Source organism: Zalophus californianus, chromosome 9, assembly GCF_009762305.2.
Source record: "Zalophus californianus isolate mZalCal1 chromosome 9, mZalCal1.pri.v2, whole genome shotgun sequence".
NCBI classification, from domain to species: Eukaryota; Metazoa; Chordata; class Mammalia; order Carnivora; family Otariidae; genus Zalophus; species Zalophus californianus.
This window is the reverse complement of record NC_045603.1, coordinates 112,450,258-112,594,436: the sequence shown is the minus strand read 5'-3', so window position 1 is coordinate 112,594,436 and position 144,179 is coordinate 112,450,258. Positions and strand designations below refer to the sequence as shown.

Below are 144,179 nucleotides of genomic sequence, written 5' to 3'. Positions count from 1 at the left end.
AGTGTTGGTGAGGATATGGGAAAAGGGGAACCGTTGGTGGGAATGTAGATTGGTGCAACCACCATGGAAAATAGTATGGAGGCTTCTTGTTATTCTGCCAACAGGGGCACCTAAGGGAGATTGGCAAGTGAGAGGAGGGCGAAAAGGGCTCCCCTCCTGGTTTCCAGTTCTAATCACTGTTGCCGTCACAGCAGGAGAAAGCAGGCTCTACCTGCCCACTTCCTGACTGCTGCCAGCACCAGCCATGCTCATGCTGTGCCTGTCCAGAGACGCCAGCAGCAGCTAGACTCTCAGCTGGGCTGTCCTCTCTCACGCCCTGCACCAGGCCCCTGGGAGCATTTGAGCATCTGCAGGGCACACTTCCAGCAGCACCAGTGATCTGAATACCCACTGAGTTATGCCTCCATCCAGAGATCCACACTGTGGATATAAGCACCTCCAGACAGAAGCTCACCTCCAAATCTGGTGGTCAGCCTCGATGCCTTACTCAGAGGTCAAGGCACCAGCAGTGTGAGGCTTTCCTCTTAAGATCTCCTCCCCAGAGCCTGGTATGCTGTCTTCAGAGGTTGGGGTATCAGCTGTGCAGAGACACCTCCCTCCCCAGAGGTTTGGGTGAGCCCCTCCTCCAAAACCTGGGGCCTGGTAACAATACCTCTTCCCTTTTTCCTACCAGCCCTGCATGGTAGTTCCGCCTGTGCAGGATCTCTGGCTTACTTTAGCATCCATATGTTTTTCTTTCAGCCTTCCAATGCCCACTTTACAGCTTTTGTGCATTGCAATACCTAATGTGCTTTCTCTTTTCCTGACTAGAACCCAACTGATGTTGCATTTAGGGTACCAGAAGGAGGGTGTCCCAAGAAACAGACCCTCAAAATGGGAATTTACAGTTGATTTGTCCCTGTCTTTGGCCTTGAAAGCAATGCTGAGTCCCTTGCCAATGAAACACTGGGTATTGGTAATTCATGCATGCTCAGTGGCATCATGACTAATTAATATTATCTACGGTTGCTTGCAGCAAAGTGGCCAATGAAGGCAAGGTTTTGAGAAACCAGATGGCTGCTTCTGACTATACTGGAGAATTTACAGGAAGAAAATGACAAGGTCAGGTCTTTAAACTTTCAGCTCTGTTTCTTGGTAGAATAACACACAGTATGTAGGGTGTGTATTTGCTCCAGAATCTGAAGGTAATTCTACTTGTAGGAGGTACAAAGTGCAACTCTTATCTTTCACTTTGGAGATGATATCCTGACATGCTCTTGAGTGCTGAACCCCCTAAAAATGAGAAGAGGTATGGTGGTGCACATCTTAGAATGAGCACAAAGTGAGAGGCTAGTTCTGTCCTATGTGAATGCAGCTGAGTGGCATTTGCAAGAGGCTCTCAGTAAGCAAATGAATAAGATGACACACTCTGTGGATGCTGGCCAGCTTTTCCCCTCAATCACAAGGTGCTTAGTCAATGGGCCTATGTTTAAAGTGGCCATGTTGGCAGGGATGGAAGCCCCACATCTTTTCACAACATGGACTTTTCCTCACCAACGTTAATCTGGCTGTTGCCACTGCAGAGGGCCTAACCTGCTGATAGCAGAGGTGTGTACTGAGCCCCTGATATGATGTCCTTCCTGAAGGCCATCTGCAGGCATGGTGATTATGTTGGATCCCTTCAACTCTATTAAGGAGAGAGAAGCAATTTATACTATTGGAATAAGCCCTTATTCTAGACGAGGGTTTGTCTTTCGCCTGTAATACTTCTGCAACATGGTGCTGTTTCTCCCATAACCAGAGTATCAGGGTCTAGAAACCAAGAGATGAAGATAGACTTGGCTCCTATCCCTAGCAAACCCGCAGGAGAAATGTTCCTTCCCATGTCAGCAACTTTGGGTTTAGAGATCTAAGTTAACAACAGATGCATGCTTCCACTGGGGCCACAGTGATTCCACTGAATTGAAAGTCGAGACTTTCACCTGGACATTTTGGGCTTTCATGCCACTGAACTAATAGGCCACTGGCTGGGACAATTGATACTGCTTACCAATCAAAAAATGTCGCTGCTACACTCCAGGGACAGGAAGGACTATGTCTAGAGCCTAGAAGATTCTCTGGGGGCAGCTCTTAGTCCAATTGCTGATGGAAAATGCTAGTAACCTAAGAACAATAGGACTATACAAGATTCAGTCCCTTAGAAATAAAAGTAAAAGCAACAAAGTAGAGAACGCTGACCAACTGAGGGACTAACCGGCTGTGGGGAAATCGCCTGTAGAATGAGAAATGGAAGAGGGAAGTTCTAGAAACCAATAATGGTTGTGTGTCTGATACAGAAATGAAGACTGTAGCAGCTGTGCATTGTCCCCTTTGCTTGTTGTTGCATCATTTTATGTAAGTCTTGCTGTTGATGTTTGGCTTTATAATTTCACTTCTAGGTTATGGAAGGGCATGTGGTATTCTGACTGAAGTAGAAAAGGAATTCGCCGAATCTGAGATGGGTAGAGGACAGTTGGGACCCTGTGTTTCACCTTTTTGGGGAGAGAGTGAGAGTGTCTTCATTTGTAAGAAAGACTGATACATTTTACAGGGCATAAGCAAGTTGTTATTGTATGAACTCTCAAGTGAGGGTAGAAGGTTGTGTATGGATATTGCTGGCCAAAGGACTCCTGTCTGTTAGCCTGAAACCATTCTTTCATACTCTGCTCTGTGACTTTGGGGCTGAAATCCTGCAAACTGCATTTCCCAATCTCCCTGGCCAGCTTCCTACTAGGTCTTTTAATGATAAGTCCTAGAGGAGAGTTGGAAGGTGGAAGAAGAGGAGGAAGGGACCTCCTGTAGACTCCTACCTCCACATGTGTGGATATCAGCGGGGTGGGACTTTCCTCGAGAGGTCTGTGCAGCAGTCCTGCAAGGCCCCTCATCCCAGCCCATAGTTTGAAGAGGTGATGACCTCTTCCATTTTATTCCCCCAAACTGCTTCTGCAGTTATCAATTTCTGGGTTATTCTAGCATCTCCATTTTGTTCTTCAGCCTTCCAACACCTGTGTAACCATTTTCCTGTATTACTCTATCCTCTCTGTTGGGCTGTGTGGTAATTGATATACGGTGTATGATTTTGGCTTTCTTAACTGGACTTCACTCTTACCACTCTCTACCCTACTATAACAGTCACGGTTATCTATCTATCCATCCATCCATCCATCCTTCCACCTCCTATCTAACATATCCTAATTAATTAGCAAGGATTGCAAGCAAGATGATTTTCATGAAGAATTCTTGAGTGAGGTCAGAGAGCTTTCAGCAGAATTCTAAAATGACAAAACTTGCCTTTGCCTCTTCTCTCCTTCTTTGGTCTTGTCCCTTCATCCTGGACCTCCAGAATTCCAATGTCCCCTCCCTTCGAGATCTGTGCTTTCTTCTTTTAAACGTAACTAACATATGAAAGCTTATGGAGAATGGTGAAGGAATCATTGGTACTTTAAAAAACACCCTTGAAGCTGCCAAAGTTTTTTATACTCAAAGGAACCCAGCAAAGTGTGATGGTAACATGACCTGGCAGGTTACTATGGAAGGGTTACACTAGTCCATCCTGATCAAGAGATTGAGTGGGTCCCATGGTAGTTTTCTGAAATTTTGGAGCCTCTGGAGTGGATGACATGCAAAAATCAGACAAAATAAATGACTTTTCAGGAAGATAAATCAAATGCAAACTACTTCAGCACTCTTGTACTTGGTATTCTCTTCTTGGTAATGTCAAGGAGAGAGAATGGCCAAAGACTGGCAGCCCGAGTGTGTGTAGAAACCAAGGGCTCTCTCTTTGTGTTATTTACTTTAAAGTAGGTCAGTTAGGATGGTTCTGCTGTAAGTAACAGACAAGCCACTTACAATTACTTAAGTAACCTAGCACTCCATCCCTAGATATATATGCAAGAGAAATGAAAAAAATATGACCTCATGAAAGCTTCTACATGAACATTCATAGCAGTACTATCCATAATAGTCAAAAGGTGGAAATGACCAACATGTTCATCAAATGAGGAGTAGTGGTGTATCCATATGCTGGAATAGTACTCAGCTATACGAAGGAATGAAGTCCTTGTATGTGTTGCCATATGGATGACGCCTGAAAACATTATGCTAAGTGAAAGAAGCCAGGCACAAAAGAGCAATTTATTATATGATTCCATTCATTTGAAATGTCTACAATAGGTAATTCCATAAAGACAGAATAATGGTTGCGTAGGGCTGCAGGGAACGGGAGGACTGGGGAGGTGAGAACTAAAACGTATTTGGGGTTTCCTTTGCAGATGGTGAAAATGTCCCACCGACGATTTATGGTGATGGTTGTGCAGCTCTGTGAATATATTAAAAACCATTAATGGTGCACTTTCAATTGGTGGATTCTATGGTATGTGGATTAGATTTTAATTTATTACCAAAGTAATTACTTAAATAATAAGGGAATTTATTTCTTTTATAACAGGTTGTCCGGAATTAGGTCGGTTTAGCAGTTGACTAATTCAGTGGTCTAACCACGTCCTCAGAGCCCTAGGTTCTCTTCATCTTCCTGCTCTGCCATTTTTAGTTAGCTGCCCTCATGGTTTTATGACAGCGACAGCAGCTTCAGACACCCCGGGGTCAGAAAAGGGAGGGTTCTTTTCTTATGTCTCTTTATATCGGGAAGAAAAGCCTTTGCCAGTAGTATCCAAGCTTACCATCCATCATGCCTCAAGGACTAGAACTGCTCTCCTACCAAACAGTAATCCAGTCCCAGGAAGGGGAGGGGTGTCACCCTGACTGGGTTAGTGCCATCAGGTTCAATCCTGAGTCCTAAGGAGGAGAGGTGGTTGCTGGGATTTAACCAGGGCTCTGTCAGCGTGGACCAGGGGGACGATGGCTGCAGGGAGGCAGTGCCAGCAACTGCCAAAGAGGATGTAGAAAACAGCATTTTCTTGCAGGAAGAACGGAATCAGAGATAGCTATGAATTTACTTCTGTCTGTCTGTCTGTCTATCTATCTCTGTCATCTACCGACCGACCTACCTATATACACACAGATTTAAAATGCCTACACTTTTGACTTCTTGTAACTAAAGGGTGTGTGTTTTTACTTTTTTTAATCTTCTAAGATTTGACTTTCCATCAAAGCATCCCCCGTCAGGGAAGATTAGAAGGACTCACGCTGACGTGAGCTGGCTCAGCGGGCACCCCCGGCCTCTGAGGGGCGTTGTGCTCCCATGCCAAGTCTGCCCGGCTGCCTCTGCGGGCACAATTCTGGCTGAGCAGGAGCAAGCCAGGAGGGGAGGGCACTTGGCTAAGGTCTCCGTGGGGTGAAGTGCACACCCTCGGTCTTGGCCTTGTCCACCCCTCAACCGTTTCCAATCCTGGTCGCTGCCTTTGCCGACACGGGCAAGGGGTCCCCGTGAGCTGCCCTGTGACATGTGGTTGTGTTTAACTCTATAGAACTTTGAACCAACCTCAAGCTGCGCCAGTGGGGAGATCAAAGTCAATAAAGTGTATGTATTTTATAAACGGTGAACTTCTGTGAAGAAACCAAACTCATTTAAGCCAAAGCCAAGGAGAGTGTTATGTTTTGACTGATGCATAAAACAAAGAAAGAAGGTTGTTTCCCCCTGTGTGTTATTTGGGGTTTTCTTTTTTTTTAAGACTGTTTATTAAAGTCCATACTTTAAAATAAACATAGAGAACTCTCGTGTTCTTTTTGTAAACACATCGGAGTCCTTTGAAGCCATGGATAATGAGTATGATAGCAGATGACTGTTTATCCTCTCCTGGGCTCCATGTTTAGTTAGCTGGGTCTTGAAAACTTTAAACCTCCTTCTCCTTGAGAGAGATTTTCAGAATTGACTCTGGTAGAGCGGGGGAGGGGGGACCTCAGGAGTTAGTTAATATCTATATTCAAACTTCTCTGCAAACACCGTCCTCCCTCCGCCTCCCCCCCCCCCCGGGGGGGCACCCAGCCTGGGCCACCGGCTCCTCTTTCCCTGTGTTAGCATCGAACCAAAACCCACTGGAGTCCCCCTACCTGCCTGACCGGGTCCCTTCCCGGCCTCTCCACGCAGCCGCATGCTGGTACATATTGGAACCTTGTCTCGGGCAGGAGAGGACCCAGAGTTTGTGACACTTGCGGATTTCTGGGGTGTGACTCGTCCCACCGTGGCCCATGGCAAGCCACCCATGTCACCAATGGAGCACTGGGTACGGAGAGATGGGCACAGTGCTTGGGCAGCCGGCCTCCATTGGGCACCACAGCCTCCACCTCTGTACTCCCCTGCCCACATTTCCCTCCTATGCCTGGGAGTCAGCAGACTTCATGTCAGTAACTGTTTCTTAGGGGCAGTTTCCCCCACTGTGGGGAAACGTTCTCTTCTTGTCCAAATGGCCCTCTTCTTGTAGTGCAGAGATACTGGCTTCCATTTTCCTTGCTCCCCCAGCCTGCAGAGATCTGCCGGGCTATTCTGGTCACTTCCTTTGGACAGTTCCTTGAATTGTTTTGATGCCATTGTATGATTCACCGAGTCCAGCTTCCTTTCCCTTCTGAGGCAGCTGGGAAAATCAGGCTCCCTTCATATTTTCCTCTGATAATGGCTGTATCCTGAAGTCATTCATACTCGACTGGGCAGGGGGTGGTGTGAGCTGTGGGCCCAGCGCCCAGGTCTCCCAGGCATCAGTGATGTTCCTTGATGGGTGGGAAGCCCTTCTGGCAGGTGTCTGGGGTGAGGCAGGTTTTCCACTCAGTGTCCAGGTGTCGGGAGGTGGGTGTGGGACCCACAGCCTGGCATCCACCTGGAGGTAGGACATCTATTCAAGATGATGAGAGCTTGCTCCAAACACATGGCCACAGATCTAGACATCATGGTTTAAAGGCTGGAAGCTTGAGTCGTGCCTTGAGAGGAGACTGGACCCTCCCCGATGATCCATGGGGCTAGCAGGGGCATTCCGGGGGCCAGACAGGGCCGGGCGACAGCTCTGGCCTGGCCATCCTTGCCTCTCGGAGTCTGACTCCTTCCTCAACAGCTCGCTGGGGTTAAGAAAATCATCTTAGAAATCAAAGATGTCAGGATTTTCTTAGGACCATTTGGATCCAGGTACCCACCGTGGCTTCTCAGCCGAGGTGGGAACTGAGATGAGAGGTGGCGAGAAAACTGACCATGGGCATCCTCCCGCCTGGCCACGCTGTGATTCTGTAAGCACCTGCTGCCTGCTCGGGGTTCCGAGGGGAAGGGAGAAGGGGTGATCCTTTGGAAGGGCTTATACCCACGTAGTTGGAAGTAGGGGGAGAAAATAAAGCCCCACGAACAGAGTGACAGCTTTGCCCTGTTCCCTCCTTGCCACTTCCGGTTGATAACTGCTGTGGACACTGATCATAACAGCAGGAAGAGAGCTCAGCTATTGCCCAGTGAGTACATGCAAACCGCCCTGCACCTGTTACCCCATTTAACTAGTGCATTAGCCCAGTGACATACGTGTTTTGTTATTATTCCCATTTTATAGCCAGGAGACTGAGGCTTACAAGGAAAGTTACTAATTTGTTCAAGGTCACAACAGAGCTGAAGCCTGAGCCTGAATTTAAGTGGCTTCAAAGGTTTTCTTCCTGTCACTATACAACCATGCTTCTCTGAATCCCATTGTGTGTGTGTGTGTGTGTGTGTGTGTGTGTGTGTGTGTGTGTGTGTAGTGTGCTAGGATTCCTGTTCTGGTCATGTCCTCCTAGAACATACTCGTAACAAGACCATGTCCTAGCTTTGGTACCACGCTCAGCCAAGCCTGGGATGAGAGGAGGAACAGAATGTCTCCCACTTTTGCCCCAGAGACCCAGCGGCCTGCAGGTTTCCCAGAAGAAGTAGTGCTAAGTGCCCAGCAGGCTCTAGAACTGCTGTCTGTCCCCATGTCTCCCAGTTTCCACCTCTCCTCTGGAGTCCTTATTTCCAGCTGGCTGACTCAAACCTGCATTCCTCTGTCCCATCTAATCTTTTCGGGGGCTGACCCAGCCAGATGGCCAGACTGGCTTTTCCTTTCACTTTGGCCCTGGGACTATTAGCCTGGGCCCCATGCCTCCGCTCATGCTCTGCAGTCTACACGCGAGGCCTGCTCTGCTCCTGGACTTGGCTCGTCGCCTGCCAGGCCACACACTGCCGGGAGGAAGGCGGAGGGAGGCCCAGTCACTTTGCTGCTCCATTCTTCCCTGTCCTCCGTGCCTGACTGTCTCACTGATCCAACTGGAGTGTGTGATTGCTCCTCCTCATGGTGGCAGCACACATCCAGCCATGGCAAATCAGCTCCGCTAATTGGTCAGTTAATTAGTGAACATGGGTGCTAATTCCCAGTGCAGAAGATGAGACAGGAACCGGGTCTGTATGTGGCCTAGCTAACCAGGGGTGACTCGGGGAAAATGACTTACCTCTCTCTTCCTGTTTCCGTATCTGCACAATGGAGAGATAATAATAGAATTTACCTCATGCAGTTGTTTCAAGGATTAAATGAGCTAACATATGCAAAGTGCTTAGAACAATGTTTGGCACAGGGTCATCCCTATCTAAGTCTTAGATAATTCATATTATTGGACATACGTTACTTCACTTCCTCTGGGGGTCCTAATTTGCGGTCACTGAGCAATGGATGGCCAGATCACCGAACCAAAATAAACTAATTTTCCCCATTAGTTCAAACCACATTAGTAACCAATCAAATTCATAGCATGGCACTTGGCTTAATTAGCTCTGGCTGGCTCTTAATTCCAGTTGACCCAGAATTACTGGACAGTGTCCAGGGGTCTGAATCAGTTAAGTGTACCTCCTAAAGTAAGAAGGAACTTTTAGCAAAGAGATCATCTGGTCTTTTGAATTCTTAAAATTCCCCGTGTAGTTTTGGACAAATCACACAGTCCTCCTGCCCACCCAACATTATCGTATCCAGATGGCCTCATGAGTGCTCAGCATTTTCAACGAGCTATAATGGGAATATATCTTAAAAATCAGAAAGAATAGCCCCTGCTTGCAAGTCTAGTATGTAGACCACAAAATAACAGTAAATTCCAAAGCAAGTAGTCAGTAGCATAGACTGAAAAATGAGCAATGTGTGATGAGTAACTTAACCAACTCAATATAACAAATCCGGTGGAGCTTTGATGCTCCAAGCTGGTGACCTGTTTGAGCCCACTGTTTGATTTGCAGTATCTCTGGTCTCCGCTGGGTTGGCTTGGGACCTGTGTGGGGCAAGGCAGATTCTCAGAACCCTGGCGGGAACCCTGGCCCTCCTGCCATAGCGGCTCTGAGCTCAGGAACGATGCTGCTGGTGTCTCCCAGGACAGGCAGCCATGCTGCTCTGGTTTACTTAAGCTTATCACTGTGGTACTGCTGGTGAGCTGTCCAGAGAGCCGAGTAAATAAATAGCCTGCCCACCGGGAGGACAAGAAGTTCTCGTCCTTCCACCGTGGAGAGGAAGAGTGACATGTTCATAGCTGTCGGTACCTTCTCTCAGCCTGGGAAAAATCAAGGAGACCTTTGTTGTAATGTAATTGTTAAGCTGATTGTACACTCACACCAAGACAGTGTGTACTGTAGCTGACCTTGAAGATTCTGAGGGCCATCTGTCTCGTAAGACACATGGTCTCAGACAATAATCCCTTTTGCTACAGGGTCGGATCGGGGTGCTCATTCCCAGGAAGCTGAATGTGGCTTCTTACTGGGCATTGGGTTTTGAGATGTGATAGTGAATGTGTGTGCACCTGAGCATGTGTGTGTGTGTGTTTGTGTGCACGTGGGCACGCATGTGTGTGTGCTGGGCACCCATCATGGTTGCTCAGGAACCTGAGGCCAGGATTGGGGTTCTCAGACACGGCTGTGCCCCCACTTGCTTGTTTTTACCAACACGTGAAAATGACCATGAGGACCCGAGAGAAGTTAGGGTCACAGCATTTTCAGAGTAGTACCGTGTTAGACACATTGAACGTTGCCGGATGGAAAGTACAGGATGGTATTTGGAAGTGGGGGGTGGGGGTCAAAGCCCACACGACCCTTGGGAACTCAGATGTAAGAAACCATGTCCCTCGTAGAGACTCTTCCCTGAGAAACATGGACATGGAAAGTGTGGTCCGTGGGAGTGCACTCATGCCCCCCCCCCCACGGCAGAGGGGTCGAGACCCACCCGCTCCCAGCACACTGGCAGCAGCCCAGTAAATCTCTTTTTGTGACCATTTTCTCCATGTGCTCTGCTCCCATTTCCATACTCAGCGTTCTCATTTTCTTCCCCTTTTCCTCCCATTAAGACCTTCTCCTGAGGAAGAGAGTGATGAACTCATTTCCCTTATGATGCCAATTACTGATCAAGCCTGAAGTGCTATTCTCTCCAAGATAATGGTCTCTTAAGAAGGAGGAAGATAATAGGTCTTTAAGTGTAGAATTCAGTGTGGAATTTCAGGCATCAGTGAGCGAGGAGGGAAGGTGGGGTTGCAATACACACGCGTGTGCCCACACGACCACGCACACAATCACCTATGATAGGCTCATCGGCACGGCTCGCTGGAAAGGGCAGAGGGGGCTCTTCTCACGGTAGGGGAAGAGACGGAAGACGCTGTCCAGACCCTGTCTGTCGTTCCTTCCTCCCCGATCCTTACTGAGTGCCTCGCTCTCACAGGCACGGTCCTGGACGCTGCTTTTTCTCGCTTGCTAAACTGCAGACTCGTCGAGGCTTGTGTCTGACATGCGGCAGCTCGTCAGCGTGTGGACAGAAGGAAGGAGGGTGAGTTCCTTCTGGAAGCACTGGCCTGAGGCCCGCTCCGGTGGCCCACACCGCCCCCCGGGGCCCCCGTCTAGCGTGCTGTGGCCCTCAGGGCAGGTGGCATGTCCAGCAGTCTTTGCTAAACTTCGCTCTTGGTTGAGTGCCGGTGTTCGTCCCCAGCCCTGTGGTTCCGCAAGCCCACATTCTTGAGTCGGGGACAAAGCAGGGGCTGGACGCGGGTGTCGGATTGCATAGCCTTGGCCTGTAGCGCTGTTCCGTGTGCCCTGCTCCCCAGCGCTCTCCCCCTGACCGCTGGGCGAGCACAAACATTCCATTTCTTCCCTCTAGCAGTCGGGCCCTGCCAGGATTCCTGTCTGAATTCCTCGTCATTAATACTGATGTGCTCTCCGCCCGGAAGTTCCTAAGAGCTCGTTGAAGTGGATAATGATTGTTTTTGCAGGAGGGACCCCGATGGTTTTTCCGTTTCTGTTTCCATAATATGTCCCGAAACCCACACTTCATTGAAAGCAGATGGCGAACGCGTCCCTCGACGTGCAAGGGGAGACGCTGGGCCGGGATGGCTCTGATGTGTCTGCCTGCTGGGCAGCCCTGGCACCGAGAGGGGCCAGGACGCCGGAGCCCCCAGCCTGGGCTCTGGGCAGGAGCGCACGAAGCACAGCCGAAACGAGGCCAGTCTGGACCGCTGGGATGAAGGGAAATCAGAAAGGGCGGGCGCGGGCGCATGCGCGCGGGGCGCTGGTAGGGTGGGGAGAGCTGCGCAGAGAAGAGAAAAGCCGAGGGAGGAGACAGCCTGGACTCCCGTTGACATGCTCTGAGTCTTGCCGGGTCAGGTTGTCGGCAGCTGCCTCTCTGGAGGCAATCGGTACCAAAGCCTCAGCCGCGGAGACCCAGGCCTGACCCGTATACTCCTCTGCCTCCGTGTAACGTAATGAAAAGCATATTCTCTACCCAGTCTTTCCCAGGAACATAAGCCCTATTTCTCTGTCTCCAAACAAGGCAGAGGGGGCTTGCTGCTCCCCACACTGGTTGACAAAAACTTTCAGGACCGCAGCCCCGCCCAGAGGCCCAGGCCCTGAGCACAGCTGCGTTTTGGGCAGAGGTCCCTGAGGTGCCCCGACCAGCCCCTCCGCCCCCCGGGGCTGCAGCGTGCACGCGCACACGCTGCTCGCTCCCTACACTCGTGGCTCCCTACGCTCCTCGGAGGGGGCTGCGCGCGCGGAGACGCGGGGCGCCCTGGGAGGGCCTGGCACACACCCAGCTCCCCCGGGCAGCGAGGCAGCGTGCCTGACCTCCGTTCCGACCACACGCAGCAGCACTGCTGTCGACTGCTTCGAGAACTCTCCCGGTGCTCACCGCCAGGCCACAAGGCCACGTGTAGCACACGCTCCACAACGGCCCTTGCCCTGCGTGCGCACTCCTGCTGGGGGTTCAGCACTAGCCCACGTGGAGGCTCAGAGCTGTCCACGCATGACCCGGTAAAGCAGGGCTTCCCCAAACTTTCTTTTAAATGCGTGATTGAGTACCTCTTGGGAAAAAAAACCTCATCTTCAGGGGTGAAGGAGTGTGGAGGACAACTTTGACTCAGAACAAACACAAGGGGAAGGTAGATGGTAGTGTGAGCAACGGGAGTGTGCGTTCAGCTTGCCTCCAGTCCAGCTTGCTGCGGGCTCATGGCCGAGTCCTCCCGAGAGCAGGGGCGGTGAGCCCACGGATGGAGGGTTCACGTAAGCGCACAGTTGGGCTCTGCGAGTGGAGTATCACACAGAGGAAGAGAAGCTGGACCCTGCTGTTGGAGTATCACACAGAGGAGGAGAAGCCCTCCTCACACAGGCAGCGGAAGAGTGAGGCTTGGGCTCCAGTTAGTGGGCAGTGCCTGGAGGAAACTGGGGGGCTGGGAAGTTGGTACGAAGTGGGGGGGGGGAGGGTTGGGGAGGGCCGTGAAGCAGGGACGGAACAACCAACTGCAACCAGCAATGCAGTGACTCAGTGCTCGGGGAAGCAAACAGGCGGGCAGCTGGGGTGAGGAGATTTGCAAGATTGCTCCAAAAGTGCTAGAAGGCAAGGCTAAGCGCGTATGGGTCCGCAAAGCCAACCGATGGTGCGAAGCGTTTCCTCCTTGAGAGTGAACGTGTGCAGGGAGGGCCACGGTGGTGGAGGTGGAGGATTTGCATACACGTGGCATTCCTTCCTGTCAAGGACTGGTGATATCATTTTGCAGACCATCTTGGATAGAATTCTCTGCCCAGTCTTGTTAAAATCTAGTTGGTAACCCGGTTTAATTCCACACACCCCTGATTCAGGAAATCCAACCTGAGGGCAGAAACGTCATCTATTAGGGAGTCTTAGGGTGACTGAAAATCTAGACCCCAGGGGACTCCAAGCTTCAGAGAGGAGAAGTTGGCATGCAGTTGCTCAGGAAGTCTGAGAGGAGTTGTTTGTGAGGGAGAAGGGGAAGGGGACATGGAGGGCCCAGAAGGGTCGTGTGGCCGGAGGACCCTAATCCTACCCGTGATGTTGTGATTGATCATGAAAAATATATACAGTTGACCTTTGAAAAATGTGGGGGTTGGGGAACAAGCTACCTATGCAGTTGAAAATCCAAATAAACCCTTTGACTTCCCTAAAACTTAACTACTACTAGCCTACTGTTGGCCTGACCAATAACGTTAACAGTCAATTAACACATACTTTGTATGTTTTATGTACAATATACTGTATTCTTATAATAAAGTAAGCTACAGAAAAGAAAGTGTTATTAAGAACCCCTGTATATATAAGTAGTTCAAACCTGTGTTGTTCAGGGTCAACTATATTTGGTCTTCATTGACTTTCTGGCACAGAGCTCCTAAAACCCTTGGTATCTCCCAAGTGACAAAGGCATCTTTTGTTGTGTGCATGAGGTGACTTTTGGACCAGGAGAACCAACCATGTGATTAGAGGGTTGGAATTTTCAGTTCTACTTGACCTCCTGGGAAGGAAGAATGGCTGGAGATTGACTTACCCACCAGTGGCCGATGGTCTCATCAGTCATGCCTATGTAATGAAGCCTCTATAAAAACTCAAAAGGACAGGGTGCAGAGAGCTTCCAGCCCACATTTTCAGCCATTTGGTCAGAGCACAGATGAGAATCTAGACTTGAGACTGGAATCCTCTGAAGTGGGGGGAGGGGCATTCTTGTGGGACTGAGCTCTTGACCTGTGGGATCCCACACTGTCTCCAGGTAGACGGTGTGAGAATTGAGTTGAATCGTAGGACACCCAGCCGGTGTCTGAGAATTGCCACCCCTTACCTCCCCCCGACACACACATTGGAACTGGGTGTAGAACACTTTACCACTCATATTCTCAACCCCCTGCGACATCTCTTACTTTCCCTCGAGACTTTGATGATCCCTTCCTCTTCTGAAGTTTTCCCTCCCTTCTGTCCTGCCATTCTGATTTGATTCTTCACACAGCTTGTCCTATGTGGTTCCTCTTCCCGAGGAGAACCCCGTGCCCTCCCACAGAACCACCCACGGGGCCTGGCATGGAATGCTGGCCTTTCTTGGGCACATGGCCCAGTAAGAAGGGATTCCTTGGGTCATTGACTGATGTGTTTATGGATTAAGGGCTGTTGAGAACACCTGCTCATGGTGTCCCCAACCCCATAAGGTGACATATCTGGGGGTAAAGGGAGGACAATTTGACTGTTGTCAGCCCTCCCCCCTTGGTGTCTGTCAAGGCTCTCTGAGGGGATGAGAAAGCACAAATCCACATGTGTCACTTCAGCAAGCACAGGAAATGCTAGTTTTCTTGAAACTTGAAACATGTAGCAGAAGGCATAGGTTCAGGGCCGTGTTTCTTGCTCTCTGACCCAGAGCAGTTTTGTTTTAGGTTCTGAAAACTTGTGATTTTTCTGTCCTGAAAGGATAATAATAATAGTACCAACCATTGAGCACTTGTTATATATTAGATCTCTCTCTCTCTCACACGCACATAAACACACACATAAACACACACACCTCACAATATCTAATTCCATAGCAAATGTATGAGACGCGTACTATTATTATCCTCATTCTTCTGGTAACTAGAGAACCAGAGAAGCTAAGACATTGTCTGAGTCTAAACAACTAGTAAGTGGCAGAAGCAGACGTGAGCACCATGCCCCACTCTGTGCCCGTAAAGACTCAGAGAAGAGATGGGGCCGTGGTCGCACCCCATGACTCTTCCTGCCTCTCCCTGGATTCTTAGAGCCTTCCACCGTGGTGATGGGTGGGCCTGCCGGGCCGTTAACCACGTCAGTCCTCTGGGGGAATAGCTGTACTCAAGTCTGATTCATATGTTCTGCTGTTTGCTTTGTTCCCTCTAGGAAATCCTGTTCTCACAGTTTGCCAGGCCGAGGCTCACTGGTGTGGTGTCCAAACTGGAGCCTGGCTGATGTTTTGGTCCAGGAACTGCACGCCTCCTTGGGAAGTCACTGCTCCTTCCCTGATAAGAATACAGTGTCCAGCACAAAGCACCAGGCCAGGGGCCAGGAGACGTGGGCCGGGGTTTCATCAGGCAGGCCTCTTACCTCTCTGGGCCTCAGTTTCTCCTACTCAAACCAGCGGCCCGGATGTGGTTGGTAAAATTCCTCACAACACTGAACGTGTGATGATTAAGCATAAAACTCCAGGACATTTTTATTCCTACATTTTTTTCTGTCCGAGTGCATCTGGCTAGACACAACGTAATAAAAATATCCCCTGAGATCTGAAATGTGAAGTGAGAGATGCCTACAAGGTCAGAGTTATTGGAATCTCTCTTTTCTGTGAATCTTTGTTCTTATCATCTCAGTGAGACTGAGTGAGATGCTGTATTCCAGATGATTTTGGTGGCAATTTTTATTTACCCAAATGACGTACGGTTGACCCTTGAAGAGGCAGAGGTTAGGGGCGCTAACCCCCTTTGCATTTGAAAATCCCTGCATAACTTTTGATTTCCCCCCAAAACTTAACTACTAAGCCTATTATTGACCAGAAGCCTTACCGATGAACAGTTGATTAACACATATTTTGTATGTTGTATGTATGATATACTGTGTTCTCGCAATAGAGCAGGCTAGAGAATTTAAGAAAACTGTAAGGAGAAAATACATTTACAGTGCTATACGGTATATAGTGGGAAAAAAATCCATGTATAAGTGGCCCCGTGTAGTTCAAACCCATGTTGTTCAAGAGGCCAACTGGACAACAGACGATCAAGAAGTTAGCGTGAGTAACGTAATGTGCCCACCACCCCGCTTCAGAACTCAGGCATGGCCTGCACAGAGGAAACCCCGCTCTACCTTCCCACGGTTTGTTCCCACTCTCCTCCCCGAGGTGACCGCTGTCTGGAGTCCATCTCTGTCGCTGTCGTCCATGTCACACTTGACTGCATGCTAGAGAGCTGGAACATCACATACACAGTAGTATCACGTGGTGTATTGCATTGTGTTATTTGCTCTCTTTCCATATTTTGTGATTTTTATCTGTGCAGATCCATTTCTGTACCTTATGATAGTCTATTGTAGGGATCGGCCAGAATGTCTGTCAACACATTTTCCTCTTGGAGAACTTTTAACCTGCTTCCTTCCTTCCTTCCTTCCTTCCTTCCTTCCTTCCTTCTTTCTTTCTTTCTTCCTTCCTTCCTTCCTTCCTTCCTTCCTTCCTTTCTTTTTCAGTTATTGACTCAGTGCTGTTCTGAACATTCCTGTATATGTTTCCTGAAGATACATGAAAGTAATTTTTCTAGGACGGTTGCTGCTGGCCCGATGTTATTAAGTATTTTCAAATTGCTTGTCAAGGTTGACTGATTTGCCCTCGTATCAGCAGAGCCTGCCTCCAAATCTTCAATAACATTTGGTTTGATTCTGTCAGACTTCTCTTTATAAACAACAAAGTTCTTTGTTGTTTATAAGAACAACTCAAACTTTCAAGTGCTTCAAACTTCAAAACCATGAAAGGGCAGAATGTGCGGAGTCTCTGTTCCTGTCCCCAGGCCCCCCAGTTTTCAGTTCAGTGGACACTGTTGTTAAGGTGTTCTTCCAAACGTGTTATGTGTCCACAGACGGAGGTGCTCCTGTGGGTGTGGCCTCTTTCTGACCACTCTGCTCAGTCCCTCCATCATGAGCATCCTGCCCCCGTTCCCTTCACGTGACAAAATATCCTAGAGATCCTTCCACTGCTCGACAGAGCTGCTGCATTTTTTTTGTTGTTTACATCATTCCCTGCTACTTGGCTATTTTTTAAATTAGAAGAATACTTTTTTTTTGCAAAATGTATCATACATAATAGAATATAAAACATTTATGTACAATTAGAAAAGAATAAAATGAACCCCTGCATATTCTTCTTTCAGGCTCAGGAGAATTGTGTTGGTATCTTCAAAACCCTCCTGGCTCCTCTTTCCAGAGACAGTCCCTCCACCCCCAGGTAATCCCTCTCCAAACTTTGGCGTTAATGATTTCTTTGCTTTTCTTTATAGATTCACATATGTTCCCCAGAGGAATCATGGCTCAATTTCACAGCAAACACAAATTTACCTGGAATAAAAAGCAAAACTGCCCTTTGGTTCCCAGGAGAAGATATGTTCAATGGAATCTCTGGGTTTAGATCCCCTGAGTTTAGATTTCCAGAATGTGTAGAAAAAGTCCCCTCTGGAGAGGTTGGGGGGAACAAGGCCATGGTGAGACCTGGGATATGAGGGCTCACCCCTTGAAGCATCTGGTGTGGAACGAGTTCTGGGTCCCAGCAGCGATATAACTAGGCAAGTAGGCTGCTCAGAATTTCCTAGGTCTAAACTCGCCATTGCCTACCTCCAGCTCCCAGGTGTCTGTCAAAGGAGCACGTTTCTGGAGTGGGGAGGTGGAGATGAGGAATCTCAGCTGGTCCAAGCAGTAGGTCATAGAGGAGAAGGAAGGAACATTGTCAGTACATGGACAGAATAAATCAAGTAAGTTCAACTAAGCCTCAGTTGATTTCACAAGATGGCGGTGGGGATGTTCTGATGATCCCATTGGTACATCCCTGGAGTCCCAGTGCCCCATCTGGACTGTGTTGCCTCTGTCTCTTCATTTTGGGGCCTCCCTTCAGCATCCTAAGGATGCCCTTTGCCTGTCTCCTTGTGGGATTTTTCATATATCCCATGCTGCTTCTTTCCTGGTTTACTCTCTCATTTTAGTGGAGTGCTTTCTGGAATCGTTTCCTGAGAAATGATATGTAGGAGATATATTTTTTGAAGCTTTCCATGTCATAGGATGTCTTTATTTTACCCTCATACCCAGTAGTTTTGCTGGCTATAGAATATAGGTCAGAGAGCATTTTTCTTTAGATTATCTTCTTGCTTCTAATATCTCTCTTAAAATCCTAAAGTCAGGAGTACCGATCCTTTGTGTGGCCTGTTTTTTTCTCTCTGGAAACTTGCAGGCTCTTCTAATGGTTCTTGGAACTAGAAATTTCGCATGACATGCTTTGGTAGGAATCTCAATGAGCTCTCACAATTTGGCCATGCATGTCCTTCCATTTTGAGAATATTCTTGAATCATTTCATTGATGATCTCCTCACCACTTTTCCCTAGTGTTTTCTAGAACTCCTGCTAACTATCAGGATTGAGCCAGCTGGGTCAGTCCTTTAATTTTATTATTTCACTCTCTATTTTTCATCTTTTTGTGATTTTGACTACTCTCTGGGATATTTTGTCAAATTTAACTTCCATCTAGCTTGGTATTATTGTTTCTGCAATTGCATTTTGAATTTCCAAGATCTCTTTTGTGAGCTCTGAACGATCCTGCTTCAAAAAAAAACCCATTTTCATGTCCATGGATGAAAATCTTCTCTATTGCTCTGAGGGTATTAATTGTGTGTGTGTGTGTGTGTGTGTGTGTGTGTGTGTGTGTGTGTGTGTGTCCATCCTGGCCTGCACAATTTGAGTTGAGGAATAAAAGGCTGATTAGAAGCTCCAAGTTCCTGATGGGGACTTGTTGATTTTCACACTATCATGTGATGTAGGGGTACCATTTGTCGAGGACCCCTGGTGTCAGTATCTTAAGACCTTTCCTCTTGGGCTGGTAAGATTGTCCATAGAGAGTCTCTCAAACCCCTGGCTGCAGAGGCAGAGGCTGTAAACACAGTCAGGCCACCTGTGTTTAAGGGCGGAATGGAAGAAAGGGGCTGAGATGTGTCTGCATTAAGCATTCAGGACACATACTGTACCTGTACTTGCAACTGGGACTGATGTCCTTCAGCCCCGGGACCTTCTGTTTTACCCTCTCCAGAGAGATGAGGAATGGGTGCACAGGGGCAGAGAGTGAACGGGGGCTTTGGAGATGAATGACTTCTGAAACAGCTTTCACCCAGCCCTTACCTTGTCACCCTCTTCACCCCAGTTCTGACTGCTAGCTTTGGAACACCTGGATTGCCCATATTTTGATTCTGCTTTCAAATGGAAATCTTTGGGAAGCTTATCTCTGTTCTTGTAGTCGGTTGTCAAACGCGGGCAATAAAAGCCAACTCATGGTACTGAAGTTTTGTTTCTCTACCTCTTAACTAAAACCACACGTTCGTTTGGTCCATTTTTCTTCGTGTAGGCAACAACTTGGTTCAGGCAATGTACTATGTGTTCTGGGGTTTTTACTAGGTCAGCACTGCATTTCAGGTCCCGATATCTGTATCCATCAGCTTAAGCTAAATTATGTTGCAATAATAAATGACTTCCACAATCCTAGTGCCTTATGACATCAAACATTTCTTGCTCGTGTACATATTGGCAGTGCACTGGCTGTCACTCTCTATTCTTTGTTCTGCAATATAGGCTGACGGAGGAGCCTGTATCTTAGTCCTGTGATAGAGGGAACAAAGCAGTGGCAGAACCATGCAGTGATCCTTAAAACATCTGCTCAGACGAGGTGTAAATTCTATTAGACAAAGGAACCCCCACGGTGAAACCTGCCTTCTGTGGGCAACGTGTAAGGTCCTCGCACAAGGAAGGGTCCCAAGGAGGGTCCCTCTAGGGGTGAATCTAGAAGGAGGAAACAGCAAATATTTGGAATAAATGCAGGGAGCACTGGATGTTATATGAAAACAATGCATCATGGATCACTACATCAAAAACTAATGATGTATTGTATGGTGACTAACATAACATAATAAAATAAAATTAAATTAAAAAAAATATATTTGGAATACATGATCCAATAATGCAATCGGCCACAGTTCCTTTATTATTATTATTTTTTCATCTTCTTGAAACTGGCTAATCCAAAACTGAGGTTGGTCTTTTTCATGCTATAATGTTGTAATAAGGTGAGAAGTAGTCATCTAAAGTCGCTGCCTTTCTAGTCCCTATCCCTTCAGTGGGCACATGGCCTGGATTCTCAAAGACAACCAACACTTTGATTGACTCCATTACCACCGCACATCCGGAGCTGTTAGCACTCAATCATAGGATATGAAGGAGATTCCCACTGTTACTTGTCCCAGCAAGGCTCCAGCATTAACTCTCAGAGTCCCACTCTGCCCTGGAGGTTCTTTTATATAGAACCCTGTTCCTGCTGCTGCTGAGATCCTGGGGACACTTTAGATGTGTGGGTGCATGCTGGTTTCCAGTCTTAGGTTCCCATGAGGTCTCTCTGGATCCCATTACTCATGTATATCCTCAAAAGAGGCTCCCATGACTTGAGGTAGCTTGAGAGAGACTGCATTCTAGCAAACAGAAATAACTGAACACTGCTCTTGTCTCCGATATTCTGAATTTGAACACAAGGCAGGTACTGGATCCCTCCTCTTCTCTAGCTGCTGACTGAGCAAAAATTAATTTGGTTTACGTTTTTAGGAAGAATAATTAGCTCATGATTCATGCCGAAGAAAATGTTCCTATCTCTTCTGCTCCGTAAGGGTTTATTTTAGTTTCTTCATTGTTTATGTTGAAAGTTCCAAGATCCATCGGCCTCACTAACTCTGCAAAAAATCCACTATCTAAACAAACAGCACCTTTCTCTGGGTCTGTAGGATACAGGCTATTTATTTTTATCTGAAAGTGACGCATTAATTTATGCATTTGTTCCAGATGTTGCACCCAAAAGAGCTACCTAGACAGTGGACAGCGGTGTCATCTTGGCTCCCGAAGTGAGAAGGATAGAACCTCTTCACGCTGGAGAACAGGGGGGCCGCGGAGCTTTGTGGGTGAGTGCGGCTGTCTAAACATCTCTCCCTACAGATACTCAAACTGACCACATAAACCAGTCAGACAGATCTACTCGTATGTCTGTATCAGGTTGCTTTGCTTGGGAACGTGTTAGGGAAAGTCACAGAACTGGAGTTAGGGGAAAAGCAGTTCTTCGCCTTGCCTCCCGCGAGGGAGAAGGAGCCCACGGCGCTCAACAGGACGGTTTGCGCATGCTCCCTTCTCATGGGCTCGGCGGCAGTTGCGCTGCCCTGCCACGTGGCGCTCAGGTGGACCGCAGGACTCACTCTGGCCAATGAGGTGAGGGCAAAGCCTCCAAGCGCGGGTGTGCGGCGCCGCACGCGTCCTTTTCCTGACACGGTGATCTTGGATGCGCCTGCAGCCTGGGTCACGGAGTGACAGGAGGCTGAGCTGGTCTGCACTGGACGTATGGTGTGAGCAAGAGATTAGCTGTTACATGAAACCACCGAGATTCTGTGGTTATGTATAAGTGTAGTTAAACCTCCATAATCTTGGCCATAATCTTGGCCAGTCACCTGGTGACTAAAAATATAAGCTTTTTCTAACTCTGACGAAAGAGAGATTTAAATAGGACTATATTTCTAAAAGTCAACATTTTCTAAATGGTAAGAATCACTAAATAAAAAAGCAAAAGAGAAAAAGTAAACTGAGCGAAAAAAGTTTGCAGCTCATGGGCCAAGGGCGGGTGTCCCTCCTGTGTGTATAGAGCCACGCACTTGCCCCTCCTCCGCTTAGGATGCCCCTCCCCCAGACGGCCCCAAGACCCAGCTTCTCACCTGCTTCCAGAATTTGCTTCAATGCCATCCTCTTGGTGAGGCTTTCCTTGCTCACACTGTTTCAAATTATAATTGTCCTCACACAGCCTCTCTCCTTTTCTCTGTTTTATTCTTCTGATAAACGCAATAGTCCAGGTTTGTGTAGATTTGCTTACGTGTCTGTGTTGGGCCGTCTCAGTCCACTAGAATGTAAGCTCCACGAGGGGGGATGTTTTCTTTGTGTGTGCATTTGTTTTGTTTACCGTTCTATTTCCAGTATTTAGGAAAGTGTTGGGCACTCAAGTATTTATTCAATGGATCCATGCAGTCTGTTAAGTGAGAAAGTACAAAGAGTATGAGTTCTCTGCTACCATAAAAAATTTTCCCTTTTACCTAATACAGACTGTTGGAAATTTTATAGAACGAACAAAGGATTTATTCAACAAATAAATTGCAAGGAGTACAAAAGAAGGAAAGTAAAGGGAGAATCTGGAGATTAAAAGAGACTTAAAAGGCCTAGCAACAAATACAAATAAATAAGTTTCTGAAAAATTAAGGCATTTATGAAGCAATTGGACATTTGAATACTGACTGGACATTTTTTAATATTAAGGAATTTTTGTTAACTGTTAGGTGTGGTTATTGTATTTTGGTTATATTTTAATGGTCTTCTTTTAGACATATTATGGATGAAATGCTATGATGTCTGGGAGCGGACAGGTGGGTGTGGTTGAAACAAGGTTATTATTGAGTTGACACTACTTGAAGCAGGGAGATGGGGGAACGTGGGGGTTCCATTATAGGATTTTGCCTACTTTTGTATATGTTCAGCATTTTAAACAGCAAACTTTTACAAAGAAATATACACATGTGTGTACGCACGCACACACACACAGCCCTCTGTTGCCTTGTATATGCATAAAATATCTCTAGAAGGATCCTCAAGAATTTATTATATTGGTTGTCTATGGGAAGGGAAACTGGGAGGCTATGCTATGAGCAGAAGGGAGCTTGGGGTTTTTTAAAGAAAATCTTTATGTAGTTTTTGAATTTTGAACACAGTGACTATGTTATCTATTCAAAAAATTAAGTTAGAAAGGAATCTTTTAATCCAAATTGTGATACTAGGCAGCCCGAGATCGTACCCCAGCTCCATTACTATTAGCTGTGTGAACTCAGGCAAATTATCTAACATCTTTAAGCTTAAATTCCCCTTCTATATAATGGGGATAATGGTAATCTCCTCTTGGAGATCAAGAGTGTGAAACACTTCGAATAATGCTCAAGACATGGTAAACTCCTAGTACCTTTGAATTCTGTTCATTGTTACCAGTCTTGAGCAAGGGATAGTGCGGAGCCAAGGGCAGGAATAAGCAAGATCGCTGGCTTGGGCTGAAAGCTCCAAAAGAGAGACCCTTGTTTGTTTTTGATGTTCAGATGGTCTTGCCTTGATTAATATCAGCTGCGTGAGAGGAGACTATTATTTATCTTAGAGAAGATGACTTTGGTTGGTACTCTGTCTGATTTTCATGTGCCTTTATTTTAAAATTGTGGTTTGAGGCCTGCCTCAGGAATTGGAAACAGCTGGGGCCCTCTGAACCTCTGAGCGGCTCCGCTATGGGCAATTCTTACCTCTCTAGGCCACCGCGTTGCCTTCATCTGTAAGATTAGTGAGTGGGGTCAGATGACTCCAGCTCTAACAGCCCATGATCCGGTTACTTGTTACTTCCCAGAAAATATTCAGAAGTCTGTTTCCAGTGGTCTCTGAATTCAATGGTCAGTGAATTCAGAGGGGACTTCTAATTCATTCATTCATTCATTCATTCATTCATTCACCAAACACATGCCAGGCATGATTCTCAACACTGGAAATTGAGCAGTGAACAAAAAATAGTAAGTGTCTGCTCTCATGGAGCTTAAGCTCCAATAGTGGAAGATGAACAACAAGCAAGTGAACCAACCACCAATCAACAAATTGAAATAATTTCTGATGATTACATATACTGTCAGGAAAATAAAATATGGAAGTGGCATAAAGAACAGTAGAGTAGTCAGGAAAGTTCTCTTTCTAGGTGGAATAGGTGAGCCAGAACTTAAAGATAAGACCTGAGTCATGCAAAGATCTGGGATATGTGGTCTAGAAATGGGTGGTTCAAATGCAAAAAAAACCAATGATTTTCTGCCATACTTCCCTGGTGTGTCTGCTTTTAGGGGAACTCCCTGTACACTCCCCAGTGCACCTCACAGCCCACAGAAGGGCTGCATTAGAGGAGGTTTATTATTTTAAAAAATAATGCATCCTAAAGTTCTTTTGGGAACTTCTCTAGGTACTCGATTTTCAAAAAAGTAAATACTGTATTTTAATGATAGATCAATTTGTTAAACACATGCCTTGCTTTATTCTGAAGACTGTCCTAACAACTAATACCAAAAACGGCGAAAGACTCTGGAGAACAGTGTTTAATTCTCAAGAAGAAAAGGAGAATCTCTGGAATTCGCTTGTACTTATCTTATCTTTCCTTATCTTTGTTGTTTTGTTTTGTTTTTTAAATGCCTGTGCCCCTAGAATTTTCAAGGACGAAAGCATGACACATCTCTGCTCCTGATACCCTATCTCCTTGAGGTCACTTTGCTCCGCTCTGGGCAGTTGCTCCTTTGCTCCTTGGGGTAGAGTGTGCACAGGACGGAACTGGGCGGTGCCAACCTGCACCGAGCATGCGCAGAACTTGTCTTTCTAAGTAAACGCCATCTCTCTTCTGTCCCACAAGAGCGGCTTTTGTAAACCTTTCGAGATCAGTGGGCACACGATTTCAGCTGATACTTAAGAAAAGACCTTGTGAATGTAGATCAATTGGATTCAACCCCTGGCAGGCGCTGAACAACACAAAGTCACACCCTGGGCTCACACAGCATTGACACCCCCCTCCCCCCCCCCCCCCCCCCCCCCCCAGGAATCAGAACCCAGGAACCCGGTGGTGAGATGGGTGAGCTCTCTCGGTAGTTGACAAAGGATATTGTCAGAGGCGAATTCACTCATTCAGCGCGTTGGGGACAGTGCTGACGCCCCATACTACTTTCAGGGACGCCTATGTCTTACTTTCTCTTCAAACCAGAAGAAAAAAAATGAACTTTTAGACGAAGATGTTTCAATAGATGATATTAACATATCTTTTTACCAACAGTCATTATATATATATAAAACGGAGGAAGAGCCTATGAAGACAAAAGAGCTCAGGGCTCTGGGTGTGTTCGGGGTTAGTGACTAATAATACAATAATAAAGTTACCCATTTATTATTTATGATCAGCAGAGGATATGTTAGAGGCAGAAAATTTTAATGAGTTTATATTAAAAAAAAGTCACACTGTGAGAAATGATTGGCCGCCTGATGAAGCTCTTTCTTCTGGCTTCTTTACTTAAGGGAAATTTTTTTCCTGATTTTCTCCGTTTCCCACCCCTACCCCACCCTTTTAGCATCGCGGATGTTACTTTGGTCATCTTCTTAGCCATGTTGCCCTGAGAAATAAGTGAGAAATTGTAGGTAAAACAGCTGTCCCATTAGCTAAGCACCTGAGAAATATCCTTCCTATCTCCCTGTGTCCCTCATCTTTTCTTTCTTCCTCCTTCCCTCTCACTTCTCTGTTTCATTTTCTCCCTTCTACTCACTCGTCTTCCCCCTTGCCCCCTCTGGCTTCCTCGCTTCCCTACTAACAAAGCATGCTTTTCCTTGTGCCGTGCCCAATGGAGCCTGAAGTGACTCCCAAAGAGGAAACTCAACCCTGGGAATCATAATAAGTTACATACAAAAGGATGTTCTTGTAATGTCTGTCCTTTCCCAAAGAAACGATCTCCTGTCCTGCTTACGTATAAGGCTGTGTGTTTGTGCATGTGTACTTGTGTGTGCGAAGCAGAATCCACCTGTTTTAGCTTCTCAGGAAGTCTTGCTGCTATAAATTTTGTCTGATAAGTCCTCACTCTGCTTCCCTTAGAAGTATCCTAAAAATATACTTCTGTGTCTTGACAGCAAGTTGAGGAACATGACAGCCGAGGACACTGAATTAATGTAAGTCATAAAAGTTTTACCTCCATGAGATTCGCTCTGAAGATCATAAAGCTGTAGTCAATGAAAAATAGCACTTGACTACAAGCATGGGGTAGATAAATTATCCTTTGCATTTTGCTCTGAATCTTGGCTGTAGAGAGGGCATAGTATTGCCCTTGTTGTAAAACTTTGAGTTTGTAAATAAACATAATTTAGGCTTACAAAATGGGGTGGGGCAAGAGTTGCTCGCAGGGCAAAAAGAAGATCCTTGCTAAGTCTTAAAGCCCCCAGATGTATGCAGATTCTGGAAGGCTGCTTGGTACAGAGAAAACTTGGATCCATATTCAGACACTAGCTCTGCTGCTTACTACAGTCTTGATTGCTCCCTGGCCATGGCCAGGCTCTGACCTCTTCAAGAGTAGTGAAATTTCTAGAATTAAGCTTTCTCTACTCTGAGAGTGCACAATGATCTAAAAGAAACTATTCTTTTCTGTATTGTACCTAATATGTTAGAGAAGGCATGGTACAAAATAAACATTTTATAATAATAGTATTTTTTAAAAAACCTTTTATTTATTGTAACTGTATTGTGTACACAATTAAAGATTACATATATATCATTATTTGGTATTCATCTAAAATATCTGCTCACTTGAAAATGGAAAAACCCACCTAAGTACACAAGGGGGTACAACAGGCGAAGCACAGGGAATTTTTTTTTCCCTTGCTCATCCCTTTAATTTTTAACACAAATGGCAGCCTACGCCTACGGGGTACAGTATTCTGTGCCTTATAAAGACATTTTGTTTCAGTTTTATAGAGATGTAATCGACATACTACACTGTGTAAGTTTAGGGTGTTCAGCACAATGCTCTAATATGTATAGTAAAATGATCACCACTATAAGTTAACATCCATCATCTCATATAGGTACTATATATATATATATATTTTTTTTTTTTTCCCCCTTGTGATGAGAACACTTAAGATCTATTCTCTTAACAACTTTCCTGTGTACCACACAGCAGCATTAGGCTACAGTCGCCATTTGTACATTTTATCCCTCGTGCCAAGTCCCCCGACAGCTGGAAGTTTGTACCCTTTGGCCACCTTCCTCTGATTCCCCTTCCTCTCTCCTTCTGCCCCTCCCTCTTTTGGTAACCACAATGCTGATCTCCTTTTCTATGAGTTTGTTTGTTTTAGATTCTGCATGTAAGTGGGATCATACACTATTTGTCTTTCTCTGTCTGACTTATTTCACTTAGCACGATGCCCTCCCAGGTCCGTCCATGTTGTTGCAATTGGCAGGATTTCCTCATTGTTTAAGGCTGAATAATATTCTGTTGTACAACTTCTTTATTTGTTCATCCATCAGTGGACACTTAGGTTGTTTCCGTGTTTTGGCTTTTTAGGATGGTGAGGCTATTCTGTAATGGTGGATACGTTACCCTACGCATATGGCAAAACTCATAGGACTTCACAGCACAGAGTTAACTTTAATGTAAGCAAATTTTTAAAAAATCATTTAGGAGGCAGGGGATCCCAGTTTGGAATGTAGGCATACTGCCGCCGAAGGGGAGGGCAGAAAATGTGTTGATCATGGAACTTTGGAAATGAGTGGAGACCATAAGACCAAAGACAAAAGGAACTGCTCGTAATCCTTGAACTCTGGTTAGTAAAGCCGTCTTCCATGGGGATATGGGTTCAGAATTCTGAAACCACTAGATATGTAAACTGGAACTGAGTAGTGAAGTAAATATATGGCAGGCGGCGGGGGCCAGGTTTCTTGCTGTTGGATTGTAAGGTTATAGACAAATAGAGAAAGACAATTTAATTCCATGTAGTACTGGATTAGAGGTGGAGACATGAGATGAATTCAGGTTTAGCTTCATTTTGATACAGAAGGCTACATACACACACTTTGCCCCATTTGCTGGTAGGGCCTCGAAGGAAGGACTCCCTAGTAATAGCAAACACACCCAACCAAGATCTAGCCTTGGCTTCTCATACCATTCTCTGATAGAAGGGAACAGGATTTTTTAGAGAAATGGCTATTTCTAGGAAGGGCAGGGATAGGAAATACACAAGATGAGCCTAAAGCATTTGGTGGTGCTAAAAGCAAGGACAGACTCAAACAACAAGAACAAGAACACCACCACCACCACCACCACCAAAAACCCACCGAAACAAACAAAATACCACACACACACACACACACACACACACACACACACAGTAGTGGAGGCACATCTAAGAGACAGGGGAACCAATGAAAGAGCGCCCTAGTGATCAAAGCTAGAATAATTTGAAGAACAAAAGAGGTAATATAATGTTATTTACACATATTTGTACAAAGTATAATATAAAAATCCACGAGTCTATCCTGAGAAAATTAATGACTGAATACATCACGTTTGTTTAGATGGAGGGGGAAAGAGACACCTCTGCCATGCAGAAGAATTCCCAGTAACTTTCACAGATACTCCCTTCTGGAGGAGGAACATCACTCCCATTCCTTAACTGTGGGTTGCGCACAGTGACCTCCTTGCAAGAGTACAGTGTGGAAGGGGGAGGCAGCAAGAGTAACTTTACAGTGCAGAGATCTGATAAACACTACTTCAGCCAGGTGGTCAATGTCAACAGCAACAGAAATCACATTGTTAGTATGTGCCCTTGATAGGATGTGATGAGAATGGCACTTTACCTCTGTGGTCTTCTTCCTAGAACCCACAGCCCTAGTCTAACCATGAAAAAAACAGCAGGCAAACTAAAAAAAAAAAAAAAAGAACACTCTTTAAAATACTTGACCTGTACTCCTCAAAACTGTCAAGATCCTCCAAATCAAGGAACTTCCAAAAAACTTTCCCAGTCAGCAGCAGTCGGAGTCGACATAACTACTAAATGTGATTTGGTATCTTCGATGGGATTCTGGAACAGAAAGAGGACATTAGGTAAAAACTAAAGAAATCTGAATAAAATCTGGACTTTAGTTAATGATGTAACAATACTGGTCACTGATTGTGACAAATGTTAACAATTAGGTAAACTGGATGTGGATATATGGGGCTGTGTATTATCTTTGCAAAATTTCTGGAAATCTAAAACTTTCAAAATCAAAAGTTTTTTTTTTTAGAGCAATAATACAGTTTATCAATTTCTCCTTTACAAGATCCAGAAATTCATCTGCCTGCTCCTTTCCTTTAATGTTGTAAACAGATTCATGGCCCCTAAGAGCACTAGTTGGTTTTAACCATTCCTTTCTTCCCAGAATTTCTCCTTTTAGCCTGCAAATCTGCAGTAGCCCCTATTCAATTGCAAATGACCTTTGTTCCATGAATTTCAGAGATTTTCACAGCACAAAGTGTTTTCTGACTGAGTCATCTGTGATGTATCCATGGATGCCCCACCCCCACTCTGTCCTCATCTCATGGCCAAGGCCACTGTGACCTCACTGACTGGTCCTTCATGGCCCAACAGGCAGAGCACATCACTGCCATACACCACACACCATGGCGGATTGTTCGCATTCAGTACAATGGACTGATTTGTTTTTAAATGGATGACCATAAAAATATTCTTTTGGGGAAGTTTAATTATTTGGATGCTTGCAATGTTTTAAATGTTTGGACCTTCCTATGGCTGCAAATGATGTCCTCTTTCATCTGAGGAGAGGCATTGACAAGACCCACCTTGCTGAGGGACTATGGATACTAATCACCAGGCCTGTAGAAGACGCACACAGCTCTTAACACACCCAGACTCACGCTAAATACTATCCTTCGCTCTCTTCCCATTCTGCTGAACACAGGGGGCATATAGCCCGGTGCAGGGTTTCCTAGGTTGTGTTCTAGTATCACTAGTAGACTGCAAGGTAATGGGTGTGCTGTGAACACACATGTTTGGGAAATCCTATACACCATACACTATACCCATCTCTTGAAGATTTAACATATAAATTAGACTGTTGGAGGCTCAGAGAACCCGTAGTAAAGAAAGGCTTGATTTTGTTGACCTGAAATTCCCCACACCCACTGAAATTTTTTACTGTGTATGAAGCCTCTACCACGGAACCAGCAGGAATCTTTAAATGTAGCAGTTAGGTCAGAGGCCAGATAGAAAGTGGGAGGATGTGGAAGTTTGAAGACTAAATATCTAAAAAGTAGATGAAAAGGTTGGCCACCGGCTGCTCCTTAGGATTTGGAAGACCGGGTTGGACAGAAACCTTTGCATGGCTCCCAGCCATGCCAGCCCTGGCTGGTGGAGTCATTTTTGCTCTGGAAGTGTGAGTGCTAGAGGTGGGAATGGGCTGTGGGAAACCACAGAATCATGTTCTCCAGCTGTGCATGGTGAAATCACTGCTAGCCTCGACTCTTCTGCTGCAAGGGAGAGCAGAAACGGTCCCCGAAGAGCCCTCCCTGCTTGCACAATGGCACTGGGTGGATGCATGTGGCCCGGAACCTCTCAGGATGCTCCAGCTTTGTGCTGTTTACTGGATGGGGGAGGCCTGGAATGACTTCTGTTTCTCCCCTGAGGTTTTCCCAGTCTCTTGGGAGGTGATTAGCTGTCCTTCTAGCATCCCTGTGTTTACTGAGATAAGTTAATCCTTGAATTATCTGCTTAAGAGGAGATAACTCCAAAGTGTGTGCCTGTCCAAATCCCAAACGCCTCTAAGAAGAAAAGCAGACCCTTTCAAAGCAGCCGGCCCTTCCCCGGCACGAAGGTCAAGCCCTGCTGTGTTTGCTAGGCAGAGTCATAAATAGTTATAATCCCTTTCTTTGGTTGATTTAAAAGCCTTGGGGACAGACAAAACTCAGAGAGAAACACAGAACTGGGTGTTCAAACATGTCTAAGGGAGTCCTCCTCCAATGAGACAATGCATATGGATCTGCCCTATCCTCTAGATCTCAAATTCTCCTTTTGTATAAACACAAATGTAACACATCCACACACATGCATTGCAGTTATTTCCATGAACTTGTCTGTAGTAATAGAGCTGTTTTTGATCTGGTTATAGTCTAGTTGCTTCACTGAATCTTTTCTCTGATCTTTGTCCTTATAAAGTGATGTGTATCTTATTGTGGATATCCAGTTTTGAGGGTGGGAAATGGGCACTGGTTCTTTAAGCTGTGGGGCCTTTTCTAAACCCCAGTTTCTCATCAGTAAAATACTTGATTTCGCATTTCTGGCCCCCAGAACTGTGAGAGAAGAGATTTCTGTTGTTGTAAGCCACCACGTCTGCAGTTATTTGTTACAGCGGCCCCAGGAAATAAAACAGCCCTGCGGAGGTGAAGATCTGGGTTTATTCAAAGATCTGAGGGGGGGACCCATAAGCAAGGTGATGAGTGGCCTGAGATGGTGGGGGAGGGTCAGGAGCCAGGCCTCCCCAGGTCTTAGCGACCTTGGAAGGATGTTTGGGTTGTTCAAAGTACAATGAGAAGCCACTGAGAAGTTGAAAGCAGGAACTATAATGACTTACTTTTTAAAAGGAGACCATTCCTGCTTGGAGAGAGAATAGGAGCAGGGAAGCCGATGCAGAAGCATGAGTGAGGGCTAACAGTGTCCTGGATGGGGGCTGCTGGTGGAGATGAAGGGCTGCGGATCAGGTCAAGACATATTTGGTAGATAAAGTTGACAGGACTCATTGACTGATTGGCTATGGCGGTGGAAGAAAGCGAACAACCAAGGATGATGCCTTGGTTTGAGCCAAAGGAGTAGATCGTGATGAAGCCGAGAGAGAGAACAGGTTTGCAACAGGGGTGAGACTCAAGAGTTCCATCTCGAACATGGGAAGTTTGAGATGGCTGTGGATTATCCAAACAGAAATGCCAGGTGAGGATCTGAGTGCACATAGCTGCAGCTCCGGAGAGACATCTAGGCTAGCGATGTAATAAAGGAATCATTATCGAGGTTATATAAAACTTGGGTCTCCAAGGGAGAGACAGAGAAGACACTCAGAACTAGACCTTGAGAAATACCAACATTCTGAGAAAGGAAGAGGAAAATGAGCCAACAAAGGAGGGCAGGAAAGGCCAGGAGATGAAGGGAAATCTAGGAAAGTGTGCAGTCCCAGAGGCCAGGGGAGGGAAATGTTTGAGAAACAACTGTGCTCAACCCCTATCGGTGCTGCTCAGAAGTAAAATAAAACAAGGCCACGGAGCTGACTTTTTGATTCAGCGATGTAGAAATCCCTAGAGAGCTTGCACAAAGGAACATCAGGTGAATGGTGAGGTTGGATACCAGATTGGGGTGGGTGGAGCCGTGGGTGATGCAAAATAAAATTCCAGGTGGAATAGAAGTAAAGCCTTAAGGACAAAATTGTAAAAATATTGTAAGACCATACAGGAGATTCTTTTTTTATAATCTTGGGAGTAGGAAGGCTTTAAAAAGAACCCCAAATCAAAACTAATTTTTAATTAATCAGACTTAATAAGTAAATAAATTTATTTATTCAATAAAAATTAGTAAAGTTGACTACACATCAGTTATTAAAAACTTCTATATGATAAAAAAAGACCATACACAAATTCCAGGGGGAAAATGCACAATGGGTTTGGATACACAAATATCATATATTTGCAATATATACAATAGAAAAAGGATTGCTATTTATAATTTATCATGAATTTCTATGAATCAATAAAAAAGAATAAATAATCCAACAGAAAAGTGGGCAAAAGATACAGAGGCATTTCACAGAAGAGGAAAACAAAGTGGCCAATAAATATACAAAAAGATGCTCAACCTCATTAGTAATCTCAGACATGTTCATATCAAGTACTAGTAAAGGGTCCAGGGACTGGGCATTCTCAAACATGGTTGGTCATGGTGGGAGTGTCAATTGGTACAGCCCTGGAGGGCAATTTGGAATAATATTTATTAACAAAATTCACTTTGTGTGATAGGCCCTTCAGAAATACCTACATGTGGTTAGATGGTGGTTCATTGTGGTTTGAAATAGAGAAGTGTAGTCAAGGCATCAGTCTGCTGTCCTTCTGGAGCTCTGGGTCCTCTCTCAAGTTCACACAGAATTTGGTTCCTTGTGGCTGTAGGACTGAAGTCCAGTTTTCTCGTTGGCTGTCAGCTGAGGGCTGTTGTCAGTTCTGGAATCTGCCCACAGTCCACCGCCATATGGCTCCCTCACAACTCGGTAGCTCACTTCTTCAAGGCCAGCAGGAGAATCTCTCTCCAGGAGAATCTGCTAACATGGGAGTCTTTTTTATATGATGTGTTTGAGGGATTCATCCCATCAGGTAAAAGTGGATAATATCAAGGAAATTACTTAAAAAGTCATGGAAGTTATTCAGGCCTGGTGTAAAGTAAACAATTAGCCTGTGATTATTTTTTGCTTATAAATTTAGCTTATTTCACCGAGATTAGAAAATTCTCAGGTGTGCAGTATCAATACATCGTGTCTTTTATCTTCAACTTGTAAAAAAGATTGGTTGCTACACCCAAAACTTTACCTCTTGATCAAACCAAAGGGGTAACCAAAATGAACTAAACTCAACTATAAAAAAAAAAAAAAATCTCTGAAACTCTAAGCTTCCTGCTAGCTCTCTGCCCTGCTGCTGCTTGTACAAACATTTCCGTAGCTTCCTATCTCCTGGAGAGCACTGGGAAATGCTGTCAAAAGCAAGTTGTGTGCAGGGTTTTGCAACCTGGGTTTTGTTTTTCTTTTTTTCCATTGTGGAGAAGGTCATTGATGATATAAGACTTGATTAATAAGATGAAAGAGGACCAGCAGTAGAAATATATATATTTCTCCTAATTTATATATATATAGAGAGAAATATATATGTTTCTTTTACTTTATATATATATGCTGCTGGTCCATATCTATATATGAGACCCAGGATTTCCTGCAGAGCTTGTCATCTTTGGAACATTCACAGTGGAAAATCAAAAGTATCCCTAGTCCCCTTGTTCCCCGTGGCTACGATAACACAAAGCTGTGTTCTTTGGACACTTTTTGCTGCTCCAGCAGTCCATAAGAGATTTCCTCTTTGTCATTAAGCCACCATCATGAGCAAATTGTTTTGTCAGTTGGCCAGGACCTCCAGATACTCAAGGATCACGTTAGCAGGAAACTCCAGCTGCGTGGGTGGAGGTGGGGTGGCCATGCCTTAAAGAAGGTTTCATTTTTGTTTCAAGTTGTCATAATCTTTTATTGGGCTCAACAACATTAGATGAAAACACATCCAGGGCTGTTTCTACATCTGGAACTTAGCTGTCCCGCTGAGGATAGCGAGGGTGACTCCGGGGAATAACCAATGAAAAATGATGAGGAAATCATTCTGAGAGCCAGAGAAAGAACTCTTCATTGCACTAAGATGCTCAAAAAATATTAGATCCTGTGTCGACCCCACATGTACCCTGGGAATAATCAGACTCAACCACGGTCCTAGGTCTCTTCACCTCATTCAGCTGTAGTTCATCTACTGTTCATTTCTTTAGACCTGGGCCAGCCTGTGCCCTCTGCAGCATTTGCTCTGGCAGGAAGTTTATATGAAGTCTCTAACCAAGACTTGCTGATTCCTTGTGCTCAGTTAATTGGTGCTGCCTGTGGTTTAATTTGCTTAACTCATTGGATTCCGCATGTGTTCTTGGCCAATGCTAACCACCTAGTCCTTGATTTTAGTTCAACCATCTTTACTCTGGTTCAGCCATACTCAAGTTCACCTATACTCTGGTACTCTAGATCTCGGTTCAATCACCTATACTTTAGCCTGTGATTTGACTTTTGTTTCCACACTCTTCCTAACCCTAAACTTTCCCTTTTAGAGCCCAGACTGTGGTCGTCTCCCAGTCCCAGTGCCCACTGACACCCAAAGCCCACCTGCTCCCTGATGTCAGCTCTTCAAATCAAGACACCCTTACCCCATCTTTGACTCTCCTCCACCTTCCCTCAGGGTGAAGCTCAAGTTCAGGGAAGAAGTAGGGTGAAGGGATAAAGTTAGACTCCAGAACAGGACGAGCAATAGGATGGGGATGGGAGAAGGTGAGTGTCTGTTGTCTACGTTTCCAAGTAGCTTACAATACTGGACATTTAGTGGTGTGATTAGGGCTATGCAATAAGTATGAATGTCAAAATAAAGTCGTCAAAATGGCATCATAAAAATATGCACTTGTGCTGCCATCTCCTACATGACAATAAGTGTTACAAGGCAACATTAATAACTCTCACTTTGTAGCACTTCTGAGTTTAAAGATTGCCATTGCATCTCATATTTAATAGATTTTAAAATTGTAGGATACATCATATATATATATATATATATATTAACATTTCTCAAACTATATGCATCTTACAATCAGTGTTTTATGGTCACTGTAGACCAGGTTTCAGTTATTACCTCGCTGTCAGTGCCTACTTTTTTTAATAATTACTTTTTTATTGAAATATAATTAACATACAATGTTACACTAGTTTCTAGTGTAGAGCATATTGATCCAACAATTCTGTGCATCATGCAATGTTCACTATGATAAATGTAGTCACAGTAAGATAAGTTATTACCTTATCTTAGATAAGGTAGATAAGTAGATAAATTATTACAACATTATCACAATATTATTGTAATAACAATATTATTGTTAAGTAGATAAGTTATTACATTATTACAATATTATTACAATAATGTTGTAGGTAAGTTATTACAACATTATTACAATATTATTGACTATATTCCTTAGGCTGTAATTTTCATCCCTGTGACTTACTTATTTTATAACTGGAAGTTTGTATCTCTTCATTCCTTTTATCTATTTCACCCATCTCCCCAACCACCACCCCTCTTATAACCACCACTTTGTTCTCTATATTTAAGAGTATATTTTCTGTTTGTTTGTTCATTTGTTTTGTTTTTTAAATTCCACATGTAACTGAAATCATATGGTATGTGTCTTTCTCTATCTGACTTATTTCATTTAGCCTAGCACCTTCTAGGTCTATCCATGTTGTTGAAAATGGCAAGATTTCATTTATTTTTATGAATCAGTAATATTCCATTATATTTTATGCCATATCCTCTTTATCCATTCATCTATCAATGGACACCTGGGATGCTTCCATTTCATGGCTATTGTAAATAATATTGCAGTAAACATAGGAGTGCATATATCTTTTTGAATTTGTGTTTTCATATTCTTTGGGTAAATACTCAGTATTGGGATTTCTGGATCATATGGCATTCCTATTTTTAATTTTTTGAGAGACCTCCAAACTGTTTTGCCCATGGCATTTGAAATTTGAAATTGATTTCCAAGCTGAAATTGAAATGCAAATTAAAACCACAATGAGATATCATGTTGCACCTGTTGAAATGGCTAGAATGAAAAAGACAAGAAATAACAAGTGTTGGCAAGGATGTGGAGAAAAAGGAACCCTCATGCACTGTTGGTGGGAATGTAGATTGGTGTCATTGCTTAATTTTTAAAAATGCCAGCATCAAAGTCTGCAGCATGGGTGGAAACAGCCTAGAAAAATCCCAGGGACAATCATCTCATAATCCCTAGGGGCCAGATTCTTTGGTGGGGGAGAAAGGGAGGGAAAGATGGTGAATCATATGGATTTGGCAATTCTTAAAGAGGAAGTTCAAAAGAAGGCAAAATCTAAATAATTGCAGAGCCAGCTTAGGAGAGCAGTACAGTTGGCTTCTAGCTCTTTGATGGATTCTTTTAGAATGCACTGTGGCATTAGAACTCTTCATGACACAGAGGATAGTTTATGTAGAAAACAACAGCTTTTAGCGATGCTGAGTCAAAAAGGAGCTTGGAAGAGTTAGGGTCGGAATGTGAAGATGTTTCTAATGTACTTCTCTTGTCTTTTCCTCTTTTATATATGCATTTTAGTGTAAAACCTGTGTCTTAATAAGACTAAAACCATCCTTTCAATACACACAAGATAAAAAATCTCCATGATATGAAAAGGTTGTCTCAAGATTTGACAGTGTTTTTTCTTTCTTAGAAATGGTGCATCTTATAGACAGTAGCTCTCAGATCATGAAATGTGTGTGCCATTTGGTGACTGAGAAGTAGAAGACACTTTGTACTGTTGTGGCCTACTGGTCCTCCCTCTGACATGACAGGGATTCTTAGTTGGTAGGATTCATCCGGGTTGTGTCAGTTTCCTTCTGCTCTGGCAGATTGATTCAACTGTGGCCACGGAACATTTCTTACTTCTCTGTTTCGAGACACTCCCAGTAGCTACCTACATCAAGATCTAAGTGAATAAATGCCTTTAAAATTACTATGTCTTCTGAGAAGCCAAACTCAGAGATGGAAGAGTGAAAGACATGGCAGAGTACAAAATATCTGCCAATATTTACAGTGCAGCCTGGAGAACACAGGGGAGGACTTTTTTTTTTTTTTAAAGATTTTATTTATTTATTTATTTGACAGAGAGAGACAGCTAGAGAGGGAACACAAGCAGGGGGAGTGGGAGAGGGAGAAGCAGACTCCCCACTGAGCAGGGAGCCGACATGGGGCTCGATCCTAGGACCCTGGCAGACGCTTAATGACTGAGTCACCCAGGCACCCCAGGGGAGGACTTTCAAGCAGTTCCTTGCTCGCCCAGGAGCCTTAAGAAATGTGAGGAAAGTGTGTGATGAGGAAATGTTGTGATCAAAGTGCATGGAAATCAAACTTAGTGGGACCAAGGCTACCCTTCAAGAGTTCACAGTGCTCATGCCAGGATTTGATTATAACCACAATATTCAATGCTTACATTCCTTTTGGGGGAAAGACGGATATCTTATTGTTATGGGCTATAATATATCTGTTTTCCTTCCCAGCAGCCACCAGTTTCCTTAATGGGAAAAGGCAGGGAGAGACAGCAATCAGGATGGCCTTCTGGCCAAGAAAATGTTCAACAAGAGAATGTAATTTCCATTAAGGAAACTGGTGTCTGACCTAGGCTTGACCAATCAGATGTTTGTTCTTGGGGACTCTGGACTTTGCATGTGACGTAGGAAGAAGAGGAGTTTCAGAAGTTAGATTCATCACAGTGGCACCAGTTCCTGTCACAGTGACGTCTTTATCACACTGTACCTGTTACAAGGCTGTTGCCTTATTTTATACATTATAACTCTTCTCTCCAGGTCTTTCATGGTTCATTCTGTCCCGAGACTGTTCTTTTAGCTTCCCTCCAATTCTGAGAGCCTCAAATAATATGCCCTTAATCCCTTATTGCTTCAGAGAGCCAGAGCCAGTCTCTATTACTTGCTACTAAGAACCCTGACTGATTCAACAGCATCTCATATGGGGTAAGTGGTATCACAAAGGAGAGAAGAGCCTGCATGATTTTCTAGGTGTCCTCTTTTGTGTCATTAGAAGGAAGAGATGGAGGAATGGAATCTTTTATCTGGAGATCTTAAAGAACACAATGATGTTGCATCTAACATAGGGTGGTTCTGCCAAAAGGATAATAGATATGGCTTTTTATGGTTCCTTTTCCTCAAGATTAGATGACTTGTGTGTACTACAGGTGTTCAGTAGGAGAGTGTAGGACATAGTCCCTGTGTCCAATAGCCTCCGTCCTATCTTTTCCTCCATGTGGTGCCAAAGGAGAGAAAACCAGATTTGTTTAATATTTTAAAATTAAGCACATATCTTAGCCTTCCCAGACCAAGAACTGCCACCTCCCTCCCCAACAAAATCATACAAATCAATGTGGGGGGGCAATAATTTTGGTGAAAGGTAGCTATGCATCCTGAAAGAAGGCGGTGGGGTAAATGTATGCATTTATTTGGCATTCAAAAATGGTTCCCTTGTTGATAAAATTATCCTGGACATTTCACTACATATTTAGTGACACCAGATAAGGCAGAAGTGACAACCAGTAGCACATCTTAGAAGGACGATTAGTATGTGCCCATCTCTAAAGTTAAGTCTTACTTGGTGACCTTGGTGAACTATACCAATAGCATCCATCAGTGCAGGAAGATTCAGAATTGCCCATTTCTGAAGGTGGTTTGGAGGTGTTCAGCAGTACTTCCCTTGCTTCTCTGCAGTGCTGTGGGCTGGAGCAGAGGACTATGGCCATGGTTTCTTGAATTCCGATCCATGTGGCTCTCTAAGCCAGGGCTGTGTTTCCCATGGGAGTTAGACTTCTCATCCCCAACAGGGGAACCCAAAATGTGAATTATTCTTCCAGTAGAGGTAATGCATTTGACTGGCTGGGCATATTTTTTTTTAGATAGCCAACCAAGCTTAACAGCTCTACGTCAGATGCTGAATTAGCCTCAGAAACAAGTTGACAACTTGGTCCTGGCCAAGAGAGACCAACAGGCTGGCCACTAAGCTCTTCCTCCTCTTTGAAGAAATGAATGCAGAGGAATCTTTTCTGTAACTCTTGCTCTAAAATTGGCAGGAGAAATTAAAGCAACAGTGCAAGATTCACTTGGCCAGTCAGGAATGTTTCTATTAGTTACTCATAGGCTAAAAAGAAATTAAAGATGAATACTTCTGCAAAGAGGAAAAAAAAACATAAAAGAGCTGAAACTTAAAGGTAAGCATCATAGATAAAGAGCAAAGCTAAGGTAGTCAGTCTCTGGGCAGTGCTTCTGGGTTTCAGACTTAGAGGTTTCTTTCCTTAATGAAACGAAACTTGATGCTTTAAACCTTATTTGCTCACATTTCAATTTGGGAAGGGTTGGCAGGGAGATAAAAATGAGGTCCTGTCCTGATGTGAAGGAGGAGAGATAGCTGGGAGTTGAAGAGCACAACTGGGAAAAGGATAAGCTGCCCTGAAATGAAGGTGGGAGATGTCTGAGACAAACCCAACCCCCTTCACTTGGGGGTGTAAAGCTGTGGTCCTCAAATCTGATGTGCATCAGAGTTACCTGGGGACTCGTTCCAACACAGACTGCTGGAATCCACTCTCAGGGTTTCTGAATCAGGAAGTCTGGGTTGGGGACCAAGAATTTGTATTCCCCATGAGTTTCCAGGTATGGCAGATGCTGCTGGTCTAGGAACCACACTTAGAGAACAACTGATCAAGAACCCTGTGCTGGTGAAGGCAGGTGTGAGGCAGAATATGGAGCCTCATGATACCTGTTGTTGGCTAACATGCACGGCAGTCATAGCACCTGGTTTGCAGACCTATTTAATTCTGCACTTGGGCCCAAACCTATATTATAGGTACTGGTTAAATTCTCAAGGGGTACATCTTAGAAGGAAGTCACATATCTTTCTTGACTCCCTAAAATACTCTAGAACTTATTCCCTGTCTCAGACAATATTTCTGCACCTAGGAGATGTTAGAACTTTTCTCCTGGAGACTAAAGAGTAAGTAGCAAGCACATCAGGAGAATGGCCAGGCCCAGTTGTCCATGGCATTATGTAAAAATGAGGAAATGCGACTTTAAGAACAGAGATGGCAGAACAGTTCCTATAATTCAGAGCAGTCTTGATATTGTCAAGGTGCTGGCAGCATCCATCCTTTGAATCACAAATTCCTGCCCTTGGACATCTCTTCCAGGTTGCCCCGGCAGACTGCTGGTGACCGTTGTGGAGAGGAGGATGTCATTCTGGCTCTCATTAGTTTAGACAGATTTTTCTTGTTGTGAAGAGTTCAAGGACTTCCACTGCTTAGTGAATCAGGCAAGATTTTTTTGGCCTGCTAAGAACAGAGGAATGTATACATGTGTGCATCTTAGAGCATAAGTTTTCAACTATTCTGTTCTATGGAGCCCATTATACTCTTAGAAATTATTGAATACCCCCAAAAGCTTTAGCTTATGTAGCTTATATCTATCAATATGTATCATATTAGAAATTAAAATGGAGGCATTTAAAAATATTTATTTATTAATTCATTTAAAAATAAGCACAACCTATATTTTCCAAAGTAAAAATAATTAGAAGAGTAGCATTGTTTCACATTTTTGCACACCTCCTTCATGTCTGGCTTAGAGAAGTACTGGATATTTGCTACAGTAGCTTGAAAAGGGAAGAACATTTTACTAACCTTTTCAGATAATTGTGGACACTCTTCTTTGTTACTGCATCAAAATTTAACCAATGGTAGTTTCTTAAAGATCAGTTGCAGTGTAGAATCCAAAACCATATCAATGATCTACTAATACTCTGTTATATTAAAGTCTATTGGTCTTTCTTATACCCTGAACAGATCTTTCCTTATGCTTAATGTTTGAAATGTAACAAAATTAGTAATTTTACTGCTTCATCTAGGGTGTCCTTAATTGAGGCTCTTTTTTTCCCCTCTGAGTTTGTGATGATGAAGAATTTAATGACTAATGACTGGTCTGTGCTAAGACATCAACAGTTGTACCCACCATTGCTTCCTTATGAATGTCAAGAGAGTGGAAGATGTAAATAGCATTTTAGTATCATTAGGAAGATAGTTTTGGCTCCATGGACGCCTGGAAAGGTCTCAGCAACTCCCAGAGGTTCATCGACTGCAGCTTGAGAACCACTATGCTAGGAGATTGAGGTAACAACTATATCTTATATTTTTATCTTGCTGGCTCTTTGATCCTTTCATCTTTCAGTGTGATTAATAAAGAAAACCCCAAGATCACATTAAAACTCTTCTAATTTATTCACGACATCTAATTACAAGGCAAAACAAATCACCAAAAAAAAAAAAAATTGCAGTCTCTTGAATGCAATAAAAATAGTAATTAGTAACCCAATGGGGAGTTATCCTCCTGGCAGTCAGATAATGAAATACAGTATAGTCTAGAATACATGGGAAAATATAAGACTGAACTTGCTGTAAATTTATGGGAACTATCATGAGAAACTTAAGAAAAATGGAAGGCAATCATGTCCATTATTTTTTTGGTCCTTCTGTGTGGTAGGAATAATGGGTATGACTGGGACCTCTAAAAATCCCATGGTGCCATGGGGGAGAGGCCAACCACAGAGCTAGGGCTTTGGGGATGACCTCTAGGGAAGGTGTGGGTATGAGGACTACTTAAATGTAAGAAGCCCTTACACCGAGTCTAGGCACCCCTGATCCTGAGTTGTGTCCAGCCGCCTGCTGAGTCTGGGTCACTCCAGACTCATGAGAGATCAAAGAGCAGCAGAGTGTAGCTTCTCAGTCAATTCCAAGGTAGCAGCCGCTTTGGCTCCATATCATTCTGGATCCTTGTCTTCCCTGACACAGAGGCTTAGAACTCCTTATCTTGACTCCTTGTCCTATAGACCTCCAACTTGCCCTTGATTCTATGGCTTTGTATAAAGCAGTCCCCAGGTTTGGCTCTTGGGGCTTCTGGCCCTTTTCTCACTCCACTTCCTAGACTATTGGTATTTTGGTATAGATGTCCGGTCAACAAATTTTGAAGGCCAATGGGATTCCTTGGGAACCTCAAGAAACTCAGAGAGCGATTTGTGGTACAGTATGGCCATGATGGTTAATGAATTGTAATGAGGAATCACAAAATGTACTTCAGAAAAAAAAAAAATCTCAGAGTGTGTGTTGGCACTGTCTGTGCTTTTGACATGTAAAACCAACGAAACTCAGGCCATCCAGTTGCTCACCAACCCCACCCCAATCAAAACAAAAGTGGCCATCAGGATCTTTCTGAGGATTAAATTCAGAGTTTGACCCTTCACACGAAGACTGAAGTGATCTGAAATGAATGAGTCAATAGCCAAGGGAAACTTTTGTAGAAACATCAAAAATATTCATGATAGAAGCATGACTTGTGAAGGAACCCCAGAGATCACTTAATGCAGCTCCAAGGTAGCAGAAATGTGGTTTGTCCACCACTTTATCTTCAGAGCCCATCCAAATGTCCAGCACATAGTAAATGCTCAATAAAGATCTAATGAGTGAAGGAATGAATTAATGGATCATCTGGACAACAGCAAGGGGATCTTTGGACATAAGGGAGAAAGAACTCCTGTCTTTCTAGATCTTCATCCCATGAGTTTGGGTTTTGAGGTGCCTCAATACAATTGATGATGCTTCTGGGCAACGAAGATAACCTTAGCCCTTTGGAGACAGGCAGGGAGCAGGAAAAAGAAGCAGGCATCCTAGGAAGAATGAGATGACAGTATTTTGATGCCACATGGTCTGGTTGTATGTTAGTTTCTTTATTTCTCTTTTGTTATCCAAAAACCTTTTAGTTTACTATTACAGTGCTATTGCAAATGCATTGTAGGAAATAATGAGTTTATGTCCTCATTTGGGCCAAAGCTTTAAAAAAGAGCAGGTCCTTATAGGCTGGCCTAAAGTAGCTCTAAAAAGAAGGATCACCAGGGAGGCAGGTGTCAGAATTACAAGGGCCCAGCTGAACCTCCTTGGTGATTCTTACTTCATTGATTCCATTTTTTTTTTTTTTTAAGAAAGTCAAATTTTTGTGTTGCCATATTATCTTTGACCTACCCGGCCCTGTTACTGTCTACAGCTTGGCATGAACTGAGGACTTGTAGGAGGCAGTGTCTACAACACATGCACGTGGCATTAACCTAAGACTACTTCTAACCTCTGACTGCGGTAGGTCACAGGGCTGTCCCCACTGGATCACCTGTCTCAGCGTGGGGGTGGAAGATGGCGAACCACCCAAGTGACAGAAGCAAATGACTACAGCTGCTTTGGAAACATATCAGACAAGTGTGTACTTTTGACACCCATGTTGTTGGGTGACCACACTAGTAACACAGAGTATCAGTGAAGGGCAAGATGGCGTCGTGGGCAGCTTTCTGACTTGACTGGTTTTAAGTTTTAATGTAGTTGGCCCTTTAAAAAATAGATTTTTCAGACAAGTGGCCTTCACAAAGGGAGGGTGAGCTCTTTCTCGTTCCTGACTAAAACAGCAGTGAGGACCTCTGGGGTTAATTCAGTTCTACAGTTGGGTCTCTACATTTAGAGATCTACAAGGGCAGCTTGATGTTAAAACCGTCTGAGAAATTGGTGGCTGTGGTTGGCATTTGAATACATTCTTTGTTTTGCAACTCAGTATATGATAATATATTTAAAAAATTTGTACCAGATTTAATTAGAAACAAATCTGATACCGCATTCATCTGCTTGATCTCACTCCCTAGACTCCACTGGTAGGTTTTGTCATAGATCTTTTTCTCAAGGACAGTCAAAATTTCCCAACACAATAGCAGCATAGTCCCGAGTTAAAGAACTCAGGTGGACAGATATGTTCAAGTCCTGCTTCTACTGTATGTGGCACATCTTAGGCACCCTCTGCCCTCATTTCTCCATCTACACAATAAAGATGGTAGCACTCACTCATCAAGCGATCATAAGTAGTGGCAGTCTATGAAACACACCCAGCAAAATGCCTGAACGACAATAGGGGGTTCAACAAATAAGAAAAGCTACTCTTGAGAATAAATATTAACCATTTATGTCATTGATACACACTTTCCATCTCCTAGGGTACTTCTACTTTAAAATGTTCTGTTCCCTTCTTAGACCAGGTGAGAGACCATGTGTTCAGGAGGCGTGGTCACTTCCTGCTACCCCCACCCCCCTACTCCCACTTTCCTTTCCATATCCCAGGGGCCTCCTCCAGGCAGCCCCTTCGTGTGACCCATGCCCTGGGCTGCAAGAAGTGGGTTTGTCAGAGCAGGTCCCTGGGGCTGACAGGAGACTGGACTCTGTGAAATATGCCCTCCTTTAGGAGTGCATGGTGCCGCTCATTGGGCCAGGCCCTGCAGGGGACAAGCTGACGGCAGGGGTCTCCCTATCCTTGAGAACCTTCCATGTGGAGCACTTTGTTTCTCCAGAGTAGGCCTCGGACTACGTGTATGCGGTATGGTATGTGTGTGTGGTGCATGAGCATGTGGTATGTGTTGGTGTGTGGTGTGTGTGTCTATGGCGTGGTATACATGGGGTATGTATGTGGTGTGTGTGATATATGTGTATCTATGTATGACATGTATGTGTGTCTCTGTGGTGTGTAGTGTGCCTGTGAGGGGTGTGTGTGTGTGTGTGTGTGTGTGTGTAAGCACATGTGTATGCATGTGATGTTCTTGGCTTTGTAAAGAAGGGGCATTTCCTGAGTTTCTTAACTCATGCCTGTAGTCGGCAGTCACCCCACATAGGCATCCAGCCAGCCTCGCTGAAGTGCTTCAACCCCTGGCACCTGTGTCTTTTGGATCTTTGACCAGCCTCTCGGAGAGAAGTAAGACTTTGCCCCAAGGTGGGAAGATGCCAGCTACATTCCTTACTTCAAAGCGAACCAGCCTTTCCTGAGCTCTACAATGAGAAGCCCCACCTTTTTCCTGGCCTGAATGTTTACTCCTTTTTCTCAAGCATCCAGGGACTTGGGTTGAGCTGTCTCCACTTCGACCTCTTTCCAGCTGCCTGGTTCAAGTGGCATTCCCATCTGTGGCCTCCGCAGCCTTCCCCGCTCCCAGAGATTGGGTGGGATCTGCTGTGCAAGCGCAGGTGGGGTCTGCAGATGAACTTGCCCCCATTTCTTGCCTTCTGCCCCAGAGTCTCCAGATTCAACCTCTCTCAGTAGAGCTTTCGTAACTGCCGTCTCTACACAGTGTAGTTTGCAATGTGGGAGGGCCCTGCGGGCCAACAGCTGGAATATTTCAAGTCCGATTTCCTCTAGGGGGCTACCCAGAATGACAAGACTGCAGTGAACTGTCAGTGCTGGGACGGGGGCCTGGGGGTACAGTGGCTGCAGTGAGGTGCCTCTGTTCTCCCTCCTGTGGGGGATTTTGTCCCACGGCGACTTTCAAGGGAGGAAAAAAAAACACGCAGATTTAGAATGAAGATTCCAGGACTAGATGCATGGTTTTGAGGGATTATTGCCCTCCTCCTTAATTAATTCTAAGCCATATGCCTCCCGCCTCTCTCTGGGAGTGAGCTGCATGCCGCCTGCTGGGGGCACCTTCTCCAGGCCCTGACTTTGGCCCCAACTGGGCTCAGCCTTATCCCATTCCTGCTGACAGCAGGAAGGAATGATTTTGCTCACTAGAAGATAGATGAATATGGTTCCAGCCTGAAATTGTTTCATAAGTCCTCCTAGGCTGGGGGGATCGGTGCTGAATTTGCATCTAGAGAACCACAGGTGCAAATTCCTAACTATCCCGAAACTTGGAAAGCGAACATCCTCTATCTACGCTGCAGAGTGGGAGCGGTGCCTTGCCTTCTGTCTCTCCACAAGGTCCCCTCCACCTCCCTGACCCTCTCCTCCATCGTCCTGCCCCCTCGCCTCTCTGTTCTCTTAACTCCTTGGCACGCGATTGTCTTAAATGGAGAAAAGTGGCTCGTTCTGATGGATGCTGCCAAGGAGACATTTCAAAATGGAGCACAGTGAGCTGTGCCCCTGGAAAAGGCCTTAGTCACTTGAACTGGAATTCCCTTGGTGCCTGAGGTTCCATGATGATCCCCCAGGAGCCTAGCAGGTGGCACTGGGGATGCGGTTACCAAAAGGCTGGGAAGAATCTCCTTGCACATTTTCCCTTTTCATTTGCTGTCCTGGCAAAACGCAAAGTGGAGCTGCAGTGAGGTTCTCAAGTATTTCGACCGCATCACTGTGTACTTTACTGGTCATATAGTGGAGTTTCGTGTTGTTAATGCTTCTCAGGGATGTAAAATTGCCCCAAGACCCTAGATTTCCTTACACACCCCTATGTCAGCCTCGCCGGAGGCTGCGTGCCCATTCTTTGCCACTCCTGTCCCCTCACAAAATGGTGCACAGAGGTTGTGACAGACGGGAGGTCTGCCCTGAGTGTGCGTCTGGTGGCTCTTGTCATGTGCGGGGGCTGCCAGTGACAGTGTCTCATGCTCTCAAGCCAGGACCATTTCATGGTCACTGTGTGGGTGCTGGGATTTTGACCGGACCTGATTCTAGCTAGTACATTCTGAGCGCTTGTTCTGCTAAAGCACCTTCTCATTTAACCTTCAAACAATCCGGGGCACCTGGGTGGCTCAGTCAGTTAAGCGTCTGCCTTCGGCTCAGGTCATGATCCCAGGGTCCTGGGGTGGAGCCCTGTGTCAGACTCCCTCCTCAGCGGGAAGCCTTCTTCTCCCTCTCCCTTTGCAACTCCCCCTGCTTGTGCTCTCTCTTTCTCTCTCTCTCTCTCTCTCTGTGTGTGTCAAATAAATAAATAAGATCTTAAATTAAAAAAAAAAAAGCCTTCAAACAGTCCCACACTGTAGGCACTACCATTATCCCCATTTTTCAGATGAGAGAACTAAAGCTCAGCGAGGTTAAGTACCTTGGCTAAAGTCATGCATCTTGTTAACTGAGCTGGAACAGAAGCCAGGTCTGTCACCAGAACCAGAGTATTCTATTCCCCCAGGACTCTAAGACTGAACAGTAAGGAAGGAGGGCTGACAGCTCCAAACCTCTACCTGCCTTCACAGGGACGGTGTGTCAGACCCTCCGGGCAGGGATTCTTTACTGGAGCTTGGGTTCACATCCATAACAGGGCCTCAGGGTGCCCTTGAAAACCCCCCTGAAACTGTGTGCAAGATCCTGTGGGTATGCGTGGTATATTTTTTTTCTGAAGAAAGAATGCATGATTTCAGTGATTCTTGAAAGACTGGTGCCCCCTAAAGTGTGTGTGGTTTTTTTTTTAAATTTATTTATTTGACAGAGAGAGACACGGCGAGAGGGGGAACACAAGCAGGGGGAGTGGGAGAGGGAGAAGCAGGCTTTCTGCTGAGCAGGGAACCCGATGCAGGGCTCAGGGCTCAATCCCAGGACCCTGGGATCATGACCTGAGCCAAAGGCAGACGCTTAACGACTGAGCCACTCAGGCGCCTCTCCCCCTAAAGTGTTAAGGATCGCAGACATTGTGACACAGGGTCACGTCAGTTCACTCCATTGTCTGCCCCTCTTTTGGGCTTTCTCTTTGCCCCACCCCACCCGTGCTGCCCACTCTGTTTTGTTCCATCATGGGGGAATCCAACCCAGGGCCCGTTTGATGGTAACGTGAGGTGAATGGCTGGTTGACCTTGACTCTCGCGCTACTAGCGGACCTGCCCATTCCTTCTGACCTGCTGCCCAAACTCCATGGATTCGGAACCATCTCTGGGTGGACACACTGGACACAGAACCCAAGGAGGCTCCTGGCCAGCCCACTCTGAGGTGAGATACAGGTTTCCAGGATGGGTTATCCAGTCATTCAGAAACTGACTGCTGGGCCCCTGACCCGGTTCTGCCCCTCCCGACCTGTGACCTTGAACAAGCAGCTTAACTTCCGTTATCTGTAATATGCGGACAGTAACTTGCCTCATGGGGTTGTCTTGAGGATTATAGGAGTTATGGTATATACTGGTATATACTATATACTGGTATGGTATATATGGTATATTCTGGTATATATATGGTATATATGGTATATACTGGTATGGTATATATTATAGGAGTTGAAACTGGCTCGTGGAAAGCACTAGATAAAAATGACCCATGATCACTGCCACTGCTGCAATTATTGTAAAAATCACCTTCATTCTCGAGGACGCCAGAGCCTGAACTGTTGTGCTTTTAAGGGCGAGGTCCCTACCAGATTTTCTTTCCCCGCCAGAGTGCCCCCACTCCAGATAAAAGTCTCCTCATCTTAAAGGTCTCTCGGAAAGGACAGTCCACCAATGCCTCAGTTGTCTGATCTGTAACCATCCTTCGAGTCAGAAAGTTTTCCTTAGAAGTGAATTAACCTCTCTCCCTGAAATTAAAGCCATTTCCTCTCATTTAAACCACTTTAAGATGGAGAAGTGTTCTCGCCTTAAAATAACTCTCCTATATTTAAATGCTTGATTAAATCCCTTTTCTTCTCCTGAAAAGAATCGAAGTCATTTACCTTTTCCCTGGGTCATTTCTATCACCTACTTGAATTGTTCTTGTTCTCGCCTTCCTGTTTTCCGTACCTCCCTCTTAAAAACCAAAGCCAGGGCTGGCAGGAGTCAGTTACGACAATCGTTGCTGATGCGGTGAGTTAGGGAGAGATATCTTCATAACTCTTACCTATTTTATTCCTGTTGTCTCGGTATCAGCCTTGCTTTCATGGCCACAAACATACCAGTAAGTGAATGATGCCCACACTTCAGCTGAGGGGACCCTTCTTGACTGTCTTCGGTGTCTCATCCCTTGCTTCTACTTGTCATTCACCATCTTCAGCTCTTAGGATCTTTCTGAGCCTGTCAAGGTGCTAGACTCACATCTAAATATAGACTTAAATCTACTGAGCAAGAAGGTGAGCTCCTCTGGAGGTAGAATGTTTGACTGTCTATCCCAGGACTCATCATGATGCCTGGCTCACAGTAGAGCTTCAGCAAACTTTGCTAGATGCATTTCCTAAAACATCGCTAGCAATATGAGGTCTTGTTAGGACGCTAGGTAGGCCCTGAGGACTAATGTGACATTGCCAGATAGAGGTCCTCTCTCCCATATTCCCATGTGGACATGGCTGGGAAGCGGATACATAGATGTGACTTCTCTCAAGCAGTGTGTACCCACATGGAAATGTGGATCGTAGACTTTTTCACCCAAGTGCTATTTCATCTTAGAGTTGGACATTCTCAAAAAGCATTTGCAAAGCCTCACAAAGGGAAAACTTGATATACTTAGGGCCCAGATTCCATTCTGGTGAGCTCTTTGGAGAGATATGGAGGAGAAAAGTAGGACATTGTGAAATCAAACCAACAATTACAATGTCTTATAACTCCAACTTGGTTGGGAATGATCGGTTCAAGTCACACTTTCCACAGGGTCAGTGTCTCAGAATAGTGTTCTTCAAAGATTACATAGACACTTGTTAAATATACATAAACCAGATTTATTTCCATCTACTCCAATATGTGTCCCCTCCACCCCAGTCAGCTGGCCCTACTCCCTGCTCCTGCCTTTAGTCTCTTTCCATGGCTTTGTTAACTCTGTTTTGTTTTTGTTTTTGCCGGGGATGCCCTGCCCCTTCTCTAGGCCAGGGACATCCCAAGTAGCATTTCAATCCACCCTGAGGCCCCTATTTTCACTGTCAGTATTCTTTCCTTGTTCATATGTGCAAGTTTTGTCTTCCCAATTACTCATCACTGAAGGTGGGCCAGGGGCAACACTTCTTTCCCAATTTTTAGACTCCAGCAGAGGGTAGAACAGAGGACAGAGCTCTAGATCAGTGGACTGCAAACCCAGTCAATTTCCAGAATCACCTGAGCAGTTCTTAAAAATATCTACTGAATCAGAATCTCTGGAGGGGAGGTCCAAGAATCAGCTTTTCACATTTTTTAAATGTTTAAAAAATTTGTTGATGTTGCAGGTGGTAAGTCTGATGATAGGTCAAGTGTGAGAACGACCAATGATGTGGGAGGAATCTGTGTCAAGTCAAGTTTTTGGTACTTCGGTGATAGAGCTGCTGAGGCTTTGACTTGGTCTAACGAAACCAAAAAGGCTTCCTTCCTAAGAAGGGCTGTGTGAGTCCTTACCACTGGAGTTCACGAAAACATTTGGCTGCTATGACACTGTACACATCAAGATATTGGCTTTTTCTTTCCCAGAGATATTTATGTCTTTACTTATTTTGCATTACATCTACCTCCAAACTAAACACCACCAGTCTTACTAGCCAATCGATTTTGCATCCAGATGGACAGGCTTTGCTTGGCAACTATAATTTTCCATCCCTCCTACTATAAAAGATGACTTTTCCTTGGCCAACTCACAGGGTAAATTCTCTTCAGCTTAGTGCTTAGTGATGGTTTTGTTCATGATGTGCTTGTCCATTCTCAGAAGAGACAATCCCAGCCACTGTCATTACCACATTCATCGTGCTTTTCTAGACAGTGCCCGCTTAAATGTGGTGCTGAGCCATTCATTTGTTCAAGTATAGGCTAGGCTGCAGACTCCAACCTTTAGACACACACAGCCAGCTTTGCTCAGATGTTTGCCTGCAGTCTTTTTAATCTGTGGTTTGGACTCTCCTATAAGCCTCTAATCTTGGGCCTAGGATATACTGTAATATGTTGACATGAAAAATTTTCTGAATCTGGAGGCATTTCACTTCTCATGTGCTATCCACTTATTTTATTTTAGATTACCATAAGGACATAATATCAACATTAATAAAACAATTTATTGAGAATCTAATATGTGTAAGACAAAGTACTGGGTAGGTGCTGGGACTTCAAAGAGTCATAAGATAAAGTCCTTGCTCTAGAGAGGACCACACTGATGAGAAATACAGGATTCCATTCATAAAAAAGCAATTTACAAAGCCACACAGCAGATATCAAGCATAAGATAAATGGCTCAGGCACTAACCACCCTTAGGATTTGAAGGAGGACTTGACCATGGAGTACTTGAAAGCCTCATGGGGGAACTTACTATATCATGGAGGCTGGCGTACAGCAGGGACTCAGTAAATACCTACCAAATGAACAAATGAATGACCGGCTGGATGGTGGTAAGATAGGAACTGTGCCTTGGAATATAGGCAGAGCATATTTAGAAGAAGTGCACGCCCACGTGTGTGCATGCGTGCGCACACACACACATAGCTCCTTTATCAATGAAGCATGAACCTGTTTCATCAGGGAGTAACATGAGTGAGAAATTTAGGAAAATATAGCTCTGTTAAGGTTAATCGTTTTATTGGTGAGAATCATTTATTGAGCAATAACTAAATTAATAACACTTACTAAATATTGTTTATTTAGTAAGTAAATTATTAGTAAGCAAATTACTAGTAATTTAGGAAGTAACTTATTTTCAGTATATGAACACTCACTGTGTGAGTTCATTGATACACCATCTGACAGGGAGACAAAGGACATGCCTTTGTATAGATGCCTTTGCTGAGCTATGTATAGTCACTACCTGATTTATTTTGTAAGCAATTAATTTCTATTCCACCTTTTCCCAAAATAGATTTAATATCAAACAATTTATGAGACTTAAGATAGGAAGCAAGGTATAAAGAGGCTGAGAGATGGAGCAGAAAAAACGGAAAAGGAGCTGGACTAATTGAGTCTTCTTGCAGCTTGGGCTGAAAAGAAAGCACACGAGTGACTTAGAACGAGGAATCAAATACGTTTCTGGGAGAAGAAAGGAATAAAACGTTTCTCCTTGCTCCTAATTTCTGAAGAAAACATTTTCGTGGGGCTATTTTTAACCCTAATCCCTAGTTAATTGCTGCTATTCCCAATTTTACTACCAGCTAGCTAGCCAACTTTCTGTGTGCCTGGCACTGTGCTAAATTTGATACACGCATTAAAAAAGAAAATTGATCCTACAGCTGCCCTGTGAGTAGGTGCTGTAACTCACCCCTCCTGCCCAAAGCTCTTTGATATGTGCAGCCCTTCCTAAGGGCAGCTGGATGCTCTCCGTGGGCAGGTCCTCTCCAGCCTGGGAATCCACTTGCAGAGAGTGAGTAGACGGCAGCCGACAGGAAGCCCGTCCAATGGGAGATAAAAAGATCCCACTGCAGAGACAACTTTGACTGAGACAGTGGAGCAGGCACACAAGCTATGTCCCATCCAAGCAGCTCAAGGAGACTCAGGAGGAGGTCTCGAGGCTGCATAAGAGAAGAAGCATCTCTGGTTGTTGGAGACACTAGATCGCTCAACCACCATCTTAGTTGTTTGGAAGAAACCACGTGTTTCAACCAATGCCCTGAACTCAGAGTGAAAGAAGACGTTTCCAGCTGTGTGCACCGGAGCAGGTCACTCCACATCTCTTAGCTCCAGTTTCTCCTGTGAACAGTAGCAGGGAAGGAGGTCCACCCCGCTCTGATGATGATTCCTGAGGACTGGACGCAGAAGTGTGTGTAAAGCATTGAATGTGAAAGCTACAACATATGATTCGGCCCGAATTTAAAATCCTGCATGTTCTTGTGTCTACATAGGATCTGAGAGCCACTAAAAGTTCCTATTATCTGGTGCCTCAGTATTTCTTCTTTTATTCTCTTTCTTACCTTCGTGGCCCCTTCAGTCTGCCCGAAGTCCTGGTGGTTGGCGGCCTCTCTGCCCTGCCTGCCCTCTTCCTGTCATCACTTCGGGTAACGGGACTAACTGTAGATAGGATAGGAACGAGAAAAGGAGAAAAAGAAAAGGGAAGAGAAGAATATTTATTGCTGTACAAACATCCTCATTTAAAAAAGCAATTATGGAACAAATAGTCCGCCCCTCCGGTGTCACCCTAACCTATCAACTCACCCTTCCCCACACCACTTCTAGTTTGTTTATACACAGTCATGATTTTCAAATGTCTGTAATCACAGAGAAGCTGATGTGGCTCTGTGAGTTCTTCCTATTGACTACTGCCTTGAACATTTCCCAAGTTGCTATGCCACCTGCATAATTATTTTTGCTACTGGTTGTAAACTAGCCCATGGAGTAAAGCATCTCATGATGAAAATCTTAATTTTATTACTGTTGCACATTTAGGTTTATTTTAATAAATAATAACATCACAAATACCTTGTGTATGTAGTCTTCTTTCCCCTTGTAGATTAAAGGAAAAAGTGTTTATAATTTTTTTTTTCTAAAAGCCAGGCAGAGTTTTCTAAATTCCCCACACACTGAGTATTTATCAGCTTTTGCTGACCCATTCTGCTTTATCTTGCTTTATCCTCATGGGATCTTCTGGTCAGTGAGTCAAGGAATTAGCTGCTGTTTCTAATCATGACTTTTTCTATCAACAAGTCTGTTTGAATGTTGTTTCTTGTTCTCTGAAAAGGCCAGAAGAATTCTGTAGATAGCCTGATAGCACTTGCCTCATGACTGTCCACTGTGGAGACACAATCCTGTCTGAAGTGCTAAGAGGAAGTCCACCCAACCGCATGAACGTGCTGCACGGCAGCGTCCCACTCCAGCCCCGGGCACGTGTTGGTTCTTTGACCTCAAGCAGAGATGGTACAGATAGCTGTATCAATTGGGGTCCAACGAGGAAAATGAGAACGACTCTAAGCATTTAAAACAGAGGACATTTGATATAACGAGGTGGTGACACAGGTAATGGAAAAGCCAAGAAGCCAAACGGGAGTGGTGAGGCAATTGAGAGATCAGTGGAGGCAGGAAGCCACTTCTATCCCTCGGCTGCAGGACAGAGCCAGGGTCATCTGGTAGAAGTTGGGCCCAGGGCGCCTGGTCCAACAGTGTCAAAGTCACGGAGGAGGATACGCAACCCTGCTGGAGATGCTGTCCAAGGCACAGAGAGACGGGGAGCAGTGCCCTGGCTTCTCCTCCTTCCAGCCTTCCAATCTCCCCACAATGCTCCTCCTTGGCTGAACCCAGCTGGAAACCAGGTGTCTCAAGAGTCTGGGACACACAACTTGCAGGGGTGAGCACTCCCCACTCCCACCACTCTGCTACCAAGTGAAGTTGGGAAAAGATGAGGAATGAGCCCCAGGGCAAACAAGCAAAGAATAAGTACAAAATCACATTGCCAAATATTCACTCTCCTGTGGAAGTGCTGGACAAGAAAGCAAAAGGGAACTAAATGGTTTGGTTTTAAGTACCCAGATCAGCCATACACAAGTGCGTTGTTAGTTGCAAATGGTACCTCTAGCTACTGTGAGCCAAAAAATGATGTATTGTAGACTATCAGGAGGTCACAGAATCTCTAGGAGCCCAGTGTCAGGCATGGAAGCTGTGGGAGCAGGAGGGAGCACGGTACAAGTTTTGCCGCGGGGAGGAGGAGCTGTTCTTGCGGACGCAGGGCCGGGTCCCTGGGCTCACCCAACAGTCTGTACCAGACCCCATGACTGGCCCTCCTCGGGGCTGCCTCTAGGAGCTGATGACTCCAGCCAACTGGAGCCGACCTCCTGTAGAGTGGATTCAACCCTTTTCCTGCCTCCTCCTGGTCTTTACTAAGTCGGAGGCAGCTAAATGCCCAGCCTGTGACATACATCTACACCCCAGCTGCAAAGGAGGCTGGAAGAGAAAGTCTGGCTTCTACTTTGAGGAAAGGGGACTACCATGGAATGAATTTTGTCCCCCTCCCCCCTGCAAAAAATTCCTTTGGTGAAGCCCTAACCCCCAACCTGACTGTTTTTGAAGACTGGGCTTTTAGGGGGTACTTAAGTTTAAATGAAGCCATGAGAGTGGGGTCCCAATCTGATAGGATGGGTGGCCTTACAGGAGGAGGAAAGTAGAAAGAAAGATGTCCCCACACACACACCAAGGAAAGGCCACTGGAGAAGGTGGCCAGGCAGTCTGCCAGCCAGGAATTGAGCTCTTGCCACACCTGATTGTGCTGGCACTCTGATCTCAGAATTTTAGCCTCCAGAACCATGAGAGAATGCGTTTCTGTTGTGGAAGCCACCTGGTCCGTGGTCTTTTGTTATGGCAGCCCGAGCAGACTGAGACAAGGACTCAATGAGGGAAACCCAAGTTCACCAAAGGAAGAGTGTTCACAAGATGTTGAGTGGCCACGCATGGGATAAATGTCCACTACATCCACATCACCAACTTGTGTTTCCTACAGAATGTTATCAGCTCTTGCCACCCTTTTGACCATGAAAAAGGGTACAAGTAAGAGGGTTGGTGGTACAGCTGCTGAGATAGTACCGTGCCAGGGCCCCTGCCACATGAGAAGGCTGGTTCCTCTTGTGCCCCAGACCTGCTGGGGGCAAATCTGCAGCCCTTGGCCATGTGCTAGCTCTGTCTTCTGATGGGGTCACACCAGGGAAACTAGGCTTTACCAAATCTTATCACGAGAAAGGAGCTTAGAGAATACACTGCCTCTTTTCCGCCCAGTGCCAGATCCTTCCAGGTCTTCTAACAGCTCTAGTTGTTACGAAGATTGTCTTTTCCTAATTGCTGTTGATATTCCTGCAAGGAGACTCTTCTTCCACAAATTCAAAATTAAAGGAACAACTAACAAAGAAGGTGTAAGAGTGGGCCCCACTCAGGGGCAAGTGTTAAAAGGACAGAGCCAGGGTCATCCCCGGGCAAGCTATCTCAGGAGCATCTCGTTTTCAAGGAGTATCGGACAACCTTTCATTCATTTCACTTGAGATTACGTTCCAGTGGAGTAAGACTGCCTGAGTTATTTTTGTAGTAACCACTAATGGAGTGTCCACTGATGTGTCTTTTATGGCATTAGGTTCTGGGAATAAAAAGTTGAATAAGATATCATTCTTCCTCTCTGAAAATGCACAGGGTGGTAAGAAAGGCAAGCATCGAGATCACTGGCATGTAAGTATAAGAAATACAAGACAAAAATGAGCAAAACATGATGAGAGCCTGTAGGAGGGAGCAACTAACTCTGGAGGGGCCCAGAGAGGGTTTCAAAGACAAGGGGCATTTGGCGATGACATGGAGAGGGCCTGAGGGTGTGTCCAAGGCTTCTATTGAGAGAAGAGTTGGACACAGCCACTGTGGTTTCTCGGGGGATGAAGCTAGGTAAGCTGGGGCAGTGTACCAAGGTGATGCTTGAGTAAAAGAGTTTCTCCAATAAAGGAAAAATTAAAACGGAGACTCAGGGCCTGAATCTGGAGTTGCTGGTATGAGTAGGTGTGTCTTCCCTAGGCTGATCTTTAGAGGTTATTGAAAGAGACTCCTTATTCCTTTCTCCCACCTCAAAAACAAACATGCTACCTACAGTCTCTGCCACATCCACTCCACTCCGCTGTTGTAGTACCAGAACAGCTACAGATGGTCCATAGATGAGTGAGTCTGGCTGTGTACCCATAAAACTTTATTTATAAAACATTGCAGAGCCAAAACAGTGACAGACGGTCCATAGATGAGTGAGTCTGGCTGTGTACCCATAAAACTTTATTTATAAAGCATTGAAGAGCCAAAACAGCCACAGACGGTCCCTAGATGAGTGAGTCTGGCTGTGTACCCATAAAACTATTTATAAAGCGTCTGGATTTGGCCCAAGGGTCATGCTTTGCCAACCCCAGCTCTACGGGATCAGATCTGAAAATGCAGTCATCATTTACTCCTGGTTTGCGATTTAAGGTCTGTTTTGAGGTTGTGTCTGCAGGTCCTGGGGAAGGGCACTGGCGGGGGTGGGGGTAGGGCTCAGGAAGGAAAGTGAGGCGCAGTTCGGAGAGGTCTTAGCTCTAGGGAGGAGAGGGCCAAGGTGGAAGGCAGGCCCCACTCATTCTTCCTCACGGAGCGCCTCCTGGCCACCAGCCTGCTGTCTCACTGCGGCTCCAAACTGACTGCCTGTGTCCAGGCCAGCTGCTGCTAGGCAGGAGCTCATCCCCGAGGTGACTGTGCACAGGATAATTTATATTTTGGGGTAAACCCACCTCAAGCTCCTTTGAGATGAAAGAGTCTACATAAAACTGAGTTATGACCCTGCTTAATGGGAGCACTGCTGAGTTTTTCCAAAAGTGGAGTTAAACCCCTCTGGCATCTGTGAAGGGCTGGCAGTAAAGGACTCTGGCCATTTCGGCAGCTCTAGTTTTTGCAGTTGATCTGTGTGTGATAAATCATTCTCCTCCTCTGAGTCCAAGGCGGCATTTGTATTTGCCAAGACACTAAGGAGGAAGATCTCCAACTGGTCTAAGCTGAGGCTGGATCTTTGCTTTTTTTTAGGTTGTTTGGGAAGTGAGAACACATACACATGTTCGCACTCACACTCACTCACACACACACACACACACACACACACTCACACTCACACATGTTAAGCTCTCATAATAACATATTCCAGAATAGCTCTCCCCTTACCCTGTAACTTCACATGGATTGTCAGTCACGACACTGGTTTTGTTTCCTCACAAAAGACGTGACTCGGTTATGCTCCTTTGACATCCTGTACATTTTAACCCCCAGAAGACTCTTTTTTGGGGGGAGCAAAGCTGTCTCCAGGTGACCCCGTCTCCAGCGGACGCCCAGGGCTCCTCGGACCAGCTCTGTGCCGGGCTGCCCCTCAGACAGTATCAGACAGGGCATACCAACGTGTCTTTTTTTAGAAAAGACCGTAAGTGTCTTATCTTACTCCTTTGGAATTTTCCACAGTTATTTAACCTCTAGTTTAGGAAAAGTGGGTTTGAGGGTTCTTCAAATTGTCGCTGAGCGCTTACATCAGATCTGCGAGCTTATTTCACTTGAGGTGGATGGCGCTCCTGCTTGCCAACCTACCTCATTTCCATCTCTCCTCCCTACTGACTAGAAACCTTGTGGTTAAAATAACACACAGCCTCTATTCACAGCTCCAACTTAGAGCTGCTTATCGGAGGCAGCTTTGGGATTTAAGGAAGTCTCAAGAAGATGCTCTCGAGTTGCTTTCTCAATAGTCAATGTTAGACTCTCGGGAAGAAAGCAGGGATCTGGTCAGGTAAAGAGCTTCTTTTCTTTTTCATGGTTTTGTTGCGGGGGGGGGACTGATGAAGATCCTTGTGTCCGTCGGCGTTGGAAGGAGCCCACTGCTTTCTAGCTTTTGACTCTTGAATGGGGCTTGTGTCTGTTTCTCTGCAAGGGGAGTAAAGTGTGACCTGGGAATCGCTCAGAGAAAACTGCAGTGGTGATTCTCTGTTGGTGGAGAGAGAGGGCTGGGGCTTTGGGGGGATAGATGTGCTTCCTTGGTGGAGCAACAAACCACCTTTGGGCGTGTGCAGGTCATGAAAATAAGAAACAGTAGTTGGGTTGGTCTTACTCGCTCGGTGTAGCGTCTGGAGGTAGGTTGCGTGAGCGGCATGCCCCGCAGCAGTGCCCAGCCCTATCTGGGCATCACATCTTCTTACCAAATGGAACTAAACTGATTCACCTTCCCTTGCTGCTTTCTCCTCGAGTAGTTGGGTGCCACCATGCCCTGTCTATCTCCCACCTCTAAATTGTTGTGAAGTGTAGCTCTGCTATCTCATTTTTAAATATATTTAAACTCATGTCTTTCTCTGGTGGTAGAACATTAAAGATTTGTCTTACATCTTTTGTAAAATGTATTAACATTTTCCTTGAACACCTGTAACTATGGCATCTGGAAATAAAATAACTCATTTGTAGAGTGAGCCATTTTTTCGGAAGAATTTGCCACCACCCCTCCGGGTCTTTCTTCAACTATGCTTTTTTTTTTTCAAACATTTATGCCTATGAAATATTTCAATATATCCCACCCTGGCTGGACCAGGTGTTTGCTTACTGATCTCTCTCTCTCCCTCCCTCCCTTCCTGTTTTCCCCTCCCTCCTAGATCATGTTTCCCTTTATGTTTTAATTTGAAGAAAATTATATTCCTATTTGGTGATAGAGCCAAATCAATCAATCAGCCAATCAATCCCTGGTCAGTCAAACATTTATTCAAGTGTGATAGATATGGTCTGTATTGCAATAGGCACCAGGGTTGGGGGAAAGTAAATACCATCGCCAGGTTTATTGTATATTTTGACTCCTCTGTACAGTAAATAATTAGCAGATACTCTCAGTACAAACTGAAGTGCTAAATTTCAAACTTCGGATTGTGGGAAACGTCGAAGTAATGACACGGCCGCCATTCCCGAGAGCTCACGACGCACCAGGTACTAAGCTCAGCACTTTGTACTCATCTTGCTTCACTGTTCTCTCGACAGCCCTCATGTTACAGGGCCGGAAACTGAAGCCTAGAGAGGTGCTGATGCCCCGCCTCATGCGGCTGCTAAGCAGTAGACTATGCTCGAAGCCTCAGGCCTGCTGGTGCTCGGGCTCTGGCAGGCATCAGAAAACGTGTGCGAGAAGGGGTCCGCGGCTGGGCCGCAAACGGTTGTGCAGCCTCCAAGGGGCCGGAAAGAGCAGTTCCGTGGGCGAGAGGGTGGGGGGCAGGGGGGAGGGTCGGCGTGGCTGGCGGCCCGCGCAGCAGTGCCGGCGGGGATGGGAGGCTCAGGGCCGGGCTAGGTCGGGAGAGGCAGAGGTGCTGGGCACAGAAGGAGCCTTGTGCTGTCGGCCCGAGGAATGAAACGAGGAAGGGGGTCTGATCACGGGAATACTGCTCAGAGCCCACCACAGGCTTTGCGGCTCCCTGCCTTTCCCGGTAACTTGCGAGGCTCAAACCCTCCTGCCTCGGCTCTCAGATAGGCTTCTCCCTCATCTGAGAGGTCTCCTTGACTTTCCTGTTCAAGGAGCAGCCTGTGACCACCCCTATTTGCTTCTTGTTGTGGTGAAAGAGACATATCATAAAATCTACCTTTTTAACCATTTTCAAAGTGTACAATTAAGTGGTATTTAGTAACTTCATGACGTCGGGCAACCATCACCACCATCTAGTTCCAGGTAATGTGGCCGTCATCACAAAGGGATATCCTATACCCTTTAAATCCTATATCTGGTCCCCATTCTCCCAGCCCCCCAGGCCCTGACCCCCAAACCACTGATCTGCTTTCTGTCTCTGTGGGTCTGCCTATTCTGGACATTTCATATAGACAGAATCATACAATATGGACTTTTGGATCTGGCTTCTTCCTCTTAGCATAATGTTTTCAAGGTTCATCCATAACGTGTGTTATGTACGTAGCATGAATCAGCACTTCATGCCTTTTTATGGTGGAGTGGTATTCCATTGTCTACGTATGTCACATTTTGCTCACCCATTCAGCATTTGATGGACATTTTGAGTTTCAACTACTGTGAACAGTGCTGCTGTGACATGCATGGGCAAGGTTTTGTTTGAACACATGTTTTCAATTTTTTTGGGTGAGTATGTAGGAGTGGAATTGCTAGGTCACATGGTAACTCTATGTTAAGCTTTGTGAGGAGCTGCCAAACCATATCCCACAGCAGCTGCACCATTTCACCTTCCCACCACCATGGATGAGGGCTGCAGTGTCCTCACATCCCCGCCAACATTGGTGACTTTCTATTTTTATTTTATTACAGCCGCTCTGGTGGGTGTGAAGTGCTGTGTCGTTGTGGTTTTGATTTGCATTTCCCTGATGATACTGAGTATTTTTTCATGTGTTTGTTGGCCATTTGTCCCGTTCAATTTTTATTCCCTTTATTTGGCTCTATTCGTTTTTTTTAAAGATTTTATTTATTTATTTATTTGAGAGAGAGAGAGAGAGAGAGAGAGAGCATGAGTTGGGGGAGGTACAGAGGGAGAGGGAGAAACAGGCTCCCCACTGAGCAAGGAGCCCAATGCGGGGCTCGATCCCAGGACCCTGAAATCATGACCTGAGCCAAAGGCAGACGCTTAACCGACTGAGCCAGCCAGGCGCCCCTCCTTGGCTCTATTCTTGATACATAAGTCCTACAATTTACCTCTTCTTGTCACATTCCATGTTTATTTACTTTCTATCTCTCCTGTGACTGAGTAATCTCCATGAGGCAGGGACAATGTGTGTTTTGTTCATTATTGTATCTCAGTTCCTAAGACAGGCTTGGGTATTGCAGGGACTCAGTATGTATTTGCAGAATAACTGAAGATCAAATTATGGCTATTGCCCCTCCTCCCTGCTGGTGGGTCAACAGAGGGGGCAGCATGGTGAGGGGAGAACACAGCTGGTCTGTACATCAGCCCTGACCATGCTTGCACCCTCCCTACCCCCAGCCCAGGTTGCCAGAGCAATAATGCCCTTCTGCCATCCATCCAGCCCTTGGACTGTGGGGAGAGAAGTGGGAGCAGCAAAGTAGTTACAGAGATAATCAAGGTTGAGGTCGTGAGAGCCAGAGCTAAGGCAGCAGCAAGGAGAACAGAGTGGGAGGAATACATAGGAGGGGGGATATTTAAAGAAAAATCAGTAAAACTCAATGACTGGCTGAAATGTCAATCAAGGTAACTTCAAATTTTGAACTCGGAAGGTTGGGAGATCGGTGGCACCATTAACGGTGAAAGGAAGTTGGGAGAAGGAGTGTCTGGGAGCAGGGGAAAGGAGCCGTGCTCTCCACTGAGTTTAAGAAGACGAGATCTTGCATGCCCGGGTGGCGGTGGCAGACACAGCCCTGGTGCTGGAAGGGGAGAGCCGGACTTAAGGACACCAGAATGGAGATCCTGGCTTGATAGTGATTGTGAAGCATCCAGGACATCAGTAAAACTCAGAGAATGGACAGAGCTTCAGAGGGAGGGGAGAGAGACACAGAAAAGGAGGGCAAACACGGAAGTGCCCCTATGGTGAGGATGGGTAGAAGGAGAGGGGGTGAGCAAAGGAAAGAGGGGCAGGGGAAAGGGCAAGGGAGAAAGCCAGAGTTCGGGGATGTCGGAGTGGAAGAGAGGAAAAGAGGGGAGGTTGGACACAGATGAGGGAGCACAACAAAGGAAATGGGGGGGTGAGGGAGGTGGGGAGGAAGTAGTGAGGGGTTGGTATTCCAGAATACTTTCTACCTGTTCAGAAACAAGAAAGAGGGAGAGGTGGAGAACAGGGAGATTTGGCAATTGACTTGTGTCCACCTTCTTTCCCTGCCTCTGCTGCCCCCACACCCATCTCCCCAAACACGCTGAAACCAGCCTCACCTAATGACCTGCAGCCCAACACCTTCCAGGTGAAAGGTTGTTCATGAGTCAAGTCCAGACTTTCATTCAGAGAGTTTGTAAGGATATCCTGAGACAGGAAGACTTTGAAGCCTAACATGGCTTCTTTGTCTCTCAGAGCGAAGTTCTACTGTGCCCATGGGTATTCTCTGCACTCTGTGGAGCCGTGGTAGAGCCTGACCTCAGTGCACATGACAGGAAGTATCTAAAGATCCCTGAGAGCAGGCATGTGAGAGAGGCAGCCTGGGGAAGAATAATGGTGCTCGGCCCCTGGAGGATGGTGGGAGAGCAGCTCAGAGGTCCTCTGTCTACAGCTCTGGCTCAGGCATTTCAGCTGGACAAGTTGGGCCAAGGACTCCAAGCTCGGCTGCATCCAGATTCAGGGTGAAAAAATATCTACTCCTAAAGTGTTAAGTGGGGAGCAGGTTATGGGAACTTGCCAAAAGCATGTGCAAGCTGATTTCCTTTTTTAATGTTGAGAACATGGGAGTTTTCTCTTCCATCAAAATGTAGGCTGACCTGTATTTATGAAGAAGGCACTTAATACCCAGGATGGAAAACGCTGACTTGGGGAAGAGCATTTAGTGGCAGAAATCTCCTCTCACAGACTCCATGGAAACTCCAGTGAGGGGAGGTTCCCTACCATCCTTCCCTGCTTGTGAAGGGACTGAATTGTTGGCCATTGTGAGGAACTGAATGCTGGGGACAACGGTGTACCTTGGTGTCTTTGTGAGCCTCTCACTTTGAATGTATAATATTGTTCCATGCCTGGAGTCTTGCTGATAAAATTTTCATGTCTCCATTGCAAAGCAGAGTTCACTAATCCTAAGGTTGGATGCCTATACTTCTCTGGCTCCAAGCCCAAATAAAGAGGAATCTTCTGAAAGCCAAGTCCATTGTACTGACACTCCAAGATAGCCACCCCCTATGTGACCACTCTTATCACAAAATATATCAAAGATCTATGGCCCAATGGATTCATCCCAATTAACCCTTTGTGCTGCTGCAGACCCCACAGTGACCAAATTCCACAGAATGCCCTGCTTTTATCTGATGCACCCTTCCCTGGTGGAAAACATCTGTTTAAAATCATAGATGGTGTTTAAAGCATCACCTGGAATAACGGTTTTAATGTTCTGGAATTGTGTTGGAACAGAAATACTGGCTGGGGTCTTAGTGCCCTAGGATGTTGTGTCCTAAAGGGAATGATGTGTCCCTTCCTGGATGTTGTCACGAGGACATAAGTGAGGAGAAGGGTTAGCACAGCTGGGTTGATGCTGGGTCTGAGACGTTTCAGGAGATACGATGGAAAACCACCGTGGTGGACTTTTGCACATAAATGGTAAAAATCAGCCTTTGATCTTTTATGTTTATCAAAAGCAGTAAGGTCAATTAATGCCAATACTCATTTCTAATGGCAGATGATTAACATAAAACAGCCACCCCACGGGCTTTGAAAAGTATTATATGAATTATTTTATAATAGTCTTACCTTCCTGATTCTTAATTTTCTTAAATATAAAATTATATTTATGATTTCAGCACATACAAACTGAAGGTGAGGAATTGGGCCAGAAAACTGGCAGAAGGAGCCCCTTAGGGGTTAGATGTCACCCGCAATACGGGGCTGGTGATAAGCATAGTGAAGCTCAGCTTTTGTCTTCTTTTTTTTTTTTTTTAAAAGATTTTATTTATTTATTTGAGAGAGAGAATGAGATAGAGAGAGAGCATGAGAGGGGAGAGGGTCAGAGGGAGAAGCAGACTCCCCGCTGAGCAGGGAGCCCGATGCGGGACTCGATCCGGGGACTCCAGGATCATGACCTGAGCCGAAGGCAGTTGCTTAACCAACTGAGCCACCCAGGCGCCCCTCAGCTTTTGTCTTCTTGTCATGCTTTTTTGATACCAGCTATAAAAGGTGTCTAAAAATTATTTTCACCTCTCCCCTGGGTAGTCCTTAACAAAATCATTGCCAACTAAAGTTAGCAAGCCAGGGCAATATAGCCCCGCCATTAAGAGGGTGGATTTAGAAATAGAACCCACTTGGTTGGTTCTCCAATCTGCCTCTTTCTAGCACATTAACTTCCCTAGGCTTCAGTTTCCTGATCTGTAAAATCAAAATAATAAAAGCTCCTAGCCCTCAGGAATGTTATGACAATTAAGTAAGCTAATGTATGCAAAGCTCTTAGCACCTTCAATCAATGTTAACTATTATTATCGCAGGTAACACGTGAATAACCGAATGAGCTGCCATCTTTTAGCCAACCGCCAGCCTGCCTCTCTTCCCTCCTAGGAGTTTAGTCAGAAAGCACAGCTCTGATGAAGTGGTTCCTCTGCTCAAAACCGGGGAAGGAATCAAGTCCCCAGCCCTGCAGTGTGCCCTGGGCGGGCTGGGGGGTGGGAGGGCCCTCATGAAGGTGCTTCATTCTCTCTTCCCACCAGCAGCCCTCTCCAGCCCTGTGAGCCTTAGACTCCAGGACCCCGAAAGTCACAGCCCTTTCCTGAAGGAGCCCTATGCTCCAAGGCCTCTGTGGGTGAGCTCCCTATTCCCTCATTCCTGGTGCCCTTTCCTCCCATCTCTGCCTGGGAGCTAGTTCCAGTCAGGACCAGTCAAGCGGGAGGTCATTTCTTTTGGGCCGTTTCCATGAGACTTTGCACCTTTACTGTAGCACCAGCCATGCTCACTTTGAATTTATATCTCCTGTGTTACACAGCAAGCTCCTTGAAACCTGGAACAAGATCTTGTTCATTTTTATGCTTCCTGTGGTACTTTGCATGCCATTTTGCACATAACCAAACAACAGAAAACGTTGGTTGAATTGAATTGAAACGTTGATTGTCTAATTATAGGTCATTCCAGTCACAATAGAGAAGAAGAAGCTGGTTTGGTGTTAAAAGAACTGGATATTTAAGTATGTGTGTGTGCAGATGTGTAGATGTGTGTGGATATACACTCCTCATCTGTGAAATAGACGTATGACGTGTGAAGTTCCTTCCAGCTCTGAATCTATGGATCCGAGTTATTGGCTTTCCTAGCTTTACCATACACCTCTAAATATTATGGCAAAAGCATACCCGGGGCTCTGCCGTCTAGAGCCACGGGAAGTTGACTAGGCAGGAGGTGAGTCACCAAGAGTGGTCTGGAGGGTGGTGGGCCAGCTCACCCTCCGGCCCAGTTGGCCTTCCCCTGACAGGGGCCACAGTGGAATTGGCTCATTATTTCAGTCCTACTTCTGAAGTCAGAATGGGGCAGATTTTCTCTTCTCCACTGTACCACTTCACAAACATATGAGTACTTTGCCCACAAGTAGACACCCCATAAATGTCTCTTGAGTGAATGAGCGGATAATCTTTCCTTTCATCCAATAACAATAACAACAACAATAATTTTAAATACATTTACAACAGGAGTCTGTGCTGAAAAACAAAGCCACGATTTCCACGGAGTAATGAATCCTCCTCTATACATTATACATATATAAGCTCACTTAACTGTCACAACATGCAGGTGGGTTGGGAGCTACAACTTTAGACTTTTTGTCATTGTATGTAGCCATGATCGTGTAACGTTATTTGTTGAGCTTATCACTATGTAAAGTATCTTATGCTCATGTTTACTATATTTCTCCTTGTAAAATGTAATCTCCATGAAGATAGGGATCTTTTCCCCCATTTTATTCATTGCTGTTTCCTTAGCACAGTGCCAGGCACATAGGAGATGCTCAGTAAATACTTGCTAAAGACAATTGTAATTTATATTAAGAATGTGGTACTAAATAAGCTTTATGAAAAAGAGAAAATCAGTTAACCAGTGAAGGTAGCTCATTCTGAAAAAGAGAATGAAGCCTAAAGTTGATTGGGTCCAGGGAGGAGGCGGTTAGGACTGATGGAAGTTTTTTTGTTTATTTGTTTGTTTTTGCCCCTGATTTCTTCAGGGGGGGGGAAAACTGGAATGAGATAAAAAATGGGAAGCTGGGAACCCCCCTGAAGGCTTTGGAAATGATTATCTGAGACCTTTCTTTTGTAATGTTGTTTTACATTTCGAAGGGAGGGAGTAAGAAGAATTGGGGATAATTATAGGTTTCACTTTCCCCACTTTTTAAAACTTCGAAGGACAAGAATAAAAACTAGGCAGATTGGAAATTCAGAGGAAGTCTACGGAAGAGATCACAGAAAAAGTCCGGGTGGAGAATAAACTAAAAATCGCAAAAGACAACACACCTCTCCTGGCAGAAAGACAGCAAACGAGGAGTTCAGAGGCTACCAGTGAAATCAAGTGAAGGAAACAGTGGGAGGAAAAATCCAGAAAATGCATCGTTAAGGAAAGCAGCACAGATGCTGTTCAGCTTGCCAGCACGCGAGCCAACTGTTTAAAGGAAACAGGAAGCTTTGGGGGCGAAGGTAGTAAGTGGAGCAAATAAGGGAGCTGTGGATGGAATTTTTAGGCTGGAGATTTCATGATGAAAAGTTATGGACAGTAAGAACTTTGGCATGGTGGTTAAAGGGATGAGTCATTCCAGAGACTGAAGAGGCTTTATAAAAAAAGATGTGAACATATTAGGAGTTGGAGGACACTTGTCACATGAAACATCTTACAAACAAACCAGAATTCACTCATTCTTTCATTTAGCATTTATTAAGCATCAGCCCGCTACTGGGGATGCAAAGGTGGATGAAGCAGGCCAAACACAATCCCTGCTTCTTGGGGTTTACAAATGGATAAATCAGATAGTCTCACTGATGAATATATATGTTCAAGCAGGTGTTCCGGGCAAAGGAGTTCAGATGGAAGCGTGGACACCAAAGGAGCCAGGTCTGCATGGGCTGGGGAGGGGGTGGCGGTGTAAGTGGGCTTTCCAACAAGTGGCATTTGAGCTGGGATCTGGAGTGGGAGAGGAAGGAGGTTGGGTGGAAGGATCCTTCTAGATAGAGGGAACAGCGCGTGCAAAGCCCTATGGAAGAAGGCTCATGGCACCTTCAGGAAATAGAAGGTGCTAGAGAACAAAGAGTCAGGAGGGTGCGATGAAGTGAGGTGGGAGGGGCCGACAAAGCCACATCTGGTGGCCCAGGGAGTCATGGTCACTCTCTGGGGTTTCATCCCAAGAGCAGGAGGACATCATAGGGAGCTATGATTTCTTCCTTATGGGAGGAATGAGATTCCCCCGGTAGCTGGACTTCTCCAATAACCAAAACTCACCCATTGGTGTGCCAAAACTGCCTATATTTTTCCCACCTTTGATGGACAAAGGTCTTGGATGAGGCTTGCTCATTTTCTATCCTTCCCAAGGCTTATGTCCCTGAACGCTTCGCATTTTCTCGATGGTGCAACACATCAAAGACTGTACTTTTGAGGCATAAAAGCTGCTTGTCCTTATGCTCAGTAAGCCTAGACTATTTTTTCTTTGAATCCTGGTCTGGTTGTGACCTTTTTCAATTCCAGGGGCTGCCATTGTGTCTGCCTCACTCTCTAATGCCCCAGTCTGTTGTGCAACGAAGAATCAGAGAAGCAAATCAGGAGGCTTCAGTTCAGCCTGAGTACATGGGCTTCGTGGCTCCCTGGGTGCATTTTGGGTATCCTCCTGTGTGCACTGATGCTCCAAATGGCAGGGCGGCTGGAATGGGCTTCAGCTGGGGGCTTAGGGCTGTGCTGTACAATACTAGGTAGCAACCGCCACACGCGGATTTAAATGTAATTAGTTAACACTGAATAAAGTTAAGAATTCAGGCCTTCATCTCATTAACCACGTTTCAAGGGCTTGATGGCCACCATATGAGACAGCACAAATCCGAATGCTTCTATTATCGCAGAAAGTTGAATGGAGCAGTACTATCTCAAGATGTTGGCAGAGAGCAGGAACCAGACCATCTACACTATTGTCATTAATATTTTTAAACATCTATCTAATGGTGACTCTAGACACGGACAAAATGCAGAACTGGATGTGGCCCTTCTTGTGCCTCCAAGTGAAAAAAATACAACCCGCAAATTATTCCTTTCAGAATTGTTATAATTACTGTAATGCTATTGAAGAAATGCTTGGAGATCTGCTATTTCCAACACAGCAATGGACTCAAAGCTCATTAAAATTCTACAGTTGCTCCCTGGAAAATCTGAGCTCTTGCTCGGTTCACCTTCCCACAGTGTCTCCAAATAGACACACGTTGCACGCATGTCATGCAGCCTTAATGATCTGTTTGAGAAATTCCATGACACCACCTGAGCTTCTGTCAGTTTATACCCCAACCTCAGGAAACCAGGTACATTCAGGAACCTGAGACCTTGGCACAAGTTGATGCTCATTAAAAAAAAAAAAAAAAAAATCATCAGCTTGTTGAACTGATGAGCTAGTTATCCTATGTTCTGAGCTCAGAATAGCAAATGAAGAAGAAATAGATCGAAGATATTCTGGCTGAATGTTATATAAAAGTCATGTCAAGGTGTGATGAATAATGCATTAGAGATTCCTTGATTTTCATTATGTGCCAGCTTGAGAATGTGGTCTGTGCCCAGAGGTTTCCATAACCATCACAATCATAATGACATGTATACAGGATCCCTAATCCCTGTGACAACTCTGTAGGATAGGTAGCATTCTCATGGAACAGATGAGGAAAGGGGTTCAGGGAGATGGGTGTTTGGTGGCACAGCGGGAGTCGGGCTCTAAGTGGATGTGACTTGTATGCCCTCAGGGCCAGCCAGCCCCCCCCCGCCCCGCCCACCCCGCCCCGAGCTGCTCTGCTCCCAGCTGCACCCTCCCCTGTCTCCTGGGAGGTGGGTTAGGAAAATGCACGCACCAAGGCAGACTGACAGGAAAAGGAGGCCTTTCTGGTCCAGGCAGCTCGAAACTTTCCAGAAGCTTCTCCTCCTTGTAGTTCCTCAGGTGATGGTGTGACTTGTGTGCACTGAACCTTAGCTTTTACTGACAGTGAAAGAAAAAAGTGGAACACAGCGTTCTTTTTCTGACTGTTGTCAGCTGACTCAACATGACATGAGTTTCAGAGAGAAGTTCCACTTTATTTAAAAGTGAACAAATGAGCAAACAGAAACAAACACACCTGAAAAAAAAAATTCTCCAGGATGAATGCGAACAGCCTATCGCTTGCTAATTTGGCCATTTGTCATAACCACTGCTTCCGGTGGAATGTATTGCCCAAGGCAAGGCTGGGGTTTTTGGGTTTTGTAAGGTCTCTCCCCTAGAGAACCTCAGCTACTAACCTGAGTGGCTCATAAATATTTTCTGAGCACCTGTCCTGTGTCGGGCACTCCGGATCCAGGGATGAGTGAGATGCAGTCCTTGCCCAAGAGGGGTCTGTGGTCTGGCCTGGGAGAGCCATAGGTCGGCAAATAATTAAAACATAGCAGGATAAATGTTATGATACCAGTACCTAAGAAGTGCAGAAGATTTGAGTACTAAATGCATACTTTCAACCTCAAATCCCAAGTTAGGGAAGGCTGGATGGGGATGCAAGCTTAGAGAACGGACAAGCTAGGAGCAGGCTATAGGCTATGGTAAGTGCTGAGCAATCCAGACAAGGCGCCTGGGACACAGGCACCCATTACGGAGGCCACAGGGGAGGGTGGCCCAGGACCTAATTTAGAATGATGATCTTATAAACCACAGTTCACTCAGGGATAGAATCAACTTAATAATTGACTAGTAAATATCTATCAGTGATACTGAATGAGGGCTGAGATCAGATAGTAACTTCAACAGATAAGAGTCACGGGCTCATCCATCGGGCAACATTGGGAACTGCAAGTTCGAGGCAGGAGAGAAGAAATGGGGGCATGGACCAGGGAGGGACCCAGAGTTCTAGGGCACAAAGAAAGGACATAAAAGTTTTGCCCAAGGCCACGGGGAAAAGGATGAAATGATCAGAGGGACTCAGCATCACAGCATAGTCTACGATGCACCGGCCCGAGCTCACCCGGACTGAAGTCTGAAACGCTGGGTCCAACATCCTCCTCAGACAATCTGAATGGACTTTACCTCTGCTGAGCACTAGATGCTCTCCTTTGCACTCCTGAACGAGGGACTCTGTAGGCTCGTTTTCAGAGAGAGTGTGGGAGGCAGAAAAGATGGGAAACTACCCCACACCTCAGTGAGATCCGGGAGAGAGAAATTCGTGATGAAAAGCAGAGAACGGGCAGGCTACATCTGTGACGCGTGGGCCAGAAGGAAAGGGGGTAGGAGTGGGTGGCTGGCCTTTACGAAGGCCAGGATGGCGTCTAGCTAGCTTACAGCAGGCAGAAACCCAATGTCTTTTCATAAGACCGCCCTCCATCTCCCCCAGGACTGCACGAGGGAGGGTGTAGGTGACAGCAAATCTCCTGTGCCTTCAACAAGAAGGTGAATATTCTATATAGCCGCTGGGGCAGCGACAGAACCCCACAGCACCGGGGAGTCTGACTTGTCCCAATATGTCCCATATTTCTCAGCATTCCCTCCCCCCTCCACACTTCATGAGTTTCCCTCTCAGCTTCAATACGAGTGGTGACGATGCAGGAAGGCCAGTTCCTGATGACTTCCTATAGCAACCCTATAAGCAGCATCATGTCCTTCCCTTTCGTATGGCAGGTGCCACCTCACTCTCACTGAGTCCCTGGGGCCCAGCAAAGTGCTACACAAGACAGACAGCACCAGGGAAGTCCCCTCCCTCTATAATAAGATGCCCACGCTCTCAGGCGGGGGCCTAATTATGGCAAGCAATAGCCAATAAACCGATATCCTACACAACCAACGAGTTTAGAGTTTACTTCCGAGATGCTTATGGAAGAACCTTGACCTCCAAGTAGTTGCTGCATCCCGAAGCCATCCTCTGTCCCTGGGGCTCCCTCAGGTCTAGGGCTGCCACCAGACTTAAGGCCCGAGGGGCAGAGTACTGCCCTGATCATCCAAGAGGGTCTCATACCAGGGGCTGGAGTTCAGCAGGAACTCAGGGATGCAAGGCCCTGAGCCATCCTACCTGCCGATATTCCTTATTGACTCAGCATCCTGTCCAGCCCCTTTGTCCGTTCATCCTGCTACCTGAAGGGACCAGCTGCGGGCCTTATGTCCGTCTCACACGTCTCCACAGGCAGCTTGTATGCACCAACGATTTCACTGAGTTGCCAACTCCAAATGACCCAAAGTGATGTGGGTGTCCAGATGTGACGAACAATGGGCTAGTGAGCAGCGCTAATATGTGGGCACCAAAAAGTCGGTCTAGAATGAGCACACCATTGGGATCTACACGGAGAAATTAGGAGACCACCTGTGGGCTTTTTCAACATTTAAAGCATGTGCAGCGTGAGTGACACCTTAGTTTCGGCTGAAGGCACATTCTTTTTATTATTCAGTCTCAGGATGTATATCAGAGGACAGGCCTTTCACATCTCAAAATCGGGAAGCGCAGTAGACTTAACATCCGGGACTTTGGCATATCTGCACATATGACGTTGAATTCCTTCTACAGTATATCCTTTTCATTATTTTTTAATTTCTCATAAATGCCTATTTCCTGGCTGAAACTCACGGCTTACTTAGGGCATTTTGCATTCTTTCCATTTTCAAAATCAGCATATGTAGTTGGCTTTCTTTACAGACCCTTTTCCGTAACAGAATACTTTCTGGAACACCTCACAAGAGTTACTGAGCTAGGGGCACCTTCGTGGTGCAGTCTGTTGAGTCCAACTCTTGGTTTCAGCTCAGGTCATAATCTCGGGGTCATGAGTGCAGAGTCTGCTTGAGATGCTCTCTCCCTCTGCCCCTCCAGCTCGTGTTCCCTCTCTCCCTAAAATACATAAATAAATCATAAAAAAAAAAGTTAGTAGAAACATGGTGAAACCTGAGTTGAAATGCAGACGCTAAGCGGTAGGCTAAGCTCATCACCAGCTAAATGGCTTGCCCTCACCCCACACAATTGCTCTCAGACCATTCTAGTGCCTCAGCAGCAGAACAAATTATTACAGGTCACAGGCTTTCGGGGTCGTTCACAGAGAGTCAAAACCGGGAACAGTCCAGCTACAAAGGCCCAGCAGCCAACGAGCTGGCTCTGGCCCTGCTATTAATCCTGCCCTCAGGAAGGGAAAGGCTTCTTTCTTGAAGCCTTGGACCACTCCCTGTGGGGGCTGTGTGACACACAGCACTGGGCTCTGTGCTCAGAGGTGAGGCTTTCGCTCAGGATATTGGCCATGGGTGCAGGTGTCCATGAGGAGAGCCCTCAGGTGTCTCTTCCCTCAGGTTGGCCTGCTGGCTCCTGGGGGGAAGGATAGGGGAGGGCGGGGGGTTGGTGATGGTTTTGGCAACTGTGGAGGCTCCCAGCTTCTCTGCCCCACCTGCCACCATAAGCCAGGAGCTGCGGTTCGGCCCTGCCAGGCAAATATGGGTCTTTGGCCCTTCCTGCTGTCATGGCCCTGCTCGGACCCCCACATTTCCATTCCCCAATCTCCGCCCCTGCCCTTATTTCCACTCTCCGCTCACCTTTCTCCTTCCAGAGGATCTCTCTGTGTCACAGAAAAGGGACTCTGTGATTGTGGACCGAAAGGAGGGTGAGGAGAACTTGAATATAGTTTAGAAAATGGTTATTGCCATCATGAGGAAATTCAAATATCTTTCTATGCCTTTCCACCTTCTTAACTCCTACACCCGTCCCAGACAATTTGACGTCAGTTCCCATGTGTTAGCACCCCCGCCTTCTGACAGGAACTTCCTTGAAAGATAAATTTAAGCAGAAATTCCATTATGCCATTAGAATCTCATCCAGAATCGCATTTATTTTTGAAAAGTTTTTTCTTAGCGCTGTTTAGTGATCTTTTAATTATGCCAAACAACTGTCAGAAATCATATTGCGGGGCTTCTCGCAAATGTCCCAGTCGTCTTAAGTCACCATATTGTTACTCCTCCAGAATTTCCAGTGCTTTTGTTCAGCCACGAAGATGAAGACGAGCCTCTGCCCCTGAGGCCCCGAAGGAGAGGAATGAGCGTGGCTGGGGGGGCCCAGGCCTGCCCTCCCCGTCCTCCAAGGCTGTGTCTGCGCCAGGCTGCCATTTCTAAACTTGCCTGGGGCCTGGCTCCGATTCCCTCTCGTGCCCCCGATCTTATTTATCAATAGCAGGTGAATTAGAGCAGAAGCAAACAGACACCAAGGTAATCATGGCCCACCCTTGGGCCTGGTGAGGACAGCTGTGTCCCAGAGGCCCAGATGTACCCCATTCCCTGCGGCGACTTGATTTTCAGTTTCGAGGGTCCTGCTTCTCAGGAGCGAGTGGGACCTTTGATTGAGGATGGAAAGGGATTTAGGAGTAGACAAGGATAAGATCTAGAATGTTCACATTTTCTTCCCTTAACTGTCTCTTCTATCCACCCATCCTTCTGTGGCTGCCTATCACCTATGCAAATATTTCTCCTAAAAAGTCCCTCAAACCATCAGCAAGTAAGCAGGTGGTGTCCGCAATGAGTTTTGGACCTTGGTGTATTCTTAGAGTATTTTTAGTGTCCTTGGCTTTGGAAACAAAACGAGTTTACAGAACACCATTTATCACACTGCCGGACTAGCAGCTTTTGGCTGATAACCCCTAAATTAAAGATGACAATATTTAGTTAAATAGGTACCTGTTAGGTTGAGAAGGAAAATACCAACATATTCTCTAGTTGTTGGTAAAAGTTAACCAGGTTATGGATCACTGATGTTAACTACTGGGACCCAGACACTCTTTGGACCATTTTCATAAACATAATGGGGAATGAAACAAACCAGTCATTTTGAATTTATTTTGAAACAGTTGTGATTTCATATGTTGCAAATAACTTTTATACAGCAGAGTTGATGTGTGTGAATGTGTGTGTACTTTAAAAGTCCCCCGATACAGAAAAGTCTTGCTGTTTGCTAGAGAGCAGGCACCTGCTGTTCTAGTCCAAGTGATTAACTCATCTACAGTGACTTCTCTTTTGGATAAATCAGATGGCATCACTGGCTACAAACATGGTGGTGGCCAGCCTATATTCTATGGAACTATTGCCCAGTGAACTCTAGATATTTTGATGAATTTCGGAAGGGACTTCCACAAAGGTCTTCCAACATTTCTGTCCCTAGATAGCCATTAGCAGCAACTAAAAAAAAAAAAAAAAAAAAAATATATATATATATATATGTGTATATGGAAGGAGCATCCACATTTCACACCCCTTCTCCCTGATGTTCACTGAGATTCGACAGATGGAAACACAGCAGTAGTTTTGCAAGTGGCTGCCAAATAGGGCAGCCAAACGAAGCAGGGAGAAAGGAGGTGCTATTCAAGATGCTGAGAGACGGATGCTCCTCCTGCTTTCTCGCAGGTAGCCGCTCACCGAGACCATTGCAGTTCCGCTCACCGAGACCACTGCGGTTCTGCTCACTGAGACCACTGCGGTTCCCCTCACCGAGACCACTGCGGTTCCGCTCAGCTCTCCAGATTGAAGCAGCTGGAGGCAGGAGGCCCACCCTCACCACCCCAGGAAGCAAGCCACCCAGCCCTTCATTTCACAGATGGGGAGACCTTGATGCAGACAGGGAAAGTGACTTATCAAGGACATGGATGATTTAGGAAAATTCCAGTCTTTCCACTCCCATTCCAGTGGTCAGTCTCTCACACCCCAGTGCGCTGTATCCATCACAGAAGCTAGCCAGGGATTGAGGAACCAGAGCCTTCTGTCATCTGTGGCTTCTAAAAATCCCTAAACGGGTGGGGCGGGGGGGAACCCTTCTTGATTTTGGTTAGTGAGTGTTACTTTTTATACATCACGCCCCTCCTTGGGATAGAGATCAAGGCCTTGGAACCAAATGGATTTCGTCTAGTTCCTGCTTTTGAATCACTGTTTTTTTTTTTTTTAAAGATTTTATTTATTTATTTGAGAGACAGAGAATGAGAGAGAGAGAGAGCACATGAGAGGGGGGAGGGTCAGAGGGTGAAGCAGTCTCCCTGCCAAGTTAGGGAGTCCGATGTGGGACTCTGATCCAGGGACTCCAGGATCGTGACCTGAGCTGAAGGCAATCGCTTAACCAACTGAGCCACCCATGCTCCCAGAATCATTGGGTTTTTGAACCTCATTGGGTTTTTGTTTTGTTTTGTTTTTAAAGGGAAAGAAACTGAATTAGGGCCTTTATCTTATTATCTTCCAAACTATTTGATTTAAAGCCCGAACACTGAGCTGGCAGATCTGTCCGCTTGCTCTGAATAAACCTAGGAACCAGGAGGCCTGCAGCGAGGATTCCCCCAGCTTTGGCTGAGACCAACAGACTGAGAACAGAGTTGTGTTCTAGCATGTCTAAGGGGGACCATTCTATCTGAACTTCCCGTGGGGAGAAATACTGCCCTTTTCTATGCTAATACCAATGATCTATCTTTGGGTGTCTGAAGCTGGATCAACCGCTTCAAACTGTTTATTTGTAATGTTCACACTCAGACTACTTTGCTTTTTCCCACCAGCTCCACACTATTGACCTTCATTAATTTTAAGCAAAAATTTACTCTTGTTCCGGGAGGTTCTTGATACCATGCTAGGTCTTTTTGAAGAGGGATAAAGACAAACACCGCTGACTTTTCCCCTGCCACATTTGGAACCAGTCGAGTCAGGCAACTGTGTTACTGATAAAATGATAGTGGAGAACGTGGTTTCAGTCTACTGGCCAAGCGGGCTTAATACCAGGCCCCTAAATTAGATCTGCTTTCAGCTGCAGACAGTGTTGCTGTTGAACAACCATGACCGCGTGCCTTGAAGACCAACTGACGATGTGTGTGCTGGCTGGGAGGTTCAGGGGCAGGAAGAAAGAAGGTGCTGAGCTGTGTTTGGTTCTTCTCAGACTTGACAGTGAGATACCACTTCACCTTGTGCCTGGGGTACAGTGTGCACAAGGGGGTGGAGAGCCTGGAGGATGACTGTGTCACCAACGGGGAATAGGGCTTCCTCCGTCGTATAGGTGTTCCTACTTCAGAAGAGCCAGGATTCCCACCCAAGTCTCCAGAGCCCAAGTCTGAGGTTCAGTCCATTATTCCTACCCTGCTCCCTTAACAGGTAATGGTGGAGTTCTTTAGCGAGACATAAAAATCTACCAAAACTACGAAATTCGCTCTGTCCTTAAAAAGAAGAGATATAGCAATATGCCTTTTAGAAAGCTTGTTCGGACTTTCTTTGGTCGATTGAATTTCTTTGTTTATAAGAAGTATATGAACATTTTTAAATCATGTGCCTCAGATTGGAAAGAGTTCAGATTTACTGGATGGAAAAAGCTAGGTGGATATCCCCCATCTCTTCATCCAACGAATAAGCTATGGGAAGGATCTTGGTCAAAAGTGAGGATGCCTTTTGTCAGTTGGAAAAAAAGCATTGAACAGCTCTTTTCAATAGTGGGACTGGATTTACACCCAGGCGAGGTAGTGATGAACGATCTGGCTTTGTGATGTGACCCTCAGCTCACAAAAGTCACTGTTGAAAATCTGAAGCTAAGATAACTGAGCTTCCCACCTTGGGCCTACTGACGTCATCCTGCAGGCAATACAAAAGAAGTGAGCTCTTGATTGATTTATCTAACGCAGCTAATTTCGAACTCAGTAGTAGACTCTATTTTCCGCCCTGTCAGTAAAATGCACCCTTTGGGTTAAAGCCCTGCACGGCTGACACATCATTTACACGGATTTGTTTGCCAAAGGACAACTCAGTCCTTTGTGGAGGGGAGAGCTTCAATGTCCCAAAAGAGGCAGATAATAAGTAGACTTTGTTTCTAATTGTTTTGCTGGGCAGGTCTTCTTTTGTGTACTTTATACAAGTTAATTTTTCCTCGAGGAAAATATCTTTTATAAAAAAAAATTTAAATGTACTGGTTTATTTTTCTGGCGACAGTTTGATGCTAAAAAAAGTCTGAGTTTTCCATTTTTCAAAAGAGTTGGCAGAGATACAGAGTTTTATACATTTTGTCTCTACAATCCCACCCAATTTGCCATGTCATTTTAATTTTTAACCTTTCAAAGGAGTTCATTTAAACAAATAAACTGTCTAGAGTTGGTGTTAGAATTTAACTAACTCTCCCTGCTGCCATAGATTCCTGCTGTGTGGGTGAGCAGAGGAGCCACTTAGAAGCCCATGGACTGGGCGCCATCACCTTAGATCCATGGGCACTCTTAGATAGAATAGGTAAACTGAGTCATCAGTGATGCAAGAGATTAGGGCTCTTGGCCTACTTGCAGCGACTAGAGGGAATCTACAATGTCAGCCCATCATTTCCAACTTACACATACAGTTTCCAACATATGACTTTGGTTCTTGAAACTCATTCTCATTTCTTTGGCTCATAACTCATATTGTCCCTCACTCAGAAGCCCTTCCTTCTTCCCATTTCGTTCCCTTCAAGTAGTCATGGCTCTCACCGGCCTCTATCTTCTCCGAGTTTCTGCAAAACCTGTGTTGCATATTACAATTCAGCACATCTTCTCTCTAACTTGATGGTAAATTTATTGAAATCAATGACTTTTATTCATTACAGAATTTTTGAGCTAGAAGGAATCTTACAGTAAAGACAAAGGGACATATGTAGTCATACTACTGAAGAGTAAAGAGCAATACAAAGTCACATAAAAATAGTGGCAAGTAAAGCAGATGGTCCACACAGAACTGGGCCACAATGTGCTCATTGTATAGTGGTTCATTTTATTTAAGCCTTGCCTGACTTCACAGTTTGAGCCACTGACTTTAACACCAAGTGTCTAGGTCAAACCAAAAGACAATCAAATTACTCCTCTTGAAAGAGTGAAAATGTAAAAAACTGACCTTGAGTTCACAAAGAAACCAAAGGATTAATTAACAAAAAAACGGTTTATATAACTGGACGAAAAGACAGCCGTGAAGAGAAGAATACCTGCGTTTTGCATTTCTAGTGTCAGGATTCAAGTGTACTGCTAGGTCTAGGATCAGGATTGTGACTTTACTTTTGTGGGGAAGTGATGAGGGCAAGCCAATCTGAAGACCATGTGAAGGCAGAAAACAGAACGAACATGGACTGGGCGACTGTGATGATTTCCAGAGTGTAATTTTATTGATTTTATATATATATAAAATATAATGATTTTATTTCAAGTTAATTTACTCTCCCACCTCATGAATCAGAGACATTCTCAGATTCTTTAAAACTGTTTTGTCCGATTGCCTGTTTTTTCTTTTGGTCTAAATGCCTGTATTTCTGTTCTGATTCAGGACTGACTTGCGTTAGGGCCTATAGAAGTTTCATTTGATGCCCACATAAAATTATGGATCGAGTTGTTTAAACACAGATTAGATGACTTAGCAGATAGGCATTTGAGGTTTAACTATAAATTAAAGCTCTCCCGGCTGTCTGTAGCTCTATATTCTGGTACACAAAGAACTCTGCTGTTTCTATTGAGTAGAGCCAGACACCCAAAAATAAAAATATTTGAAATCTTGGAAACTCTTAGTGGTCATGTAAAATGTTGTTTAAGAATCTTTTATCAAATCATTCAGTAGATCCACATAAATCCACATAGGCAGAAAATCTAACATGAGCGACTATTTGTAGAAACGGTTCTTTAGAACATGCCCACTTAGGGGGCGCCCGGGTGGCTCAGTCCGTTAAGCATCTGCCTTCAGCTCGGGTCGTAATCCCAGGGTCCTGGGGTCGAGCCCCACGTTGGGCTCCCTGCTCGGTGGGAAGTCTGCTTCTTCTCCCTCTCCTTCTGCTGCTCCCCCTGCTTGTACTCTCTCGCTCGCATTCTCTGTCTCTCAAATGAATAAATAAAATTAAAAAAAGAAAGAAAGAATGAAAAAGAAAATGCCCGCTTAGCATTGGGTGGAGGTGGTGGGAAGGCACCAGAGAGGACGCTTGGTTTCTAGCACCTGCTCTGGTCCTAAACCACGGCCTGGCCCTAGATAAGTGATTTGCTTCATCTGTAACGACTTCTGAGGGTTTCTCCAGTTCCAGAAAACTCTAACTTCCGTAAAATAGGATATTATCGCCCCTCCTTCTTATGTTTAATATTAAGAGATAAAACATTTCTACAAATGAGGACAGGAATAGTATGCATTCTGGAAAACCCTGGAGATGTGTACCTGGAATCGGTCTGGAATCAACTGCATCACCATTTAAAATACCTTTTGAATTAAGTTTCAAACCATTTGATCAGAAGTCTTTTTGGGTTTGTTTTTTTGTTTTTTTTTTGCATTCTGTGACATTCCTTAATAGCAAGTTGTCATAGCCTTCCCATAGCAGAATTTTTACAAAAGAATCCATATCCTAAGGGATTAGAATAAGTGAGAGCTTTTCTTAGCACTACCTGGGAACTGACTCTATTTTTCATCCTTCAGGAAGCTGCATTTGACAGCTAATGGATCTGTTTTGTTCTAAAACTACCATCTGCTCTGCAGCACTTTTAAAGGTTTCTCTCATCACCATTATGTGTGAGATGTATAAATATATATTCATAATTATTCATTTCTAAGAAAAAGGCAAAAACACAATTACACTTAGGCTCCAAAGAGGTAATATTTAAACAAATATACCCGGGATGCCTAGTTATGCACACATTCGCTATCACTGAAAACTCCAAGAGCATTTTATGATTACTCCAGATTTGCAGGCAATGCTGGAGGTGAGAGTCGGAGTGACGGCCTCCAAACAGGAGCCTGCCAATTCTAGGAGCTGCTAAGCAGCAGCTGTGTGCTGTCTTCTCAGGGGCCTGTCTCCACCACACTGGTCTCTCTTCTGGTCCGAGACACGCTAGTGCCACTGTGGTACCTGCTGGCATTGGAATTCCAGGTTCTGATTTGTGTGTTCAACCCTTTCTTCAACCCCGTGAGCCAACTGAATCTCTGATATGGCCATATGCTGGTTCACACTGGGTTTTTGTCATGTTCAGCAAAAAAATTCCTGACTGATGTATAAAATATCAAAATAGAGTGGCCCTCTATTCGAGTTTATTCCTTACTCTCTAGTTAACTTGGTAAACTAGTCTGTGGTGTGAGTTCATGTCTTATTCCTCCCAGGCAACATAGATGCTTCTTAAACTTGACCTCAGGAAGCATTTGCCTTCACCTGGGGAACTCTGGGTGATCAGCAGTAAGGAGATTTTGGCCGTGGGGAGGAGATGTTCTATTGTTCTTCAGTGAATCTGGAGTATGAATGGTACGTGGTGTAGCCTTAAACTGGGACCGCCCTGGTGAAAAGAGAGTTTGCTTTCCTTTTTCTTTAAGCTGAGAACAAGTCTTGGTAGACTCCTGGTCTCAGGTGGGAGAGGAGCTCTGGAAGCCAGCAGAGCAGGAGGGGCCACAGACGAGGAGACATAGGCTGAGCCGGAGGAGAGCAGTTCAAGGAAGGCCTCCGTAGGTGCAGGCCTGTGCTATAGTCCTGGGGATTGCTGCTGGGATTGGACTCAAAGGGGGCCCGGAGGGGGATGATGATGGGGAGCATTCCAGAGGAGGCAACGGCCTGTCGAAAGGCTGAGAGGGGGAGCAGGTCTAGCACAGTGGACCCTGGAGGGAGGGCTGGTAATCCACGAAGCACACGGATAGGAATTTAATGTAGGAAGTGTGCTATGTAGGATTTGAACTCAACAGAGGCTCTACCATAGGTTTGCAAACAGAGGAGTAGGGTGATCGGCATGAGGTTTATGTCAGATTGTTCTCCTGACTTTGTGTGGGAAATCTGCGCAAGTAGAGGAAGGCCGAGGGCGGAGCCCCAGACAGGACACTGTTGCCAAAACTGCAGGAATGTATTGGAAGGGACCGGCTGAAAGGACACAGAGTGATGACTTTGTGTTATAGGGAAAGAGACACGAGGGGAGGGAGGGGCTGCAGGTGATTCTAAGCCGTGAGCCACAGGAACTGAGAGGAGGGTGTCATTCATGAGGTTCTTTGAAGATGGGAACAGGGAAGGGGGAGAAAGGAAACACTGACTCTTTAGGAAGAAAGGCGCAAGTGATACTTCGAAACCTGGCGGTTCTTCGAAGATGAGAATTCCGAAAAGAACTCCCCCCTCCCCCAAACACTCAGCGACAATTAGATCAAACCACTGGACAGTAAGAGGATCAATTCCATCCGGACTCACTGTAGGAAACATCTCAACTACTCAACTCAGGTAACTCATTAAGGAAACCCACTTAGAGATTTTTTTTTTTTCTGCCAAGAGATTTATCTGGACATTATTTTCATTCTGGTTCTTTCTTCAGGAGGGGGTGTTGTTTGAAAAACTAAACAAATGATGAATAATAATTGGGAATAACTGTGCCAGTAAGACCTGAGCTGAATTCTTTTTATAACATATTCTCCTACTCTGCAGAAATCCTTCTAAGCTTTAAGCAGGGGAGACAAATGTGAAGTCCTAGTGTCTGTTTTTCGTGAGTGCAGTGTCAGCTGTGAGTGTATGAGACCCATCAACCACAGGTGTGATAGTGCAGAAGCCCTCTTGCCCGCTGCCCTCTAGTATCCGAATGGGAGCAGCCATGTTGTGCATCATGTGACCCAGCCCCTCAGCCACCGCCCATGGGAACCTGGTCAGTGAGCTGACACCAGGTCAGCCAATCCCTGGCCAAAAATCTAGGAAGAGGTTTGGCAAAACAAACCAACCAACAAACCAACGAACAAACTCTGCCCAGAGATGATAGTAAACTAATCAGATTCTTTCTCTTAGAAATTTCCTTCCTTGGCAACTCAAAGAGCCCCATCTAGAACAGTAATCTCTCCATCACTCTAAAGTTCACTTGTACCTTTCTGTACACTGCTTCCAATCAGCCAGAAGCTCCTATGATGACCTGACCTCCTAACGAAGTAAGGCAGATCCCTAGACCAGGATCACCAGCAATTTCACCGGTGTTGACCGGAAGAGCCTCACCAGAGTCTCACAACTAGAGACTGGAGCCAGATTTGGGGAGCTCCTACCACCATCTCCACAACCTCAAATACAGTTGCCTGCTTCAGGGGCACACGAAAAAGATGACCATGCCATCTCACCATCCATTACCACGGTGTATTTAAGACACCTTCTGTCCTGAGTATGGCCAGCCGCAGTCCCTGCATCAGGGCCACCATCCTCCTAAGTGTCACCAGGGAGAAAAGCTCTGATAGATCTAGTTCAAAAGAGGAATGCACGGTTGTCCTGCAGCCTTTTTATGTAGGAGTATAAAGGGGTCTGCTGCCATCGGCCGATCACCTGAGCAGCAACTTCTCTTGATGGATCGTTCCACAGACAGCTCTTTCCAATTATCACAGGTATAATTTACTGGCCTTGCTGTCGGGTCAGAGCAATCAGCTTTTCCCTCAAAAGCAGAAAGCCCTGCGACGGTCACCTTCTGTCTAGCTTTTCAGCCATGAAAGAATCTATTTCAACTGTCTTCCCAGGCCTGATGGGTGATTTGCCTGGGTTTGCACTAAGCGGCAGGTCTCGGATACTGCCACATTAAAAAAAGAAACCCTTCATCCGGCCCGCTGGGAGTGCAAAGTGTCTTTCTTGATTCAGACGTTTGCCTTTCTACAATTGCAATCAGTCCCCGTGCGCTATGTGGTTGTGACAGTTACAAGATGGAATCCCTGCAGAGCGGCTCTGAGATTTGTCAGGAAATAGGCTTCACACACACCCTGTTTGGCTGACCAGGGCCAGCTACTGAAATTTCAATGGACAAGCCATCCTTATCTTTATTTTTTATTTTTTTTAAGGTTTTATATTTTTATTTTTAATTTGACAGACAGAGACACAGCGAGAGAGGGAACACAAGCAGGGGGAGCAGGAGAGGGAGAAGCAGGCTTCCTGCTGAGCCGGGAGCCCGATGCGGGGCTGGATCCCAGGACCCCGGGATCATGACCTGAGCCGAAGGCAGACAACGACTGAGCCACCCAGACGCCCCCATCCCTATCTTTAGTGACTAAATTATTAAGAGCGCAGAATGCAAATCAAAACCACAATGAGATACCACTTCACACCCATCCGGGTGGCTATTTTAAAAAAGAAAATTAAAAAAAATAATAATAACAGGTGTTGGCAAGGATGTGGGGAAATTAAGACCCGTGTTTATTGCCGGTGGGAATGAGATATGGCTCAACCAATGTGGAAGACAGTTAGTGAGTTCCTCAGAAAGTTAAGTATAGAGTTACCGAATCATCGGCAGCCCCGCTCACAGGTACCTACTGAAAAACACTGGAAGTGGAGACTCAGACAGCTATTCCTGCATCACTGTTCACAGCAGCCTTATTCCCAGTTGCTAAAAGGTGGAATAACACACGTCCATCGAAAGACGAGCGGATAAACAAGATGTGGTCTCTACACACAATGGACTCTTTTTCAACCTTAAAAAGGAATGAAACTCTGGCACATGCTCCAACGTGGAAGCTTGAAAACCTTATGTTAAGTGAAACGAGCCAGTCACAGATGAAAAGTATTAATAGGATCCCATCTCTACGTGGTACCTGGAATAGGGAAATTTATTTTTTTTTAATTTTATTATTTATTTGAGAGAGAGCATGAGCATGAGTGGTGGGGTGCGGGGAGCAGAGGCAGAGGGAGGAGCAGGCTCCCCGCCAAGCAGGGAGCCCGATGCGGGACTCGAGCCCGGGACTCCAGGACCATGACCTGAGCTGAAGGCGGATGCTTAACCGACTGAGCCACCCAGGTGGCCCTAGAGTAGGGAAGTTTAAAGAGAAAATAGAATAGAGGGTGCCAGAGGCTGAAAGGAAGGATGAGTGGGAAATTATTGGTTAACGGCTACAGGGTTTCTGTGAGGGGTGATGAGAAAGCTCTGACCATGGACAGTGGTAGTGGTTGTACACTCGTGAATGTACAAAATGCTACTGAACTGTACGCTTACAAATGGTTAAAATGGTAAGAAGAAATATATGGAAAAGTACGTTTCTTCTGTTCAATTCCCTGCCGAGGGCAGAGGCAGCTCAGTTCCGGGTACCATCTTCTGCTCAGGTTTTGGGAAAGAAGCCACACCCCGTGTGTCCCCTTGTCACACAGAAGACTAGAAGCTCTGACTCTGGGAGGCAGCTTTCACTGGACCATTCCCGGCTGGCTTGCAGCAGCCTTGTTAATATTCTCTGCAATTCCAAATGTCTTCTTAGATTTTCCCAAGTTCAATCACATACATGTCCATTTATTTGCCTGCCATTCTGGGCAAGCGAGTTCTGCTGGGGAATGTGCCTTCTCCTCTCCCTGAGAAACCCTTTTAAAATGAATAAAACATGGGCCTGAGCAATTCAGCCTTCCCAGCTGGTTCTCACCAGCTTATAGGATGTCTTTTGTTTCCTTCCACCCTTGACAAGGGTGATGGCTTTGCTCTCATGCTGACTTTTATTCCGGTGAAGTTGAGGGTAATAGGCCTTCTGTCGGTCCCACCTAATATAGACTCTAGAGATTCTCAATGCCATGCTACCCAGGACCACACGTGTGTCCTTGTATTGTCCTAACTGCACACAGATAGCCCTTCACAACTGCGCTGCAACATTCGAGCAGGGATAACCAGCCAGCACTGGGGTGAAACGTGAAGCCCTGTTTCTACATCTGGCTGAGTGAGACCCACCCTCTCAGAGGACCACACTTGGTGACTCAGCTGGAGCTGTGGTTTCTGCAATCAACAAACACCTGGACAGTGTAGCTATTTTGACAAAAGAAAAGCATCGGCATTCTATCTCTAGAAAGAAGTAACTCTGTCAGATTTCTGGGTAGGCACCAAATGCTCAGAAAGTCCTGTTTGAACCATATTTGTAAATTAGAAGTGAAAACACGGACGCCCCAGGAAGCATCAGGCTAACGCCATTTGTCATCTCAGTCGAGAAGATTCGGAACAAGTGACAATGCTTGGGAATAAGTGTTGTAATATAATGAGGATACATACAGCCGTGAAAGACTGTGGGGAACAGAGCAGACGCAGAGGCAAGACAGCTCTGTTGCTTTTTACCCTGAGTCTTCCAGGGGACTTCTTCCCCCTTTGGCAGATGTTAGTAAAGCAAAAACAAACTGCCCTAATTTCGAGTGCATTTCCCCCTCTTCCTACTCACTTCAGATTTTTCCACGGTGCTGCTCCATAATCTGATGGCATCATTCTGACAGGTTGGCACCTGCCAGTGTTTGGTGTTTGGCATTTCTGACGCAGCACTGGCTTCCATTTATGGAGGCATTTTTATCCAGAATGAATATAAGTTCCTAGAGTGGTTTTGGGGTATAGCTTTGCTTCAAAGTCCAACAAAGTCAGAGCACACCTTGGGCACTCGATCTCCTTAGCTGGTCGTCAGCTCAATTATTATATAACAATTACCCAGTGTCATTGGTCCTGACAGGAATGTGAAATCAATTAAGCCATTCCATGGAGTTGGGATAAAGCTGTGTGAAATGACACCAGACTAACAGGTCTAATGAGAAGAGCATCTTGTTCCTTAAGAATCCTACTAAAAACATATTGAAAGCAACATGTGACAGATTCTATTATCTGGGCTTTTCCCTGAGAGCAGAGGGGAACTGTGCTTGCATTATAGCCTTCATTTCCAAAGCACACTTCTTTCCTTCAGAGGTTAGGATAACCCTGACCCATTCCATTCTGGATTCCAAGGCCTTTTTCCCCATGGAAGAATAAGATGCTTCCTAGAAGTCTATATAGATTTCTGTTTGTGTGACCAGAAATAATTAAAGCCTCTAAAAGCTAGTCTGAGGTGAGAAATGCAAAGGAGGGGGTCTGCCTTCTAAGAATAAGCAGGCTTTGCTCCACATACGAGAAGCATCCTGTGTTGGGATGTGATGGTGGGCTTGCCATGGGTAATATATGCTCCGTGACCTTCCTCTCCCACAACCCTGCTCAGAGGAATCCACAGCCTTTTTGGATTCCTCCTCCATGTGGGGATCCCTGGCAGCTGGAGGTGAGCATGGAGCTTCAGATCTTGCCTTTCCCTGGAAACCATTGCTGTGGTGTGTTTGGGAGATGCAGAACCATACACATCAGCACTACCCCTGCTGTGACCCGCTCAGACGTCAGGTGAGATGCTGTGTACCTGGGAATGTTTGAAAGCCAGGCTCAGGTAGCCAGGCTGACTCTTTTGGATGTTTGGGCCAGAGAATTTGGCCCAAGATACCTTAGAGTACTTAACCTTGAAATCACTGAAACTTTCAGTGGGTTTATAATCTGGTTGCATTCCTTTCACCTTGGCCGGTTGCCTACCTGGCGCCCTTCCATTCCATTTGGAAGGAAGGGGTGAAAAGCAGTGTAGTAATGTGCTAGCCACAGGTACAGTAGGTGTTAATATCCAAAAGAAGAGTCATGTAAATTTATCCTGCTCATGTATGCTTCAAAGGATATACTTGGCTTAGTATCAGATGGCTATTTAGTCCACAGTATTTTTGTCAAGATTTCTAACACATTTATTCATCCTCTCGTCACTGGGCCAAAACTGGTCTTCTAAATCCTGAAAGCCAGTTCTTTTACTGCCCTACACATGTACACACACACACACACACAGCCATATGCTCAGATTAAGCTCGGAGACTTCACATTTCACATTAAATAAGAGTCCTTTTATTTTTTTATTTATTTTTGAAGTAGGCGCCACACCTAGCATGGAGCCCAACACAGGGCTTGAACTCAAGACCTGAGCTGAGGTCAAGAGTTGGACATTCAACTAACTGAACGACCCAGGCACCCCAACAAGAGTCCTCTTATTAAAGTATTCCCTTGGAATCTTGTGATACCTGGGCTCCCTGGAAAAATGAAGGTATCTCTAAATATCCTGCTTTACACAGTATCTGAACTAAACTCTTTATTTCAATAGCTTTAAGGAGGTCTAACACTTCGTTTTAACCTGAAAATGCACATGCTCTCTGCAGTACTATTCTCTTGTCTGGAAAGAAGGAAGTAAGGAAGGACAGAAGGAAGGAAGGAAGGAAGGAAGGAAGGAAGGAAGGAAGGAAATGCCAATCTTGCTTTCCAATCTAAAAGACTAAGTGGAACAGTCTTAAAATTTGTTAATCGTCTAGTATCTCTGTAACATTTTTTCCTATAAAAAGCAAATGAATATAGAAATAGTTTCCTCCCTTGGTTCTCAACAAACGAAGGCACTGTGCTCATAAGTTATATTTAGTTGCCCAAAACTGAAGATACTAATAGCTCGTATTTGCAGAGGGCTATGATGTGCCAGGTGCTCTGCATTCCCCTTATTCATTCTCACAAGAACCCGATGAAGAGGGCAGCGAAAGAAGAGTTCACATTTATGGAATGCTGACTCTGTACTGAAGATGTTCACAAAATATCTCATTTAATCCTCATAGCTGGATTGTGGTTTGTTATCCTATAAACTGAGGCTCAGAGAACTGAAGACGCCCAATTCATAAACAGCAACATGTAACTCCAAGCCAAATCTGCCTGACTCTGGAGCCTAAGTATTTCTTCCTTCAGGTTATGTTACCTCCTGCCAAGCAGGGGAATTGGGAGGCACGTTATTGTCAATGCATTCAGCTTCCCCCAGTGGGGCAACCAGTTGCTTGGCGGGTAATGAGACCTACAGAGCCAGCGAAGAGGTGGTACCAGAAGAACCTTTCAGTAGGAGCAGGTTAATATTAGGATAGGTCATGCGCTGCCGCTCTCAAACTTCGGGGCTCATTAAAATCTGGGAACTTATTTAAAAGGTGGGCTCCTTTATGTATGTATGTATGTATGTATGTATGTACTTATGTATGTATGAACGTACGTATGTATGTATTTATTTAGGGAGCGTGAGTGGGGGGAGGGGGAGGGGGTAGGAGAGTGAGTCTCAAGCAGACTCTGTGCAAGCCCAGTTCAGGGCTGGATCTCACCACCCCCAGATCATGACCTGAGCCGAAATCAAGAGTCAGTCGCTTGACTGACTGAGCCACCCAGGCGCCCCTGTCTTTTAACTTTTAAATATATTCCTTTAAACATAGTTATTAAGACCTTAAAATTTTACATCAAATGGCTGAAAATCAGATTTGCCATCCTGTAATCACTTCAACATTAGAGTCATTTGTCCTCACCCGTTCCTTACTGTGTCAGCATTTCCCTTCCCTATGTGCTCGTGCCCTACAGCTCGTTAGGAAAGCTGGGAAAAGTTAAAAAAAATAATCGAACAATTTATTGTGAGGTAGCAGCAAAGAATTAGTAAGTAGGAAGTGTTCTTTTTTAAAAAAAGATTTTATTTGAGAGAGAGAGCACACAAGTATGAGCAGGGGGCAGCGGCAGAGGGAGAGAGAGAGAGAGAGAGAAGAAGCATGCTCCCTGCTGAGCAGAGAGAGAGCTCGATGCGGGTGGGACTCGGTCCCAGGACCCTGAGGTCATGATCTCAGCCAAAGGCAGACACTTCACTGACTGAGCCACCCAGGCGCCCTAGGAAATGTTCTTCTACATTTGAAATTAATCCTTCAACATATAAAATCCATCATAACCTCTTATATAGGTTTGCCTTCTGATAAACAGGTGGCCCCTGATAAAATAAACAGGTGGCCCTTGACCACGAATAAGAACAGCAGTGTTCTCTGGAAAAGATATTAGTTTTGTTTATGAGTATCATCTGTTCCAAGAATGTATAATATCATAGCTCCAGTGTATGCTGTATAGAGAAGGGGGGAAAAATAGGGGTGGGTTTAATACTACATCTGTGACTAGTTAGTTATGGTAACCTTCAGGTATTTGGTGGTTTCAGCAAAAGGTCTGATGCACATTCCAGGCATCCAGAACTATAGGGAAGACTGTAAAAATGTTTAGACAAAGAACGAATACATTCACTAGTTGACAAAACTAGAAAGTACATGCAGTTCCAGCTGACTTCAGAACTGTACTCCGTTCAGCCTCTGACGGCAGAAATGTGCTCTAGATTCCCAGGCGGGACAGAGGTTCTAGTGATGGCCTTGCAGGAATGGGGAGTCCTGCTGGGCCTTATCGGCAAAGCCTGGGGAAAAATGAACCAGGTTATCAGGGGAGGGTGGGTGACAAAAGAAACATTGCAGCTGCTATCCTGGAGCTTACTCACCAGCCTTCTAGCCAAAGGAGACACTGGTTTCCGACTTTTATTGTTACTTTTTAACCACTGCTGATGAAAAGCTGACTTTCGCTAATGATTTATTTTCTTTTCTCTGAATTATGTTTCATGTCTATTGGTCGCCTTCCTACAAACTACTAATTATTCCCTTTGTCCTCTCTTATTTGCATGTTTCATATTGTTTGGTTTTAGAAAATTTAATTTCTGGTGGGTTAAACCGAAGAGACAAACAGCATGCCATCTCCTTGATATATACATCACCCAGGTTCTTAAGAGGCTAATAAGCAGAGTTTGAGGACAATAAGCTGTTTTTAAGGCAGAACACGGAAAAAGCAAAAGTAAAACTCAAAAAACAGACTTACACCAAGCAGATAAATAATTCGAGGAAAAGTCATTTTCTAAAAGTGCTGGCCGGTTTTCCTTTGGTAACCTTTGACCCTCAGCTGAGTGTTTTGACCCCACTCATATGGTGAGGATTTATAACTCGGTATTTGTACCGTGTGAGTTTAGGTGATCATTTTCCACTTCAGAGATATTCACCAATTCAGTTCAGTAGACAATTGTTTCATCCAGCTGTCAAAGACATGGGGCTAGGTTGTGGTAGACAGAGGGACTGATTTGTACTTGGGTCTCAATTTATAAAGCTGACTGAGTGACAACATGGAGAGGTCAGTGCCCCTGAAAGCCAAGAGTAAAGTTACTCACAGTTCCTCTAGAAACATGAGGCTTGACGTGCCATGCAGGGCCATGGTGGTGGGGGCGGCAGGGGGGAGCACCAGTGTCCATCAGGAGACAGGAAGGAGCATGGGGAAAGCATAGACCATGGTCTTTATTGGGGTGTCTGTATAAAAGCCAAGGCAGGGCTAGGGAAACAGCTGAGGACCGGCCGATCTGAATAACTCTAGTGGGCTTCAGGGCGGTAGGGGCGGCCCCATCAGGGGACATCCTGGCTTGGTGTGTGACAGGTAGGTACAGAGGTAGTTTAGAGGATGGGCTCTCCATCACAGGAGGGTTGGAAACAGCTGTGGCTGGTAGGTTGGCCCTGTACTGTAATTGATGGATGCCAAACAGACAAACGCAGAACTGAGGAAAACACGGTTGGGACAGGGGTGAACAATCCGTTCCACTGAGAACTCAGAATCTGGGAGCTGAACTAAACACATATGCCGAGAGAGCAAATGCAGTGTAGACCATGATATAGCGTAGCAGCTTACGCAGAATGCTGTAGGAGCCTCACAGAGGCAAACCCACAAAGTCATAGAAAGCTTTCTTATATGGGAGATTTCCATTCTCTTCAACGCTCAACTGGAATCACTTCGAAATCATCCCACCTCGGTAATAGATGTTGCCCTTACACACATGGAGGGACACAAGTCAAGGCCTAGGCAAGCTCCTGGCATAGAAGAAACATTAAATGAAAGGTAGTTCCCACTTGTCTCTCACAACGTGTTGTCATTTCTGTGTTGCTAGCTATCACCAATTTATTAAAAGGCCAATATGTCACTCTCGCCCCAAAAGGAAGCTTTTTTTCCCTCTTTCTTTCTTGCAATTAATGTTGGTAACCAACTTGTTTCGTTGTTGTTCACATAGTTCCCATTTCTTAAATAAAAAGTCACACGGGGTTAAAGAAAATGCTGGAGTTCTTTTTGGTTGATTCCTGACTAGCTGGTGTGTGATGGCAAGAGAGGCAGCTCAGGGCTGCCCGTGTCTGGACCACTCTGGTGCCGACCACACCTCCGTCTTCTCGAGGTCACATGCATCTCCCTTGTACCAGTGGGATCCCAGCCAGCCACTGTCATTCCTGGGAGGACAGGAAAACGGGATTTTCCTAATGAATCTGGCAAAGAATTGCGGACTGCAGGCAGGGGGATGCTTGGAATGGTCTGTCAACCACTAGTAAACAGCAACCCCCTTCACTAGGGTGGTGACAGGGCTTGGGAGAGAGGCAGAGAGGCTGTTTCCCATTAATGCGTAGCCTTATGGAGGAAAAAGCTGACAAAGAGGTAGCAAATAATTAAAAATGATTTTTCTCATGCAAAAACCATGCAGATTCACTCTCCTTAGAGTGAAGGTATAGGATTAAAAAATATTTGTTATTCCTCACTTAATCCCCAGGATTATAAATTTTCTGTCTGGGCTGGTGCCAAATCACGTAAGTCAACAGTTAACAGATACCTCTTGCATTTTATTCCCGAGAGACATTGCTCTGCTGCTCCTCACCATCACACAATAATGTTGATAACTTCTGTTTTTCGAATGTTTATCATGTGCCAATCATTCTGTTAGGCTTTTGACACACGATTTCTATTTCTTGTGCTCTATCCCTGCTTCTCAAACCTTCCTGTGTGTAAGAATCATCTGGACACTTACTGGACATTTACCTAAAGTATAGATTCCTGGGTCTCAACTGTAGTAATTAGAAATTACGATTGTGTCCGATGTGGATCAGGGCCAGGCACCTGGCTTTTGGTCAAACCCCCAGTTAATCTTAAATGAAGTGGTCCATGGAATGCACTTTGAGAAATGGAGTTCTAGTTCATGGTTAAAAATTACGCAGACTAGCCTCTGAATTAACATATAGCATGTCACTATCTAAAAAATAAGGTTTTTGGCACCTGTGGACATCAAACCCTTCCCAGTGTTTGCATAATTATTATTGTCTGACTTTCAGAACGAGTTAACAAGAAGGACTTCAAGGTTTTATCAAGGACATTAATCTTTAAAAAAAATGAGAACTGGTAGTGTTTTTCAGACTAAGAAAAACATCAAAGAATATCTAAGTCAGCTAAAGGAAACCTTATAGTAGGTCATCACAAAAGAGCCCCAAAGCAAGGAGGGAGGAGGGTTATTTTAGGTCCTTGAAAAGGCAGGGAATTAAACAACGGTTTTGCCTTTTTTCCCCCCTTTTTTCTTTTTTCTTAAGAGGCCATTAAGCATTCTTTCTCTGGTCATCGCACATCTGCCCTGATGACTCAATAATCTGAGTTCCTTCCTGAGTCTGTGAAATCCCTTCTCTCGGATTCAGAGAAAGGCGGGGACCATCGGGCACCCAGGGCTGGATCCTGGCGCATGTTCCCTGGCCAGCGCTGGATCTCTAACGGCATCATGCTCAAAGTTGGTTTAAATCATATTTTATATCACATATCACAGAAGCAGCAGATAGATATTTTCCTCTGTGTTTAAACCTCCCCAAATCAAGTAGGTAGGTGGAAGGGACTGAAGTTGCGTGAAAGCGGGGTGGGTGGTGATGAGGAGAGGGAATGTGATTCTTCCTACAGTCAAAATAAAACTGATGCAGGTGGTTTCAGAGTTACAAAATCCTGACTTATGAAAAAAAAATTCCTCTTTTTCTGAAAACATAACAACCAACATATGCATACATGCGTATATAGAAGACATGAGACTACACGCGGATGTAGAGCTGGTTTCTCATGTGCCACGTCCACGGTCTCGTGGCTGTGTACTGCTCACCAGTGTGGCACATTGGCCCAGTGGACCGACCTTGCCAACTTTTATCCTCGTTTGGGGAAGCACCGCCCTCCCCTTTGCCTCTTGTCTTCTTACATTATAATTCAGACAGCCACCCCCTCATAATCATGTATCTTTTTAACCTTACCTCCCTCATCATTATTCTATTCTCAAATCTTCAGAAAAATCTCCCACCTTTCTCTTCACTCCCCGGTTCCTCCACCGCCTTCTATCCTGTTTTCATTCTGCTTGTTCATTTCAAATGGCCTTAGTCATGGCTGGAAAGCAATAGAGTAGGGCTAGTGATGTATCAGTGCTGGAGAAAGAGGGAAGCCAAACAGTTTGAAATGAGGTTGTCATGATAAAGAGACAGGGCTCTGAAACCACAAAAATCTTCGAAATTGCAAAGTCATCTTCAGAATCCATAGTAGCTCAATCTCATTAGCTTCCTCTAATTAAATCTGCCTTTACCAACCTTTCTGCTGAAACACAATCTCTCATTAAACTTTATTTGGGTGGGTTTAGCTTAGTTCCTAGCATTGCTTCAATGTTTTGTTTTGTTTTTTTCCTACTACAACCATATGGCATTTCAGTCACATTATAAAACTTCTGTGGGTTTGACCCAGAAACCCAACAGTATAACATTGTTCTAATCAGTTTGCTGGCTGATAAATGATCTTGCAGGAATATTTGGCTCCACATGTGTCTGCAGAGTGCTGGGCACATATAGGTGTTCCACAAAAAGAAAAAGTTATTTCATTGAGTTGACAAATTGAGGACAAATGGGAATTGTATGTCATTGAGACACTCTGTCCCTGAGAGACGAGTTTATGGCAAGAAGTCATGGCACCACTCCACGGGACTACGATTTTTCCACAAAAGCCTCTGTGATTCATTTCTTTTATTCTCATCTTACTCCCTCAGCCTGGAGGTGATATCCTTTGCCTCTGCCCAGACACAGTGCAGCTGTCCTTCTGGGTGCCCCCCCCACAGCCTTCCATGGTGGCTCCAGCCCACAGGACACTGTTAGTACAAACACCAATGGCAGGAGCTGCCAGTTCCTGCACGTTCCCTCTGTGCCAGTACCACGGCTTTCCTGGGACACGAGCACTATCCTTACCCCCATTTTGTCCGAGAGGAAATTGCGGTGGACAGAAGTCAAGTAAAACATCTAGAAAGTGGCAGAGCACCCCAACTGGGATCTGTGCCTTCCTCAAGCACCTGACCGTGTTGTTCTGTCTGCCCCGCTGTGGTTTCCTTGGATGCACTGTAGATAATGCAACACATAGCATTGGATTATAGTGTTTGTCTTCTCCAGCACTAGCGTGTTTGGCTTTTTTTGCTCTCTTAGCCTATATGCTCCTTGTGGTTAGCGTTCAGAGTAAGGGTCTTTGGCCAGATTCCGCAAGTTCTATCTGCATGCCTCCCGGAGCCCCAGCGTCCAGGGCACCCCCTCATAGGACTGTGGTGAGGATTACAAGAAAATAATGCATATGAAGGGCTCAGACTGGGGTCGTCCACGGTGAGAGTGCAAACAAATTTATGTATTACCAGTGTTGTGGCGGTGAGCACAACCCTAAATCCATGGTGTGACTAAGAGGTTTTCTAAATATTCATTCTGCAGGGATTCCAGTCTGCTCTGCCATCCACGTTTGGCCTCGTGGACTCAACTTAGCCAACACCCTCTCCCTCTCCCCAACTCGTTGGCAAAATTGAACACTTTATGTCTTTTCTCCACCCTCCAGAGTACAAGGACTTTTGCCCTTGAATGGACCTGGCAGCCGTCTAATCACTGCTGCCAGGGAAACATGCAGTGGGCGAGGAGTAACTGTTCATTCCGGTCTGGACTCTCCCACTGACCGCCTCCTACTCTCACTTTTAGGCGAATCCCACTCCCAGCCTTAGTTTCCCCATCTATCACAAGAGAGGATAGACTAACTGACCTCTAAAGTCTCCTCGAGCCTATAGCTAAGACTCTTAGAGGTCTTTTTTTAAACAAGGAAATCCCAAGCACTAAGCTCTTGCCACGGGCACTGTTTTCTGCTCTTCACGCCCTCCCTGATTGTGTTTTTGTGAAAGAGTATGTGTGTATGGGTGTTTGTGGGTTTTATGTGAATGTCTTTGTGCATGTGTGTGTATATGTGTGTGAGTTTGTATGTGACTGTATATGAGTGTGTTGGCGTGCGTCTGTGTGTGATTATACATGAATGTGTGTGCATCTGTATATGAATACTTTTGTCTTGTGTATGTGTGTGTGTGTGGACATTAGCACAGGGTCAAAGCCGTCCAAACCCAAGTGACAGGAAAAGAGAGAAGGGTGTCCAGCTCACCTGTGCCTTTAGGGCGACCCACCCAGGCAGGGCCCGCGCGAGGCGGGTGAGCTAGGCTCCCCACTCAGGTGCCGCCCCCCGGCGGAGAGAGAGCCCGAGCCTGGAGGCCGCCTAGCGGGAGAGGCGGGGCGGAGGGCGGGGCGAGGCGGGCGGTGGGCGGGGATCCGGGCGGGGCGAGGCCGAGCGGTGGGTGGGTGGGTGGGGCGGGCGGCGGCGGCTCCGGGCATGCTCGGCCGTGGCTGCAGCGAGCCGGGCGGGTCGCGCTGGTCCCCGGCCGGCCGGAGCGGCGGCGGCGGCGGCGCGGGGCAGCATGAGGGAGCCGCTCGGTAAGTCCCGGCGTCTCTCGCCCCTCCTGACGCCCGCCGTCCGTTTGGCCCGCTTCCACGGCGCTACGCGGGCCTCGCCCCCAGCCTCCCGCGCTCGCCCCCAACTTCTCCATCCCGGACGTAGCTCCGGTGTGAGCCTCCCCCAGCTTTAGGGGATGTCCGCACCCCCGCCCCGGGCGTCCCGCACGGTGCCCAGGCCGGCCGCCGCGGGCCCCACGCCCGCAGCCTCGGGGTGAGGGAGCGCCCGCTTTGCGGGGAGGGGGCGTCGCCGCCCCTCAGGTGCCCAGCCCGGGTGCGGGACTCCAGGGTCCGGCGCCTAGGGCCGCGGCTGGCGTTAGCGCTCTCGTTGGCCCCTTGCGCGGGGAGGGCCAGGGACGGCGGGGGTCGCTGTCTCCCCTCTCGGCGTCCTCCCCGCCAGCCCGGCTCCAGCCAACTCCCTCTTTCGCCTGCGCGCCCGGACTTCGCGGACATCACCCCCAGGAACTGACAGCCGCTGCTCAGAGTCCCCGAGGTCCCCGGTTCCCACGGTGGCCACCTCCCCCCTTCCTCCCCCTCCCCCGCCCCCGGCAGTCCGGACCAGCCGGCGGCGGGACGTTGAGAGCTCGCCGCCGCGCCCCGCGCTCCCTGCTCGGGTCTCCGCCGGGCCTTGAGCGCCCGGCTCTGCGGAGTCAAGACCGGGGATTAGGGCGCTAGTCGCCGCTGCTTCCCAGCAAGTGCCTGGGGCTGCCCGGTCTCTCCGGCCGCTGGTGGTTAAGCAAAAAAAAAAAAAAAGAGAGAGAGAAAAGGGTGGGAGAAAGGAAAGAGCCCCGCCTGAGAGTGCTGTAAATCTTGTTAATCAGCTCGTTTGTGGGATCTGGAGCCTGCCTGCCTGCCCGTCCGCCTGCCTGTCTAGGTCTCCGCACTCCGATCTCCTGAGCACCCTCGTTCCCCCCCGCAACCCCCCATCGCCATCAGATCACCCTAGAAGGCCAGGGTTTGCGTAGATGCCCTGGCCACAGTGGGGTTCAGCACCTACAGCTGAAAACTCCCTTCTTGCTCCTTGTCATTGAGGTAGCGCCCAGCACCTCAGATTCTTCTGGGGGTTTGAAAAAGAAGCTGTGATTTCACTACTGGAGAAAAAATTTTAAAAACGTACAACTCTAGGCCAGTGCAACCTGGTCATGCCCTATTCCTTGCCCACCCACACTCTCTAGGAGCAGAGGACTTTGGGGAATTAGCTTAGGCAGATCACCCTCCCGTCCACCCCCACACCCTGCCACCCTCACTCCCTTCCCCTGCATATCCTCCCTCTACCCCCATGCTCACCTGTCCCTCCCTTAATCTAGTTGCCTGGCCTGTCTTGGGGAGAGGGATGAAGTAGTGTGGACCATACAATTTCGAGGTTTTCCCTACATCTTCATGTCTTCCTTCTCTAACTTTTTGTCTTTTTAGGTTTGCAAAGAAATTTGATTTGAGATGAGGGTTGGAAAATGGGGTGTGTGGGGGGGGGGGCTTGATGGTGGGGGGGGAGGCAGAGGATTCCTGGGAGAAGAGGGACATAGGATTCAGGCAGCCAGAAATACTTAGACAAAAATGGCAGACTCAGTATTCAAACCTGAGTGGTTGCAGGCTAAACTTCAGGAAAACAGTGCCTGGTGTCTGGCAGTTTTAGAATTTAAGGTGACTGGATTAAGACCATGCAGCAGGGCAAGTGTGTATAGTTGTTTTAGAAATCACATGCAAATTCTATTTCAGGGGACTTGTGATGGTTTGCATGTGAAATTGGGAATTCGGTAAATTCATTTGGTTTCTCACAATGTTGTATGGGTTTGAACATTTACCTTGATATTAGGTGTCTCAATCTTGGCCACCAGCTGAACAGCGGTCCTGAAGGTCCCTAACTATTACTTTGGGCAGACAGCATGTAGCAAACAGTTTCACTCCCCCAAGAGTGGGTGAGCAAATATTTGTTGAAGGAGGCCTTAATGTGCTGGGCCTTCCTCCCTGGCAAACTTCACCCCTGTGCTGCAGAGAATGGAAGGTCAGGCCCTTGGCAGGCCCAAGAGATTTAAGGGAGTTGGGTGGGTGGAGAAAGTCTGTGCCAAAAAGAGAGAGAGAGAGAGAGAGAATTTTGTCTTTCTACCTCGTTGGAATAAAACTTCAAGTGCCTGGGTGTTCACATGCTCTGGAGTGCTTGACAAGCTTATCAGAGTTATCTAATGACCTATCTGAGTAGTCACAGACTCCAGAGGTATAGGGCTTATCATTCAATGGCTAGAAAATGTAACTAGAGATTGGAGGTACATAAGGAGAATAAATAAGGACCAGTTTTTCAGTTAAAACAAAACAAAACAAATCTGAAAAGATCCTTGGAGTATAATTTTTTTTAAGTGCAGTTTAAAAATAAACGAGAAATGCTATCAGTAAAGAAAGCCCAGAAGTCTGTGGTTCCGCCAAGTTCTCATTGTCCTTGCTAGACAGTCATCTAGTTTGGGAGGACAGTAAACACCAACCCTGCTGTAGGAGTCCAGAGTTTCTCTTTTAATGAGCTTGGCGGGACTTCACGCTAATTAATCTAGGGAGAGTTTAGAACACAGAGCGTTGGATTTGAAACAATTGTTCTGTTGTGGTTTTTACTTTGATAAGCAAAGACTATCTCTCTGAAATCCTATTTCAGGCCTATTGCTGAACCCATTACTGCAGTTTATTTTTTTTTTTAACAGATGTTGTTTTTCACCTTTTGGATGGCAAGGGTTATCTCACTCATTAAAACCTTGCTATTGTGCTTTGTTTCAAGAGCCTATTGAGTTAAGGAATGCTGAGGGACACTCACTTGCTGGGGCTAGCAGCCCAGGGGAGGCGAGGTCAGTCTCCAATACTTTGATATAGCCTTTAAATGCTAAAAGTCATTGAAAAGCTATAGGAACAGCTCTGATACTAAAACCTCAATTATCTTGATTTAAATTGATGGTATCTTGTTTAAAATTTGGGTTATTACCTTTACTGTCTTTAAGTATATTTTCCAAAAACTTTCTGTAGACAATATAGTTGGGAACAGCCAGGCCGAACTGGTAAAGATTAATTATTAGACCACAAAATATCCTTGTAATTTGCTGCTTTTTGGTGATCTCTTTATAGCTTACCTCTAAGCTTGTTTCTTCTGTATGTAAATGAAATTATTTGTTATAAAGGGACACCAAGATATATTTCAAAGAAAAAAAAAAAAAGGGGAGAGACAGAAAGGAACTGTAGGTGTATACAAAGAATAGTAGGAGAAATGGAAACCAGACTCTTGGTGGTGGTTATCTCTTGGCACAGTGGGGTTACTGGGAACTTTTACTTTTTACTGAAACACTGAATTTTGCAGTGTTTACTGCTAGAATAACTTTACATGACTTTTGCAGTTAGAAAATAATGTACAAGTTATATGAAATAATTTAAATTTTAACATTATTATGAGACCTCGGCTCTTTTATCCTAAAGATATTTTAAAAGAAAACTAGTGTGTTCTAAGTTTAATAGACTACATCAGGAATCTTTACATGTGGAGTTTGATTTACATGATGGTAGTGGGATTACATTCTAATCTGTTGTTAAGTTTTACAGTTATTTTTGCAAATAGCCAAAAATTCCAGAAGATTTAAAAAATCTTATCCAATTTCACTTCTTTTCTTAATGACTGCTAATCTTTCAGAAATGTTAATGAGGTACTTAGGGTCTCATAAAAAGAGGTTGAGGTCGCTAAAGCAATAATTGTGTGGCAGAATTTAGAGGTGAAAGAGGTGACAGGAGTGTGTTTGTGTGTGTGTTCACACAAGTCTTGGGGGGAAAGGACAGAAAGTTAGAAGAGATAATATTTATGAAAAAAATAAAGTACATAACATTTGGTACTCTCCTTCTCTTTCTCTGTTTTGGAATCAGTGCCTTAACACTGACCCAACCCAGCAAGATTAGCATTCCAGGATCCTTTTGATCTCAGACCCAAGTTTTTCACCTCCTTTTTTTTTTTTTTTTTTGGTCACCTTAAAGAAACTTAACTCAGTGATGTTAGCTCTACTAAAATTATTGCTTCACAGCAATAATTTATTTAATTTTAATTAAATATTTATTATTATTTATTTACAATTAAATAATTATTAATTATTTAATTAAATATTAAAATACTTAATTTTAATTAAATATGCTTTTTATGTTTAGGAGATTTTAACAACTTGAGGGCTCTGGCAAGAGCCAGCCATCACACTGTTGTGCAATGTTAACAACAGTGTGTGAGCGCTTACTGTCCCAGAACTTCACCTGGGACTATGGAGGTCTTGATTGAATTCTTAAGACTGAAATGAGAAATGGAATCCTACTGCTCATAATAAAATACATAGTTCTATGATTAAAAAAAAAAACCCATAGAAAGCATTAGATGTCCATTTATCAGTTAGCAACATGCCCCATTCTGCTTTGTTTTAGGTCTTAGCTATTTACCTCTTGTTTAAAGAAAGTACTTTGTTATATATTAATCATAACATTAGACTGAAAAGTTGTCAGTTGAAGAAATATTTACAGTGAACTGCCAACAATTTGAGGGACTAATTACATCTTAAGTATGGAATGTCAGTGAATATAACTGAGAAGTTTTAGGTTTTCTAGAAGAAGAACAATGTCTCATCAAGACCTTTAGAATGCTGTTTGTAATCTTGTATTAGATTTTATCAGCAGAACATGTAATTTTTGGCTTACTGGAAACAGGTTATATGACACATGTACCATCTACTAGACCCTTAGAACCTTATATTATTCACTGTTCATTTATTCTTTTCTTCAGTGTTTCTTTTATTTTCATTAAGTCTTCCAAATTGTCAAAGATACATTTTCCTAATCCTACTTAAGTTTTTTCTTTTTTTTAAATATTTATTTTTAAGGTAAACTCAACCCCCAACATGGGGCTCGAACTCACAACCCCGAGATCAAGAGTTGCCTGTTCTACTGACTGAACCAGCCAGGTGCCCCTAAATTTTTTTCTGATGGTGAAATCATATCAAGTTAAAGTACATGAAAGTGCCAGTATTTGGCCATTTTTTTCCTGCAACATGGCAACTTCATATGGTTCTACCAAATATATTTCATGACAGGACCTCATAAAATATAGTAAAGTATAAATAAGGACGTTAAAAAAAAAACAGAATCCAGTATCACCTTTGATATTTTGATATGTTTCCTTTTGGTGTTTTTTCTCCTGGATGTGTGTATGAAATTGCTATTGTACAGAACATAGGGTTTTGTATCCTGTCTTTACTATTTAATGTGGTACCATGAGCATTTCCCTGTGCCATTGTATATCTGAAAACATAATTTTATACATGCATATACATATCCTAGTCTACCATGTGGATGCATCAGGATATTTTAAACCATATCTTAAAAGGACATTTACAAAATTAGACAAATTTATTTGATCTCAATTTTTATGTATTATAATTAAAATTTGGGTAAGTATCTTTATAGATGATGTTGTGGGTATCTCTGATTATTTCTATAGGATGGATTCCAAGATATAAGATTATTAGCCCACAGGGTTTCAGATTTTTGAAGATTTTATAGTATGTCAATCACTTTTAAGAAAGGAAATACCCATTTACACACAGATGCCCCCCACACAGTCATACACCCACAAATGGGAAAACCCTTCATCATGCCCTCACCTACAACAAATACTGCCTTCTGAAAGCTTCAGTAATTTGATCAGTGAATAATAGCATTTTGGTTTAATTTACATATCTTTGATTACTGGTGAGAGTAAACATCTGTTTTACATTTTTAATTGGGTATTGTCTCTTTCCTTTATTAATTTTCAGTTCATGTTCTAGGCAAATTTTAAAAAGGAAGAAAAGTTCTGGTTGATCTAATGTGCTTTTTAATAGTTTTATTTCACTGTCTTGGGGAGCCTTGTAACTGTAAATATGAGAATAAAAACTATTTTTATTTTTATAAATGTAAAGGGAGGAGGAAGTGATACCTGTTACAAAGTAACATTCATTTGCCAATCTCATCCTCTGGTGATGAGCGTGCCTGTAATGGACATACCACAACCTAGACCATAGCATCTGCAAGGGAGGGTGTTGAAAGGGCTTGTGTCTTTTTGTTCTCCAGCATAGAGCCCCGTGCCTCGCACATTCATTGTGACCCAAGTGTCCTGAGCAATGTAAGTTGGAAGACGTGTTCAATACCTGTGCTCCGGGACTTGTGGATGGAGAGTTACTAGCTGGGGTACTCTGTGGCCTCAGTGCCCAGCCCCGCCGCCTCCTCTTCTCTGTGTGTGGCCATTCAGCTCCACTCTCTTGGTTGGCCTTTCTGGGTGCTAATGGGGCCAAGGTCAGAGGTTCTATCTTCACATGACCTATTTAGCTTTGCTTTGTGTCAGGGCCACAAGCTGTATCCCTTTTACTGTGACCAGCTGACTTAGAAATGCATGCTGTTCATCACAAGGGTGAAACAGGCTCGAGAGAGGGACAGATTTCTAGAGCTAGGAGGACCCCGAAGAACTTCTAGTTCAACTTTATTTTACTTCTTCTGGAGAAGACTGAAGCCCAAGGAGGTTCCCTTCTTTGGTGCCGTGTCTCAGGCCCAATTCAACATAACAGATGCATACTGAGCAACGTGGAGAAACAGACTCTCATCCCTACAGTGAAGGAGTGGACGACTCTGTGCTTAAATACTCATGGCTAATATTTAAAGAACTTAGAAATCTACCACAAAATAAAATTACCTGAAGTGGTCTCATTCAGGTTTTTCGGATGGGACAAATAATCTGATAAAAATCCATTTGGAAGTGATTTGGGGAAAGATAATCTTGTGGGGCTAGGTTGGTTAAATTAAAATCAAAGCACCTGTCATCTTCTTCAACCAACAGTTATTTATGATTTCTGTATTTCTCCTAAATGAAATGACCATTATCTTAGTTGCCCAAGACTAAAATCCATTGCACTTTTCTTGAAAATTACTCTTATTACTCCTTTTTCCCCATCCCCCTCTGTTTACCACCCTTGCATGTTTCAGTAAAAGAGACTCATAACTGCTTGTCCCCACGTCTGTCCTTGTTCTAACCACTTTTCTCCCCTACCTTCCTGCCAGACTGGTTGTCAGACAGTCTTTCCCATTTGCCCAAACACTTCTGTGGTTTCCCAGTGCCTGCTCACACGAAGTCCAAATCCTATCCATGTTGTAGATAAGAGTAACTATTTCTGTATCGATCATTTTTCTTTCAGAACTTAGGTTTTTTTTTCCCCCTCAAAGTTTCTCATTCCGTTCCCATTTATCGTGGATGTAGTTTGTCTGCTTCTCAGAGTCACGCAACAGGTTTTATGATAGCTCTGTAGGAGCCCGAAACCAAAAATGATCTGAAGTCCGCTCGAGGTCACGAAGCAATGACGGTCTATTTGTGAATGAATCCTATTGCTGAGCACTTAAAATTAATACTAGCCCTGCCATCAAACCATCACAGTCAAGTGAGGCATTAGGCCTTGTGCGTGGGTACACGTATGCATGTACAGGTGGACACGTATGTACATACGCGTGTGCGCATGGCCTGTGTGTGCCCGGTGTGCATAAGGAAAGAATCCTGTAGAAGAGCCATCCTAATCCAAGGGAACAAAGGACATTTTTTTCCTTTTAAATATAGTTTTTCTTTTTAATGCCGCCATGCCTTCCATCTTTTCTTGTTTATCTTTATGCATTATTTGGTAAATTAGGAAACTTCTGTTGTTTAATAGGAAGGAACTTCAGATGGGCAAGCCTAAAATAGTAGCAAGTAGCAAGGGCTTTGAAGCTAAACAGACCTTGGTTTGAACCTCAGATCTTCACTTACAAGCTCAGGCTCTCAGCCTCAGTTTTCTTGTCTGTAAAATGGAGACATTCATGGTTACCTTAGAAGCTTGCTGGGAGCATAAAATGAAATAAAGTGTGTTTTCCCTTTTAACCTGTTTGTTCTTATGTTAAGTGTTTCCTCTGTATGAATGGTATTTAGATATTCATGCAATGAAAAAGATATTTAAAGTGGCTTCATTTGTCTCTTGTTGTGTTCTGGTCCAGCCCATGCTAGAAGTCAGCCCCGTACCTGAGATTGTATCTAGACACCTGCACTGTTGTGAACACTCTTCCTAGATGTTCCACTATGAGTATTTGATACAAGGAAACAAACAAAAGTAGTGAAGGAAAAAATTTCTTAAATGAACTGTGTGGAAAATCATACTTACAGTGTAGGTCTACCTTGAGGTGGAGGATTTGTTTGGCTTAGAAGCAATCTTCCAGAAGCTTCCTTGACCCCTTGAGATCAGGTTAGGGTCCCTTCCACCTATTTTCCTGCAGTCTGTACAGCAAGACAGTAAGATTCTCAAGGGCAAAGAATGTGTCTTATTCGTTATTATAGTTTCAGGGCCTGGTGCATTATAGGCCCTCAGGAATTGTGTCTTAATGTTTTGGACTATATAAAATAACACTGTTCTCAGTGACTTGGATGGAGATTGAAATATCCATTCACAAAAAACAAGATATATGGGTGATATAAAGCAGGTATGACCTTGGAAATCAAAAGTTACATCCTAAGTGACACAAGAGGAATTGGGAAATGGTCTGAATTTCATAGTGAAAATTAATAACTGATGTGAAGTCTTTCCATTAAGACAAGTAACACTACAGAGACAAACTAGGGCCATTGTAGCATGCTAAATCCACCATCTTGTGTTTACGTGGTGATTTACACTTTTACACATTCTTATTTGGTCCTCAAAACAGTCTGGTAGGATGGGAAGAGAGGAGCATTGCCATTTTGCAGACCAGAAGACTGCAGTTTGGTGCAGTTAGTCACTTAGTCCAGGGGTCATGGCTGGGGCGGGTGTCAGCATCACACTTGATACGGCACTATTTTAACTGTACACATAACTTTCCAAGTTGTTAAATCTAATGTTCTAAAAACTTACATTTATGTCGGATTTCGCTGTTTGTCTTTACAGCAACGCTTTGAGTTGGTGGGTGGGTAATCAAATTAAATACTGTTGATTTGGAATGCTGGTATCTCAGGATCAGAAAGAAGCTTTAAAAGGGACAGCTTTTTGTCCAGCAGTTCGCTGGAGGCCTGTCTCCTCAGCACGTCAGCGTCTTCTGGTGGCCGCTGGGATCGATGTGTCCGTGATGGGGCGCTTGCTACCACTTGAGGCAGCCCCTTAAGTCTTAAATAGCTAAGGATGCTAAAGAAAGTAAGCTGAATCTGAGAGTGATCAGAAAAAAACCATGTCAGTTTCAGGGGAGCAGTGATGTTCAGCAGGGCTGTGGAAACGAGGAGAAACCCCGGGTCTGAGTTGGGATGTGAGGGTGCAGAGTGTCAGCCGAAGGGAGGGAAGCCCTCATGGATGGGATGGCGGCTGGGAACACTCGTTTGGGTTGTGGGGCCCGCGGGTCATCCCCTCTCATCTTGGCTCACCTGCACGGCTCCAGGAGTGCTGGAGCCGGTGTGCTTCGTGCTCCTGCTCCCCACGGGAAACTGGCCTCCGTGAGATAGAACAAGTTAGACGTTTCCAGTAATCAGTACACTTTTGACCTCAGACCTGTAAAGTCAAGTTATGGCTCTTAGACCTTGAATCTTTTTTGGAAGATGGCTTGGCCTGGGTCGTCATGCCCCTCGAGGGTTTGCGAGATAGAATTACCCTGCCCACATGGCCATGCTAGACCAACTGGACCAACTCCTCCCCCAGGAGGAAAATGCCCCACATGCATGCTTCTTCCACCCTGGCAGTGGACTGCAGCCCTGCTGGCTCTGTGGTGGACACGGCCCTCTCCTCTGAGTGCTGCATGGCCACTTGGAGGATAGCACACTCGGCTTTTAAAGAGCCTGACCTAGTACGAGAGAGAAACTGAGTGTAGTAAGACCTAACTTCCAGTGTTAACTGGGGTGCCCGCTGGATGTGGGACATTGAGCCAGTTAGTGTGGGGACCCTCCCTGGCCTAGGCTACCAGGATTTTGTTGCCATGTCATTTCTTTACTTCTGAGATAATTGTACCCCAAATCTATATTCCCTCTCTCATACACACACACATGCAGTTGAGCTAGTGAACTCCTAATCATTCTTCCAAACCTAGCTCAGATGTCCCTTTCTTGTATTTGTGCATTCATTCAACAGTTATCTATGAGAGCCTACTATGTGCTAGATGCTGGGGGTGAGGGTAACACTGAACAAAACGAGCACCCTGGCCTGGTGGCCAGGCCTCTTTGTTCCCATAGTCATGTGCTTGTAGTAGGATCACTTTCCCCTGCAGACTCTAGTCCAGTGACTTGCTCTGTTGAATCAAAGAACAAATTCTCACAGCTCTGGTCCTTCCATCTCTACGTGAACCACCCAAGTGGTAGAACCCCCCGTAAGACCCATAGCAGGGGCGTCAGGAGGGGCAGAATTGCTCTGGAGACTTTTCCACCAGTACAGTAACTGTCAGAGCTCATCAGCCTTCCATGAAATGTAGGGACCTAATGGGAAATTACCACTTCCAAAGTCTGATGCACTCTTTGGGGGGCCCCCCCTCCCCCGTCATCTAGCACGTGATGAAGAGCAGGGTCGCGCCCAGTCAGCAGAATGGCGCGGCGGGCCCCAGTCGGGATTGGCACGGGCAGGAAGCACATGTGTCTCCCTTTCACCTGCACGTGGCCCACAGGCATTTCCCGGCCATTGTTCGCGGGGGCTGCCAGCGCGCTTTCCGTCCCCCGGCCAAGCGGGGCTGCTGCTGGCCTCCTCCTGCAGCTCTTCCAGGCGCGGCCCGTCCCAGAACCACCGGAAGACACAGGAAAGAAGATTCCCTTGTGTAAAAATAAACATGGCAGCCCCACCTGTTTTTACACATGGGCTCTCAAGTCCCTTCCTTTTGTTCTCGGCAGGTGCTGGGGCCTTAGGATGGCGGCCCCCGGGGAAGGAGGCGCTGTTGAAGTCATATACCCTGCTGGGGTCTGGGATGTGGCCACCCCAGGCTCAGAGAGGGAAAAGCTGACCCAGGATTTCTTGGGGGAGAAATCTGATTCTTGCAGATTTCCCGGGGGAGGGGAGAAGTGTGGGGTCCCCGCTGTGGTGCCGCCGTCCAGAGGCTTCCCCCGCGGCCCCTCCTGGGTCAGGGCTCCGGCTGCTGACAGGGCCCGCTCGGCCCTCGGAGAGCCAAAGGTAGGGTTACAGGATGGAAGCGCAAAGGGTAATAAGGTAAAGCCGGGCGCTGGTCGTTGCTCTTTTTAGAGACTCCCAGGCGTAATTGTGGCTTCCGAATCTGTGTTTATTTTGTCCTCGCTGCTTAACGCCCCTTGTTTTCAGAGGACGGGGGCGAGGGAACGGTGGACACTGTTAATCATCTCGTTGCCTAAACACGGTTCCAGACTCTGCTACAGAGGCCACTGGCAGAGGGTGGGGCCCCCGGGTTTCCCGCCACGTCCCTCGGGGTCCGTGCCGCGGCCACGGCCACCCTCTCGGGTTGAATGTGATGGAGAATAACTTCAGGCGGAGTGATCCTCGCTTCTTCCCGGCCGATGCGGGCACCGCACCCTGGGTTCGGTCGGAGTAAAGGCAGCGGGAGGTGTCGGGCGCGGGTCGGGAGCATCCGTGACTCCTCACAAACCAACCCGCTCTCTGTTGTCCCTTCAGTGTGGGTCCTGCCAGCGCCACAGTCCCAGGGGCTGAGCTTTGATGAAGCCGGGGCATTATGTACAGCGTAGAAGACCTCCTGATTTCTCATGGATACAAGGTGTCGCGAAGTATCCCAGCGCCCGGCGAGGATGAGCGCGAGGGCCACCGGCAAGCGAGGAGCCGCGCCAGAGCTGGCCAGGGCCTGCTGAATGGGTGTGACCATGGCCCGGCAGCCCTCCCCCCCAGCAAGCCGTCCCAGGGGAAGGGACACGCGAGCACCTCCGAGAACAGCCACCGCGCTCCCAGAGCCCATGGAGAGCCCCAGGGCGCTTCTCCTCGAGCTTCTGACCTGGGGTAAGCGTCCGCGTGAACCCACCATTGTCTTTTGTCTTGGGGATTTGGAAGTGGGTACGGAAGTCAGATCTCTCAGTGCCTGTGTTTGGCTGGAGCCGGGGAGGGAGAGGGTGAGAGACAAGGACACTTCTTTCCACTGGGGTATCTGGGATGTTCAGGCAGCACGCAGCCCGGGGCCTGGCCGTAGGAGGCCTTCAGTAAATAGTGGTGAGTGAATGAATCCTATCACGTGAAACACAGGGCATTCTAATACCCGCCCTCTCTTTTCCCTTATAAGCTGCTCATATGGCCTCAGCTAGGAATCATTTCAAAACTCTGTAAAAGCTAGTTTCTGTCAGGCACACATTCCTAGTCCATTAGGCTTTCTTATTAATAGGTTTCAATCTTGTGTACATTACAGAGTTGAAAGAGTTATATATCGCCCTCCGTGTGTGACAAGGAAAACCTTTCTTCTTGTATATTCGTATAATTCCACTGGCTCCTGACCCATCTTTCCCTTGCACACACTGGCCCCCGTGTGGGTGTCCCGTCTGAATACAGCTGTATCTGTGGGTGTTTTCTTACAACCAACAAGAGGGCGGGTTGGCTGGGGGAGGGAGGGCTAAAAGAGAGGAAATTTCGGGCAGCTTGCCACAGAGCCAGCATGGGAGAGGAGCCCTGCGACCCCCATGCACACAGTTTGAGGCGAGAGGAAACCCGTGTCATCACTTCATAAAAGTGTGTTTGTCTTCAGCACTGCGTTGGGACCAGGCTCAGCCTGGGGGCGGAGGGCTCTGCGGTGGAGAGCGTGTTATGTAATTGTGCGTAACCGACAAGAAATGGACCCACACACAAATGGAAGCAGAAGCCTGTCTTCAAGGCAAACAAACAGAAAACCAAGCAAACAAAAAGAGTGAATGCAGTCTCAGGGGAATGAACCCGCCTCCCATGGTTCAAAGTCACCTTTTCACGGAGAGGATCTTCCTTGTTGCTTGGCAGCTTTCAGGTGAAAACGGGAGGGATTTTATTCTTAAAATGTACAGCATCCAGCACCTTGGTTATCGAGTGAAAGCGAAGGCGATCGATTGCCCTTCTGGTGCCCGAGGTGGTACGAGCCAGCTGATGCTGCCCCGGGAGCTCCATTTCTCCGACCACGGATGTGGCAGGGTCAGGAGGGAACCCGGAATGGAAAGAGACTTAAAGCTGCTTTTTAAACCTTGCCCTTCAGACTCACACTTGTGTCCACTACTTTCTTGGGCATCAGTCTCTTTTCAGCCATGTGCCCTGAAATACCTGGCCACCCTGGATTTTAGGAGAGGCCTCTTACGCATGAGTCGGCGGAGTTAGGGCAGGCCTAATCACACTATGAAAACTTGTGCTCGATTCTGTCCTGCCTTCTGTTGCTTCTAGCTTTTGTGCTGAGTGTCTGTACCTTCTGTCTCGGATTTCAGGGCACTGAGGCTCTCCACCTTGTCTGTTCCTTCCTGTGTATTTGCTTGTTACAGTGTTGGATACATAGTGTGTTTAACGTGTGCTCATGGATTCAGTTCTTTCTTCCACCGTTGTAACAACTGTTGAGGAGCAGGAGACTCGATTTGTGGCATGGAATCCCTGCAGATGGGCCTTGTAGGCTGTGTGGGGTCTCCCTCAGTCTCACAGATCTGAGTAGGGGGCAGTAAAATCCCCTCTAGAATTCTGGGTGGGCCGCGTGGCTCCCAGCCTCATCTACAACCTGCTCAGAATGTTCTAGTCCCTTAGTGCTAACAGGTTGTTGAGGACAACAAGCACTCACAGCCCAGCCTCTTAGTAGGTAGGCATAATCGAATCTGTAGGCAGTCTTTCTTTCTGTCATGAGTAAAGTGCTCAGGTAAGTAGCTTTGGGTAGCACTGGGATGTCTTCCATACAGATAACAGAGTTCTCGGCAGATCTAGCCATTCCCCCCACCCCCACCCCATTTCTGAGGTTGGCTGATTAACTTATGAGATGTAGGGTAGCTTCTGGATGGAAGGTTGCCTTCGGGAGTAAAAAGAATATGCGTACATGTTTGCAAAACTCCATGCCAGTGCCCAGAGCCTCAGAGACCAGCTGCAAGCCTTCCTGGGTTGAATTGAAAAGATGTTTTCTTTCTTTAGTAGCTTATAGAGAACTGGAAACAGGAGGCAAACAGAAAAGTGAACAAAAAGGTAGGGAGGAGAATTTCTTTTCAGGAAAAAAAAAGCGTCTCGAGAGGAAATAAATAGGTGCTAGGAGTTAAAGCCTGGAAATTGAAGAAAAAGAAAACCCAACAGTACTTTGGCTTACGTGAATTCTGAATCGGGATGAATCAGTGGTTCTCTGCCAAGTCCCAGCCTTCGGTCTGCTAGGTCTTGCTTCCTGCCTCTCCTACACAGTAACACCTCGGGGCTGGTCTCTGGGTCTGGAGGGGCAGGTGGGGCCCCCAACTCCAAGCCAGCAGACCAGGCAGGCTCAGGAGGGCCTCCTCTTCTGGCAGTGTCTTGGGTGGGGTGAGGTTTGCCCTAGAGTGTGTCCCCACACCGCAGGCCCGTCCTCAGTGCCCATGGCCTCCCCAGAGAAGATGGTGGTCAGAGTGGCTGGGAAGGCCACAGGGGCCCAAAGAAGGCGGGTTTGTCTTATTCTGATAGGATGGCAGGTTAGCAGTGTCCTTATAGCCAAAGGACATGAAGCCCAGAGCATGTCGTAAGGGCCACTCACTCGGGGCCACAGTGGAGGGATGCCCGGCTCCGGCCTCAGGCTGGGGCTGCCAGGCAGGCTGGTGGCCGGCTGTCCCCACGTGAGTCCTGTCCCCATTTGAAAGGGGCGTGGGATTCTCTGCTGCCGTGTGGGGGACTGTCGTCTCTCACTTCCTTGTCCTCTGCCCTCCTCCTGGCATGCGCGGATGTGCAGTGGCTCTCAGAGCACAGCTGCGTCCCTTTCCTGTCTGGGGCGCTGCATGAGGAATGCATCCTGCCGTACCTAGATGAGACGCGCGTGCGCAATGCTGCCGCTCCGTGTGTGTTGGAAGGGCCGTTATCGTCCCGCGTTGGGGGCATGCCTTGAACGTCAAGGTAGTCTGGTGAGAATGATGCACTTCGGTCTTTCCTTCAAGAATTAACCTCGGCTTCTGACAGCGTTTCTTATGTAAGGGCTGGTTAGATCCAGTTAAATTAAGAAAGAAAACAACCCTCAAATATGGAGCCTTGACTCGACTTTGCCTGCGATGTCAACCCCCAGCTCGGGATGGGCCCCACAGGCCTCTGCCTCCAAGCCCGAGTCCTGTGCCCTCTCCTGGGCACACTGCTATGTGCTCTCTGTGCACCAAGCCCTGCCTGGGACCACCCAGAGCCCTCCTCCCTAGCCCCTCCTCCCTAGCTCCCACCAGCAGCCCCTCCTATCAGTTTGTCTTCTGGGGGAATGATTCGCTCCCGGGTGTTCTACCAGCACTGTCTCCTGGTCCCCAGGATTGTCCGCTTCCTGAAAGCTGATACCATTGCGAATTTATCCCTGGTTTTGTTAACTCCTATTAAGGAATTTTGCATTTATTAAACACTCAACACATTTTTTTTTTAAATAAATTGGATGAAACCTAGTACTTCTATGCCAAGGCAGTTGTGGAAATGCTGAGTATTTCAGAACACTGGGAGAAGACGGGCATGGGAAGTAGAGAAGGTTTTTCCAGCGAGAGGACCTGGGCGAGGCTGGTTTGGGAAGGTCCTATTGTGGAAAAGAGGGGCACCAACTTCTCAGGCTGGGCAGCCGAAGAGGCTGTTTCGATGGCTTCGTCCACACCACTACCTCCTGGGGGACGAACAGGGTGGAAGGGAAAGGAAGGAACAGACGCAGGACTCAGCAAAAGTCCCAGGAGGCCGAATAGCCTCGGCAGGGAAAGTGTCCCTCCTTTGTAGATTCTGCGGGTGCAAGACTCCAAGCCGCTCGAATGACAAGGGGCTAGTTGTCGTGAGGCTGTAATGGGGAGTCTCGCGGAGCACCCACAGGTAGGAAATGAAGACGAGCGGGGCCTCGTTGATGTGGGGATGAGAAAGCTGGGACCCAAGGTCGGTAGTCAGTCACCCTCTCTCGGGGTCGTGAGTGGTTCCCCTGGGGGCCTCTCTGCTCTCTGTCCCCCCATTGTCGCCTGGCTCTGCATCTCCTGGTGCTTCTGCTCCCTCCTTTGCAGACCAGCCTCTTCCCTTCACTGACAGCCCTTACGGGCCAGTAACTTTGGCTCAGAGTGACTTTTGTTCTGCTCTTGCTTCTACGTGATGGTTTAGCTCAGGAAGCCCCTGATGACCACCACCCATGCCTCTTAAATTTTTGAGAGAAGGACTCAGTAGTTGGGCCCATCAGTGGGGACAGGGAGCAGGGGCTGGATAGGGGAAGAGAGGGTGGATGGGATGACCAGATGTGGATGTCTGATCTTCACCTGCGCTTGATAAAGGGGCTGCGGGTGAGGGAGGCGAGTGCTGACCGTGCACCCCCAGACATGTGCTCTTTTCACAGGCCATTCATTTAGTAACTCCAGAGACTTGGCATTTCCCCCTTCAGTCAGTTACTCCGGAGAGCTTATCCCCAGGCTAAACCACTCCTAAATGGTCTCAGTTAGTCTCCGTTAGCAGATTGCGCTGCTGGAGCTGGCTGCAGGCTTTGCATGAAAGTCACTCACATGGTACAGGAAAAACCTCACGGGCCACATCAGACGTCACTACAGGATCGACAGGTTCATAGCTGGAAAACCATGGGTGTCCTAAAACTGCAGACAGCATTCTATATATCAAATGATTTGGTGCTAGATTTTTAGTGTGTCCTCATTTTTGTCGTATAACCCAACCAACAACAGATACCTCTGGAGTGCATCGTACGTAACATCTGTGTCCTCCCTCTGGCAATATGGAAAGGATGGTTCTGAAAGCTTACATTTACATCTGTGTTCAAAGATTATAATGAGAGGTATTCTTTAGTTCATCAGTTTGCATGAAGTTGAGCCATCGATGCACATACTGTGTTGTTCCAAGGCTGGGTTGTCCACACATGCGCGTGCGTGCGCACGCACCAAGATTAAGGAGAGAACAGAGGAAGTGGGCATAGGGGAAGAGCGAGCTGTTATCTATACGTGGAGGAAACGGCGTGCTTAAGATGTAAGTAGCCATTACTAATACTTCGCTACCTTTAAAATATGTAGAAGGCCGTTATCAGGCATTCACGGTTTCCTTACTGTGTTTCCGCTGAAAGACTATAATCAGAGGAAGCTGTAAAATAACTTAACATAGCAGGAGTTTGGATCTGAAAGTCATACCATAATAGGTTCTTCTCTGCTTGGCCCCAGGAATTCTGGTAAAGCTGTTTGTTAGTTAACCATGAGAATAACTTGCAATTACGTCTTGTCATCAGCGGCAGGCGTCACTAAGGAGAGACGTAGCAACCTAGATGAGTCTCTGATGTGATCAGGGCCTCATCTTGGGAGGTTTCTATTTGATCAGCAGACGTCCGCTCTCAATGGTGCTACTGGATATGGGAAACAGTCACTTCTCAGAGGCTTTTTAAGCTTCTCTCAAGTCATAGCCTGCTTATAATGGTTTTCCAAAAAGGAAGCCTTCAAGTTTAACATCTGTTTCCATGTATCTCTTTTTCTTTACAAAATTATATTTCCGCAAACATTATTTGTCTTTTAGCTGCTTGCTTCATATCCTAATTATTAGGTGGTATTATTCTGACCTCTTCACAGACGAAAGTCCAAATTGTTTGAGCTGGTGAGCTCATGAACACACATGGCAGATTCCGCCCCCCTGTTTCCCATTGTCTTTTTGGTAAACCCTTCTTGTGAGGTGCCTTGTTCTGGTTGTAAGTGCTGCCACCATCCAGACGTGCCTGGAGCCGGTCCCCCCTCTGGCATACACTCTCAACATAGCTCTCCTGTTGCCAGTGCTTCCAGACAAGAAGCAGGTTAGACCCTCCGAACGTGAGACTTCTGGAAGAACAGCGATGATGATGAGGAGGTGCCTCTAGAATTAATGGGGAGACTCCAGCAGCACAGCCTAGAGCTTCATTGGTCTGGGTAGCTGGGCCCTTGTCAAGAGGAGAATTGTGAGTTGAGTGCCTTTTTTGGTCAGAGAACTGGGTCCATTAAGGAAGCCAGGAGAGACCCAAGTGAGAGGCGCACTGGGTGATAAGGAGACGGAACACGGGTCCAAAAAGAGCCCTGAGTGCGTCTTTAGTTCCAGTTTACTTTGTTTCAGAGATGATGATACCTCTGAGTTCTTGACAAGGTTCAAAGAGCCTGAGACCAGAGTCGAGCTGATGCACTATGTGTACTTGCTGTACCTGACGGTGGGCACAGTGTCCTTGTCTGTCTACACAGAGAGCAGGCTCGTCCCTTCTAGCCCCTTCTGGCTCTGGTTGACCTTCCTTGGCGGCTGCCTCCCCCACCCTTCACTGCTCGGAGCTTAGCCTGTGAGGCACAGAGAGGGCTTGCTTCATGTCCACCTGAGCATGGGGTGGGTGCTGATAGGATCATGAAAGAGAAGTGAGAAATTAGGGGTGGCTTTTCTTCACTGTTGATGACGACATATATGTAGACTGCACTGGCGAAGACATTTTCACGGTAGAACTATGTCCTTATTAAAGAAAAAAGGGGAAATTCAGTATTTGTTTCACCTATTGGGAGTTATGTGCAAAAAAATGGGTCAGAGCTTGCATTTCCTGCTTTGTTTTAATAAACTAAATATTGCTCTGTTCTCCATCATCACTGTGGAAGCGGGTGTAGCTTCTTCCTTAGAGACCAGCCATCACCGGAGGGGCGGAGTCTTGTTATGACAGTCAGCTATATCATTATTTCCTGTTATTGTGAAGGCCCATTGATTACGACTTCGAAAAGACAATACGGATCTAAAATAATCATCACATAAGACAAACACTCAGTTCTTCTCTCTTTCCTTTGTGCCCCTCACCTCCTTCCTCGGACGTCGTGAGGAAAAGAATCTCAAAATGATCGATGCTGCTGAGAATTTAATTGGGTTAATAATAGTAATACTTGTTAAAAAAAAAGACCAAACAGACCAAGGGCTTATTGTATGTTAGACACTTCGCTAAACAGGTTAAATGTATCTTCTCATTAAGCCCTCGCAACAAACTTAGAAAGGAAGGAACTATTCCCATCGCTGGAGTGTAAGTGAAGAACCGGAGACAAAGTGAAGGGAAGTGATGTTGCGCAAGGCACAGTCTGGGAAGCCGGTGTGTGGGCCGGGTGCTCAGGCTCCACTCGGGGCATTGCCATACCACCCCTCGGTTGGTGCACCGAGAAGCCCAAAGCCACCGATGCCCCCTGTAGCCCGGGGCAGGACCACAGCCCTGACCCTCCTGTAGACGGGAAGCAACCCTCCCTGGGGGTGGACACGGGTTCATTGGGCTCCTTCTGTCTTGACTGCAGGCATCAGCATCTCTTTCCCCTCTGCTCTGTCATCTTCCTGCCACTAAGAAATTTATCAGATGGTGACTACTAACTGGTAGTAAATACAGCTAACAATTCTAGTTCAGATTGAATTGTTACTCAACAGCGATACTGATCCATGTTTCCAAAGGAGCCTTATCTTCTCTGATCTTTATGCTCCCTTCCATATGTGAGTCTTACTCTTCTTTTGACCTCATAGTTCCCCTTTCCAAAATTACCTTTTTATTACCCTGGGTCAGTGGGTTATTTACACAGTATAGCGTATTGAATATACTAAGGCACACTGAAAAATAAAATTGCAGGCTTCTGGGCCCGGGGAGCATTAAGAGCAAATTCCATAGCAGTAGATGGCTGACCCCATCACAGAAACATGTCAGACATCTCACACGGAGACTGGTGAATATGAGTCACTCTAAAGAGATGGCCCAACGCCTCTGCCAATCTAGAAGAAGAGACCATCTCCTTCGAGGAGTGGGAGGCTCTTTAAGTGACTGTGCATCTGGATAAGATGGGCCCATCTGGAGTAGGGAGGTGACTGGCAGCACCAGCATCTGCTAGGCTGGCAGGCTTGCCAACCGGAAGAAATCACAGGACCTGGAGTCCACTTTAGTGGAACCTCCCACCCTCCACCCAGACCTCCACTGGGAAGCACCGCTGGCTAGACTTTGGGGGCTGTCCCTGGAGAACCAGGTTCAGGATTTTGTTCATGGAGGATGGAGGGCATCTCTCCCATGCCCACCAGTATCGATGCAGAGCTAGGCTATTGTGTGCCTGGATGAGAAGTTGGTACAGCTCCTGGGGACCTGGAGTCTACTGAGAAGGTGATCCCGGAGCTGTGTGAAACCGTGTTTACAAGTCATGTCAAATGTTGCCATTCTAAGTAGGCTTTTAGTTTTTTTTTTAAAAAAAAGAAAGTATTTTTTGTTGTGGTTGAAAATGAATCATGAGTGTACTCATAGAAATGTCTCCTATTTTTTTTCACCATCAGCTTTTATATATTCAGCGAAATGGGCTTGCCTCTTTTCCTCTGGACATGTTGTTTTTCACGTGTTCACCTTTCAGATACTTCCCAAACAGTTTTTATCAGTTGTTTCTTCTCTGTGATAAGGCGTGGGGCTGTCAGCAAGGGGTAACGTCTGCCTCACCTCTGTCCTGCTTTCCCAGGCACTCCGTAGAAAGACCCCGCTTGTCTCTTTGAACTTGTCCACACAATTTATTTGAGTTCTCACATTCCACTTTGTTTTTCTTATCTTTTTCCCACCCTGTATTAATGTGTTCAGCTTGTTTTTGTAAAACATCCCATTGTTAACTTGTTTAAGATGTAAATTATTAGCTCTCATTTTTTTAAAAAGAAAAATTTGATCTCATCTCATTTCCTCAAAGGTATGAGAAAATGTTCTTGGCCTTGAAGCCATGTGAGGGAACACACAATTTAGTGGAGAATGGACATCACATATTGAAGCCAGTAGATATCCATGCTTGATAACTTGTCTGAGGGAGAAGTTGACCAGAACTATCACCAGGTGGAGTCCACTTGAACCTGTCTGAGTCAGGCCCATCTTGGGTACAGGACAGATGTTCGTTAAATAGGTTCTTTAGCATTTTCTATTATATAGATTATTTATTATTTCCCAGATGACCTTGTCTTGTACAAATAGAAAAAAGTTGCATCTAGAATGCTTCACCATTTTGGTTAGTTAGATAGGGCAGTTTTGACAAAGTTAAGGTGATACAAGGTAACCTTTTTAGGTGGGGAAGAAAACTGACTACATTACTAGCGTAGGTAGTTATAGTCTGACTCTTCTTGCCCTATTTGTGTCATCCTTTATTAGTCTTCTGATCATGTTCACGGCACGTCCATAGACAAATAGCACCTTGGGATCCTGGCCACCTCTTGGCACTTAAGCACACCACACATTTACTGAGAAACCAGAATATCCATTGAGAAAATGAGCAAAAGGCACACAATGTGGTTTTTCTCATAAAGTCGGGTGCCCCAGGAGAATGTTTACAGGACTGTAAGGAGTAAGAAAGATGCTTATTAAAGCTGTGTGGTATATAAAGCCCACTTACTATCTGCTGAAGAACAGAGGCAAGAAAGGAGATTCTTGACTCTCTCTTAATTGGGTCCATGACAACTATCACTTCTTACTAAGTTGCAGTGGTTCAGTCTTGCCCTTGGACTGTGTGTAGAGTCTAAGACCCTGCAGTCTGTTCATCTTCTGCTGTTTCTCGGGGTATCTGTGATGGACGGGCAGTCAGAGAGGACTTCCTCAGGGAAGGACCTGTGGCCTCTGGAGCGTGTGGTGGCGACTTGCTGGCCCACTCAGGTGGGGGCAGGGCTGTGCCAGGAGGGTGCAGGTGAGGGCTTCCACCCTGCCCAGTCCCTATGGAACCTGCCCCAAGAAGGGTTCTGCTAAGCATTCAAATCCTAAATGCTCAGAACAAAGCTTCAGCAACAGCAAGAGCAAACAAAGAAGCTGACCTTCAGCCGTGCCCCATGTTAAGACCGCTGCCACTCTGTGTAAGTGGTAAATGCAGAAGCGTTTAGATTGCTCAGTGGCAAATGCTTTACCTCAAACTGATTTTAAGTATTTTCTGCTTTGTCAACCAGTAACTCAGTTTTGCTTTAAGTGGCTGCTTAAAAAGTTATCTGGAGCGGGGTTGGGAGCAGGACTTGAGGCAAAGAAGTAGTTCCAAAATACCACGACTACTGCACTGATGATGGCATGCCTCAGGGAGAGTGCAGGTCCGGTTATGAATTGTGTGGTTTCCCAGTACATATTAAACTTAGGTGCACACCACGCCATAGTCTTTTAAGTGCGCAATAGTGTTATGTCTAAATAAGCAGAGTACGTACCTTAATTTAAAATATTGCTAGGGGCACCTGGGTGGCTCATTCATTGAGCATCTGCCTTCAGCTCAGGTTGGGATCCCAGGGTCCTGGGATCGAGCCCCGCATCGGGCTCCCTGCTCAGCAGGAAGCCTCCTTCTCCCTCTCCCACTCCCCCTGCTTGTGTTCCCTCTCTTGCTGTCTCTTTCTTTCTGTCAAACAAATGAATAAAATCTTAATAAAAAAAATATTGCTAAATGGGGGCACCTGGCTGGCTCCGCTGGTAGAGCATGCGGCTTTTGATCTCAGGGTCATGAGTTTGAGCCCCACATGGGGCATAGAGATTACTTAAAAAATAAAAAATTAAAAAATTAAAATATTGCTAAAAATGCTAACCACCATCTGAGCTTTCAGCGAATCCTCCTTTTGCTGGAGGAGGATCTTGCTTCGAGGTTGGTGGCTGCTGAAGGTGGGGGTGGCTGTGGCAATTTCTTAAAATTAGACAACAAGTGAAGTTTGCCACATTGGTCGACTCTCCCTCCCATGAACAATTTCTCTGTGAGATGCGATGCTCTTTGATAGCGTGTGACCCACAGTAGAACTTCTTTCACTGTTGGACCGAATCCTCTCAAACCCTGCTGCTGCTTTATCAGTTCAGTATGTGGAATATTCTAAATCCTTTGTTGTCCTTTCAACAATCTTCACGGCATCTTCACCAGGAGTAGTTTCCATCTCAAGAAACCACTTTTTTTGCTTGTCCATAAAAAGCAACTCCTCATCCGTTCAAGTGTTCTCACGGGACGGCAGCAGTTCAGTCCCATCTTCAGGCTCCACTTCTAATTCTGGTTCTCTTGCTGTTTCCGCCCCATCTGCAGGGACTTCTTCCACAGAAGTCCTGAACGTTCCGTTTGTAAAAACGGTCGGATCTGAGAAGCGCAGTAAAGCGAGGTATGCCTGTAATGATGATGATGATGATGATCATGGATGTTTACTGTTTACTGACCATCCGGCCTCGCGGCATAGCAGCCTACCCCCGGGCGTTGGGAATGGTCCCCCTTCAGCCAGTTCCTGGCAGCTCTTCACCCCGCCGCCCCCGCCCCAGGCCTTCACCTGCTGTTGCCCAGAACCAGCGTCTCCACAGGCCCCGTTCCCACCAGCCTCACTCCACTGTCTGTCAGCTGAAAAGTGGGCTGTGCTGTAGAAATCCCTTGAAACCACAAAGAACACCTGAGCACACGGAAAAAACAAAAAAAAGCTACCCTCACTAGTAATCATTGAAATGCAAATTGAAACGAATCAGGAGTTATTTCCACTTATCTAATAAGGAAACAATTTAATTATAACAACCAGAGATGGGAAAGGATCAGTAAGATTGGCTCTCCGGGAGGTGGGGGGGGGGCGGGGGGCGGAGGGGGCGGGGGGGGGGGGGGAAGTAAATTGCAACTGTGGGCCTAAGGGCAGATTTGCCAATAGAATCAACATAATGCCCCCGATCTACTAATTCCTTTTCTAAGGATTTATTCTATGTAATCTGTGACCTGCTTAGTGTTTGTGAACAGTAGTGTTTCCCAGAGTGTTGGAATGTCCTCTACGGAGGCCTAACAGTGATTAAAGGAATCCTGTTCCTATGATACAATACTAACCATCCTTTAAAACTATGCACTTGAGAAATGTTGCATTACATCGGAAGACGCGACACGGAGTGGCTACCCAAATGGGCTTTATTTAGGGTCACACTTACTGTGTTTGGAGTGGTCCCTATTCCTTGCAAGCTGTGCAGCTTGGGAGAGATGTCAGACATCTCTGCGCCTCAGTTTCCTTATCTGCAAAAGGGAGAGAAAGCAGTGGAAATTGGGCATTCTTCCTACAGTGCCTGAGACTGCATACGTGCCCAAGTGCATGTTAGTTTTAAGTTCCTTACCTTCTGTGCCTCCGTTTCCCCCTCGGTCCAATGGGAATGACAGCACTTCCTGTCTCAGGAACTGAGATGCACCTGCAGGTGCGTTAACGGACAGAAGGCCCCTGGCGTGGGCCGAGCGCGTAGTAACGGCCATGTACGTAGCAGCTGCTGGCTGCATTATGCGTGCAGGGAAATGTCCACATAAACCAGATCCCTAGCGGAGACCACGGCTCTTCGAAAGTCCGCATCCTCACCTACACCAGGCCTAGAGCATATGTATCAAAGTGACCGTCACTGGGTGAGAAAGATGACAAGCAGGTTTTGTCTTTTGTACTTCCCTCTGTTTTTCCAGATTTTGGACAACAAATGCATATTGCTTTTATAATTTCAAAACCCAACAGCAGTTTTGGAGTTGGAACACTGTTAATGAGAGCAGTTGAGCATGCCGCGCTGTCTTCGGGTTGATGGCTTCTCCACGCTGTGGAGAAGCTAGCCCCCTAGCCTCCGGTCGCTTGTAGCAGCCTCTGACTTTCTGCGCAGGGCAACAGTGCTGTGCAGATTTCTTCTTCGGGCGCATTAGAACAGTGACTCCAAACCCCGGGTGCGGGCTAGGATCATTTGAGGGGATGATGAAATATACTGGTGTCGTGCTGCTGGCTAGATTGGGGGGTTCTCAAGGAAATTCTGACGTGCGGCCAGGTGATGGGCAGCAAGCTGGGACCAGGCTGGCACTTGGTGCTTCCATTTCCTGCCTGCCCAGGGGTCCTGGCACATGACAGAGCCCCTCTTCTCCTGGTGAGTTTACAGGTCGGCCCGAGCAGTGTTTCCCACATCACCTAAGATGAGACTCCCCTGGAGTGCTCGCTACAAATGTGGGCACCTGGACCCTGACCCAGACCTGCCGAATCTGAACTTTTACCAGAGAGACTTGGTAACGTGTGTATTTAACGAGCCCACTGGGGGCTTCTTGTCATCAGGGAAGTGCGGGAACTGTGTTGAAGCCCTGGTTCTGTCTCAGCCGCACACTGGGAATATCAGGGTACCTGGAGAAACCGCACTGCCGGCTCTGCCTCCCGCCTCTCTGACTCTGACGTGATGGAGCAGGGATAGGTCTGGGCCTCGGGACTTGGGAAGTCCCTCTGGATTCTAACATGCAGTCCTGGTTCACAGTGACTTGCCGTGATGGTTCTCAGACTGAGGTGCCTGGGACCCCATCGCTTGGCGACATGTTAGAAATACACTTTTGTGGAGTCCCACCTGAAACTGCTGAATCAGAAACTGGGGATGGGACCCGGCCGTCTGTGCCTGAGCAACCCTTTCTCATGTTTCCTGCCCACGCTGAAGTTAAGAACCATGGCCCTGGGGTGGAGTTCTGAGAAGCAGGTTCCCAGACGAACTCCTGGAGAGCTCAGTCGTCAGGACTCAGCAGGGAGTGGACTTCTAGTGGCCCATGACCACACTTTGAGAAATGCTGCTCTCGAGTTGACCCTTGTTCCCTTGGGCACTTCGAAGTTCTAAGAGCCTTGACATCTCTCGAGTACCACCAACATCCTCATGTTCTTGTGGGCAGCCTGTTGCTGCCACTCCTAGGCCCTTGGTGGCAAAACTCGTGGTTGCCTTCCAACCATAATTAGTGGGACATGTTCTCTTTAAAGTCCATAAGTACTCTGGTTAGGAAGATATTTTGCAGAAGTACTGACCTGAGTTTGACTCGGAACGCCAGTCACAGAAGCAGAGAAGGACGTGTTTCTTCTGTGTGGTTCTTCCCCCGGTATAACCTCTGTGCCTCTTTGTTTTGTAGGTTTTATCATCAGCCCGTGCTAAGGTGGTCCTCTCAGCCCCAGACTGCTCACGACCACGCCTACTGGAGAAGAAGAGGGCAGGAGGTCAGTGGCCTGCTGGGGCCAAGGGACCGAGACGATCTGGAGGTCAGAGGCATGGCCCAAGCACAAGGTCTGCCCATCCACACAAGGGAGGGTCCATGGGAAGTTGGAGGAAGGACAGAGAATGTGATGAAGAAGGCAGTTTGGGAAGAAGAGCTGAGAATGGCGGGACCTGCCAAGTGGCAGAATATAAGCCTCGAGAGCTGGAACCAGCCAAGGAAATTAGGGCGGCAGATGTCTGATGGTGATGGGGAGAAATTATTTCAAGATCTGTACCCATTCATGCAAGGAGAGCAGGCGTTGAATTCCCAAAGCAAAGGGAAATCCCAGTCCCTGCCCAGGGTTCTTTCCCCTGAGAGCCTGAGTTGCATGGACATCCCCATTCCATTAAATGATGGACATTTTCCAGGTGTTCCTAAAATGCCATTTTATCCCCCAAATTGTGCACCAAATTTGGAATCCACAAGGAACCCTGAGAAGAGCGGCTCCTCGGTCCCTTTACCCCGGCCCAAGTTTGGGCGACCCCTCAAGCCCCCGTCCTATGACTCTCACCAGCACTCCAGGGTGGGAGTGGAGAACAGCGACTCTCCGGACAGTCAGCAGGTAGACCTGTGTGTCTCCTACTTGAGCAGAACTCACGAGCCCAGGCTGGAGCTGTGTGTGTCCGACTCCGGTTTAGAGCCCCCGGTGTACGTGCCTCCACCATCGTACCGGTCACCACCCCAGCACATCTCCAACCCCTACGTGGAGGATGCAGCACCCAGGCCCGAGGGTGGCGGTTCCCGTCAGCAGCAGCATCCAATGGAGCTGCCGGGCCCAGGTTGTCAGCTTCCTCCTGGCCCCCCGGGACCCGGGAACGAGTATGGCGTGAGCCCACACTCCCCTTGCGGGGTCCCCCTGCAGCCCCGGCCTACCACCGCTTATGACAGCTCTGTTCTGTATATTCCCTTTGATGACCCACGGATCCGACATTTTAAACTAGCCCACCTGCAGGGCTTCTGTCAGGAAGCAACGGCTGATGGGCAGCCCTACAACCCCAGCCCCGGCGCCACCCCGGCACCTGCGCATGGACACAGTCAACATGATGGCGCCGCCTCGAGCCCGCAGAGTGCAGTGACCCCGCCAGGCAGTGTGGGTGGCTCCGCCACCACCGATCCCAGTCCCCAGTGGTCGTGGGGCCCGCGCCCCAGGGATGCAGAGAACGGCGGCTTCCCTGAGCAACGAGACCATGGGGCCATGAGAGGACAGTGGCCTGCCATGGGGGGCGGTCAGCAGGGACACACAGAAGGCTCAGCCTCCTCCCCCAGCCCGCAGGGCGAGAGTACCTGGGAAACTCGAACCAAGCTCAAGAAGTTTGAAACTGGGATTCCAACCAAGAAAAGTTCAAAGAAAAAAATGAACGAGACGATATTTTGTTTGGTTTCCATCCCAGTTAAATCCGAATCACATCTGCCAGATATAGATAGGAACAACAATGACTTAAAACAGAGCACTGGTAAAAAGAATGGGCTTGATAAGAGCCCAGCTTTGCAAGAACAAAGTCTGCTGAGCACGTCTTCCACCGACCTGGAGCTGCAAGCTCTCACAGGAAGCATGGTTGGGAGAACAGAGTTCCAGAAACAAGATCTGGGGGAACCAGAAGAAGGCAAACAAACAAATGACCTCAGATTCATTCACCCTACAAAACACAGAGAGCTCGAGTATTCTGGCTCGTGGCCAGGGCACCAGTACAGAGATCAGCAAACGCAAACCACTTTCACCGAGGACTCCAAAAGCCCACGGCCCCTCGCTGCTGAGAAGCCAGGAGGGTCCCCAAAAGCCGTACTGACTCCCAGACTTTCAGACCCCCTGGCCTCCGAAGCTCACGCGCCCATGGCGTTAGCTTCCAATGACCAGAACCAGAGGCCAAAGGCGCCTCCCCTCAAAGGTCAAATGTCCCTCAGCCCCTCCAGCAACAGTGCTTTCTCAAGGACTACGTCCTGCATACACCAGGCACGTGCCCCAAAAGCAGGGCCCGGTCAGGCCGGTGCAGATGGCCGTGGCCGCAGCGCCAGCCCCGTGCCCCGGGGCGAGGTGGTGAAGGGGGAGACCACCGGCCCCTGCAACAGTAAGCAGCTGTTCGGGCAGTTTCTCCTGAAGCCCGTTAGCCGGCGCCCCTGGGACTTGATCAGCCAGCTAGAAAGTTTTAACAAGGAGATTCAGGAGGAAGAAGAAAGCGGTCAGAGTGGCAGTGACAGTCGCAGTGAGGACAGTGACACAGAGTGGCTGTGCGAAGGCAAGAACTGGGGCTTCGGTGAAGCCAGCCGGGCCTGGAGAGCTGAGGAACCCCGAAGGAGGCCAGCGCCGGAGGAGCCTGGGGCCCGGCCGGGAAGAGTGAAGAGCAAGTCTGAGAGCTGGAGCGAGGAGCAGAAGCCTGGGCGGCCCTGCGCCCCGCCTCAGTCCCCGGGCCCCGCGACGGTGGGGCCGGGCGGCGGCAGGGGTGCAGCCTCGCTGTGGGCGCACGGAAGCCCGGTCGCGGAGGAGGGGCACCAGGAGGTGGAGCACAGAATGAACAAGCTAGCCGTCAGCCCAGGTCCGCCGCACAGAGTGACGTCTTCTAGGTCAAGTGACACAAAACCAGCGCCCTCGTCCGATCCAGCTGAACTGAGGCAGCCCCAGGGAAGTCAGGAGCTGCCCGGTGTTTCCATTTCTGGGGAGCTGAGCACAGCACCCCCTTGGCGGGCTGGGGCTGGAGGGGAGAGCAGCCCGCTGCTCCCACTCTCTCTTGCCAGCAAACCCCGAGGACTTTCCGCACCGGACTTGAGGTCTGTGGGGCTGCCGCCCGCACAGAAGCCGAGTACTGATAAGTTAGATGGGTCTTTAGGGGAAGCAAGTGCAATAGAGATCCCCCCGAATGAGTCCCTTCAAGCGAGGGCTGCGAGGATCCTGGGTATTGAGGTGGCCGTGGAGTCCCTGCTGCCGGGCGCCAGGAGAACGGGACAGAACCAGCACCCCGGGACTGATGGAAGTGCCCGCGGGCCAGAGGCCCCCAGGGAGGAGTCTGTGTCCAGCTCAGCCGAGCCAGATGACCCCCCCGTGTCCACAGACGCCTTTTATGGCAGGAGAAAGTGCGGCTGGACCGAAAGCCCTCTCTTTGTTGGGGAGAGGGACAGTGCCCGTCGGGCTCCCCTGGCTGCTGAGCACTCAAGTGTGGACAGCACTGTCCCCAGCAAGGCCCCGAGCCCCGAGCCTCAGCCCAGCCCCCAGGAGTCCCAGGCCTTCAATCACAAGGACCTGGGGACAAAACCACCCTTCAGGTCCACTCTGTTCCATTTTATAGAGAGGACCCCAAGTGTGTCAGGCTCAGAAAAGAGGCTCAGAAGCACTTCCAAAGTGATCGAAAGTTTACAAGAGAAACTGGCCTCCCCCCCGAGGAGAGCAGACCCTGACCGCTTGATGAGGATGAAAGAGGTGAGTTCTGTGTCTCGGATGAGGCTCCTGAGCTCCCGGAGCACTGACTCCATGGAGGAGGCTGACGAACTGAAGGCCGAGAGGGGCCCCGGGGTGCTGCCTGGAGGCCCGGTGTCTCTGAATGCTGGGGAGCTGTTGCGGAAGGCCGGGCACCCGCCCTCTGTCTCCAGGGGCGCCCCCTCGCTGGAAGAAGATGGCCATCCGTCGGCACAGAGGGACAAGAAGAACGTCCAGCAGGATTTCTGGTGCCCAGGTGAGGAGTCGGGCGAGCAGGCGGGCGTTCTCAGAGTAGAGAAAACACCAGGTTGGTGGATGATGAAAATCCTGCGTTGGTGAAGTTGAGATTGTGAATTATTGTTCCAAAAGATTCTTCCTTTTACAAAGAATTATCCAGAAGCTTTGCTTAAAAATCAAGATCCTGGGGTGTATTGTGAAGGATTGTATCTTTATGGAAATTACCTATGCAAACAAATTATATACAGTTATCTATATAAACAAGTTTTGGGTCCCTTACACCGTGAAGAGGTAAATCAGTAAAGTATTCCAGCTTTGGTGCAACACCTTGATGAACCTTGCAGGAGGCCATAACATGGGTAGTCTGCACTCTCTCCCAAAACAAGCATTCACGCAGACCACCCACATGCTCTTTATTAACTCTGATAAGAAAAACGTACCCAGATAATGATATAAACTGCCTAGCCCATGATGTTGTGTCTCACACTGCACCTTCCAAGATCCTTTGTCCCCCATTTTACCTATTTTTGTTATCACACCTTTTATGAAGCTTGAAAAAAGTTTAGATAAAAGGAACAGTTTGCACTTTCTCAACACCCTACCCCTTTATAAAAGGTTCACCCATCAGCTCTGTCCCAGAAGGCCCCCTGAGGTCTGAGTGCTAAAGCCCAGGACAGAGGGTTTTGGCAGCAGGACCGCACAGGCCTGCAGGCCTCTCCCTACTGTCACCTTAATGCCTTCAGAGCTGCTCCAGGTCAAACCATGAGGTGGGTTCCTGGTGGCAGCAACAGGGATTTCTCACCTCTCAGCTCTGTCACAAATAGGCAACTCTGTTTCCAGCATTTTCTTTAGGGGCTGGGGAATTAGCAATGATACATTCTAGAACTAATGAGAAAGAAGAGTGGAGGGACATGTCAAAAGGCCCGATCGTAAACCGCAGACAGGAAGGGACCTTGAATCGTTCGTTCGGACCTTTTAACAGTAAGGGGAAACTGTGCCCTTGTGTGTGTGACCTCCCTGACCCGGGGCCCCGGGCCCCCCTCCTGAGCCACGCCCTCTGGTCTTACTGTGGGGTGGTGCCCTTACCCCCACCTTCTCTCTTTCCTACTTGGAAATCCAAGAATTTAAAAGTCAATGGCCAAGATTCCTTATTTCAGCTAGAAAAGTCCAGAATTCTTGTTCCACAAAACATCCCCATGGCACTTTTTACATTTTCCCACAAATGCGCTATGATTCTTGGGAGTGTTAGCCAAGTGTTGCTCAGTTGCTTATACAAAATACATGATTGAAATAACCCATTAGTCAGGGCCCTCTTGGATCATCTGACTTGACAAATGTGGTCTTTGCCAAGAAAGAGAACACTAGGGTGTGCAACTCTTGCCATAATGGCGGAAAAAAGTGTTACATGGCCCATTTTTTGAGCTATTGGGACTTACTAGGCTTTAGCCTCGTTCCTCTCCTGGTCCCTCCCTCTCCCCACCCACAATATGCCCACTTGCTTTTAAGTGTGAGCTAAAATGAGTTTCTTCTTCTGTCCTGTCTCATCCCAAGAACTGTAAGGATTTTAAAATGAGACAAATCCTGTTATATTAAAACACCAGTTTGTCAAGATTTCTGTGTCTCAGTCCACGGCCCACATATTTCGGGAGGATTTTATAACACAAAACTTCTAGTTCAGTAAAGCACTCCCTCACTTGTTAGCTTGATCATTTGGCATGTGGATAGGGTTGGACAGGTATCTGAAAACATGTAGATAATGCCAATTTTAATGTCAGCCAGCCATTAGAAACAGCTCTTCATAACCTTTTTTTTAAAAAAAAAAAACAAAAAACAAAACTATAGTTACTGACAGTAGAATTTTTTTTCTCTCCATCTGATGCATTTATTAGTACATAATAAGATGACCCCAAATCTAAAGGCAGAGAGCTCCTCGTGATGCCACATGGCTCCCTCTGACACTCTTAATTGCATAGCAGGATGCCATTAGGGACGATTTCGTACACGCGCAAGGGCTCAGGTGAACCTCCATCAGCCCCTTATGTGACAGTCACCAGGCCTGTCCCAAATCATTCTGAGAGGAATGCAGATCATAGGATGGAGATGGTCAGACTTTGAGATATGTTACCTTTTCCCCTCATTGTTGCTTCACAAGTTAGAATAAAGCCTTGTTGCTTTTTTTGCTGATAAACTCTTGGATTTTGTTTTCCTCTTGATATATTTTATCACGTTACACACACGAATCATCATCTCCATCCCCACCCCTGTTCCCGTCATCCCGGTGGGCAGGAGCCACTTTGCCGCTCCCAAATTCACAGCCCACTTAGATTCAGACTTTGTTCTGGAATTTTAAAATAAGTTTATGTCACAGATATCTGTGACGTCCCCCTGCCCAGCATACACACGCACACACGCCCTTCTAGAGCTTCATGATCTGTGTGGTGTTGCAGTACCCGTTGTATCATAAATACCTTTATTGCAACTTAAAGGTGGTCCTTTCAGCTGACATCTTTTTAGTGGTCTTTTGGGCCTCTGGCTAAGAAGGCAGTACCTCAAAACTAACTCAGGTGACAAAATCCCATCCGTGCTGGATGGATCATGTTCCAGTTTGGAAGCATAATCCAGGCACTGGTAGTGTTCAGAGCCTGCTGGTTCCGTAGCCTCCGTGGCAGACCCTGTCCATGTGGGCGCAGGGAGAGAACCCGGAGAGACTGCTTCAGGCCAGGGGGTGCGTCCTGGGATGGTGTGAGGTGCCAAGCAATGGCACTCGGGGGAAGGCTGGATATCAGCACAGCTTCGAGGTCAGTAGCTCTCAAGCATGTTAATGCACAAAATACCCGCAAGGGTAGGACTTAGTGAGTGGTCTCCAGCTGAAATATTGCCCACTGGAACGAGGATTCTCATGACTCAGTATTCCGTCCCCTAGACCTGCGTCAGCCGGGATGATAGCTCCTGGTTTCATGTGGGTCCTTGAGCATTTGAAATGGGGTTCATCCAAACTGAGAGGTGCTGCGAGTGTAAAATACACACCAGGGTTCAAAGACTTAGTCTGAAGTTTCTTTTAAGTTTCTCAATTTTTATATTGATTCCCTGTCGAAATGATAATTGGATATATTTGACGAAATAAGATATATTATTAAAATTAACTTCACCTATTCCCTTTTATTTGCTTTAACACAGCTTCTAGAAAAATTTAAAATAACGTTATGTGGCATACATTATATTTTTATTGGACCTACACCCTCCACGATCCGTTGTCCTCCAGAGTTCTTTCCCCGGCTCCCTGGCTCTGGGCCGTTAGCTTCAGCAGCGGGGCTCTGGGGTGCAGGCCTGTTCTGTGGGGGTGTCTCCCTCTGCCCGGCCCGAGGTGAGCTGCTCAGTGCCCACGGTATGTACCTTGAGGCTCAATAGATGCTCAAGCTCTTCCTGGCCTCTCAGCAGCTGAAAATGTGCCCCTCCCACTGCATCATCCGTTAGTGACTGCCCACCCCATTTCCAGTGGAGAAAAAGGTGTTTTTGCTCAGAGGAGGGCCCCCTCGGATTCCGCACCCGGGAGGCTGACTGAGCACAGAAATGCCACGCTCGGCTGTCGGTAGCCTGTGTCATCACAGTGGGTGTGGCCAAGTGTAAAAGATCAGAAGGCAGCAGACCCGCCTGAGCCCCACTTGCTTTTAGCCACGTGGGCGCTTGGTGCAGCAAATCGTGTTGGAGGCGGAGCAGGCTGCTTTTCCTACACGCGGGCGCTGTGTCCTGTCTGGTTTCTAACGTCTGACTCCGCGCTCTAAGCACGGTCATCGTCACGGTTGTAGTAGGGATCATAACCCAATCGGGGCTGAGTTGAGACGGTGGCGGGAGGCGTGGGAGAACATTCGGCTGCTAGAGAAATTAGGATCTATATGGCCTTCGTCATGTACAGCGGTCCAGACAGATTTGAGCAGAGATTGTTTTGCAATAGTGTTTATAGCTGTCAAATTCTACCAATCCTTCCAGATTTCATAAGTGTTTTTTTCTTAAACAGTTAGGACACCTTTGAGCTGCTGTGGCAGGAAATTCTGACTAGAGGAGGCACACAAGTGAGTTTGGGGTTGACAGGGTCCCAGAGATCGGTGAGTCCCCAGGGGGTCAGATTCAGCATCACCCAGCTGTAGCCCTCATGGTAGCCCTGGACCATTGTCCTTGTGTATGGTGTCCCATTTTGGAAACCCCACTGCTCCACTTGGGCCCAGGTTGGGACTTTCCAGTGTGGGCTGTGGAATGGGTCAGTGCGGTGGCCCAGGCCCGTACACCCGGGTGCGTGGGAAGGCCTAGAAGAGGGTGCTACCAATCATGTGTCCATCCCGGGCCCTGTCTGCTGGCTGGTGACAGTCAAGGACAGGAGGCCTCTCATTGCCAGCCAAGTGGTCAGGATTTCAGGGTCCTCAAGCCTTTCAGGGACAGCATTTGATCACAGAGATGCATTTTTTTTTTTTAAGATTTTACTTACTTATTTGAGAGAGAGAGTGAGAGAGAAAGAACGTGAGTGGTCAGAGGAGAGGAGATCAGGGAGCCCGATGTGGGGCTTGATCCTGGATCTCCAGAATCACGACCTGAGCCAAAGGCAGACGCTTAACCAACTGAGCCACCTGGGTGCCCCACAAAGATGCATTTTTTTTTCCATTTATATGAAATTTTTTTAGAAGATTTTTATTTATTTATTGAGAGAGAGAATGATAGAGAAAGAGTATGACAGGGAGGAGGGTCAGTGGGAGAAGCAGACCCCCTGCTGAGCAGGGAGCCTGATGTGGGGCTCGATCCAAGGACTCCAGGATCATGACCTGAGCTGAAGGCAGTCGCTCAACCAACTGAGCCACCCAGGCGCCCCAAGATCTATTTTTTTTTAAAGCAAGATTTCATTAGAGTTGTAATTTACAAAAAAAGGAAGAAAGAGAGAAAGAAAAGAAAGAAAAGAAAGAGAGAGAGAAAGAAAAGAAAGAAAGAGAGAGAGAGAGAGAGAGAGGAAGGAAGGAAGGAAGGAAGGAAGGAAGGAAGGAAGGAAGGAAGGAAGGAAGGAAGGAAGGAAGGAAGGAAGGAAGGAAGGAAGGAAGGAAGGAAGGAAGGAAGGAAGGAAGGAAGGAAGGAAGGAAGGAAGGAAGGAAGGAAGGAAGGAAGGAAGGAAGGAAGGAAGAAAAGAAAAAGAAAGAAAGAAAAGAAAAAGAAAGAAAGAAAAAAAAAAAAGAAATCCTTAGTATCAGCCAGACATAGCACTGCCGGTTTACCAGTGTTGCATTTAGTGTTACCGATGCCCTCCTGTTCCACTGTGGACCACAGGAAAGAACTATCAGAAATTAAGCAACTCACGGGGTGCCTGGGTGGCTCAGATGGTTGAACATCTGCCTTCGGCTTGGGTCGTGATCTCCAGGTCCTGGGATCGAGCCTCACGTCGAGCCCAGCGTCGGGCTCCTGGCTCATTGGGGAGTCTGCTTCTCCCTCTCCCTCTGCCTCTCCCCCTGCTCATGCTCTTTCTCTGTCTGTATCTCTGTCTCAAATGAATAAATAAAATCTTTTTTTAAAAAATTAAGCAACTCACATGTTTCCATCTGTGATTAGGTAATGATCATACATGTCCTTTTAAAAACAGTCTTTTGATGATAGTTTCTTACTCAGTGAAATCAATATTGTTTAAATGTCTAAGCATTCACTACACTTGGGGAGTTTTTGTTCCCTCAACATACTTATTTATGGTCTGAGGATTAAACAGAAAACACATTAATTGAATATACCACTAATTTTTTTGTTTTGCTTTTTTTTTGCTTTTTCACAGATTCCTATGACCCTAGCAGAGTGGAGAGGGTGTGAGGAGATGCCAGTGAAGCCCGAGATCACTAGAGTTTACTCACCAGGGGTCGTCTTGTCTGGCCTGCCCTCCCGGCTCTCCCGCGTGTAGGCCGGAGCCTGCTGGCTTGTAGATCCCGTCACAGCCTCTCCCACTGCCACCAAGGAACTCCTCGTCCCTACAGAATCACTTTGTGGAAATAAAGCAGTAGTCCATTGAAACCATCTGTTTTCATAATATGAAGAGTTAATACCTCTATTTAGAAAGGAGTCACATAAACTCTCCGTAATGATGGATTTAGCCAAGCTGGTAAATAGTTTGGTGTTAATCTGGTTCTATGTGAAAATTCAAACGTGAATGATTTTGAGAGGACTGCGAATGTCATAAATTCCCCTCTGCATCTCCACAGCCTGTGGTCCATGCTCGTGTTAAGGAGTTTGGGACTTGGGCCAACTGCCCAGTGTTCCAGCACTTTGAGTTTAGGGGAAATGGGATGAATATATATGACCCGTTTCTAATCAATTTGGCCTTCTGCTGCTGCAAGTAACTCTATTTATAAGTAACTTGCCATCAGAGAATAAAAGCAATATCTTTTTAAGTTCCTAAAAGATTAAAACTTGTACCATAATGTACTCAGAGTATTATTTATCTGGCGATGAAATACTTTGATCATTCGCAAACACGCCATTGTCTGCTTTGCCCTCAGTATTATCTATTTTTGTGTTCTGTATGGATGTTTAGAAATTCTTTATATGAAAAATAATTGCTGGTTTAAAATAGACCATTTTAACAAAGTAACTATATTTCTTTTTACAAAAAATGCTATTTTTCTATGATGTAAACAATTGTGAGGTGGCAGATTTTTAAGGAAGTATTATTTTATTTAAGAGTCTGTATCCCTTTGTGTGAGAGGAACCCAGAAAGGGTTCACGTTTGTTTTAAAGCACACATCCCTTACCCCTTCACAACTCAGCTCCTTTTCTTTTATCTTAGAAAGAGATGTCCATATAGACATTTTACAGGGTTAATAAAATGAACTTTTCACAAAGATGCTTTTGCAAATGTAGCTGTAAGTGATATTTGAAAATAACCTACTCAAAACCAGCCAACATCCTTACAACTATTTTTGCTGCCATATCCATTAGAATTACTAAAAAACATAGCTTCATCTCGATCTGTCTGTGGAGATCTCCCCTGAGACCAGAATTTCCAACCCCCTGCCCCTTTACAAAATATTGTATTTTTATCTAGAATGATCCTTAATTATTAGTCTCTGCATATTTTTAAAAGTGCCGGAGACATTATATATATATGCCAATACAAAAGTACTACGAGGCCTATGTATTCAACTGTGTTTACTATTGCAGTAGCCTGCACAAATTTTATGCATTTTTATGCGTTTACCCCTTCTTTTGAAGTAAGGTATCTTGTTAGCTAACACTTCCTGAATGGTTTCTTGTCTCCTTCCTTCCTTCCCTCTGTTTCTCTCTCTTTTTCTTTGAGAAACCACCTTATCTATTTTTAGACGTTTCAAATTCCTAAAATGTGAACCATTGGGTGGTCTGCAATTTGGCCCGCAAACAACTCTGACTGGCCCGTTTTTATCTGTACCATATGACTTTATTTCCTAAGAACTTCATGTCTTTGGACTATAATAAACAACACAGAATCTAAGTAATTCTGAACAATCGTTTCAAATACACTTATCTGCACTCTTGGTTCTTACTCTTACTTCTTTCCAGATTTGGCTCTTGTGAAAAGCTGTAGTAGGCTCTTGCTTTCCCAGCAAACGAGATGGGCCAAATCTCAGCATTTGGAATGGTTAGAAACTTTTTCCCAGGAATCGTTTAATGGGGAGGAGGTCAGTTAGTCTGTTACAGTTGGTGAATCACTCAAGTCATCTACTAGAACCAAATGAGGGTGGCTACCTGGAGATCTTTGTGGGGTCTGCTTCTCTCCTTCAATTGTACGTATCTATCTTTGTTCTGACTTCCTCTTCAATTTGTTGATCCCATCTAAAAACTTCTTTTAATCAAAATAACTAAATTTTAGCTTATTCTTCAAGAGAAAGAAAAGGATCCTGAAGAGAAAAAAACAGGGTAACTTATGTATATCACAAAGCAAAATAGGATACTCTTTCAGTTTCTATTCTAAATTGTACCATCTTTCTGAAACCATTCTGAATTTAGTTGAAATTATCAGTATTTATACTTTGAACCTTAATTTCTGGATTCCAGCCTGTATATAAATCTTTTGGTGTGTGTTGGGGGGATAACTTTGACAATTCGACTTTTAAGCTTGCACATTCTGAGGTAAATAATACATTCTCTAATCCAAAATAGCTTCCCAGAAGTTTCAAACTTAATGCTAATTATTCTTTTATTATTACCACTTCTCATGCATATATAACTATCCATTATTATTTGTGGCCGGAAAAAAAAGTTCTCATATTTTGTGTTTGCCATTGTTTTTCTCGTATGTATGCTTAACTGTTGGTGTTTCATAATTTGGGGCTTATAAAATTAAAAGTTCTACATTTGGCCATTTGGACTCTACATGAGGAATTGCACATGAAATGTATTTGTACTTTTTGATTTACAAAAGAAGGGAAAACATGTTGGTAATAGAGCTGTAATTGCCTTGCTTTGAAGAAAATTTCAAAATTACCGAAAACCAAGTACCTTCATTATATCCTTTTCAACCTTGTGTTTCTGCAAGCTGCAGAAAACTGCCTGCCCAAGGCACACAGCTCCTGCGCGCATTTGCAGAATGCTTTTCCGTGTCGCTTGTCACATGGAATTCTTTAAAAGTCCCTGAAAACGTATCTGCTGAGATCCTGGTTTCCTTACTAGAATTGTAGGTGAAGGTTTCGCTCCATGTGCAATTTCTAAGTCGAACTTTTTCTCTTCTGTTTGACTGTTGGTTGAAGTGTTGTGGTTAATGCAAGTTCAAATGTGTGAACTCAGATGACTCTGGAACTAGCCCCTGACCGCGTTTTGCAGCAGCAGGATGACGGACTCTGGTAGTGGCTTGGCTTCGGGCTTCTGAGGAGGAAGGGCGCAGCCGCCCCACTGTTGACACGACTCCTTCCCAGCTCGGAGCAGAAAGGACTGATGGAAAATATGATGAAGCCACCATTTCATCTGTGACTGCCCCCCCCCCCACACCCCGCGCCAAAGACTGTGTTTGTGTGTCTTGGCTGTTTTGCTCTGTTTTATTTTGTTTAAAATGATGAAGTAGGACACAATTAAGTGTCAGGTTAGCAGCTCTTGGAAAGTGACCAGTACAGCCGGGTTCCCGCTCCCTAAAGAGCCAGGCTCAGAGAAACCCTCCCAGTTTCCTGAGCTCTCGTGAGCAGTTACTGCTGTGTCCGAGCCTTGTTCTGCCAGATCTGTCTGTGCTCTCGGGGTGGGATGAGTCTCCGGCTGCAGCGCTCCCAGGCCTGGGGGATTTTCGCATTTGCTTTTTCTTTTGTTTGTAACTGCAGATTCTGTACATCTGTTTGTGGGAGGAGAGTTGCTACTCAGGACAGGATTTGAGAGACAGATTCCAAGTGACCTTTAAGAGTCTGCATGGTGGGAGGTCCTTTTCCAGGAGAGTGGGTTGGTCCACCCTGGGACCCACCAAGCGAAGAAGGAGGGGGATGGTAAAATAAGGTTAAAGAGAGAATAGGTCCCCAGCCTTCACACTTTATTTTAAAAAGGGGGGGGCGGTTTAAGACTACAGTCCAGATTGAGGCCTCTTCAAAAGGTCAATATGGTCTAGCCAGCTGCCTATCGAAACAGTCCTTGGGTTCATCAGCAGTGCGGAGAGGCGGGCAGAGTGCCTGCAGATTCCTGGCTTTGACTTTTGAGAGCCCCTGTCACAGTTGTGTTTATTACAGAAGACAGGGAGGTCCTTGTTCTATGGCCTCTGTGCAGTGACTGAAACTTGAACCCAAAGGCAAGTCCAGACTATCCAGCCGTTGGTCCCATTGCCTTGATTGGGGGGCGGTGGGGTGAGGGGGAAGCGCTCCCCATAAGGTGATTCATTCCCTTCTCCGTACAGAAGCCAGGTCTGCTGGGGCTTGTAGCCAAGCCAGAGAGGCGAGACCTCTCTCCTTCATCCCCCACCCTCACCGCGTGGCAGGGCTGACATGTGTGACACTCACTGTCACGGAGCAAGAGAGAGACAAAAGCAAGTTCAAGTTGAGAAGCATATGGCAGAAATTAGAAATGAAAACCATATGTCCCAGCCAGGGAGAAAAGCAGTAACCTACAGATTATAAAAATCAATGAATTACTCTCCACTTGGGTCAGCTGAAATTTGAGCCCTCACACTCAGGCCTGTCAGGAAAGCTAAGCAGAAGCATCTCGAAGAACAACAACAGCAACAAAAAAAACAAACAAAAAAAAACTTACCAAATGTGGTGAATACAAGGCCCTGTAACCCCACAGAAACTCTGTATCTGCTCATCATTTCTTTGGGCACCATGAAGACGGAAGGAGGCAGGTAGAGAGGGTCCCAGGAAAAGACACAACGGGTAGCGGCGAGTCTCCAGCCGCAGCTCATCACCCCCGGATCAGGCAGCACCAGAGGTCTTAAGGTGATGAGAGGTGGAGGTGGGTGAAGAGGAGTAAAGCCCAGATGAATGTCTTCAGGGAGCTCTTGTATCTCTGCACAATGTAAAGACTTGCTAGTTCCGGATGGTTGGCCTGCTCAGTAGCACACGTATTCCAAATAAACATTTTGCATGAAAGTACCTCTGTCCGTTGTCCTTGGCTGTGGGTGCACGAGCTGCCCCGTGGGCCTTCAGGGCCGGTCCCTGCACCGGCTGCAGCTCAGATGGTGTCCTAACACAGGGACGGGCGGTCCAGGGACTTCCAGCACCGCTTGGTCTCCACTGAGTATTTCCTGGGTGACCGAGCTCCCTTTACATCTCCCGCAAAGACTCACTACAGGGTGGAAAGAGGCCTACGGTCAATTTGGGGATTAGGTTTGACTTTGGGCTCCATTCTTAGCCAAGTGACCTTGCCCATGTCCCTTCCCTGGCTTCTGTTTTCCCCATCCGCCTCTTCTACTCCTCGAATATAAGAACCAAACATCTAGAAAAGCCCACATTGTGGATGTTCAATGAATGGAAAATGGAGGTAGACCTGTACCTTACAAGGTACAGGGAAAATGCTTGTCGTCGAGCTTGTAGGTTTGCAAATCCAGGCCTTAGTCCTCTTACAGGGATTCACCTCCTTGTTTCTAGTATCCTAGTTCTGGAAGCAGATGCAAATTTAGCACTCTGTCATGCTCTCGATTTGTTTCTAGTAGCCCAGGAAACCTAGAAGCTGTTGTTTCTGAGTTTTCAAAAATGATTTGGTCCTTCTTTCCAGCTTAAGCTCGTTCTCTTCCTCACTTGCTTCTGTAGACTTGCCCTCATTCCTTCCTTGGCCCCACGTGTGTGGGTCTCCACGCTTGAGGGGTTCCAAGGCCCTCTCAGCAGTCTGAAATTTCAGATCATGTTCAAATGGTTTTAAAGTAACAGCTATTCCCAGTTGGTTGGTAATTGAATCCGCATAAGAAAATAAACCTGAAAAAGAAGTGCCTTGACCAAATTAATGCTATAAGATGAAACACACAACCTAGGGATTGGGGGATCCGTCCCGGGCCTGGCTCTGCATTAACTAGCTGTGACTCTGGCCACCTCCCCTGCTCTCTCTGGAACACTTTGCAAGTGGAGAAGTGGAACTGAACTAAATTAACTGATCTCTTCCAACTCTAAGATTATATATATATATATATATATATATATTTTTTTTTTTGGCAAAATTGGAAGTCCGTGGGGTCTTTGCCCCACCAGAAGGGTCCAAGAGTAGAATGATGTGAAAACCACAGCTGTACAGGCCTGAGGACCGGGTCATCATGGGGGTAGGGAGCCCTGCCATTATTTCTCTCACGAGGGTGGTCCATTTCCTCATTCCAGTAACTTCTCTTACTTCTCTCCCCCTTGCCATACTTCGGAACCAGCCAAGAGCCCGACAATATTGAATTCTCCCAAGCCTATTTTTCTTATGTTAGAGCAGGGCACTGGGTGTTTATGAGCCTGGCTGGCAGCCCAAAAGCATTCATCCACAGTGTCCATAGAGAGCGCGTTTCTCACAACTTGCCTGCTCGGGGTCCTTTTAAATGCACTTAGGTTTGGAGATGTTTGTGCCTTGCCAGCTAAGTCGGCCTTTCTGCTTCTACCCCACACACATCTTTCCCCAGGTGGTCAGCTTGTGTTCCACAGGCTGGAAATGCTGTCAGTCACCCTGGTGCTCAGACTTCGGGGGACAACAGCGCCATGGAAAACTGGGAGCATCAGCCCTCCCAGGTCCAACGGGCCTCTGGTTTGTTTTCAGCCAGAGAGTCTAGCTTCGCTCTGAGTGAGAGGAGATTTGTGCCAGATCACATGGAGACTCCACTGGCTTCTTTTGGCAACCTCCCTCTGTCCTGCACTCCCGCTGCCATCACTGTGGTGGTTTTTACCTAGCCTAACCCTACTGGTGTTTCTCCACTTACGATGGCAGAGTCGCCTTATGGAGAAATAAACTCAAACGTGCATTACCTGTTTCTTTTGAGTATTTAAAATAAAATGCTCAACACAGGGATGAGGGGAAGACAAGGAAACTAACATTGTTGGGTCCCTATGATGTGACAGGTATGTTGTATGCACTAATTTAATGCATATCACTTTTCGAAAGACAAATGGGTACAGAGAAGAGGAGATAAAAAGCAGCATGTGGCTAGCAGTAGAGCAGGGATTCAGACCTAAAATCCATGCTGTTCAGCTTAGCTTGCTGCCTCCCAGGAGGATGAGACAATGATCCTCCAACTAGGAAATCCAAAGGTCACAGCTTACAATCCTAAATGCATTTGTTAAGATCAGATTCAGCGGCTTACATCAGACAATTAGAAACAACAGTGGCCTAAATGAGATGGAAGCTGATTTCTCTCACGCTTCTAAGGAGTCCAAAGGCAGGCAGTCCAGGGCTAGCGGGTCAGTAATGAAGGATAGTTGGAAGAAAGGCAGGCAGGGACAGGCCCCACCCCTGCCTGACTCATGCCCTAAAAGGAAACCACCCTTGAAAGGATTTTACATCACCCTGGAAGGAGCCCTCCACCCTTTTCTTTCCCACATGATAGGTAGATTACAAAAACCTGATTGGGTGACAGGCTCATGGAGGGTTAATCAGATTAAAACAGCCCACCAACAAGCCCATCAAAACCGCTAGACTTAAGAACCCTGTGGTAACCCTCTTGGGCCCCCTCCCTCTCTGGGAGCTTTGTACTGTTGCTCAATAAACTTTCCTTTGCTGCCCACTACTCTTTGTCTGGTCTGCCTCTTCATTCTTCGAAGAGGTGTGACCAAGAACCATGGGCACCAGAGGAAAAGAAATCCTGCAACATCAACACCATGGCAACTGGGGAGCCAACTCCTTGTATCTTTCTGTTCCAGCCTCCTTCTCTCTTGTGGCGGCTTCCATCCTCAAGATAACTTTATGGTCCAAGATGGCTAGTAGGGTGACAGCCATCTTAACACTTTCCAGGTATCTGACAGGAGGAAAAATGCCCCTTCCAAATAAGTTAGCTTTCCTTTAGAGAGACTTCCAGGGCATCTTATGCCCTTCTGCTTATATTCCATTTGCTGGAACTCAGTCACGTGGTCAAGCCAGCTGCAAGGGAGGCTGGGAAATGTGGTTCTTTTTTGGCTGGGCACTATCATGGGTCTGAATGAAATCAAAGTTCTATTAGTAATAAAGAGAGGAACAATAGTTATTGACTGGCAACCAGCAGCCTCTGCCGCAGTTCAACCACCTACAGGCATTATTAGCTCCAGGGTGGATGGGTGCTCACCAACCACAATACAGAGCAGTCGTGCACCTTCCAGGTCTCCGTGGAAAGCTCTGCGACAGAACTCCACAGAAGCACTGAAGATTTATTCTCATGAAAGATTAAACATGTTGCCCCAGATGGAGGGTTTTTAATAGTGCCTTTAATCCAAGAAAGGAGTAACCATGAAGCCAAAGGACCAGCTGTAAACAGCTACCTCTGTAGTGCAGTCTTAGGGTCTGATAGATGCAAACCCTTGCTTTCTAGCAGATGCACGCTCAGGTGAAGGAAATGATTTTCTATGTCCGTGCTCTTGGTACTAACAACAAGGAAATGTGAAGAGAAGTGAATGGCCAACATAGAAGTGGAGATACCAGATTTCTGGGTTCTGAGAACAACAGACTGTGTTCTTCCTTGTCCACACTTCTGTGGACACTCATCATGCCTTTTGCCCAGAGCTATAGGCTGAACTCCGGACTGTCTTCATTGAGGTCCCAACAGTCCTTAGGAGAAAGCCTCCTCGGGGGAGAGGGGCAGCTGGTGGGTGAGCCTGGGGTGGAGGGAGGGCTGGGGGCCATGGCCACAGAGACAGATGGAACAGCATGGGCTCCTACATCCTTGCTGGAAAGGTCCCAAGAAGGGCTTATGCCAATACCTTCCTGCCCAAGACAGACCCTTTCAGCCTTAGAAGACCTACAGTTTACCACAAGGGAACCAGAACAGATCTCTGAGCAGTTCAGATAGGAGGTCTTACAGCAGAATATTCTGTCTTTCTGGTTAATGATCTCAGCCTGTAAACATTGCAAGGAAAGGTCCCTGGACCCCTTTCCTGGTTATGGAGATTTGTATTTATAGACGTATCTCTACCGAAGAAGATGTGCCCCAGAAACCCTTTTATTTTTTTGTCAGACTTCATGACTAAAGGCAAAAATGAAACAGGAACCACAAGAAAACATTTAAAAGATGTCAGGGGGAGAAAGTTGTGGCAGGTGGCACTGGTCATGTGGTCTAGCAGCATGGTGGAGAACATTCTGAAGGGTGTGGAGTACTCTCGCTGGTGGGTCTTCCCAAGAGGGCAGGAAATGTTGAGCTTGGATCGGGTGAGCATGCTAAGCTAAGCAAGGGAGGAGAGGCTAGGGGGCAGTGGGGAAAGATGACCACGGTATTTTGACAAACCTAGGAGACATGCCATTATTTGTTTGGAAGAAAATGCTGTCAGTTAAGATTCATCCCTGTTTCAGAGATGTTAAGTGAGAATGAGATGTGCCCATAGAGTTGATGAGATGCAGTAACTAACCTCCACTCCCTCTCCCAGGCTCCACGAACACCTCTCTGCCCGGCTGGGGCCTGTGGGGATGGTTCTGGAATGACCAGCCTGCACTCCAAGAGCACGCAGGCCATCTGCACCAGGAGTGACCCCCAGGCTGTGGCTTTCAAACTTAGGTGTGTATCCCAATGCCTGGAACTTGTTAAAAGAGAAAAAGAGGCTCATTTAGGGTGTCCGGCGTGAAAACTAGGACACCTCTTTTTTAATGAGTGGGCATATGATTTCTGTGTCCATCATCCCACAGACATTTGGGGAAACTCTTCTGCAGTCTCCAGACGCGATTCAATAGGGCAGATATCAGAGCTTCTTACTGTCCTTCCTAGCTTGGAGCCCCTTCTCTTTCCCGGACAATGTCTATTCGCCCTTCATTTCTCAGATGAAGCCTCAGGTCCTGCCACAGCTTCCCTGACGTGGCCACATGAGGGGATGGCATGGTCTGAAAGTGTCCCCCCAAAACCTGTATGTTGAAGCTTAATGGCCAAGATGATGGTATTGGAAGGTGGGGCCTTTGGGAGATGCCTTGGGTCAAGAGGGTGGAGCCCTCTTGAATGGGATTTTGTGGCCTTTATAAAAGAGACCTCAGAGGGCTCCCTTGTCCCTTCTGCCACCTGAGGACACAAGAAGTCTAACACCCAGCAGAGAGCCCTCATCCTGCCATGTTGGCCCCCTGACCTCAGACTTCCGGCCTCCAGAACTATGAGAAATCAATTCCTATTGTTTATAAGTCACCCGTCCATGGTCGTTCATGAGAGCAGCCCGAGAGGGCTAAGACAGTTTGGGTAGCTCTGGGATGCATTTCCCCTTAAGGCACTGACCGTAACGACCGTGATGGAACCAACTTAGAGTGTCAGATGTCACTGTCCCTTAGTCCTAGGTGACAAGCACCTGAGGGTTTGCGTTGTGTCAGTCTTGGGAATCCACAGGTCCTAACACGGTTCCTTGCACATCTTGACGACCTAGGTTATCAATAAACCTTCAGAAGTAAGTCGGAAGGGAGGAGGAGAGGCTACTAGGTCCTCCGTTGTATTTCTGGAGAGCAGGGAGTCAACACCATAGTGCAGCCAACATGTAAAACAAGCCTGGGTGTGTTTTCACTGAGACGTTAACCATTGTTGTCTCTGGAATTGGGATTATGGGTATGGATGTATGGATGCACACACTGTTTATCTGTGTTTTCTATAGCAAATTGCTGTTGCGTGGAAAAAGAAGAAAGCGTTTAAAAAGAGAGAGAAGAAATAATGGGCAGTGAATTGAGCTGGATCCTGAGGTGGTTGGTGGGGCCGGAGTTGCCCACTTTAACGCGGGGGTAGTTGGGATTCTGGGATTCGGAAGGGGCAAGGGGGCTTGCTGGGGAGGGACACTCAGGGCCGTGGAGACTTAGCAACACAGAGAAGGTCCCAGCTCTGTCCCGGGCACGCAGGGAAGGTGGGCAGAGGGCTTGAGCAGGCCGCGCCCTCCCGCATGGCTGGCTGTGGAGTCTGTCCTCCTCAGGCAGCCCGGGCTGGCCCTCGCCTGTCTTGACGGTGGGCCCTGAGGATGGGCCAAGGGAATGACCCCCGCTGGAGAAAGCTGGCAGATCCCACCCGGCCTCTATCCCAGTTCGCTCTCTCTAGGACCCCTCCGGTTCCCCTCACATCCGACCTTATGTAGGTCAGCAGGAAGTGACAGCCCCGGTCCCCACTCCTCTTGGTGCAGGCCTACATCCTTTCAATACCAGACAACACCTTTTATTACAACAAGGGATAAGATCCAATGCTGGTCGATGTGATTGTTGCCTGACGTCACTCTGAAATCTAACCACTCGATGAGCCTGTGTCAACAACTGATATAAGATTAATTTCCATTTTAACAGGAGAAAGGGATTTCTTCTTAAAAGGCACTTGACAGTGAGGTGGAAGCCCAGGAGCCAGCCTCCAAAATGGCCCCAGAAATCTTTGCTTTAAGTTATTCCTGTGCTTATGGAGTCTCCTCCCACATTAAGTAAGGCTGAACTTTGTAACCGAGGGCATGTCGCAAGACTTATGGTGTCTGAATTCTGAAGCTTGATCAGAAAAAACACACTGCAGTGTCCAGCTTGCTCTCTTGGATGCCTCACTTTGAGGGAAGCCTGCTGCCCCGTCGGGAGGGCGCCACGTGGTGGGGAGCTGAGACCTCTCACTGGTCGCCAGCCCCGGCTTGCCTGCCATGGGAGCAAGCCACCTCGGAGGGGACCTTCTAGCCCCAGGGGGGCCTTCCAGAGACCGCAGCTGACACCAGAGATCTCCGCGCCACCAAGCTCAGCTGCTCCTACACACCGACAGAAATGGTGGGAAAGAATAAGTGTGTAAGGTTCTTTTCAACTGCTGTGTTGGGAGGTGATCTGTTTGGCGGAAAGAGAGCACTGATCCTGGATGCCTGACCTTGAACTTGAGCAAGGAATTCAGAAAGCAAAGGGAAACTTATGGTCGCTATCAGGAGAAGACATGTCAGCCTGGGGCCTGGGAGGATTCATCCGGACAGCTTCATAATTTTGCCATGGGGTCTGCTGTTTTGGTCTTTGACTCAGGAAGAACTCGTGGAAGCTGTCAAGAGAGTCATTTCTGCCTTCGGGAAGCCCTGCGCGCACAAACTTGGACAGAGCACTGCGTTTGAATCACGCCGCTGAGCCACACACTCTATACCGCTATTTTTAAATGTCTTTCTTAAAAAGGTCTGTTACATGGACGAGTCCCTGTCGGAGTTATAATTGCACCCATATTATCTCTGGTTCAGATCCGCCCCACATAGGTAAGGTTGGACGATGAAGAAAAATTAAGCTGAAGTTTGCAGAATTTGTTATTTCATTTACAATAGACCATCTTTATTAAGTTTGGGTACCTCCAGTGGATGGTACCTGCGGAGGGTTTTGGTTTTTTCTTATTCCAGAGAAGTTTCAAGGTCACGGAACCATTGCATAGATCCTGGTATCATATACAGTAGAGAAAACATCTTCTTAATGCAAGTAAAATGTGGTTTCCCACAGCAGGTTTCTCCAATCTGCCTTGTTCATGGCATATGGGAGACACTGTGCCAGGCCGCCCAGTCTGAGCAGTGAGCTCTGGGATGAGAACCAGGAGCCTCACAGAGTAGCATCTCCACAGGCAACCCCACTTTGACGATCCTAAGCACCTGCCTGGATGGAAAACCCCCGGCCCAGGGAAATTGGACCATGCCAGAGCCTTTGCCAAGTTGGCCTGCATAGTTTTATCTATTCTTGAGTGGTCTTTATGAAGACCAGCAATCGGTCATAAATAAATCCTCCTGCTTGAAGCTGGTGCAGAGCAAGAGGTCACCCTTGCGAGTCAGCCCATCATGTGCCTCCACATGGCTCTGTGTATTCTACACACTGATTAAGTCAAAGGCACTTTAGGGTCCGAAGGGGTGTAACTGTTTGGATTACAGTTGAACAAATGTTTATTCTCTAATCTCCACTCCCCCCTCCCCAGTGCACACTCTGAGGGCAGAGAATAAATCCCTGCCATTGATTTGAGGCTTGGCCACATGGCATGCTTTGGCCAATGATGTATCCGCAGACGTTATCTGAGCAGAGGCTTGAAATGTGCTCACATGGTTGGGTATTCCCTCTTGCGGTTCTCCCACTGTCAGGAGAATATGCCCTAGGTAGCCCCATCATTCTGGAAACACGAGAGACACGGAGAGGCGGGCCACCCCAGTCGACCCGAAGACCCACAGCTTGAAGTAGGGTCAGCCCAGCTAACCCACAGACACATGAGAAAAGCAAACACTCCCTGGGGTACGTTCCTGAAGAGGCTGTGGTCGCTTGTTACCCAGCAGGACAATGGCAGTGCTGCTGACTGGGACTTGGGCTATTACATTTTTGATCTATGTACACATTGCATCTGAGGAGAGCATGTATCTGGGGTCAGGGCCTTCAGGAATATCAAGAATGTTCTGGAGACAGAGTGTACTCAAGCGACTGTGTCTCTGCCCTTTGACCCTGCACCTGCTCTGGAAACATGAGTCCTAGATTAACCTAGGCCTGCTGCTGTGAGAAGTCTCCCCACGCACCCTCACCCCCATTTATTCCTGGAGGTCAAGTTGAACTCAGACTTGTCCTCTTACACTTCTTCAAAGGCCAAAAGATCATTAGAGGGCTCCTCTGCTTTTTGTACTCTCAAACATTTTTCTAAAATCCTAACATGAGGAGTTGCTGTATTCCTTAGCATACAGATTATTGTCTTTGGAGCTAGGTTTCTAAAAGAGATGGTGACATGTGGAATCCGAGCTGAAAATAGTTCAATATCAACACTTGCCATTAGCCTTTGGGATAAAGAGCTTTCGAGGTGACTGTGGCCAAAGGCATAGGAGAGTCCCCGTCAGAGAAAAATCCCTTCTGGTAGAG

At 46.4% G+C, this 144,179-nt stretch overlaps 1 protein-coding gene across 4 annotated transcripts; it reads left to right on the top strand.

The window, feature by feature from the left end:
* Positions 1-57,906: 57,906 nt before the first annotated feature.
* On the top strand, positions 57,907-135,367 carry JCAD (junctional cadherin 5 associated). Of its 4 annotated transcripts, none has more exons than XM_027592626.2 (5): positions 57,907-57,926; positions 106,764-107,099; positions 121,055-124,839; positions 128,836-128,890; positions 130,618-135,367. In XM_027592626.2, the coding sequence occupies exons 2-4, from the start codon at positions 106,822-106,824 to the stop codon at positions 128,871-128,873; spliced, it is 4,101 nt and encodes a 1,366-aa protein (XP_027448427.1). In that variant the 5' UTR covers positions 57,907-57,926; positions 106,764-106,821; the 3' UTR covers positions 128,874-128,890; positions 130,618-135,367. The 4 variants fall into 4 exon arrangements, with proteins under 4 accessions (XP_027448427.1, XP_027448426.1, XP_027448428.1 ...); XM_027592625.2 differs by lacking the exon at positions 57,907-57,926 and adding an exon at positions 94,996-95,127; XM_027592627.2 differs by lacking the exons at positions 57,907-57,926; positions 128,836-128,890 and adding an exon at positions 94,996-95,127.
* Positions 135,368-144,179: the final 8,812 nt, after the last annotated feature.

Bases quoted from the DNA above. Each gene is read 5' to 3' on its own strand.
- JCAD (XM_027592626.2), top strand. From the start codon at position 106,822: ATGTACAGCGTAGAAGACCTCCTGATTTCTCATGGATACAAGGTGTCG. The intron at 107,100-121,054 runs GTAAGCGTCCGC...TTTGTTTTGTAG, and splicing joins CCTCGAGCTTCTGACCTGGG to GTTTTATCATCAGCCCGTGC. The intron at 124,840-128,835 runs GTGAGGAGTCGG...TTTCTTAAACAG, and splicing joins GCAGGATTTCTGGTGCCCAG to TTAGGACACCTTTGAGCTGC.